Genomic DNA, 144,179 nt, shown 5'->3' on the forward strand with positions numbered 1-144,179 from the left:
TAGTGGGGGTTGGGCCTGTTGCTCTGCTCACGGCCTGACCATATGTCCTGCTGTCATGTTGACGTCCTTGCCGCAGGTGCAGGGGGCATGGAGTGGGCAGAAGGGGTGTAGGTCTGATATGGGGGGGCCTATATAGAGTGTGGCTAGGGATTGCTTTGGGTGGTCTTAGCTGGTTGGGGTGTGGCTGGTGATGCTGTAGTCTGGGTGTAGGTCCTCTTGGCATGGTTTCTCTCGGTGAAAGTCCTTCAGGAGGGGGTCATGCAGGTCTGGGAGGGTGTCTCGCTGCTCTGGGCGGGGTGTCCGTTGCTCTGTTGCTCCTGTGTGAGGTGCTGGGGCTACGGTTGAGGGTGATGTCCTTCAGGGTCCTGGCAAAAGTTGGGATTGCGGCCTAGGTTGTGAGTCACAATCTCGCAAAATGCTTCCATTCACCTGCTGTATGGTGGCAGGGTGAAAAGTATTTTTGTGGTAGCTGGGTGGAGATAACCACTTGTGTGTTGGGTAAAGTAGAATAAGCTTTTTCAATCACTCCGTTGAGTGCTGTGGCCACTTCTTCCTGCTGGGCTCTCAGGTAATTTGTGCCCATTTGAATTATGATGTGGCTGGGGGACCCTAGTCTGTCCTTTGACAAGGACATGGGCATGCCTAGTGTTTTGAAACCAAAACTTAGCCACTTTGTGTTTGGGGAAAAGGTGATTCTCTTGAATGTATTTGACATTTGAGTCAATGATGAGCACAATCTCTGGCTTTTGTGTGTTGTCAAGAGAGCTATCAGGGGAGCTGACAAGGGGGCTGTTTAAGGGGGGTGGGGTCTGTTGGGTTGGTGGAGCCTGTGTTGTCTCCGTTGTGGTGTTGTGGTCTGGGTCTGAAGTGGGCTGTTCTGTTGGTTTCTCTGGGGGAGTGTCCTGCTCTCTGTCACACCTCAGCTTTTTCACCTCTTCATTCAGTGCCATGTGTGCCAATTTAAGTTATTTCACCTCAGGCTGTAGAGCAGCTAGCTCTCTCAGACAGCCGTCCATCTCCCCCTTCTGCCCTCCAGGCTTGTTGGGGTGTGGGGGGATGTTGTTGTGCTGGTCTATTTTGTGAATTTGTTCTGTCTGGATTGTGTGGACTAGCTCTCTGAGCTCCACCATGTCTCTCTCCAGCTCTGTGAATGCATCCCTCTCAATGATGGAGGAGCAGTTGTGGACCTGGGTGTATTCAGTGCTGGAGGGGGGACTATTCTTGTCTGCAGGACAGTTTGAAGAGGTGTGATCAGACTCACTCAGGATGGAGGAGTCATCACAGAGAGAGAGCTTTTCCCTCTATGCTCTCTTTGATCCTGTAAAAGTCCTGCTGGAACTGCTAGAGGAGGCCCTGCACCATTACTGCCCCAGACTTCTAGAGGTTGTTGTTTCAATTTCCTCAATGTCTAGTATTCTGAGTTTCCACCCTGGGCCAATACCCTCCCTCTTGACATAGGGGTAGTGTGCTCTTGTAGCACTGTGCCATGCCAGGGGATGGTCCGTATGGAAAAAGGAAGTTACTTACGTTCCCCTCTTTCTAACAGTCAGCAAATAGTGTCTCTGGATTGTTCTTGAGGAGATTTCTGTACTTATTCCTTGCAGTGTTATTTTTTTATGTCTGTGGGGTACTGTATTGTAATAACCTCTGCAAAGGGATAAGCCACGGGGGCTTCAAAGGCCTCTACATCTGGGTGTGTGGGGGGGGCTGTGGAACTCTCCTGCCATTGTTAGGCTCAAGAGTTCACACCTCTCACTTCACACGTCAGTGCTAATTGATCAGGTCAGTTTCTTTCCTAGCAGCTTGGTAGTTTATTAGCCTTATTTATTAAGCTTTATATTTCCTTTGATTATTGTCTCTTACTTTTTCTCCTTCAGAAGTAGGTTCAGACTGAACATTACTCACTCAGTTGTGTGTTGGATGGTATTTCCAGGTTCCGCGGTGTTTTCTTTACAGGTGTTGGTTTGTAAGAAGTTTTTTTCTTGATAGTCCTTGGTAGTAATAGTCCATGTAGGTCATTTTGTCCAATAACAAGGTTTTAGGTCTGGAATTGTGATTTGTATTGAAGGTTTTGATGTTGAGATTAGTGTCCTGTACAAGTCCCTGTGAAAAAAATCAAATGTATCTATATTTATCCAACTATAATTCAAATTTTTTACAGAAGAACTCAAACCCACGCTCTCTGTCTCTCCTCTCTGACTCTCTCTCTCTCCTCTCTTGTTCATGGCCGCAGTGCCAATTAGAAAGCCTTCATTAACATCCACCCCATTAGAGTACAACAGCTTCATCACGCAGCTAGTCTGGAGAGAAAAGGCTGCTTATACTGAATACAAAGTTTATACCAGAGTTTATACCAGAGTTTATACCCAAGTTTATACCAGAGTTTTTAGCCAGAGAAGGAATTTTTAATAGAGAGCGCAAACACCGTAAACTTTGAGTTTCACCAAGCTTTTAATCAAAAGCTGAGATAATAGATGGCTCTTTTCCCAAGAAATTTGGTGAACATCTAACACGTTTATGCATGTGTGTCATTTCAGCTCAACCAGGGTATGGCCAGAAAGAAAACTGTGCTCACACAGAATACAAAGAAAGTCTTTACTAGAATTTAACTGCTGGTGCAGGGAGATTCAATACTTTCAATCGGAACTCAGAGTGAGCACGGTTGGCTAAACTTTCAATCTAAAGTTAAGATAAACCACGTTTCCATCCAACCATTGCGGATGAATTACCGGACACATGAAAAAAATCATGACAGGGCTGATGGATGCAATTATATAAATGTCAACACACAATTTGTTTGTTTGTCATTGTTGGATCTTTTTGAGTCGGGAAAATGTATTATGCGAGAAATATTGGTGGAAATGCCTTAATTGATATAATAACCACCATATTGAAGTAAACTTGAAGTAAACTTGGAATCACGCGATGATATGGTGTGTGGTCCTCCCACTCCTATCCATAATAATCTCATAATGCAGCATTTCCCAATATTGGTCCTCGGGACCACAAAGACTGCAAGTTTTCATCTCTACCTTACACTACACAGCTTATTCAAATGATCAAAGTTTGATGATTATTTTATTATTTGAATAAGCTGTGTAGTGTTAGGGCAAAAACTAAAAGGTGCACCCCTTGTGGTCCCGAGGACCGAATGTGGGAAACTCTGTCATAATGTATGTAGCCTAACCCACACTGTATCTGCAAGCTGTTGGCAAGTGCGCATGTGCCAAGACCAGAGTGGGCACATCTACTATTTAACAAAACAGTTTTTGTGAGAAAACCATCAGTAGAGTTGAAAATGCGATGGAAACCCATTTAACTTGTATTTTTCATCCGGTACATGGGAATTTAATGGCAAAAGTTAGCTGTACGTGTACTACGGAATCCCGCACAGCCTTCTATCCGCAAAAAGTCAGTTTGCTGGAAAAATCTCTGGTGAGGAAAGTGCTCATATTATTTTATGCAGATTTTAGAATATCCTCATGAAAATCTGTCGCAAATTGGATGGAAACCTAGCTACTGATAGCACTTATTCTGAAAAGTTTTGTGAACATGTATTTATCTCTTCAGAGAGCAGTGTTGTATCCTGACTTCCACTTAAGTTACATTTTCACTTTGGCATACACTGACGTCAATGGGAGACTAAGTGAAAATTTAACTAAATTGAAGTTAGGATTTGTCCCTGAGAGAGTAATTATTGTTCAAGCACTATAGAACTGCATTTGGTTTATGGGCTATTAAGTAATTTAGCATTCTGTTCCTGGAACTTGATATTCCAGTGGGGTGCAGTCTGTTTATATTTTTCCAGTTTAACCTTCTACCCTGATGCATATGTGACTGAATTGACACGGCTGCTTCAACTCATCCTCACTGTTAATGGCTGTTAAAGTGGCTGTCCAAACTGTTGCAACTAACGAACTGAAAACACCAGCCGTCCTGAGAGCGGGCTGGTGTGTGTGTGTGTGTGTGTGTGTGTGTGTGTGTGTGTGTGTGTGTGTGTGTGTGTGTGTGTGTGTGTGTGTGTGTGTGTGTGTGTGTGTGTGTGTGTGTGTGTGTGTGTGTGTGTGTGTGTGTGTGGTTAAGATCATACTGAAAGCACTTTGTCCTGGCTTTTGGTGATGCTGGGCCTTATCTTTAGGATCAATTGATGGCTGTTTTAAAGAGTATTATCACAAACAGCACATGGAGAGTTTGGTCAATGCCAAAGCTTTAATGGATTGTCTAAAAGAGGTTGTATTGTGGAGGTAGGAGACAAGAAGACAGGGAGCAGTGTTGAACCCACATCAGGTTCAAGGAAAACGTTTTAAAAAATGGGGTAATGGGTTTAAAATGTTAGGCCGTGTTTTTGTGACATTCATGGAAGAATACAAGAGTGAATTCAGAAGAAACCAAGATGGAAAATAATTATTGACTTTCTGACCACACAGACAAAACTGTCCCCAAACCCATTAGGAAAATAGATGCCTGGAAACTGCCAACAGATTAGATGTGGAATAAACATCATGATCCATTAACTATAATGTTCCAATTACTTCATTACATTAAATAGCCCATTCATCAAAAATAGAAGCACAAGGACCATCCATAACGGTCAAAGCAAACCATGTTGCTATCATTGCTATAGCATGTAAACAGGTTCAAGGACTGAGTTATAGTGTGTCTCCAAAAAGTGACAGAATGTATTACAGAAGCCTGAATCTCAGACCTGTTTTGTGCTAACATTCTACTCCTTGTAGTCTGTGTCATATGCCAAACACATCACGTTTGACATGAAAAGAAGTGGAATGTTTGCACAAACGGAATGGTACCCAGGCTATAACAACAGTGGCACATACAGTACCTAACTACATATACAACCTTATTACAGAAATGTAAACTGATAACCACTTAACAGTTTAAGGACTGGGTGGAAGGAGTGTGGTATAAACATACAAATAGAATCTAATTCTAGGTACAGTATGTGGAAATAACAGGCATTACAATACAGTACGGGACATTGCAGTACATTCGGGCGCTGCTTCTAGAGTGATTTGGTGCAGGAAATACTGTGGTTGCGTCTCAAAATGGCACCCTATTCCCTATATAAAGCACTACTTTTGACCAGGGACTATGTTGAGGGATGCAAACTATGCCACGGTCACCTCAAAAGACAGCTTGTACAACAGCTTATCAACATTTTTCTCTCAACTCGTCGGGAGCACATCTTTCTTCTATTCCAGGAACACAGAGTATACAGCATTTGTCCTCTTTCAAATCCCAAAGTCTTCTCTGGCCTCAACAACTCTCTGCAAAGAGTTTTACACAATGACCAAGATGTACCACAACAGTGATCGATGGCTGCTATAATTTACTGAAGGACCGATTGCTTGTTGTTGTCCTATAACTTTGCCGTGACAGAATCTTTTCCATTAACAGATGGGTCAGGTAGGTAAATGAGGCTGTGTGCAAACACACAGATGGAGCTGAAGGTGATCAACTCATCTCATTGACATTCGCTTCCAGACTTTCAAACAGGACTTATAGGGTGCTTCTGAAATGGCACCCTATTCCCAATATAGTGCACTCCCACGGGTCAGGTAAAAGTAGTGCACTAGGTAAAAGGGTGCCATTTCGGTGCAGCCAAAGACTCTTAAACACAATTTGTAGTCTGGACAAGGCTATGTTATGCAGTGTAGGACACATTTTACAGTCCATTAGATTCACTGACTCAACAATGGTGCCTTCATTTAGAAAGGCAAATATAATTGAGGTACACAGACACACGCACGCACAGTTGCGGCGACTGAGACCTTGATTGCTTCTAGCTAACAGCGTGGGTTCGGTAATTGAAAGGTGTGTTGCTTGTGGCAACAGATGCATGTCATTTAATTTCTGCTGAACTCCTGTGAGAAATGTATTGTAGATGGAAGGCAGGAAGGCACAGGGAGGTCCTGCTTCAACCTGCCATCTTGAACACGCACGCATTCTCGCACGTAACTACGCACGCACACAAGCACACACACCCTCCAGGGCGACATAAATCCTAATCCGTCTGCTGTTACACAACCACGACAGTGTACTAGTATACATTATGTTACATACATGTCAGTATTTGTATACATACTTTTATTGAATGTATGTCATTTACATACACAGCCTCCATATAATATCATGCTCCACATAAAGTATTTGCCAAATGGCAGTAAATGATGTGTTTGATTTACCTAAACTCCTGTACAGACACACACTGTATGTATGTTACACACTGTAATCAAAATGTATGAGACGTTTTGAATAGCATATTTTCTAGGTCAAGCTTCGGCTTGTCAGCTGGTTGGGCTATGATGCACTTACAGCTGATGAGGAATTGAAGCACACAATCTTAAGACTATTGTATTTTAAAGCAATATAGTGCACACTGTAATCCTATTGGACTGAAAAGTAAACTGAGGAACACATTATAAAAATACAAGGGGCGGCAGGTAGCCCAGCGGTTAAGAGTATTGGGCCAGTAACCAAAAGGTTGATGGATCGAATCCCCAAGCCGACTAGGTGGAAAATCTGTTGACATGCCCCTTGAGCAATACACTTAACCCTAATTACTCTTGTAAGTCGATCTGGAAAAGAGCGTCTGCGAAAAGACTCAAATGTACAAATACTGTGTTGTCCACAAAGGCAATTGTAAAAGTCAATACTTTAGTGGCACAGTGGTCTAAGGCACTGCATCTCAGTGCTAGAGGTGTCACTACAGACACCCTGGTTCGAATCCAGGCTGTATCATAACCAGCCGTGATTGCGCGGTGCACAATTGGCCCAGCATCGCCTGGGTTTGGCCGGTGTAGGCCGTCATTGTAAATAAGAATTTGTTCTTAACTGACTTGCCTAGTTAAATAAAAACGAATTCTTGCGCTGCCATGACAACCCTGTAATACGAGGTCGGGAGGTCGCTTCCACACTAACGGGTAACGATGAAAAGCAACAAAAAATAGTTGCTAGTCCTGCTCTGTGTAGAGTTCATAATCACAATTATCTTGCTTGTTGTTTCAGCATTAGTTCTTATCTTCTATGATGTATGCTACTAAACCAAAGACTGGTTGTACTTCAAAGCATTCTGCCTGAAAGCCCTTGACATTACATTAGCATTATAACATGGAAGAGTTGTTGATTATTCTGTCCTCGGCAACCACCTCCACTTACCCAGCCTGAGAGCATTGTGTGTGTGTCACCCTGAGAGGAGTGAGTTAATGGGTTCGTTCAAAGAGACACAGAAATCATTTCAGGACACCAAACTGAACACAGACTCCAATAAGTTCTTATTGATGAAATTTGCATATGTAAATGAGGGTTTTTGTTCAGAAACCTCAGAACTGACGTTTTCTGTAATGACACCTTCTCAGTCAGTCAATAATCTTACAGGCCCAGTTCTTTCCTACGAATAAATATCCTAGCTAGGTGGATCATTACTAGTGCCTATCTGCTGGTGCAAATATCTTGCGCCACCTCTCCATCCACCATACAGCAACGTAATAAAATGTTTTAAAGTATTTCCGAACACATCCTGTAACGCCATCTCATCGCCAGAGTGAAAAAGCGGTGCGAGTACAACAGCAGAGTGGATGGTGACAATCAGGTAAAAATATCTCACTAGGACGGCAAAGAAAATGGACTTGATGGAAGGACGAATGGAAAAGTGACCTAATCTCTCTCAGATTTACAATAATCCAAATTGTCAACGTAACAACAATAACCAAGGGTCAAAAATAACCATACAATAAAAATAAGCATAGAGGACATGTGCAGGTTGGTTGGTCTGTCAGACACTGTCCCTCATCTCTCTCTCTCAACAGCAGCTAACACATTGTCATTTAGCCAGAGGAGCTAAGGACAGAAAAGGAAGCATGTCTTCCCCTTAGTCCTCATTGTACTGAACAGAGGTTATAGAGGGCTTCTGGGGTCTGGAGCATTGGGACTCACATGGCTGATGGATTCTTGTGAGCCATTTATACATTTGCGATATTCCAACAACAAAGAAGAAACATTTTTCTTTCCCTTTGACGTCGTTGCTGAGACTCTCCTCACCTCCGCTTTGTCCACAAAACAAAAACAATACAAAATGTTGGTGAGGTGGACAATGGCGCTGTTTCCCCTAATACGGATTCCATCTTTAAAGATTGAACATGTCAGATGCCTGGCGTTGACTGTCCAGCCCCGGAGATGTCTCCTGCCAAAGAGACATCTCCGGCATCTCCGTCTGATAGAAGTGCACAGATCGGGGATGGATTCACAGCCAAGCCAGGCGGGTGTTTGTGACAGCTGACAGGCTGAGTGGCATATTGTGTGGCCGAGCTGAGACGTCGATCGATTCACAGCTGCTGTGATGGCCCAGTGTGTGCCAGCGCGCTGCTGTGACCGAGACAAACATGTGAACCATGCCTCTGTCTGTTTATGCCAGTCCGAACCGTCCCCTGCCTCCACAGAGTCTGCCAGGAATGTCATGCTGTGTCACAACAGCCGTTCACAACTCCCACATCGACTCACAGAGAAGTCTACACAACGGCACATTTTACAAATACGTTCTTTGTAGAATAATATTTTTCAACGTGAGTTATTTAGAGCAAGATGAGCTCAGATGAGTCAACTTCTTTGACTCTCTCATCACTCAACATTCAGAGAGCAAGGCTACTGAAAAAAAAAGAACAAAACTGAAAACACAAAGCTCACACGCAGAAATCACACACATAATTCTTCATGGCCCCCAACCCAGACCCCAACAAACAAGGTCTAGTCATGAGTCACAACTCAAAGTGAACGGCTGCACCGTAAATACACTCTACCATTCAAAGAGCCGAAGGCCCTCTCTGCTTGATAAAGGAAGCAATACAATTTCAACCTCAACATGTCTTAGTAATAGTTTACTGTCTCAAAGGTCTCCATTTACATTTCTTGGGCACTGGGTTGTGTGTGTAAATAAAAAGCAAGTTTGCATCCGTCACGGGTTAGCAAGGCATAAAGCTTTGTTCTTCAAAGTACATTTTTAGAGTGGTAATTTGAAAATCTGCAGGCCTCTTTCTCTCACTGCTTTAGTGCTGCTAAGTGGGGATTTTTCTCCCTGCTACCCTTAAACATCAACCACTCACAGGCTACAATACTTTTTGGCTCACTGTATGTACCAACAGGCACCCTATATAACGCACTAATGTTGACCAGGCCCATTTGGGAAGTATACATTGTTCCCATTCTGGACTGGGGCCTGAAAGGTGAGGGGGAATACATAGAAAATAACATATGCTCAAAATTACACCAATTTGAAATGTTTTTATCATTGAATGTCCACTAGGCCCAAGTCTGCTGCAATTACTTCTGTTAAAGTACTCAGATAAAAAGGGAGCATCTTGAGATTTGGAGTTTTGTCTGCTCTGATAACAATCACTTCAAGGCCATGATTGAGCTAAATTCATGTTCACATGTTTGAATTATGTGTTAACATATTTCATAGACTCCAGACATAAACATAAACAAACCATCTTCAAAGTTTCTGGTTCTCAGAGGTCCTGGCAAAACAATCGGTGGCACTTTGTGCACGGCACATACATTTCCTCTTAAAGAATTCACCTCCTATCCCCTTTGAAGAGACTCAGTGTGGTCCTTTCCTAATTTCGTTTTCAGCTCGAGGGGACAAAATAAAGATTGATTCATGTTTTGGGGACGAATAAGATATAGCTTTGCAGATGCACACCATAGATTTGTGTTGTTTCATTATTGATGAAAATGTGTTCATGGATTGATTATTGACGTTGGTCAAAGGTCAGGTATCAGTAGCGTACTGACGTCACCAAAGCAGGGTCATGATGGACAACATGAAGAGGTCATATGATCACCATAAAGCATGGAGCATGAAGTAAAACTATGATATGAGAAAACAAATCTAGCTACAGTATTTCCACAGAATGGGTCTAAATTGTTATTCTATTGTATTAATAATAGGATGTTACCACCCACCTAGCCTACTCTCCAGAGTCACCAGCCGCCTCTCTGACAATGACAAAATAACAACTTTAACAAACTTCTTTGTTCCTTTGTGAGTTTTGTTGTTCATTGAGTTTCATGTATTAATTTGTTTCATTATAAACTCCTAGTGGAATGGATAAGGAAGTCAACAAAGCTCTACTAGTTAATTAGTTTTAGAATGCCAAGCATGGCAGCAGCATTTTCTTAATTACAGCTACAGTCACAGTGGAGGCTGCTGGAGCGAGGAGGGGGGGTAGCACTCCTCTGAAGATTCCCTTACGAGCCAGAAGGGGGAGCCGGTGGACCCAGGGACCAGTCCACAATGGGTGTGTCCCAAATGGCACCCTATTCCCTATATAGTGCACTGCTGTTGAACATGGCCCAGAGGGAATAGGGTTACATTTGAGACACACATTGGCTAAGGGGTGCTAGTTAGCAGTTAAAGGCTAGCAGTTAGCAGGCACAGGGGGGTTCAGGGTTTTATAAGAGGAAAGAGGGGTAATCATAAAAAGCATTTTGCGTGAAGCTAGAGGAGGCTGATTTGAAGTGGAGGATTGAGGTTAATGGAAAACGGTTAATTAGCCCCCTGTAGTGTCTAACCCGGATTTTTGAACAACAGTGTTCACAGTAAAGTCACTAACAGGGAGAGTCTAGATAAATGCCGTGTTTTTCGAGATGGGATACAGCTTGAGGAAACGCGAGGGATTCTCTGTTGTCTGTGTTGAAATTCAAACAGCTAGTCTCTGAACAGAACAGTTGCCCTACTTACTGCATCAATCCACATGGACATTGAATATTTATGATGATGTTAGAACGTTTTCAACGTCCTCCACAGAGGCTAATCAATGTTCATGTAACAGCAGCTGGGGGACTCGAGTCTGAAAGGGTGTGAATACAGTTCCACGAGCCAGATAACTCACAACAAGCATCCAATCACACAACCCTATTGTCCTTATGTTAGTATACAGTAATAACTCTCCTAGCTGCTATTAATCCGATCCACGGAGAGACGAAGTTGTCTCTCCAGTGGTGAGGGATGGTCTGTCTCTCTGGGTTACCACAGAGTAGGAGTTTCAGGTCATTATCTGATTGCATCAAACACTTGTTGTGTCCCAGCAGCATCAAGGCCACTGGCTGCTAACACTGCTGTTGATGCAGTTAATGAAGACACTGTAGAGGCATCATGCCTCCCAGAACACCATCCCAGGGGAAGGCTGGAGGACAGTGTTTAGGGGAGGAGAGATTCATTTGGAGGGAGAGGACAGGAGTACATTGTTGAATCATCCCGAGAGGAGTCTGAGACACTAACAGACCCTCCCTCAGGGGAAGCTCTGGGATTGGGACAATGATGCGAGACTGTAATTACAATGTGGACTGTAGGTCTTACAAAGCTCCCTCTCTGTCGCTCCTCCGCTCTCCCTCACACATACACTCCCTCCCTGTCTCTGGCATTACTGTCTAATGGTGATCGCTGCTCTTGGCCTGTGGTGACTATGTTTATACCAGCTACAGCTCAGGAGAATAGACCGTGGCAGGTGAGGTGGTGCCTCAGAGGGACGGAGAGAGAGAGATGATGGAGAAGCTGTGTGGAGGTATAGCTCAGAGAGAGGAGCACAGATGGACATGGAGAGGCTGTGTGGAGATATAGCTCAGAGAGAGGAGGACAGATGGACATGGAGAGGCTGTGTGGAGGTATAGCTCAGAGAGGAGGACAGATGGACATGGAGAGGCTGTGTGGAGGTATAGCTCAGAGAGAGGAGAACAGATGGACATGGAGAGGCTGTGTAGAGGTATAGCTCAGAGAGAGGAGGACAGATGGACATGGAGAGGCTGTGTAGAGGTATAGCTCAGAGAGAGGAGGACAGATGGACATGGAGAGGCTGTGTGGAGGTATAGCTCAGAGAGGAGGACAGATGGACATAGAGAGGCTGTGTGGAGGTTTGGCTCAGAGAGAGGAGGACATATGGACATGTAGAGGCTGTGTAGAGGTATAGCTCAGAGAGAGGAGGACAGATGGACATGGAGAGGCTGTGTGGAGGTATAGCTCAGAGAGGAGGACAGATGGACATGGAGAGGCTGTGTGGAGGTATAGCTCAGAGAGAGGAGAACAGATGGACATGGAGAGGCTGTGTAGAGGTATAGCTCAGAGAGAGGAGGACAGATGGACATGGAGAGGCTGTGTAGAGGTATAGCTCAGAGAGAGGAGGACAGATGGACATGGAGAGGCTGTGTGGAGGTATAGCTCAGAGAGGAGGACAGATGGACATAGAGAGGCTGTGTGGAGGTTTGGCTCAGAGAGAGGAGGACAGATGGACATGGAGAGGCTGTGTGGAGGTATAGCTCAGAGAGAGGAGGACAGATGGACACGGAGAGGCTGTGTGGAGGTATAGCTCAGAGAGAGGAGAACAGATGGACATGGAGAGGCTGTGTGGAGGTATAGCTCAGAGAGAGGAGGACAGATGGACACGGAGAGGCTGTGTGGAGGTATAGCTCAGAGAGAGGAAGACAGATGGACATGGAGAGGCTGTGTAGAGGTATAGCTCAGAGAGAGGAGGACAGATGGACATGGAGAGGCTGTGTAGGGGTATAGCTCAGAGAGAGGAGGACAGATGGACATGGAGAGGCTGTGTGGAGGTATAGCTCAGAGAGAGGAGGACAGATGGACATGGAGAGGCTGTGTGAAGGTATAGCTCAGAGAGAGGAGGACAGATGGACATGGAGAGGCTGTGTAGAGGTATAGCTCAGAGAGAGGAGGACAGATGGACATGGAGAGGCTGTGTGGAGGTATAGCTCAGAGAGAGGAGGACAGATGGACATAGAGAGGCTGTGTGGAGGTATAGCTCAGAGAGAGGAGAGATATACAGTACATATTCTGTTTGGCCGGAAGGAAACTCCAGCAAAGTGATTGTCCTACTGTTGCCCCAAAGAGCATTGTAATGCTTCATGCAGGAGCCGAGTGAGGGGAGTATTAGAATGGCTCATCTCCTCCACTCTACACTTCCAGTCATTAAAATCAAATACCAACCCAAGCTTCATCCATGAATCTCTGGCTCAGCCTATAGGCCTCTTCCGTTCCTCCTATACATTACTGTACAAAACATTATGAACATCTGCTCTTTCCATGACAGACTTGACCAGGTGAATCCAGGTGAAACCTATGGTGTCACTTGTTAAATCCACTTCAAGACAAACTTTGTCACATGCACCAATACAACAAGTGAAATGCTTCACCGTGAAATGCTTACTTACAAGCCCTTAACCAACAGTTCAGTTCAAGAAGAGTAAAGAAAATATTAGAATAAGTAGAATAAAATAAAAAGTAATGATAAAAAATAACAATAAGAATAACAATAGCGAGACTATATACAGGGGCCACTGGTATTGAGTCTGGGTGCGGGGGTACAAGTTAGTTGAGGTAATTTGTACATATAGGTGGGGGTGAAGTAACTATGCATAGATAATGAACAGCAAGTAGCAGCAGTGTACAAAAAGGGGGGGGGGGGGGGGGGGTCAATGCAAATTGTTTGTCAGTCTTATGGCTTGGTAGAAGCTGTTGAGGAGCCTTTTGGTCCTAGACTTGGTGCTCCGGTACCGCTTGCCGTGCGGTAGCAGAGAAAACAGTCTATAACTCCTGAGGGGCCCCAGTGTTAGGAATCAACGTGGCAGATGTGATATTGCCTACTCGTACCACATGGGGGCAGCCCGTCAGGAATTCCAGGATCCAGTTGCAGAGGGAGGTGTTTAGTCAATCAGTGTCAATGAAGGGGTGGAGACAGGCTAAGGAAGGATTTTTAAGCCTTGAGACAATTGAGATAGTAGAGAGAATTATATATTTCAGCTTTAATTTCTTTCATCACATTCCCAGTGGGTCAGAAGTTTACATACACTCAATTAGTATTTGGTAGCATTGCCTTTAAATTGTTTAAGGTGGGTCAACGTTTCAGGTAGCCTTTCACAAGCTTCCCACAATATGTTGGGGGACTTTTGGCCCATTCCTCCTGACAGAGCTGGTGTAACTGAGTCAGGTTTGTAGGACTCCTTGCTCGCACACGATTTTTTAGTTCTGGCCACAAATCCTTTATACGGTTGAGGTCAGGGCTTTGTGATGACCACTCCAATACCTTGACGTTGTTGTCCTTAAGCCAATTTGCCACAACTTTGGAAGTATGCTTGGGGTCATTGTCCATGTTGAAGACCCATTTGTGACCAAGCTTTAACTTCCTGACCGATGTCTTGAGATGTTGCTTCAATAAATCCACATAATTTTCTTAGCTCATGACGACATCTTTTTGCGAAGTGCACCAGTCCCTCCTGCAGCAAAGCATCCGCACAACATGATGCAGCCACCCCCGTGCTTCACGGTTGGGATGGTGTTCTTCGGCTTGCAAGCTCCCCTTTTTTCCTCCAAACATAATGATGGTCATTATGGCCAAACAGTTCTATTTTTGTTTCATCAGACCAGAGCACATTTCTCCAAAAAGTACAATCTTTGTCCCCAGATGCAGTTGAAAACCTTAGTCTGGCTTTTTTTATGGCGGTTTTGGAGCAGTGGCTTCTTCCTTGCTGAGCGGCCTTTCAGGTTTTGTCGATATAGGACTAGTTTAACTTCACAAGGTCCTTTGTTGTTGTTCTGGGATTGATTTACACTTTTCGCACCAAAGTACATTCATCTCTAGGAGACAGAACGCGTCTCCTTCCTGAGCGGTATGATCCCAAGGATGAATCAGACTTGTGGAGGTCTACAATTTCTTTTCTGAGGTCTTGGCTGATTTATTTTGATTTTCCCATGATGTCAAGCAAAGAGGCACTGAGTTTGAAGGTAGGCCTTGAAATACATCCACATGTACACCACCAATTGATTCAAATTACGTCAATTAGCCTATCAGAAGCTTCTAAAGCCACAACACCATTTTCTGGAATTTTCCAAGCTGTTTAAAGGCACAGTCAACTTAGTGTACGTAAACCTCTGACCCACTGGAATTGTGATACAGTGAATTATAAGTTAAATAATCTGTCTGTAAACAATTAGAGAAATTACTTGTATCATGCACAATGTAGATGTCCTAACTGACCAGCCAAAACTATAGTTTGTTAAACAAGAAATTTGTGGCGTGGTTGAAAAACGAGTTGTAATGACTCCAACCTAAGTGTATGTAAACTTCCGACTTCAACTGTGTGTGTGCCATTCAGAGGGTGAATGGGCAAGACAAAAGATTTAAGTGCCCTTGAACGGGGTATATTAGGATGGTGTTAACTCAGTGTATCTTTTCCACACTGCTGTCAGAGCTCTCGTGGCTTTGTGTGTGTGTTTGAGGGCAAGGCTGACCTGGATACTTGGACATCACAGTCTTACTCTATGATTGTATTTAATAATATTAAACATTTATTACATGAAGCTAGAATATTTGCCTCCTATATTCAGTGCATTCGGAAATTATTCAGACTTTTTCCACATTTTGTTACGTTAGCGTTATTCTAAAATTGATTACATAATTTTTTTCCCTCATCAATCATCATACAGTACCCAATAATGGCAAAGCAATTTTTGAAAATGTAAAAAAACTGTAATACTCTATATACATAAGTATTCAGACCCTTTGCTGTGAGCCTTGAAATTGAGCTCAGGTGCATCCTGTTTCCATTGATCATCCTTGAGATGTTTCTAGAACTTGACTGGAGTCCACCTGGGGTAAATTAAATTGATTGGACATGATTTGGAAAGGCACACACCTGTCTATATAAGGTCCCACAGTGCGTCAGCGCAAAAACCAAGCCATGAGGTTGAAGGAATTGTCCGTAGAGCTCCGAGACAGGATTGTGTTGAGGCACAGATCTGGAGAAGGGTACCAAAGCTGCAGCATTGAAGGTCCCCAAGAACACAGTGGCCTCCATCATTCTTAAATAGAAGAATTTTGGAACAATCAAGACTCTTCCTAGAGCTGGCCTCCTGGCCAAGCTGAGCAATCTGGGGAGAAGGGCCTTGGTCATGGAGGTGACCAAGAACCCGATGGTCACTCTGACACAGCTCCAGAGATCCTCTGTGGAGATGGAATAACCTTCCAGAAGGACAACCATCTCTACTATACTCCATAAATCAGGCGCTCAGGACCTCAGACTGGGGCGAAGGTTCACCTTCCAACAGGACATCGACCCTAAGCACACAGCCAAGAAAAACTAGGAGTGGATTCGGGACAAGTCTCCGAATGTCCTTGAGTAGCCCAGCCAGTAGCTGTGCAGCGATGCTCCCCATCCAATCTGACAGATCTTGAGAGAATCTGCTGAAAATAATGGGATTAACTCCCCAAATACAGGTGTGCCAAGGTTGTAGCGTCATACTCAAGAAGACTTGAGGCTGTAATCCCTGCTTTGTTATTATGGGGTATTGTGTGTAGGGAAAAAAAACAATTTATTTGGAAAAAGTCAAGGGGTCTGAATACACTGTATTCTTCAGTCTTGGTAGTTGCCTGAGCATCTGCATGAAAATAAATATGATATCTAGAATTGAAACAATACATTTTGTTCAGACACCTATGAATCAACAGAGAGAGGAGTGGTGTTGTCTTGTACACCTGTAACCCAGCTGCAAGAGATGAAACTTCTCAACCACAAAAGTTTTTTGGGGGGTGCTTCTATAAGCAGACAAACTCAGCAAATAAAGAAACATCCCTTTTTCAGGACCCTGTCTTTCAAAGACAATTGGTAAAAATCCAAACAACTTCACAGATCTCCATTGTAAAGGGTTTAAACATGGTTGCCCATACTTGTTCAATGAACCATAAACAATTAATGAACATGCACCTGTGGAACGGTCGGTAAGACACTAACAGCTTACAGATGGTAGGCAATTAAGGTCAGAGTTATGAAAACTTAGGACACTAAAGAGGCCTTTCTACTGACTCTGAAAAACACGAAGAAAAATGCCCAGGATCCCTGCTCATCTGCATGAACGTGCCTTTAGCATGCTGCATGGAGGCATGAAGACTGCAGATGTGGCCAGGGCAATAAATTGCAATGTCCGTACTGTGAGACGCCTTAGACAGCGCTACCAAGGGAATTCTCTTCGATTATAATCACAGCCGTATATATTCCCCCCCAAGCAGACACATCGTTGGCCCTGAACAAACTTTATTTGACTCTATGCAAACTGGAAACCACATATCCTGAGGCTGCATTCATTGTAGCTGGGGATTTTAACAAGGCTAATCTGAAAACAAGACTCCCTAAATTGTATCAGCATCTTGATTGCGCAACCAGGGCAAGTAAAACCCTGGATCATTGCTATTCTCACTTCCGCGACGCATATAAGGCCCTCCCCCGCCCTCCTTTCGGAAAAGCTGACCAGGACTCCATTTTGTTGCTTCCAGCCGACAGACAGAAACCTAAACAAGAAACTCCCGTGCTCAGGTCTGTTCAACACTGGTCTGACCAATCTGATTCCACGCTTCAAGACTGCTTCGATCACATGGATTGGGATATGTTCCGCATTGCGTCAAACAACAACATTGATGAATACGCTGATTCGGTGAGCGAGTTTATTAGAAAGTGCATTGACGATGTCGTACCCATAGCAACGATTAAAACATTCCCAAACCAGAAACCGTGGATTGATGGCAGCATTCGCGTGAAACTGAAAGCATGAACCAGTGCTTTTAACCAGGGCAAGGTGACCGGAAACATGACCGAATACAAACAGTGTAGCTATTCCCTCCGCAAGGCAATCAAACAAGCTAAGCGTCAGTATAGAGACAAAGTAGAGTCGCATTTCAACGGCTAAGACACTAGAGGTATGTGGCAGGGTCGACAGTCAATCGCAGATTACAAAAAGAATACCAGCACTGTCGCGGACCAGGATGTCTTGCTCTCAGACAGACTAAATAACTTTTTTGCCCGCTTTGAGGACAATACAGTGCCACTGACACGGCCCGCAACCAAAACCTGCGGACTCTCCTTCACTGCAGTCGACGTGTGTAAAACATTTAAACATGTTAACCCTCGCAAGGCTGCAGGCCCAGACGGCATCCCCAGAAAGCGCAGCAGAGCCTCTTCAACCTCAGGAGGCTGAAGAAGTTCAGCTTGTCACCAAAAGCCCTCACAAACTTCTACAGACGCACAATCGAGAGCATCCTGTCGGGCTGTATCACCGCCTGGTACGGCAACTGCTCCGCCCACAACCGTAAGGCTCTCTATAGGGTAGTGAGGTCTGCACAACGCATCAACGTGGGCAAACTACCCACCCTCCAGGACCCCTACACCACCCGATGTCACAGGAAGGCCATAAAGATCATCAAGGACTACAACCACCCGAGCTACTGCCTGTTCACCCCGCTATCATCCAGAAGGCGAGGTCAGTACAGGTGCATCAAAGCAGGGACCGAGAGACTGAAAAACAGCTTCTATCTCAAGGCCATCAGACGTTAAACAGCCACCACTAACATTGAGTGGCTGCTGCCAACATACTGACTCAACTCCAGCCACTTTAATAATGGAAATTGATGGAAATTGATGCAAAATATATCACTAGCCACTTTAAACAATGCTACTTAATATAATGTTTACATACCCTACATTACTCATCTCATATGTATATGTATATACTGTACTCTATATCATCTACTGCATCTTTATGTAATACATGTATCACTAGCCACTTTAAACTATGCCACTTTGTTTACATACCCTACATTACTCATCTCATATGTATATACTGTACTCGATACCATCTACTGTATCTTGCCTATGCCGCTCTGTACCATCACTCATTCATATATCTTTATGTACATATTCTTTATCCCTTTACACTTGTGTGTATAAGGTAGTAGTTTTGGAATTGTTAGGTTAGATTACTCGTTGGTTATTACTGCATTGTCGGAACTAGTAGCACAAGCATTTCGCTACACTCGAATTAACATCTGCTAACCATGTGTATGTGACAAATACAATTTGATTTGATTTGATTTAGAGGGTGAAAGGATGGACAGCTGAGCATCCTTGCAGTGGCAGACCACGTGTAACAACACCTGCACAGGATTGATACATCCGAACGTCACCCCTGCGGGACAGGTACAGAATGGCAACAACAACTGCCCGAGGTACACCACAAACGCACAATCCCTACATCAGTGCTCAGACTGACCGCAATAGGCTGAGAGAGGCTGGACTGAGGGCTTGTAGGCCTGTTGTAAGACAGGTCCTCACCAGACATCACCGGCAACAACGTTGCCTATGGGCACAAACCCACCGTCGCTGGACCAGACAGGACTGGCAAAAAAAGTGCTCTTCACTGATGAGTAGCGGTTTTGTCTCAATAGGTGTGACGGTCGGATTCGCATTTATCGTCGAAGGAATGAGCGTTACACCGAGGCCTATACTCTGGAGCGGGATTGATTTGGAGGTGGAGGGTCTGTCATGGTCTGGGGCGGTGTGTCACAGCATCATCAGACTAAACTTGTTATTGCAGGCAATCTTAGCGCTGTGCGTTACAGGGAAGACATCCTCCTCCTTCATGTGGTACCCTTCCTGCAGGCTCGTTCTGACATGACCCTCCAGCATGACAATGCCACCAGCCATACTTCTCGTTCTGTGAGTTATTTCCTGCAAGACAGGAATGTCAGTGTTCTGCCATGGCCAGCGAAGAGCCTGGATCTCAATCCTATTGAGCACGTCTGGGACCTGTTGGATCGGAGGGTGAGGGCTAGGGCCATTCCCCCCAGAAATGTCCGGGAACTTGCAGGTGCCTTGGTGGAAGAGTGGAGTAACATCTCACAGCAAGAGCGGGCAAATCTGGTGCAGCCCATGAGGAGAAGATGCACAGCAGTGCTAAATGCAGCTGGTGGCCACACCAGATACTGACTGTTACTTTTGATTTTGACCCCCCCTTTGTTCAGAAATATATTATTCAATTTCTGTTAGTCACATGTCTGTGGAACTTGTTCAGTTTATGTCTCAGTTGTTGAATCTTATGTTCATACAAATATTTACACATGTTAAGTTTGCTGAAAATAAACTCAGTTGACAGTGACAGGACATTTCTTTCTTTGCTGAGTTCATGAGAGGTGTTTTGAAAAACTATAGCCCTGCTTCAAGGGAAGGAAGCCTGTAGGCATCTCCCATCTCAGAGTCCCACAAGCCCAGATCCATCGCACATGTTAGGCATTCTGCTCCCTGTCTCCATGGTGAGAGAGAGGTCCATTCACCACAGCTTTCATGTGGCTTCTGAAATCTCCCTGGGTACAACCCCTGCAAAGTAAAGTGCATCAGGCAGACACTATCCTCTATCTATACACTTACACGTAAGAGCCATGAGATGGAGAAAATACTACTATACAGGAATGAGAACTGCGCAGGGAGAGGGAGAGAATGAGAAGAGTGATGGGGAAGGAGAGAGATATGGGCAGAAGGAGAAAGAGAGGGGTAGAGAGGGATGAAGGGACAGAGGGTGCAGAAGGAGAAACACTGTCACTACAGAGCTGCTATAATACAGTGGGAACATAGTGAAGGCCACAATACTATATTCCCTTAAAGGCTTGTTATTGCTTTTCTTAATCAAAACATGGTGGATCTCTAAAGACCTTTCATCAGACACTAAATGAGGGGAGGGAGATTGTGTGGTTTTAATATGATAGGAAAGCAACACGTTCCCATGGCATAATTCCTGGTCGTGTCCATTGATGTACAGTACTAGTCAAAAGTTTGGACAAACCTACTCTTTAAAGGGTTTTTCTTTATTTCAACTATTTTCTACATTGTAGAATAATAGTGAAGACATCGAAAACCTCCCGCCTTTTCCTGTAGTGCACAATCATCTCCTTTGTCTTGCTCACATTGAGTGAGAGGTTGTTGTCCTGGCACCACATTACCAACAATGATGAGAGGTCAGAGACCTTGCAATCAGGCCTACCACTGTTGTGTTGTCAGCAAACTCAATGATGGTGTTGGAGTCGTGTTTGGCCATGCAGTCGTGGGTGAACAGGGAGTACAGGAGGGGACTAAGCACGCACCCCTGAGGGGTCCCTCAGTTGAGGACGTGTTGTTGCCTACCCTTACAACCTGGGGGCAGCCCGTCAGGAAGACCAGGATTTAGCTGCAGAGGGAGGTGTTTAGTCCCAGGGTCCTTAGCTTAGTGATTAGCGTTGTGGGCACAACGGTGTTGAACGCTGAGTTGTAGTCAACACATGGGTGTTCCTTTTGTCCAGGTGGGAAAGGGCAATGTGGAGTGCGATTGAGATTGCGTCATCTGTGGATCTGGTATGCAAAATTGGAGTGGTTCTAGGGTATCCGGGATGATGCTGTTGATGTGAGTCATGACCAGTCTTTCAAGGAACATGGCTACAGACGTGTGTGCTACGGGGCAGTAATAATTTAGGTAGGTTACCTTCACTTCCTTGGGCACAGGGACTATGGTGGTCTGCTTGAAACATGTAGGTATTACAGACTCGGTCAGGGAGAGGTTAATAATGTCAGTGAAGACACTTGCCAGTTGGTCCACGCATGCTTTGAGTACACGTCCTGGTAATCTATCTGGCACTGTGGCTTTGTGAATGTTGACCTGTTTAAAGGTATTCCTCAAATCCGCTACCGAGAGTGATATCACACAGTTGTCTGGGAACAGCTGGTGCTCTCATGCAAGCTTCAGTGTTGCTTGCCTCGAAGTGAGCATAAAAGGCATTTAGCTCGTCTGGTCGCGTCACTGAGCAGCTCACGGTTGGGTTTCCCTTTGTAGTCCGTAATAGTTTTCAAGCCTTGCCACATCTGACAAGTGTCAGAGCCGGTGTAGTATGATTCAATCTTATTCCTGTATTGACGTTTTGATGGTGATGGTTCGTCTGAGGGCGTGGTGGGATTTCTTATAAGCGTCCTGATTAGTGTCCCACTCCTTGAAAGTGGCAGCTCTAATCTTTAGCTCGTTTCGGATGTTGCCTGTAATCCATGGCTTATGGTTGGGATATGTACGTACGGTCACTGTGAAGCTGATGACTGAAGTGGTATACTCCAATGCCATTGGATGAATCCCGGAACATATTCCAGTCTGTGCTAGCAAAACATTCCTGTAGCGTAGCATCCATGTCATCTGACCACTTCCGTATTGAGTGAGTCACTAGTACTTCCAGATTTAATCTTTGCTTGTAAGCAGGAATCAGGAGGATAGAATTATGGTCAGACTTGCCAAATGGAGGGCAAGGGAGAGCTTTGTAAGCGTCTCTGTGTGTGGAGTAAAGGTGGTCTAGAGTTTTTTTCCCCTCTGGTTGAACATGTGACATGCTGGTAGAAATGAGGTGAAACGGATTTCAGGTTTGCCTGCATTAAAGTCCCCGGCCACTAGGAGCACCACTTCTGGATAAGCATTATCTTGTTTTCTTATGGCCTCATACAGCTGGTTGAGTGCGTTATTAGTGCCAGCATCAGTTTGAAGTGGTAAATAGACAGCTACAAATAATATATATAACCTCTCCTGGTAGATAGTGTGGTCTACAGCTTATCATAATGTACTCTACCTGAGGTGAGCAATACCTAAAGACCTCTTTAATATCAGACATTGCACACCAGCTGTTGCTGACAAATAGACACACAACCCCACCACTCCCCACTCTTATCAGACGTAGCTCCTCTGTCCTGCCGATGCATAGATAATCCTGCCAGCTCTATATTTTCCGTGTCGTCGTTCAGCCTAGACTCTGTGAAACATAATAGTTTTTAATGTCCCGTTGGAAGGATAGCCTTGATCGTCTATCATCCATTTTATTTCCCAATGATTGCACGTAGGCCAATAGAACGAATGGTAGTGGAGGTTTACTCACTCCCCTAAGAATTCTCAGAAGGCAGCCCCAGACCTCCGCCCCCTTTTTCTCCGTCTTTTCTTCACGTAAATGACGAGGATTTGGGCCCGTTCCCGAGAAAGCAGTGTATCCTTCGTAATTGACTAGGCCATAGGATAGATAAGAAAAAAGTACAGAATAGGAGCAGTATATGATGAATGTGAACGTGTGTTGGCAGTATGCGCGCATGTGTGTGTGTGTGTGTGTGTGTGTGGGGGGGGGGGGTTATGAGTGTCGGTGTAGTGCGTGTGTATACACAGTGCCTTCAGATACAATTCATACCCTTGGCTTTTTCCCACATTTTGTTGTTACAGCCTGAATTCAAAATATATATATATTTTTTTTACATCTACACACAATACCCCATAATGACAAAGTGAAACATTTTTTTGTTAAAAAAAACAAACATTTTTGCACATTAATTTACTGAAAATAAACTACAGGAATACTTTGAAGCACCACCTTTGCCGGCAATTACAGCTTTGAGTCTTCTTGGGTGTCTTCATCAGCTTTGCACATGTGGATTTGGGGATTTTCTCCCATTCTCCCCTGCAGAGTTTATTACGCTCTGTTAAGTTAGATGGGGAGCAACAGTGAACATTAATCTTCAAGTCTTTCCACAGATTTGAAATGGGATTCATGTCTGGGCCACACAAGGACTTTCACATTCTTGTTCTGAAGCCATTCCAGTGTTGCTTTGGCTGTATGCTTGAGGTCATTGTCCTGTCGGAACGTAAATCTTCGCATCAGTCTAAGATTGTTTGCACTCTGAAGCAGGTAGGTTCAAGGATTTCCCTGTATTTGGCTGCATTAATTTGGCTCCATTCAAGCCATCCACAAAGCACAATGTTGCCACAACCATGCTTGACAGTAGGGATGGTGTTCGATGGGTGTTGAGCTGTGCCTGGCTCTCCAGACAGGGCTTTTCATTCAGGTCAAAGAAGTACACTTTTATTGGTTGCAACAAATCTGATTAATGCACAACTATGGGTTTGGCTTAGATTGTTGACATGTAAAATATGTTTACTTTCCAAATGTTTATTGAAAACAATTACATTTGCACAATGAGCACTTGTCTCATACTGTACGTAGTTACAGCTGTTGGTTAGCTAGTAAATGTTTGTCATATTAGCATAGACATGACAAGAGTCAAGATATGGTACGAGCCAACTACGATTCCCCACATGGCAGCTTCTTACCAATGTTGCCAACTATCTGACCAATCCGAATCACAGCACCACAGGCATCAGATGCGCACGCATCATTTGTGACATTGTCAGCCAACCCGTTTAAAGTGGGCACTGAGTCCGTGCAAGACCGTTCACTAAATGTATACCCAGAGTATTTATCAGTCTTATGGCTTGGGGGTAGAACCGGTCCAAGAGCAGATGGTCCAGTACCGTTTGCCCGGATAGTAGCAGAGTGAACAGTCTACGGCTTGAGTGGCTGAAGTCTTCGTTCATTTTCAGGGCCCTCCTCTGACACCGGATGATAGAGGTTCTGGATGGCAGGGAGCTCGGACCCAGTGTTGTACTGTGCCACCCACACCACCCTCTGTGGCACCATGCGATCGAGGGTGGTGTATTTGCCTTAGCAAGCAGTGATGCAGCCAGTCAAGATGCTCTCGATGGTGCAGCTGTTCTGAATGACGTTGGTATCGGTAAGGAGAGGACCCACTGATGGCTATTGTGGGTGGAACACATTGTCCACAATTGATAGTCCAAGGACTCAATGAAAGAAAAAAATGGAACAATAAAAAACAGAATACATCAGCAAAGATGAAAGGCAATAAATAAAGAAAGAGTGGAAGAGTATTAGATATTCACTTTGCTAAAAAACTTGCATAACAATATTCTACAGCTAATTGGCTTAGAAGAACTAACATGAGGTTGAGTGGGCACAATGAACACGTCTCTATTACGTGGCTTGATAATTAGCATTTCAAAGGCTGTAAAGAGGAGCAAATTTAAGGACCCGATTTAACTTGGGGTTTGATGTGCAGTATGATATAACATGTCTGATCAAGGAAGGCTGTTTATCCCCTGTATCAACAGTTGAAGAAGAATACAACACTATTACCAGAGTTAGGCTACACGTTTCATCTGCATGTATGACGATAGTGAAGGTTCCTAATAGTTTGATGGCTATTGTTGACCCAAAACACACAACGTTTCCCTGAGATTTCCACCCAGAAGAGTTTGAAGATGCAGCCAAACAATAGATCTTGTACAGTATAATACTGCCCTCGCCTGGAGAATATTCAAAAGGAAAGTGGTTGGGATAATGACAAGTTGACAACATTCTTTAGGATGATAAACCATTTATTTGAATTTGAGTGAGAGCTGACCATTCATTTATACAGTAGGTTTGCAATTCATTTTAAAGATCTCTTTATAAAAAACAAAACATCTGTAAAATAAGGGAACCCTGTTTCGGTACCAATTTCTGTAACATCATTAGAAAATAGCACTGTTGTAACGCTTTAATTACATTTAAAAACAAATTTGTTTTAACATTAGGAAGACATAATATAAAGTCAATTAAATCAATCTACAGGATAAGTCTATACAGCTGAGGCCAACCAATGACCGACATACACAAAGTAACAATGTGAAGTAAAAATATATCCATGTTCCTGCCGCAGTCTTTCAAAACCAACCGTTAAATAATTATAGTGGACGTTAGCTTTAGGTTGTGTCTTAAATTATATTACTTCTAACGTTTCAAATTGTACAACTTCCTTATTTTTATTGTTTTTACTTTAAATGTCCATTTTAACAATATGGTTCCTTATTACTACGCTGAACAAACGATTAGTCAGCTTATATTATGGGCTGTCACAAAATCACTTAGATAATCAACAGAACACAGTTAAAATGCACATTATTGTGTATGGGGACAATGGAGCGATGCTGAATAAGGTCTATGTAACACAGCTAGATAGCTGACTAGTAGACACGACATTTGAGTTTCAATTTAACTAATGTCTTGTGGTTGGACAACTAAACCCATCACCGACATGTAGGCTAGCTATAGCCATTTCACATTTACTCCGCACAGTTTCCGTACCACTCCATGTATTGTCCCATTAGAGATAAGGGCGGTACCATTGGGTACCCATAAACACACGTTTGAGGGTTTCACCAGCGTCATGTAGTCTAACAAAGTTCTGTATCATATTTAGTTGAACATTAAATCATTAATACTACCGTGTACTAATGTTGACCATCGTCATGATCAACAATCAGTACCGTATACAATTATTTTCTGTTCTCAATTAAAAATAGGGCAAAGTGTTGAAGGAACTCTAAAAACCAGGTACAGTAAAGGCCTCTTGGGAACATTCTTGCTTTAGGGAACGACAAAGAATGGAGGTGATGTGAGGAACAAAACAGGACATCCTTTGTCACAATCGCCGTCTGTCCCTCTTGTCCTTCCTATTCTGATAGTCAGTGTTGGCACAGGGAATCTACAAAATGGCAGCTGAAATAGGCCTAAACCACTAAACCTCGTCCAGCTAGTTCTTCTCCAGCTCTCCCTGTGGGTTGTCTGGTCAGGCAGATCAACGCTGGAGTACAGTAGTACCAGTAGTCCCATGGATTCATATGCAAGGGGTTGGACCGATGGAGGTCACCTCTAGTCCATGGTTTTAACAGTAAGTGGTTTGACCAAGAGGCCAAATCCCTAATCCATGGTTTTAGATGCAAGTCGTTTATCTATAGGCCACACTTCTAGTCTGTGGTTTTAACACTGACTGGATAGACTGAGGGGCCACATCCATAGTCCATGGTTACAGACAGGCTATACCTCTTGTCCATGGTTAGACAGGCTATACACCTCTAGTCCATGTTTAGACAGGCTATACACCTCTAGTCCACGGTTTCAGATGTAGCAATCAACAGTGTTCCTTACAGGAGAGGAACAGGCTTGTGCCAGGGCAGGGGGCTGTGGAAATTGCAGTCACCAGGGGTCTGTGTGCTCCGTATTGCAGTCCTGCAACCCCCCGGCTCAGTATTGCATTGAAGTGCTTGCTCTGCAGCCGGGCCAGGGAGCACAGCTAAGGCCGATGGAATCTGAGGAGTGGGGACAGAGAAAAGTCATAATGTGCACTGGCTAAGAAGATCTAGGGTTTCAACTTGCAAAATCTCAACCACAGTTCGAGTTTTAGAGAAACCTGGGTTCGTTTGGGATCCCGGATCAGGGTATGAGTAAATAAAATAAATATTGGTAATGGATAGAACACTAACCTGGTATAGATCCTGCTCTCTTCGTGAACCTCCATCTCAGAGCTCTTGAACTCATTCAGTTCCTTGCGGATGGCAGCCTAGATTGAATAGAATAGAGAGCAAAGATTGAGTCAGGTGTTATGTGATGCACTGTACATACAGCAACATCCTGGAGCAGGTCTACTCGTTAGTAATGTACAGTACAGAAACAGATCAGTGCCTATAGTTCAGAATCAGTCTTTTTTGGATATGAATAAAATGAAAATGGAGCCACAGAGTATGTTCTCTCCAGCTGTCAGACATACTTGCGATGGCACACTGCCCCATATCCAAATACTGGCACCTCAAAACTCATAAATATCAACCTCTGAAGATTTTAACTTGTCAATAAAAGTCCTGCAAATTTAAAAAAAACAAAACAGCAAATGATTTAAGACCTCAGTTTTAATCAAAGAAATGATCAAACTATTTTTTTCCTCAGGGATTTTAAACCTCTGAATAGCAGAAAGTATGCAATAATTTGTGTTTCAACCTCTTCTCCTAGCTTAACTGGTATACTCTGGGGACAACTCAGCAAAGCCATTAAGCAGCGGTTATATTGCATTCCTGGGATTTTAGTTTGACACGGTATACAGTTGAAGTCAGAAGTTTACATAAACTTAGGTTGGAGTCATTAAAACTTGTTTTTCAACCACTCCACAAATTTGTTGTTAACAAACTATAGTTTTGGCAAGTCGGTTAGAACATCTACTTTGTGCATGTCACAAGATATTTTTCCAACAATTGTTTTACAGACAGATTATTTCACTGGGTCAGAAGTTCACATACACTAAGTTGACTGTACCTTTAAACAGCTTGGAAAATTCCAGAAAATTATGTTATGGCTTTAGAAACTTCTGATAGGCTAATTTACATCTTTTGAGTCAATTGGAGGTGTACCTGTGGATGTATTTCAAGGCCTACCTTCAAACTCAGTGCCTCTGACATCATAGGAAAATCAAAATAAATCAGACAAGACATTAGAAATGTTTTTGTAGAACTCCACAAGTCTGGTTCATCCTTGGGAGCAATTTCCAAACGCCTGAAGGTATCACGTTCATCTGTACAAACAATAGTACACAAGCATAAACACCATGGGACCACGCAGCCATCATATCGCTAAGGAAGGAGACGTGTTCTGTCTCCTAGAGATGAACGTACTTTGGTAAGAAAAGTGCAAATCAATCCTAGAACAACAGCAAAGGACCTTGTGAAGATGCTAGAGGAAACTGGTACAAAAGTATCTATATTCACAGTAAAACAAGTCGGGTTATATCAACATAAACTGAAAGGCCACTAAGCAAGGAAGAAGCCACTGCTCCAAAACCGCCATAAAAAGCCAGACTACGGTTTGCAACAGCACATGGGGACAAAGATCGTACTTTTTGGAGAAATGTCCTCTGGTCTGATGAAACAAAAATAGTACTGTTTGGCCATAATGACCGTTTGGAGGAAAAGGGGGAGGCTTGCAAGCCGAAGAACACCATCCCAACCATGAAGCACGGGGGTGGCAGCATCATCTATTCACAAAATAGATGGCATCATGAGGATGGACAATTATGTGGATATATTGAAGCAACATCTCAAGACATCAGTCAGGAAGTTAAAGCTTTGTCGCAAATGGGTCTTCCAAATGGACAATGACCCCAAGCATACTTCCAAAGGTGTGGCAAAATGGCTTAAGGACAACAAAGTCAAGGTATTGGAGTGGCCATCACAAAGCCCTGACCTCAATCCTATAGAAAATGTGTGGGCAAAACTGAAAAAGCGTGTGGAGCAAAGAGGCCTACAAACCTGACTCAGTTACACCAGCTCTGTAAGGAGGAATGGGCCAAAATTCACCCAACTTATTGTGGGAAGCTTGTGGAATGCGACCCAATACGTTTGACCCACCTTAAACAATTTAAAGGCAATGCTACCAAATACTAATTGAGTGTATGTAAAACTTCAGACCCACTGGGAAAGTGATGAAAAAAATAAAAGCTGAAATAAATCACTCCACTATTATTCTGATATTTCACATTCTTCAAATAAAGTGGTGATCCTAACTGACCAAAGACAGGGAATCTTTACTAGGATTTATTGTCAGGAATTGTGAAAAACTGAGGTTAAATATATTTGACTAAGGTGTATGTAAACTTCCCACTTCAACTGTATGTCTGGAATACCAAACCCTGCTGAAATGGTTATGTAAAGAACCTCAGGACTTCCTAGTATAAAGGTACAAAGATGTTAAAGATGTATCACTATACTATAGTTGAAGAGCACTCTTACCATTTTTTACCAATCTTTTACAATCTACAATGTATTTAGTTAGTCGCTTAACTGCGACTCACCTTGTCGGAGGGAGTGAGCTTAGTCCAAGGTTTGTCTGCACGGCGGTCGTAGTCTTGAGTCGTGGTACACTCTACGTACTCATGGAAACGCAGGATCTTCCTGGCCTGAAGCTCTGCTATGGTGGGCCTCTGGGACAGCTGGGGGGAGGTAGAGAGAAAACACACTGAGTGACTGTCCAACTAAAATTATAAACTCTGGTCAGTTACATTTGAGTGTTTTATTTCTATATCCGTGTACGATTGCTTTGTCACCGGTGTGTGTGTATGCACGTTGGTGTACTGTATCTACATGTGTTTCAATTCTGCAGTGTTTGTGTGTGTGTTAGGTGTGTGTGTGTGTGAGAGTGAGTCAGGCTAACCTTTCTGGTGAGTCTGCGTTTGATCTCGCTCCGCTCTGCCCTGATATCAGCTTCGTTCCTGGCTACAATAATACAAGACATTCCATCCCATCAGAGACAGAACAAAAACATGCCTCTAGTCAGAGAGAGAGAAAATGGTAGACTGGACCAGGGCCCATATTCACTAAGCGTATCAGAATAGGAGTGCTGATCTAGAATCCGTTTTTCCTTTTTAGATCATAATGAATATGATTATATGGTCAGGGGGGAACCTGATCCTAGACCAGCACTCCGGGCCCTGAGCTTCTCCTGGCATCTTCACAGGAGTAACGGGAGTCGTTTTAATCAGTCTTTACCCTCTGGGACAAGGAAGTGCATTGTCTTAGATACACTGTAGTTTGTACATTATGTAGTCCTTTTACAGAGCTGTCTAAGGACAACGCTTTTAAGTAGTGCTTTCAGAGTCTAAAGATAACCAGAAGACAAACGTGAAAAACTTTACCTGTAGGCTACATGAGTGAAAATACCTTTTGGACAATATGATATCACATTCTAAAAAGTGTTGGCACTACCGTTTTGGTGCCAATGCTAAACTCAAGAACAAACAAGAGCAATGGTCAAATTGCACCATGAATCAAGTCGTCGCTTTATTGTATGCAAGTACTCTTACAGACCACAAGCGGGCATCTATAGGGCAAACAGACTGATGTATCGTAATATATCGTTTTGGGTCACTAGTAAAACCAGAGAGATGCTTGTCTATCTAGAGGTGAAGGACATTAAACCAACTGCGAGGGGAGATGAACCATGAAGTTGATATTGACTGAAAAAATAGAAGTGACAGAGAAAGAGGGAAAGAGAGTTACCTGGAAGGATGTTTCTCTGCTCCAACTCCTCTGCTGTGGGTCTCTGACTCAACCTCCTGATTAGAGAAACACACAACACACACACACACATTTAGGGTAGGGGAACACCCACCTCCCCAACTCACAGCAATCTCTAGATGAAGTTACCTGTTGAGCGTGGTACCGATCTTGTTCTTGAGTGCCTCCCACTGCTCTCTGCTCTGCCAGCCGACTCCGTCTTGTCCCTCTCCTCCCTCCCGCTCCTCTCTCTCCAGCTTCAGGGCCAGGGTGTCCTTCCTCGTCACACGGCTGGCCAAGGCACCTGGGTGGTGCAGACAAACAATTCCAGTAACATGGGACAATACTTTCGCTCTACATCACATTTGAAAATTGTAAACTTCAGATTACACTTCTCATTTGGGTTAACACGGAACCCAAACCGGCAACGCGCGTGCGCCATCGCGCATAAATGTATTTTGCCCCCCCCCACACCAAACGCGATCAAGACACACAGGCTAAAATATCCAAACAAACTCTGAACCAATGACATTAATTTGGGGACAGGTTGAAAAGCAATAAAGATGTATGGCAATTTAGCTAGTTAGCTTGCACTTGCTTGCTAATTTGTCCTATTTAGCTAGCTTGCTGTTGCTAGTTAATTTGTCCTGTTATATAAACATTGAGTTGTTATTTTACCCGAGATGCACAAGGACCCCTACTCCGACAATTAATCCACACATAAAACTGCCAACGGAATCATTTCTAGTCATCTCTCCTCTTTCCAGGCTTTTTCATCTTTGAACTTATATGGTAATCGCATCTAAACTTTCATAGTATTACCACGACAACCGGCAACAAAGTTCGTCTTTCAATCACCCACGTGGGTATAACCAATTAGGAGATGGCATGTGGGTGGGTACCTGCTTCTATAAATCAATGAGGAGATGGGAGAGGCAGGACCTTCAGAGCGATCTGCGTCAGAAATAGGAATGACTTCTATTTTAGTCCTTGGCGTAGCAGACGCTCGTTGGCGCGCGCGAGCAGTGTGGGTGCAATAATTTAATAACATGGATTTCTAAATGTATTTTGCGGCGCTCGGTCACGCGACGTGTCCGGTGGTCAGCATGTTAGCTTTACCTGCAAGTAGTAAAATACATACAATGAAGGAAGAAAATAGAAAGACAAATTTGGAATATCCCTTATTGATACTTTTTTACTAATAATGAAAAGGGCCTTCCTTGATAGTACTGTACTTCCTTTGAGTTTGACATTGAAATCTACACCAGACCCATGTGGCATTATCACCAGACTTCACATCTACACCAAACACGTGGCATTATCACCAGACTTCACATCTACACCAGACACGTGGCATTATCACCAGACTTCACATCTACACCAGACACGTGGCATTATCACCAGACTTCACATCTACTTACTTGGTGGATCGTCGTCCTCGTCTTCATCGTCATCTCTGTAGAGGATGGGTCCGTCAGAGTCTGTCTCCTCATCTTCCTCACTGCTGTCTCCGGGCCCCCGGCCCTCTGGGATGACACTGACCCTGGGATCAACCACCAGACCCCTCCTGCTCCTGGGCTCCAGCTCAGGCTGCCTGGGGGGCAGCATCCTTCTAGGGTGAAGCTTCTCCAACTCCTCCTCCATGTCAAAGTCATCATCCTCAGGTCTGGAGAGAGAGGGACACATTTTCATTCAATCTGACTGTTGAATAGAGAGTGAACAAGTGGGTATGATGTATGCATATACAGTTGAAGTCAGAAGTTTACATACACTTAGGTTGGAGTCATTAAAACTCATTTTTCAACCACTCCACAAACTTCTTGTTAACAAACTACAGTTTTGGCAAGTTGGTTAGAACATCTACTTTGTGCATGACAAGTAATTTTTCCAACAATTGTTTACAGACGGATTATTTCAGTTATAATTCACTGTATCACAATTCCAGTGGGTCAGAAGTTTACATACACTAAGTTGACTGTACCTTTAAACAACTTGGAAAATTACAGAAAACTATGTCATGCTTTAGAATCTTCTAATAGGCTAATTGACATCATTTGAGTCAATTGGAGGTGTACCTGTGGATGTATTTCAAGGCCTACCTTCAAACTCAGAAAAAATCTAAATAAATCAGCCAAGATTTCAGAAAAAAAATTGTAGACCTCCACAAGTCTGGTTCATCCTTGGGAGCAATTTCCAAACGCCTGAAGGTATCACGTTCATCTGTACAAACAATAGTACGCAAGTATAAACACCATGGGACCACGCAGCCGTCATACCGCTCAGGAAGGAGACGTGTTCGGTCTCCTAGAGATGAACGTACTTTGGTAAGAAAAGTGCAAATCAATCCCAGAACAGCAGCAAAGGACCTTGTGAAGATGCTGGAGGAGACAGGTACAAAAGTATCTATATTCACAGTAAAACAAGTCGGGTTATATCGACATAACCTGAAAGGCCACTCAGCAAGGAAGAAGCCACTGCTCCAAAACCGCGATAAAAAAGCCAGACTACGGTTTGCAACTGCACATGGGGACGAAGATCGTACTGTTTGGAGAAATGTCCTCTGATCTGATGAAACACAAATAGAACTGTTTGGCCATAATGTACATCATTTTGTTAGGAGGAAAAAGGGGGAGGCTTGCAAGCCGAAGAACACCATCCCAACTGTGAAGCACGGGGGTGGCAGCATCATGTTGTGGGGGTGCTGTGCTGCAGGAGGGACTGGTGCACTTCACAGAACAGATGGCATCATGAGGCAGGACAATTATGTGGATATTTTGAAGCAACATCACAAGACATCAGTTAAAGTTAAATCTTGGTCACAAATGGGTTTTCCAAATGGACAATGACCGCAGGCAAACTTCCAAAGTTGTGGCAAAATAGCTTAAGGACAATAAAGTCAAGGTATTGGAGTGGCCATCACAAAGCCCTGACGTCAATCCCATAGAAAATGTGTGGGCAGAACTGAAAAAGCATGTGCAAGCAAGGAGGCCTACAAACCTGACTCAGTTACACCAGCTCTGTCAGGAGGAATGGGACAAAATTCACCCAACTTATTGTGGGAAGCTTGTGGAAGGCTACCCGAAACGTTTGACCCAAGTTAAACATTTTAAAGGCAATGTTACTGAATACTAATTGTGTATGTAAACTTCTGACCCACTGGGAATGTAATGAAAGAAATAAAAGCTGAAATAAATCATTCTCTCTACTACTATTCTGACATTTCACATTCTTGAAATAAAGTGGTGATTCTGACCTAAGACACTGACCTAAGACAGGGAATTACGTTTACAGGGGTGGGTCCCAAAATTTGTGTAAAGTGATCAAACAAATTAAGTTAGTTGTGCAAGACATTTTCAGTAGCATATTGTTTGTAAATGTTTGCAAATGTTGCACTAAGACAGGGAATTTGTAGGATTAAATGTCAGGAATTGTGAACAACTGAGTTTAAATATATTTGGCTAAGGTGTATTTACATTTTTGACTTCAACTGTACATGTCTTAATCTATTGCAATGATCAAACTCACATTTTTAGCTCAGCGTAAATATTGTTCCCGTTTGTACTGTGGTTAATAGATATGCTGTGACATTATGGAAGTATGATAGAGTAGTATACTCACAGTCTGAGGGGTTCTATGGTGACTGGTAGGGAGCGTCGGCCTCCAGCCTCAGTGAGGAACTCTGGGGGGGACTCAAACAGCATGGAGTGGGCTCTTTGGGACCCATCTGGTTTAGCCTGAGCCGGGCTGGGGGAGCACAGGGCCCGCTGGATCAGGATGTGAAGGGGGATGGCTGGGACTGAGGCTGGGGGGTGGCTGGGCGGCTCTGTGGTGGGGCTGGGAGGGTCCTTCTGAGGGAAGGGGAGTGGGACCGGGAGGGGTGCGGAGGCAGGGTTGGGGAGCTGTAAGTGGGGTTGGGAGCTGGGAGTGGACGTGGGTATATGGGACAGAGGTCGGGGTGCTGGTGCAGGGACAGAGGTGGGTAGTTGGAACCCTACTGCTCTGAGGGTGTCCCTGGTGTCGCCTCGGTCTGTGCTGGGGGGTACAGAGACAGTAGGTATGGGGACTGGGACAGAACCAGAGGGGCCCGAGGTCTCTGGCTCAGGGGACGGGTCGCCAGAGTGGTGCTTGGTGACGGGGGTCATCCTCTTGGGCGGAGTGGGAGGAGAGCGCCTGGTGGGGGCAGGAACAACGATGATACCACTGCCAGCCTGAGAGAGCTCCGCTATGGAACAAAACACACAACAGAATGAATACTAGTCATTAAACAAGGACTGGCACGCAGTAGACACAGAAAACAGAACTGACAGAGAAAGAGTGTTACTAATCTGAAATATAAAAGGCATCACATTCACACTCAAGCAAACTGGTTAAAAGGATTATCATGACTTGTTTAGTTTCATGAAGGCACAATGCACGACTTACCAGTGGATAGATGGAACATATTTAAAAAGCATGATGATATCAGGCCTGGACATTAGCAGAACGGTACACATCTAACCCTATGGTTTAGATGGAAATCATTCACAGCAGGATTCAAGCCTGATTCATTTGAAAACAACCAGAAAAGCATTTTATTAGTCCGAATCCATTATTTTGAAGTCATTTCACACGTCTCCGCAGTCTCTCTTGACCTCTCATCGAAGTCATCCAACAAGCTGGGGCACACTGCCTGGCAGTTATCTTAACTTCCATGCATTGTTTTTATTCCAGCCAAGTCAAGTTAGTTCAGCAACAACTCAATCCGACATGCAATGAATGAAGTAGTGGGGGACCATCGATCTATGCTGGTGGTGCTTCACACCATGGGCTATGGGCAGAATGGGTAACAGTTATTCAGTTGTTATAGACACCGGTCAGGCATTAGACTTGGTGGTGTGCAACAAAATGTGCTGTGGAGCGGTTATGGTTATTCAGAAAGACAGCGTCACAGCATGGCAGGCTTGGGTTGCGCCCCTCAGGACAGGGTACCTGAGCAGGCTTGTTCAGTCCGTCGGCGGTGGAGGTAGGTGGGCAGGGAAAGGTACAGGCCCAGCTCCCCCTGCCTTCTCCAGCTGGTACAGTAGTGAGGAGAAAGGGGACCTTGGACCCTGGAGGCCCTGTTCAATGTGGACACTGACAGAGATGAGGGAGGTCAGAGGTCAAGGCCTTCAGCAGGCTGCTTGAAGGTGCGGGACACTGAATAACTGGTCACTGTTGCCCAGCTAGGCAGATTGTTACCTCAATTAATATCTAAACTAATATCTTACTAAATGTAATATTTAGCCTGTAAGGATAGAAAGCTGACATGATTGTCTGGTGAGGATGTAGACCTATTGTATGTACATATTGTGATGATACATAAACCACTGTTCTCCAACAGAGAGAATGGATGTTTGCAATATGACCAATGACAGGGTTATATACACCGAGTGTACAAGACATTAGGAACACCTTCCTAATACTGAGTTGCACCCCCCTTTTCCCTCAGAACAGCCTCAATTCGTAGGGGCTTGGGGTCTGCAAAGTGTCGAAAGCATGCCACAGGGACACTGGCCCATGTTGACTCCAACACTTCCCACAGTTGTGTCAAGTTGGCTGGATGTCCTTTGGGTGGTGGACCATTCTTGATAGACATGGGAAACTGTTGAGTGTGAAAAACCTTGCAGCATTGCAGTTCTTGACACACTCAAACCAGTGCCCCTGGCACCTACTTCCATAACCTGTTCAAAGGCACTTAAATCTTTTGTCTTGTTCATTCACCCTCTAAATGGCACACACACACACAACCCATGTCTCAGGTGTCCCAAGGCTTAAAAATCATTACTTAACCCGTCTCCTCTCCTTGATTTACACTCATTGAAGTGGATTTAACATGTGACATCAATAATGGATCATAGCTTTCACCTGGTCAGTCTATGTCATGGAAAGAGCAGGTGACCCTAATGTTTTGTACACTCTGTGTATATGATATAACCACTGACCCCTGGGATTAGCCAGGAGACATGGAGGGAAAACAGCAGCAGCTGCAGGACTTAAGACTTGCTGAGTGTGTCACTGTAGCAGCCAATCAGAATTCAGACTGAAAGCCTATCAGAGAGGAGATCCAAATGATGAAAACTATAAAGTTGTGTGCAGCAGAAATTATGTTCAGCAGATGTCCGCTGTATGAATGCTGAGTGAGTGTGAAATGGAGTAACGCATCTATGAGGACCACACCTTCAGAATGGCATAGGAATGTTCTAATTGCGTCACAACAACTGTTACTACATTGACTGTTGGGATGGGCTCCGACCTAGGGCAGCTGCAGCATGCTGGGTAAGAAGACACAGAACACTGAGGCAGCCAATCAGAGCACTGGACGCTCCGGAGTCACTCCCAGCCTGTCGGAAGAGTGCCAGTGCGGCAATGTGTGTGTGTGTATGTTGTGCTTGCATAAACGCGGCAAAGACAAACCCCCTGCCCCTCTCTTTGGAGAGTGTCTTGATGTATACTGAAAATGCAGACTCCGGAGTGACTCTAGGGCCTTTTCAGTGAGCCGGAAACTGAAGAGTGGTTGAGGAGTTTGTCAATTTGCTAATAGGCAAACGGAAGATGGTTCTCCACTCCTCGATAGCCTCCTTTTGGCGAGGAAGCACAAGTGTCTCCTACCCGGAGTCCTTTGCGGCAGAGTTCTGAAATCTGTCACACCCCCTTTGAACCAGCTGTTGTTTTCTTGAAGGAGAAAATTATGCAAACATTTACAAACGATATGCTACTGAAAATGTCTTGCACAACTAACTTAATTTGTTTGATCACTTTACACAAATTTTGGGACCCACCCCTGTAAACGTAATTTGACTGATGACAAGCGAGTGGAGAAGGCGAGTCATTTCATACAAGAGCATTTTCATCCACATTCCCTCTCCTCGATTACCTTTGACCTTTTTCAAACGTAGGCGACAAGACGAGAGGACGGGAGAAAAGGCCAAGTTACTGTATAGAACAACACCCTGTGTTTCAGTATGCATCGAGTCTAACCATGACACTGAAAAAGACACTTAGGTTGAAAAAGGTCAGGGTTAACTCACCAAGCAGAGCAGGGTTGCTGTTGCGGTTGGCGGGTTTGGGTGGGGGGACAGGTGGCTGCTTGGCATGGGGGGGTACGGGGGGAGGAGTGGCCGATTCCCCTGTGGTGGAGGAGGGGGGTACCTGGCTGGAACGTACAGGGGGGACAGGGTTGGAGTGGGTGGGAGGAGGGTCATCACTGATGATCAGGGAGACAGTCCTGGCGGGCTTGGCCACAGCTACAGCAGGGGAGGTAGAGGAGGAGGGTGGGGTGGAGGTCCGGACAGGCTCCGTGGAGGTGGTGATAGTGAGGTGGCTCTTAGGAGGGAGCATGGCCTGTTTGGTAGGAGGCGGCTCTCTACGGGAGGAGTCAGGATCTGGGGTGTGGACAGGGGCGAAGCGGACACCAGTGGACTCTACAGACAGGCACAGGACACACACACACACACACACAGAGAGAGAGGGGGAGAGGTAAGGAGGACAATAGGAGTTTCTATTCCCCCTGGTCCCGCGGCTCAAAGTGCAACCACAACAAGCACACTGTTACTGTACAGTGCTGAGCACATAGAACACAGAGCTGAGATAAGCTGCACCTCAACATTGGACAATAAGCAGCTTTTTAACAGATTAACTAAAGACGGATTCTGGTCAAGTCCTCGCACCTTTCACAGGGCTGAGAACAAGGAGATTCACAGCGTTACCAGATATACAAAACAGAATCTCCTAGACACTCAACTAGCAGACAGTAACAAATTGCACTTGCAAAGTGCACCATAAACAAAGCTTCGTTCCACTAAGAATTGTTCAACTTCAACAACTTCAGACATACAAGCGAAAGCATAGAATTTTACGCCACAGGCTGTTTCTTACCTGCTCGTCCGCGGGTCTCCCCTCCTTTGATCTCCTCAGATGGCATGTACCTGGGCAGGGTGCTCCCGCGGTAAGCCTCAGAGGCAGGACGGACCCTGCTACGGAGGTCCTCTGAGGAGGTCTTCTGGAGACTCTGCCTTAGCTCCATCTCAGAGTGAAGTCTGACCACAGGACGACCCTCTTCAAAAGGTCTCAAGAGGGTCTCTGGTCTAGCAGGCCTAGGAGGACTCCTCCTCCTATCCCTCTCCTCCCCCCTTTGTTCCCCATCATCTCTCCTTTCGTCTGCCTTTTCACGAACAATTATCTTGTACCGGTCATCTTTTCTTTCTCGGTCATCTCTCCTGTCGTCTCTTTTCTCACGATCATCTCTTCTCTCTTTTCCCTCTCTTCTGTCATCTTTTTCTCCTCTCTTCTCCTTGTCCTCCTTCTCCCCCTCTTCGCTCTTCTCTCGATCATCTCTGTCCCTCCTTTCCCTCTCCTCTCGCCGGTCTCTCTTTTCCCTGTTGTCTCTCTCCTCCCTCTCATCACGAGGACCTCTCCTCTCCTCCTTCCCGTCTCTCCTCTCCTCTCTCATGTCCTCTTTCCCGTTTCTCCTCTCCTCTCTCTTGTCCTCTTTCCCGTCTCGCCTCTCCTCTCTCTTGTCCACTTTCCCGTCTCGCCTCTCCTCCCTCTTGTCCTCTTTCCCGTCTCGCCTCTCCTCCCTCTTGTCCTCTTTCCCGTCTCGCCTCTCCTCCCTCTTGTCCTCTTTCCCGTCTCGCCTCTCCTCCCTCTTGTCCTCTTTCCCGTCTCTCCTCTCCTCTTTCCCATCTCTCCTCTCCTCTTTCCCATCTCTCCTCTCCTCTTTCCCATCTCTCCTCTCCTCTCTCTTGTCCTCTTTCCCGTCTCTCCTCTCCTCTCGCCTCTCCTCTTTCCCGTCTCGCCTCTCCTCTTTCCCGTCTCGCCTCTCCTCTTTCCCGTCTCGCCTCTCCTCTTTCCCGTCTCGCCTCTCCTCTTTCCCGTCTCGCCTCTCCTCTTTCCCGTCTCGCCTCTCCTCTTTCCCGTCTCGCCTCTCCTCTTTCCCGTCTCGCCTCTCCTCTCGCTTGTCCTCTTTATCCTCTTTCCGTTGCCTCCCCTCCTCGGGAGCAGGTCCTCTCGGTAGTGACCCTCCTCTCCTCTCTGACACGTCAGATGGCACTCTACTCCGTCTCTCCAGATCTATGACCGATAGCCTGGCGTGTGAGTCTACGTCCAGTGGGGCTCGGTTGGAGCGCGAGGCGTCAGAGGGTACCCGGCTCCTGCTCCGGGGGTCGTCTGAAGGGACGCTGCCCCGCCGTGGGTCCTCTCCCTGGGGTAGCCAGGTGGGGTTGAGCCCTGGGCCTGCCTCCCCCCGGGACACCCTGATCCCTGACTCTGAGACCCGGTCAACAGGTACTGGCTGGCCATTCTTCACCACCGGACCTTTGGAATGGTTCACGTCGTTGCCCTCTGTCACACAGAAATACATTCTGATAAGGAATTTGAGGTCAGCAAAGATTCTCTACATCTCAGCATTCTCTAAAAGTGTTACCCAACTATTAGTTTTGTTTCCCGTTGATAAATTATAGGCTACTAGTATTTATGTAGGTCTTTGTCTACTCCACTATGATCAGGGGCCGTATCCACAAAGCATCTACGAGTAGGGAGTGCTGATCCAGGACCTGTCCATATAATCTTTTTTTTATTATAATCAAAAGGCCTGATCCTAGACCAGCACTCCTACTGACAGGCTTTGTGGACACGGGCGCTAGTCTGCATACCATTCTCCGGCAGTTCTTTCAGCAATCCTCTGTCAATCAGCTCCTGACGAGGTCTCCTTACTGAGATCTTCCTCTCCAACACTGAAAGTAAACAAATAGGTTTAATTTCCCCGTAACAGAGGTGGCTTGATGAGTAACCTTGTCTGAGACCATGAAGACTTGAGCTCTCTTAAAGGTAACGTCTAGGGTTCAGCTCATCGGGCTAGCACAGTCTTGTTCAGAATCAGTAAGATATAAGACAACATTCAACTTCAACATGTCCTTACAATGATGTACAATCCATCCATCAATTTGACTACTTCTAAAAGGCAGGTACCTATTGAGGTTTCCAGGAAGGTCTCGCTGCTCTTCTTCTTCCTCCACTTCCAGGGCTTGAACATATTCCCGAAGCTGGAGAACTTGCCCTTGCGTTTGGAGGGAGGGGTTCCACCTGATGAGTCACCCCCCTCACTCCCTGTCGTACTCTGCTGCAAGTCCACCTCATCATCTGGAGAGGGAGAGGTGAGTGGCATGACACTTATTAAAAGACAGATAATTAAGGCATGGGGGAAAGAAAATGATAAAATAGGGCAGCACTTTTTTACGAACGTGCTGCCCTGTTCGTAAAAAAGGGATACATTTCCTCTATAGACTAGGCCCTAACTAACTCTACAGTATGTCTCCAACAGTAATGTTTAAGAATTTGGTATTTTATTAGGATCGATTAGCTGTTGCGATTAGCGGTTGCGAAAGCATTAGCTACTCTTCCTGGTCTCCACACAAAACATGACATTAATAGACAAGAACAGCTCAAAGACAGAACTACATCAATTTAAAAAAGGAACACGTAGCCTACATATCAATAAATACACAAACTACCTTGGCCAAATAGAGGAGAGGCGTTGTGCCGTGAGGGGTTACTTTATATGTTTTCTTTAAACCAGATTTGCTGTTTATTTGTGCAATATGAGATGGAAGGGAGTTCCATGCGATAACCGCTCTATATAATACTGTATATGCTTTCTTGAAATTATTTCTGGATTTGGGGACTGTGAAAAGACCCCTGGTGGCATGTCTGGTGGGGTAAGTGTGTGTGTCAGAGCTGTGTATAAGTGGACTATGCAACAAAAAAAAGAATTTAACACAATGTTTCTACTAAAAAGAAGTGATGCAGTCTGTCTCTCCTCAACTCTTAGCCAAGAGACTGTCATGCATAGTATTTATATCAGCCCTCTGGTTTACAATGAAGAGCAAGACGTGCCACTCTGTTCTGGGCCATCTGCAGCTTTACTCGGTCTCTCCTTGCAGCACTCGACAGGACAATAAACAAGATAGGACAAAACTAGAGCCTGCAGGACTATGAACTAGGCTTGTGCTAGTTGGTGCTACATTCCAGCGCCATCTTAGAGTGTGTCTTACTAGACCACAGTACAGACTGAGCCAGGCTTAAAGCTGAAGGCTGGTCTGAATTCCACTCTTACTGGCTGTTGAGTTGTACCAGCTGGCAGAGATTCTTATGTAGGTAAATTGATAAGAGCAGCAGCAGAGTTTAACATCGAACTAGAGTGGGATGCTTTCAAAACTGTTTCAATACAAACATAAGTCCATCACAGTCAATGGTAAACACATAATTACCACAGAAAATGCATTTAAAGAGCAGAATAAACAAAACACGTTTGAGAGGACAGGGTTAGGTTACTCTCCCAGAAACAATGACTCATAACTGTTCTCCAGCTGATGACATCACCTGCTGCTGCAAATCATGTAACAGATCCAGGAAGACTGGGTGTGAAATATCCACCCATTCTTAGGTGATGAGTCGACCGTGCACACACTCGTTGCACAAGAGGACGATGTATAGGACACACAGCAATCAAATGCACTTCCTAAGGAACCAGCCAGGAAGCTTTGAATAGCATGAGGTCCCTACACAACCAGTTCACATTGAGCTCTATATAAAAACGCCACACATCTGTTACAGTCGTCTGGCTTATATTGCGGAGGTCACACCAATCCAGTTTATGGGTCACACTTTAGGGCAGAGCCAATTTGCAACTTCATCCTCCGTCCATCTCTCCCTCATCCCCCTCGATTCTGACTCTTACCAGACACCCTGTCATGTGAAAGAGGGATAAAAGTTAAGTGGAAAGCAACAGATCAAATTCACTCAATTGGCAATTTGACAGATTCAAAAAGAGCTAGAAGGAGAGAGAATGCATATCGTGCCCTCAGGTAAAAGAACAACTCTGTCCTCGCTTAGCGGTTTTGACAGACTAAATAGTTAAAATAAAAATAGATTAAAATAAAATAATGCTAAAAATAGGATAGAGGTGCAATTCACTGCAGGCAACAAACTAATATTACTATAAAAGACTAGAGAGAGATGGCAAAAAGAGAGAGGCAGTCTTCACCTTTTTCTTGATCACCAGCCAGCCTTAGCTCAGACAATACCTGCCAGTCTGCACAGCGAGATAATAAATCCAGAGCATATCAGACTGCTTATCTCTACCACGTCACCGGATTCCTGCCGCCCTGGATCATTACACCGGATCATCGCAGCTAGCTAGCTGCAAACGAGTGGCTACTGTTAGCTAACGCATCTGTCTTGAAGTAAGCACCAGTTAGCCTTGAGCTAGCCTCGACCTAGGCCCATATACCAGCTAATACATATTTTGCCAATTGGCCTGGACCCTTTATTGTCGACATGGAGCCCTGACGATCCGATCGTCCGATGTGGTCTCAACAGGCTATTCTGTTATGATGTCTCCGAAGAACCATCTGCTATCCCCGGCCCGCTAGCTTTCGGGAACGCTGTGTCCCCTGTTCGCCTAGCGTAGTAATGACTACCGAACGGCACCCTGACTCACCTATTGCTGCTCTTTTGACCCAATGATCACTTGGCTACACAGCTGATGCCCCCTGGACTGTTTCAATAACACGGTACCTCATTTTGTTTACCTGTCGGCCTCAGCCTCAAACTCTGGTCCTGTATGTACCTAACTGACCTGCTGTGCCCATTCATCAGGGTTTACACGTCGTCTTAGCTCTCCTGATCAACACCTGTGTTTGCTTTATGCCTCTCTCTGTCAATATGCCTTGTCTACTGCCGTCGTGGCTAGTTTTATTTCACTGTAGAGCCCTCAGTCCCGCTCAACATGCATTAGATAGCTCTTTTGTCCCACCCCACACACACATGCAGAGACCTCACCTGTCTTAATTGGTGATTCCAGAGACTAAACCTCTCTCACCGTCACTCAACGCCTAGGTATACCTCCATTGTACTCACATCCTACCATACCCTTGTCTGAACATTGTGCCCTGTGTCTATTCTACCACGCCCAAAAATCTGCTCCTTTAATTCACTGCTCCCAACGCACTAGACGACCAGTTCTTAAAGCCTTTAGCCGTACCCTTATCCTACTCCTCCTCTGTTCCTCAAGTTGATGTAGAGGTTACCTAGGCACTGTAGCACCCAGTTCCACTCCTATTCCCCAGGCGCTCTCATTTTTGGACTTCTGTAACAGTAAAAGCCTTGGTTTCATGCATGTCAACATCAGAAGCCTCCTCCCTAAGTTTGTTTTATTCACTGCATTAGCACACTACGCCAACCCTGATGTCCTAGCCGTGTATGAATCCTGGCTTAGGAAGGCCACCAAAAATAAAAAAATGTCCATCCCAACTACAACATTTTCCACCAAGACAGAACTGCCAAAGGGGGTGGAGTTGCAATCTACTGCAGAGATAGTCTGCAGAGTTCGGTCATGCTATCCAGGTTTGTACCCAAATAGTTCGAGCTTCTACTTTTAAAAATCCACCTTTCCAGAAATAAGTCTCACTGTTGCCGCTTGTTACAGACCCTCCTCAGCCCCCAGCTGTGCCCTGGACACCATATGTGAATTAATTGTCCCCCATTTATCTTCAGAGTTCGTACAGTTAGGTGACCTAAACTGGGATATGCTTAACCCCCCGGCCATCCTACAATCTAAACTAGATTGCCTCAATCTCACACAAATTATCAAGGAACCTACCCTAAATCCGTAAACATGGACCCCTTTATAGATATCATCCGGGCCAACCTGCCCTCTAAATACACCACTGCTGTCTCCAACCAGGATCTCAGCGATCACTGCCTCATTGCCTGTACCGATAATGAGTTTGCGGTCAAACGACCCCCCTCCCCCATAACTGTCAAACGCTTCCTAACACACTTCAGCGAGCAGGCCTTTCTAGTCGACCTGGCCCGGGTCTCCTGGAAGGATATTGACCTCATTCCGTCAGAAGAGGGTGCCTGGTTATTCTTTAAAAGTCTCACCAATAAGCATTCCCCATTCAAAAATGTTGAACTAAGAACAGATATAGCCCATGGTTCACTCCAGACTTGACTGCCCTTGACCAGCACAAAACCATAATGTGGTATACTGCATTAGCATTGTATAACCCCAGCAATATGCCACTTTTCAGGGAAGTTTGAAACCAATATACATACACAGGCAGTTAGGAAAGCAAAGGCTAGCTTTTTCAAACAGAAATTTGCATCCTGTAGCACAAACTCCAAAAGGTTCTGGGACTCTAAAGTCCATGGAGAATAAGAGCACCTCCTCTCAGCTGCCCACTGCACTGAGTCAATCACCGCATTCTTATCGGCAGACTCAACAGCCTTGGTTCCTCAAATGACCGTCTCGCCTGGTTCAACAACTACTTCTCAGAAAGAGTACAGTGTGTCAAATCGGAGGGCCTGTTGTCCGGACCTCTGGCAGTGTCTGGGGGTGCCACAGGGTTCAATTCTCGGGCAGACTCTTTTCTCTGTATATATCAATGATGTTGCTCTTGCTGCTGCTGATTCACCTCTACGCAGACAACACCATTCTGTAAACCTCTGGCACTTCTTTGGACACTGTTAACAAACCTCCAGACGAGCTTCAATGACATACAACACTCCTTCCGTGGGATCCAACTGCTCTTAAATGCAAGTAAAACTAAATTCAACAGATCGCTGCCCGCACCCAACCACCCGACTAGCATCACTACTCTGGACGGTTCTGACTTAGAATATGTTGACAACTACAAATACCTAGTTGTCTGGTTGGACTGTAAACTCTCCTTCCAGACTCACATTAAGCTTCTCCAATCTAGAATGGGCTTCCTATTTCGCAACAAAGCCTCCTTCACTTATGCTGCTAAACATACCCTCGTAAAACTGAATATCCTACCAATCCTTGACTTCGGAAATGTCATTTACAAAATAGCCTCCAACACTACTCAGCAAATTGGATGTAGTCTATCACAGTGCCATCCATTTTGTCACCAAAGCCCCACATACTACCCACCACTGCGACCTGTATGCTCTCGTTGGCTGGCCCTCGCTTCATATTCATCGTCAAACCCACTGGCTCCAGGTCATCTATAAGTACTTGCTAGGTAAAGCCCCACCTTATCTCAGCTCACTGGTTACCATAGCAACACCCACCGGTAGAACATGCTCTAGCCGGTATATTTCACTGGTCATCCCCAAAGCCCAAACTTCCTTTGGCTGCCATTTCTTCCAGTTCTCTGCTGCCAATGACTAGAACGAATTGCAAAAATCACTGAAACTGGAGGCGTATATCTCTCTCTCTAACTTTAAGCATCAGTTGTCAGAGCAGCTTACCGATCACTGTACCCCTGTACACAGCACATCTGTAAATTACCCACCCAACTACCTCATCCCTGTTTTCTTTTCTTTTTTTGCTCCTTTGCACCCAAGTATCTCTACTTGCAGATCTTCTGCACATCACTCCAGTGTTAATGCTAAATTGTCATTATTTCACCACTATGGCCTATTTATTGCCTTTATATAGATTTTTCTATTGTGTTATTGACTGTACGTTTGCTTATCCCATGTGTAACTCTGTGTTGTTTGTACGGCACTACTTTGCTTTATCTTGGCCAGGTCGCAGTTGTAAATGAGAACTTCTCTACTGGCCTGCCTGGTTAAGTAAAGGTGAAAAAAATAAAAAAGTTGTGTGAGACGGGGCCAAGATTCAGGAGGGGAAGATGGGGTGCTGATATCCCTGTGGCAGGCAGGCGCCAGGTTCATCTCAATTCCACAGAACAGGTTGAGAGAGACAGAAAGAGAGAGAGAAGTCAGTCAATGCCAGCAAAAACAAACCAGACCATTGAGTTCAGTTGTTTTGGTTGCAGCCTCTAACCCAGGGGTTCTAAAACTGTTTTGCCTACGACCCATTTTGTTATCTGAAAATTCTCACAACACCAAACGTGAAAAAAAATTAACAGCCAATGTTCACTTTTTTGTTTGGGGCTATTGCGGTTAAATGAAAACATTGTAGCAGTATTTCTGATTGTCTTCTCAACTCACCATCACACAGTGGTGTAAAGTACTTTTAGTTCCCCACATTACTAAGGAAATTATACTTTTTACTCCATACATTTCCCCCAGACACCCAAAAGTACTCGTTACCTTTCAAAAGCTTAGCAGGACAGGAAAAGGGTCCAATTCACACACTTATCAACAGACTATTCCTCGTCATCCCTAATGCCTCCGATCTGGCGGACTCAAACACAAATTATTCCTTGGTAAATGATGTCTGAGTGTTGGAGTGTGCCCCTGGCTAGCCGTCAATTTAAATAAAAAAAAACTAGAAAATGGTGGCGTCTGGTTTGCTTAATATAAGGAATGTGACATTGCTAAAATATAAGTGTCAAAAAAGAAAATCACATTCACCTTTGATACTTAAGTATATTTAAAAGCAAATACTTTTACACGTTGTATTTTACTGGGTGACTTCACTTGAGTCATTCTATTAAGGTATCTTTACTTTTACTCAAGTATGACAATTGGGTACTTATTCCACCACTGCCATCACATCATTTTAATATGGAGCTATGACATTTAATTGCAAATGATGTCACCTCACCAGCACTAATAAGATGGGCGTGCTTGATGAATGTCGCGTGGGAGCTTCTCAAAGTCATGGGGCATGGATGACGGTACACACACATCTCTGCTGTCACATCCAATCTGGATAGATATTTGGTTTTAATGCTGACGAGAGCACTGAATCCAGCTTCAAACAGATACAGTCTGAGCTGGCGAAGGGTGTCATGAGTTTTACGGTGCTTTCAAGACAACTCAGAACTATGAAAAATATGAGGCCAAATCATGATGTCAGTGATCTTTAGGTTGGAACGTCGGAGCTCTAGATGGAAGGCCGAGTTACTGAGGTGGGTGACTGTTCCAAACAATTTTATTTCCAGTCTGAGTTCTGTTTTTTTAGTTCCCAGTTGTCTTGAACTCATTGAAGTCAGCTATTTCCCAGTTTCGAGTTGTTTTGAATGTGGCATTAATGCTCAGGAGGTAGACGGCAGGGTATTTATTCCCTTTGAGTCAGGAACCAAAACTCCTCCGTAGTGACCTGTGAATGCATTCGGTCACATGACAGCTCGGGTAGCTGTTTGATTTCACTTGACGGCATGTCAACTGAGCCAGGCTCACAGTCAAACGGATTGGGAAGTAGGTCCCAAAGTGCTCTTACAAGTGTTGGAGGTGATTAGTCATCACTTGTGTGGGACACTTACTGATGCGGTTTTCTGTTAGAAACATGCAGTCGAGGAAGGGGGCATAGTTGGCTTTTGAAAGACTCTCCAATAATAATAATAATTTCCTCTAAAACCACTGACTCAGTCACTCATCTGTAGAATGTTTTTGTATTTCCCCTGTATGCTTGTGTTCAGTTTTCTAAACATGTCTGTTACATAGGCAAGGAGACATCTTACTTTCATTAGACAGAAAGTCAAAGTCAGTTTTATTTTGTTTATACATCCCATTGTGAATGACAACAGTTCCTCTCTCAATGTGAAAAATCTTTCCAACACTCCCCTCGATAACTACCAAGCCTCGGTATGAAATAGAACATTTATGCTACTGTAGCTTGTGTCGGGGGGCTAGGGTCAGTCTGTTATATCTGGAGTATTTATCCTGTCTTGTCTTGTGTGAATTTAAAGTTCTCCCTCTCATCGGCTATGAAAAGCCAACTGACATTTACTCCTGAGGTGCTGACCTGTTGCACCCTCTACAACCACTGATTATTATTATTTGACCCTGCTGGTCATCTATGAACATTTGAACATCTTGGCCATGTTCTGTTATAATCTCCACCCGGCACAGCCAGAAGAGGAACTGGCCACCCCTAATAGCCTGGTTCCTCTCTAGGTTTCCTAGGTTCTGGCCTTTCTAGGGAGTTTTTCCTAGCCACCGTGCTGCTACACCTGTATTGCTTGCTGTTTGGGGTTTTAGGCTGGGTTTCTGTACAGCACTTTAACATATCAGCTGATGTAAGAAGGGCTATATAAATACACTGCTCAAAAAAATAAAGGGAACACTGAAATAATAACATCCTAGATCTGAATGAATGAAATATTATGATTAAATACACTTTCTTCTTTACATAGTTGAATGTGCTGACAACAAAATCACACAAAAATTATCAATGGAAATCTAATTTATCAACCCATGGAGGTCTGGATTTGGAGTCACACTCAAAATTAAAGTGGAAAACCACACTACATGCTGATCCAACTTTGATGTAATGTCCTTAAAACAAGTCAAAATGAGGCTCAGTAGTGTGTGCGGCCTCCACGTGCTTGTATGACCTCCCTACAACGCCTGGGCATGCTCCTGATGAGGTGGCGGATGGTCTCCTGAGGGATCTCCTCCCAGACCTGGACTAAAGCATTCGCAAACTCCTGGACAGTCTGTGGTGCAACGTGGCGTTGGTGGATGGAGCGAGACATGATGTCCCAGATGTGCTCAATTGGATTCAGGTCTGGGGAACAGGCGGGCCAGTCTATAGCATCAATGCCTTCCTCTTGCAGGAACTGCTGACACACTCCAGCCACATGCGGTCTAGCATTGTCTTGCATTAGGAGGAACCCAGGGCCAACCACACCAGCATATGGTCTCACAAGGGGTCTGAGGATCTCATCTCGGTACCTAATGGTAGTCAGGCTTCCTTGGAGAGCAGATGGAGGGCTGTGCGGCCCCCCAAAGAAATGCCACCCCACACCATGACTGACCCACCGCCAAAACGGTCATGCTGGAGGATGTTGCAGGCAGCAGAACGTTCTCCACGGCGTCTCCAGACTCGTCTGTCACATGTGCTCAGTGTGAACCTGCTTTCATCTGTGAAGAACACAGGGCGCCAGTGGCGAATTTGCCAATCTTGGGTGTTCTCTAGCAAATGCCAAACGTCCTGCACGGTGTTGGGCTGTAAGCACAACTCCCACCTGTGGATGTCGGGCCCTCATACCACCCTCATGGAGTCTGTTTCTGACAGTTTGAGCAGACACATGCACATTTGTGGCCTGCTGGAGGTCATTTTGCAGGGCTCTGGCAGTGCTCCTCCTGCTCCTCCTTGCAAAGGCGGAGGTAGCGGTCCTGCTGCTGGGTTGTTGCCCTCCTACGGCCTCCTCCACGTCTCCTGATGTACTGGCCTGTCTCCTGGTAGCGCCTCCATGCTCTGGACACTACGCTGACAGCAAACCTTCTTGCCACAGCTCGCATTGATGTGCCACCCTGGATGAGCTGCACTACCTGAGCCACTTGTGTGGGTTGTAGACTCCGTCTCATGCTACCACTAGAGTGAAAGCACTGCCAGCATTCAAAAGTGACCAAAACATCAGCCAGAAAGCATAGGAACTGAGAAGTGGTCTGTGGTCACCACCTGCAGAACCACTCCTTTATTGGGGGTGTCTTGCTAATTGCCTATTATTTCCACCTGTTGTCTATTCCAGTTGCACAACAGCATGTGAAATTTATTGTCAATCAGTGTTGCTTCCTAAGTGGACAGTTTGATTTCACAAAAGTGTGATTGACTTGGAGTTACATTGTGTTGTTTAAGTGTTCCCTTTATTTTTTTTGAGCAGTGTACATTTGATTTGAACATTGTCATGCGCTGATCCCACATCTCCAGATATACTGAACAAAAATATAAAAACGCAATTTTCAAAGATTTTACTGAAATCAGAAAATCAGTAAACTTAAATACATATATTAGGGCCTAATATATGGATTTCACATGACTGGGAATACAGATATGCATCTGTTGGTCAGCACGTACCTTAAAAAAAGGGCCTGAATCTCGTCACGTTATTTCTGCGCATTCAAATTGTCATAGATAAAATGCAATTGTGTTCATTGTACGTAGCTTATGCCCATACCATAACCCCACTGCCACCATGGGGCACTGTTCACAACATTGACCTCAGAAAACCGCTCTCACACACACACCATCATACAAGCGGTCTGCGGTTGTGAGGCTAGTTGGACGTACTGCCAAATTCTCTAAACCGAAGTTGGACGGCTTATGGTAGAGAACTGAACATTAAATTCTCTGGCAATAGCACTGGTGGACGTTCCTCCAGTCAGAATGCCAATTGGTGCACCTGTGTAATGATCATGCTGTTTAATCAGCTTCTTGATATGCCACACCTCTCAGGTGGATGGATTATCTTGGCAAAGGAGAAACGCTCTAACAGGGATGTAAACAAATTGGGGCACAAAATGTGAGAGAAAGAAGGTTTTTGTGCATTTGAAAAATGTATTTCAGCTCATGAAACATGCGACCAACACTTTACATGTTGCATTTATATTTTTGTTGAGTGTACTTTTGCGAACAAGCTTGAGCACAGTGGATGTAGTTTACAATCAAAGTTACCTGCTGCAGTATATCGGAGGCATGTGCTCAGCTCTTTTGCCACCAGTTGCTCTCAGTGGCAAAGGGAAGCACATTCACGGCCTGCCCGCCGTAGATGGAGCCCCATTTGTGCAAAAGCCCACCATTCGATCCCATATGGAATCTGTTCTTCGTCAATATAGCCTTGGAGAACACTTAACATCCCCTGTGCAGTTTCATGCTCGGGAATCATGAGACAGAGAATATGTCCTGGTGAATATTATCCCCCAACACGTATAGCGAACAAAATGCAATGCATGGACTAGAGGTCGACCGATTATGATTTTTCAACGCCGATACCGATTGGAGGTCCAAAAAAAAGCAGATACCAAATTAATATATGACAATTACAACAATACTGAATGAACACTTATTTGAACTTAATATAATACATAAATAAAACCAATTAAGCCTTAAATAAATCATGAAAATGTTCAATTTGGTTTAAATAATGCAAATACACAGTGTTGGAGAAGTAAAAATGCAATATGTGCCATGTAAGAAAGCTAACTTTTAAGTTCCTTGCTCAGGACATGAACATACGCAAGCTGGTGGTTCCTTTAGACATGAGTCCGCAATATTCCCAGTTAAGAAGTTTTAGGTTGTAGTTATAGGAATTATAGGACCATTTCTCTCTATACCGTTTGTATTTCATATACCTTTGACTATTGGATGTTCTAATAGGCACTATAGTATTGCCAGCTTAATCTCGGGAGTTGATAGACTTGAAGTCATAAACAGCGCTGTGCTTCAAGCTAAGAGCTGCTGTTTGAATGAATGCATACGAGCCTGCTGCTGCCTACCACCGCTCAGTCAGACTGCTCTATCAAATCATATACTTAATTATAATAAACACAGAAATACGAGCCGTTGGTCATACAGTGGGGCAAAAAAGTATTTAGTCAGCCACCAATTGTGCAAGTTCTCCCACTTAAAAAGATGAGGCCTGTCATTTTCATCATAGGTACACTTCAACTATGACAGACAAAATGAGAAGAAAAAAATCCAGAAAATCACATTCTAGGATTTTTAATGAATTTATTTGCAAATTAGGCTTGAAAATAAGTATTTGGTCACCTACAAACAAGCAAGATTTCTGGCTCACACAGACCTGTAACTTCTTCTTTAAGAGGCTCCTCTGTCCTCCACTCGTTACCTGTATTAATGGCACCTGTTTGAACTTGTTATCAGTATAAAATACACCTGTCCACAACCTCAAACAGTCACACTCCAAACTCCACTATGGCCAAGACCAAAGAGCTGTCAAAGGACACCAGAAACAAAATTGTAGACCTGCGCCAGGCTGGGAAGACTGAATCTGCAATAGGTAAGCAGCTTGGTTTGAAGGAATCAACTGTGGGAGCAATTCTTAGGAAATGGAAGACATACAAGACCACTGATAATCTGATAATGATCACAAGAAAGGTGAGCAAAAATACCAGAACCACACGGGGGGGACCTAGTGAATGACCTGCAGAGAGCTGGGACCAAAGTAACAAAGCCTACCATCAGTAACACACTACGCCGCCAGGGACTCAAATCCTGCAGTGCCAGACGTGTCCCCCTGCTTAAGCCAGTACATGTCCAGGCCCGTCTGAAGTTTGCTAGAGAGCATTTGGATGATCCAGAAGAAGATTGGGAGAATGTCATATGGTCAGATGAAACCAAAATATAACTTTTTGGTAAAAACTCAACTCGTCGTGTTTGGAGGACAAATAATGCTGAGTTGCATCCAAAGAACACCATACCTACTGTGAAGCATGGGGGTGGAAACATCATGCTTTGGGGCTGTTTTTCTGCAAAGGGACCAGGACGACTGATCCGTGTAAAGGAAAGAATGGGGCCATGTATCGTGAGATTTTGAGTGAAAACCTCCTTCCATCAGCAAGGGCATTGAAGATGAAACGTGGCTGGGTCTTTCAGCATGACAATGATCGCAAACACACCGCCCGGGCAACGAAGGAGTGGCTTCGTAAGAAGCATTTCAAGGTCCTGGAGTGGCCTAGCCAGTCTCCAGATCTCAACCCCATAGAATATCTTTGGAGGGAGTTGAAAGTCCTTGTTGCCCAGCAACAGCCCCAAAACATCACTGCTCTAGAGGAGATCTGCATGGAGGAATGGGCCAAAATACCAGCAACAGTGTGTGAAAACCTTGTGAAGATTTACAGAAAACGTTTGACCTCTGTCATTGCCAACAAAGGGTATATAACAAAGTATTGAGATAAGTATTTGGTCAATAACAAAAGTTTATTTTTCCACCATAATTTGCAAATAAATGTATAAAAAAATCCTACAATGTGATTTTCTGGATTTTTTTTCTTATTTTGTCTGTCATAGTTGAGGTGTACCTATGATGAAAATTACAGGCCTCATATTTTTAAGTGGGAGAAATTGCACAATAGGTGGCTGACAATACTTTTTTGCCCCACTGTATATATGGTCAAATCCGGAAACTATGATTTAGAAAAAACAAAACGTATATTCTTTCAGTGAAATACGGAACCGTTCCATATTTTATCAAATGTGTGTCAACCCATAAGTCTAAATATTACTGTTACATTGCACAACCTTCAATGTTGTCATAATTATGTACAATTCTGGCAAATTAATTACGGTCTTTGTTAGGAATGAATGGCCTTTCAACAGTTGGCAACGAGCCATGAGGGCCAGGCATATACCCTGACTCTGCTTACACTGAACGCAAGAGAAGTGACAATTTCCCTAGTTAATATTGCCTGCTAACATGATTTTTTTTAAATTACATATATGCAGGTTTTAAAAAATATATACTTGTGTATTGATTTTAAGAAAGGCATTGATGTTCATGGTTAGGTATATTATTGCAACGATTGTGCTTTTTTCACGAATGCGCTTGTTCAATCATCACCCAGTTGGCAAAATTGAAGAAGGCTGCGATTCGATGATCAATTAACAGACACCGCATTGATTATATGCAATGAGGAACAAGCTAGTTAACCTAGTAATATCATCAACCATGTGTAGTTTTTTTTATAAGATAAGTTTAATGCTAGCTAGCAACTGCCACACAGCCTGCCACACAGTCTCCTTGTGGATTGCAATGTAATTGGCTATAACTGGACGTTACGGATTGTTATGAAAAGTTGAAAATCGGCCCTAATTAGATCGGCCATGCCGCCCATTTGAAAAGCATAAGCTGGGGAGTTTGAGTCGTTCAGGCAGAGTTCCCTCTTGACTGCTAGCAATACCATAAATTAATATTTTAACAGTGATATCTGACAACGGTATTGATGTGTGTTTCTGTGCCTCTGCCTCCCCACATATTGTTTTCACAATATCAATTGCGGACAGTAATATCAAAGACTGCAAAAGTGTGTGGTTTCATAGTGTAGTGGGCCGAGCCATTCACTGTGGGAATTATTCAAGTGCTGCTTTTTCCCATGATCTAAGCACTCTGGTTGAATTTTATATTTTAATCATTTTCATTTCGATTTAAGGTTGATAATACATATAGAGAACAGAAATGCAGAGAAATGCAGTTCCCTGCAGTACGTCTTCTTGAGGTTAGTCTAGGGTAAATGTATCAGCAGCAGAGCTCAGAACATATTTCATTTGGGTACAGACAGTTCCATACTTTATCATGGTCACCAGAACTGTCCGTACCAACTGAACACCAGCAATCACCATGCCAAGTCACCATAACTAATAGCTTAGCTACACTGTATTCTACATGAAATCATTTGGGATTAAGTCTAAGCCTTAGTTTACGTTGCTGAAAATGATACACCTCATTCAAATGAGTGCTCCTTTTTATGTCCCTTTAAATTCAGAACAATGTTGTCAGGTGCAGGTATTTCTATGAGAAGTCTTTGTCGGTTCAGTTCTGAGTCTCGTGTGATCGCCGGTTGACCGCAGAGAGGTCTTAACCTGAACTGTTTGGCAGTGCAGCGATGCAGGGGACAGGGAGGGGTGGTGGGTAGTGAATCTTCCCTCCGTCAAACACACTGGCCTCACAGCTGCTCCTCACACTATATCCTAGACAGACAGACTAAACAGGTGCTGGGAGGGGAGAAATAGGGGGTTGTCTGTCTCTTGGTGTGTGTGGCGAGGCAACCATGTTACAATTAAATACGACAACGTGAGAAGAGAAAGCAGGTATCCGAGTACAGCAGAGATGGAGAATAAAGGTGACGCCACAGAGTCAGACAACCCTAGACCGACAGGGCCCCCGCTACACAGAGACCGACAGGGCCCCCGCTACACCTATCAGCACACACACTTCTTGTTTGAACAGATATGTGACAATATTGTCAAGGTGAATGCACCCATTGTTTCCCGGCTTTAAAATCCACCTGCTGCCATTACTGTGTTAACATGACAAGCCGAGAGAAGCAGTGAGAGCTGCTAGGGTAGCAGTAATACTGAAGGGTCCATACGGTAAATGACCCATACCAATGCCATGACACGAGTCAACAGGTTCTGAAACCTACATGGAGTAACATAGCCATAAAGTCGGAATTACATTCTATTCCTATGAGCGTAGCACTGTGGTGGTATACTATGCATGCATGCAGTGGAAGTATGCACAGGAGTACTGTACTTAAGAAATACATACACTACCGTTCAAAAGATGAATTAATTAAATAGTACCCGCAAAACACCAGTCTCAACGTCAACAGTGAAGAGGCGACTCCGGGATGCTGGCCTTCGAGGCAGAGTTCCTCTGTCCAATGTCTGGTCTTTTGCCCATCGAAATATTTTATTTTTATTGGCCAGTCTGAGAAATAGCTTTTTCTTTGCAACCCTGCCTAGAAGGCCAGCATCCCGGGGTCGCCTCTTCACTGTTGACATTGAGACTGGTGTTTTGCGGGTACTATTTAATGAAGCTGCCAGTTGAAGACTTGTGGGGAGTATGTTTCTCAAACTAGATACTAATTGCACAACAGTTGTGCACCGGGGCCACCCACTCCTCTTTCTATTTTGGTTAGAGCCAGTTTGCGCTGTTCTGTGAAGGGAGTAGTACACCGCGTTGTACGAGATCTTCAGTTTTGGCAATTTCTCACATGGAATAGCCTTCATTTATCAAAACAAGAATAGACTGAAGAGTTTCAGAAGAAAGTTGAACCTGTAATCGAAACCACAAATGCTGATGCTCCAGATACTCAACTAGTCTAAAGAAGGCCAGTTTTATTGCTTCTTTTAACAGGACAACAGTTTTCCGCTGTGCTAACATAATTGCAGAAGGGTTTTCTAAAAATCAATTAGCCTTATAAAATGATAAACTTGGATTGGCTAACACAACGTGCCATTGGAACACAGGAGTGACGGTTGCTGATAATGGGCCTCTGTACGCCTATGTAAATTTTTTTAATTTTAATTTTTTAAAATCAGCCGTTTCCAGCTACAATAGCCATTTACAACATTAACAATGTCTACAGTGTATTTCTGATCAAATGTTATTTTAAAATGGACAAAAAAAGTGCTTTTCTTTAAAAAAAACAAGGACATTTTTAAGTGACCCCAAACTTTTGAACGGTAGTGTATATATGTACTGCACTGTATGCGTCACCATGTGTTACAAGTTTATTGTATGCAATAACTTCCTGACATTCATAACATTACCAACTCAGTTTAAAGTATGCAATTCCTGCTAGGCCTACACTACATTAACATTCCCCAAGGGGCTCCAATATATAAAAACACATGTACTTTAAAAAAAAATTTAACTAGGAAAGTCAGTAAAGAACAAATTCATATTTACAATGACGGCCTGCCCCAGCCAAGCCCTAACCCGGAGGACTCTGGGCCAACTGTGTGCCGCCCTATGGGACTCCAACTCACGGCGCCACTCGGGAGCCCAAATCTGTATACATTGTACAAATAAAATAGCCAAACCCAGGCATAAAATTCCTTTACCTTTTTAAAGAGCTCGAAGTGCACAACAAAACAATGCCAACGTATAAAAAGTCCACAACCTCACACTAGGGCCATATAAAATATTATATCACGGTATTTAAATAAATTGGACAGTATGACGGTATTTAAAAAGAAAAAGTTAAACAATTGCTTTATGAGGGTGGCAACATTTACATTCTAAGTGATTTCAATGAGTCTCTCCATTCTGATTGTTTTATACTGTTCAATTCAACCAAAACATATTTCAGCACTTTTATCATTTCCGCATTTCCTGCACTCAATTGCAGTGGTGAAAAAAGTACCCAAATTGTCATACTTGAGTAAAAATAAAGCTTTGTTAATAGAAAATGACTCAAATACAAGTGAAAGTCACCCAGTAAAATACTACTTGAGTTAAAGTATTTGGTTTTAAATATACTTAAGTATCAAAAGTAAAAGTACAAATTCCTAATATTAAGCAAACCAGGTGGCATCATTTTCTTGTTTTTGTATTTAAAGATAGCCAGGGGCACACTCAGACATAATTTATGAAGGAAGCATGTGTTTTTTGTGTTTTGTGAGTCCCCCAGAGCATAGGCAGTAGATGACCAGGGATGTTCTTGACAAGTGCGTGAATTGGACCATTTTGGTCCAATTTTTGGACTTGCTAAGCATTCAAAATGTAACGAGTACTTTTAGGTGTCAAGGAAAATATGAAGTAAAAAGAACAGTATTTTTTTTGAAGAATGCAGATACCGGACAGATACCAGAAAAAAAAAACTTTTGTACTTTTAAGTATTTGTACACCACTGCTCAATTGAGATCATTTCCACACTGCCATGTAGGGCTGCACGATATGGACAAATAATCTAGGACTTATTTTTAACCAAATGTTGCAATTGTGATTTGACTTGTGAATTAGAGCAAAACTGTTGGAATCATAGAAACAGAATGACTATTGTAATTCTATAGCTAGAACATAATAGTGGACACTTTGAATACAGTGTTGTTTGAAATGACAAATTCAAATGCCCGGGAGGAGATATTGTGACAGGGTAGGAACGAAAGTGTTGATAAGTGTTTCCTAGGGAACCCGATAATCTTTGGCTACATTTAATGTTCTCTTAGCTACTTCATGTAGCGAACATATTCTTGCTTCACATAACCCTCTTTGATTTCCTCTCTGTTGCACAAACAACATGCCAATTTAGGTCTACACTGCCTAACAATCAGCGACTCAAGATTCAAGCCTAATAAATTAGACTGGAGCGCAACTATACCCCCATCAAGCAGGGACTGGAGATCGCTCTCTACATACAGTTTACAGAGGAACAGTCTAAATCCAACAGTTATGTGTTCTGCCCTTTCAGTCATAGCAGCAAAAACAGGTTTCAGTTTCTGTGTGAATTAGAGAGGAACAATGGTGGCTTTAGGCAAACTGTACAACCCCACAAGAAGAGATGGAATCCTGACACACACACTCGAGATGGCAGCTGGTGCCTTGCACTCCCAGCTCCACTGTTTTTAATAAAAGATTCCATGTTCCATGATAAAAAAAGGGGTGAGGGAGAGATAGAGTGAGGGATAAAAGAGGAGTTTAGACAGCAGAGTGGTCGGTGAAGTTTAGACAGCAGAGTGGTCGTGTAATTGGTGTAGTTTAGACAGCAGAGTGGTCGGTGAAGTTTAGACAGCAGAGTGGTCGTGTAATTGGTGTAGTTTAGACAGCAGAGAGGTCAGTGAGGTTGGTGTAGTTTAGACAGCAGAGAGGTCGGTGTAGTTGGTGTAGTTTAGACAGCAGAGTGGTCGGTGTAGTTTAGACAGCAGAGTGGTCAGTGTAGTTTAGACAGCAGAGAGGTCGGTGTAGTTGGTGTAGTTTAGACAGCAGAGAGGTCGGTGTATTTTAGACAGCAGCGAGGTCGGTGTAGTTTAGACAGCAGAGAGGTCGGTGTAGTTTAGACAGCAGAGAGGTCGGTGTAGTTTAGACAGCAGAGAGGTCGGTGTAGTTTAGACAGCAGAGAGGTCGGTGTAGTTTAGACAGCAGAGAGGTCGGTGTAGTTTAGACAGCAGAGAGGTCGGTGTAGTTTAGACAGCAGAGAGGTCGGTGTAGTTTAGACAGCAGAGAGGTCGTTGTAGTTTAGACAGCAGAGAGGTCGGTGTAGTTTAGACAGCAGAGAGGTCGGTGTAGTTTAGACAGCAGAGAGGTCGGTGTAGTTTAGACAGCAGAGAGGTCGGTGTAGTTTAGACAGCAGAGAGGTCGGTGTAGTTTAGACAGCAGAGAGGTGTAGTTTAGACAGCAGAGAGGTGTAGTTTAGACAGCAGAGAGGTGTAGTTTAGACAGCAGAGAGGTGTAGTTTAGACAGCAGAGAGGTGTAGTTTAGACAGCAGAGAGGTGTAGTTTAGACAGCAGAGTGGTGTAGTTTAGACAGCAGAGTGGTGTAGTTTAGACAGCAGAGTGGTCGGTGAGGTTTGTGTATTACACAATCACCACATTCCAGCATCCATTCCCTCACACCTGTCTGTGCCTGCACTTCTCTGCCTCCGTTCTTTCTCTGTTTCCAACACAAAAACACCTGCACCACATTTCCTCCATATCCGCCTACCCTCTCGGTTCCATGTTAACACAAACACTTCTCTACAAAACATTCCAAACAAACTCCTCTTCCAAAGACACCAATACAAAAGCAGGTCCTGTTAGGTCCACTGTTCTCCCACGCCAACAAAAACAAATAGCACTATCCTGAGTAGGCTACTAAACAGTCAAACTCCTCTTCCAAAAACAAACGCAAAGTCAAATACAAAAGCTCATTTCCTCAGGTTCTATACATGCACCTGTCCTGTCCTTAGACTCACCGGTGTTGTGTTGAGGAGGTTGCTGTTGGTGTTGCTGGGGCACTGTCTCAGCGTTGCTGGCATTCTGTCCCATGCTACCCCACGCCCCAGTCCCACCAGCCCCTACCTCTCCTGGGGTCCACGGCAGAGAGGAGGGATACAGACACACTGAGGAAAAAATAGATCCCAGCTACGATCCTCGCCAACAAACACAACCGCCTTAACGCTCCTGTAACCCAAGACACTCCTACTTCCTCGGCTCACATCGTTCTCTACCTCTTTTTCTCTTTCTTTCTAGTCCTGCCCTGCCCTTCCGTCTATTGCTCTGTGTGTTTTGGTCTTGCTCTCTCTCACACACTCGCTAACTCACTCTTTGAAGCTAGCCCCTCCTCCCTTCCTTCCTGTCTGTCTAGCTGACTTCATAAATAAAGTATGCCAGTTATAAGGCAGCAGCATACCAACAGTCTCAGATGCCGGTCATTCCTCACTGCAGATCTTTCAGGGGCAAAGTTTACAGGAGGTGAGAGAGTGAGCTTGGTAGTGGTGGGGGGTAGGAGAGGAGTGGAGGGTAGGCCCAGAGTGTAGTCAAGCCCAGAGAGGTTTGAGTCAGAGTGGGCCCCTCCAGCAGAGCAGAGAGAGCAGCACCCAGGCACAACGGCAATGGGAGGGCTCTCTGCTCGCTGGATAACAGACCCGGGGTCAAATATTATTCAAAATTTTTTCAGATACTTTATCTGGGCTTGATTGAGGTTGCCTAGCACAATGGGACCAATGTAATATGTGCAAGAGTGCAAACTCCACCCATCTGGTACTCCAGGCAGACTAGAGCAAAAGCTTACACTATTTGAGAGAATTCAAATAGTATTTGAAACCATGTCTGCTGGGGAGAGAAGAGGTTGGTAACGTGAGAAGTGGTGGAAGGTGAGATGGGTCTAGGTGGAGGGTTGACCTTCGCACCAAGAAAAGGGGAAGTGATGTCACTGAGGTTTCGTGTTACTCTCCCAGAGTCAACCACATAGCCTATAATGTGAAGTGCACCACACATGAGTGAAGGGAGGACAGAAGCATGTGCCGTTGTGCAGAAGGACAGCTGAATGGTAGAGTTGTTGCTGACAGGTTAATCAAAACACTTTTCTTATTGTATGGATAGTTTGAAAAGGCCCAACTGTTGAGGAAGAGAGAAAACACTAGCATAACAGCTCACCTAAGATGCCCCAACGTTAACACAATGCTAAAATCAACACCGGCACAATATCGCAGGGCATGCTGAATTCTACAGAACACCTGAGCACACATTTCCTCAAGGTGTTTCTGTTTGCTATCGGTCTTTTTTTTCACAGTGGGAATATTGGGGGAAGTGAACTGACAAAGGGAGCAGGACATTTCAGTGAGTGTTTAACGTGTCAGTCAGAAATCCCTGTTTAACTGCAATGTTCCTTCAGCCCTGCTTTACTGAACTGCAGTAGCAGTGAGTGGTGTGGTTAGAGCCACTCCGTTTAGGCTGAGGGTGTGAGAGGAGAAATAGCTACTGGAAGGAGAGATAAGGTGGGTTAGAGGGAGGGAGGTAAGGAAGGGATGGGAGAGGAAGGCATGTCTTTCCTCCAGCCAATCAGACCGAGCGGGCTGTGCACTAGACTAAGGATACAACCCTGTCAAGTCTACAAGAAGATACAACCCAGAGTCCACAAAGACATTCCATTTACTGAGAATCTTATCAAGAGAAGATTTGACAATCAGCGTTGCCTGGTTGACCGTGAGGCCAACATGTGAATAGACTGTATTAATGCCTCCACTCAAATTCAGTCTGTGCCAATACATGTAACAGTACAGATCAGCTTACCTAAAAATGTGAAACTGCTATGAAATACAGGAAGCCCTGCTGGATGAGAGATGTTCTCGCAAATAGCAACGTGCAAAGTCCATCTCAAACTCTGACTGCAGAGCATGAAGGAAATCAACAGTTGGTTCTTCCCCTAGCCTAGCTATAATAGCCTAAGACTAAATGAACTAGTAGCCCAGTGAACCTAAACAGTCACAGAAATGCATTTACTCAACCTTTAGAGACCAGCCTACAATATTGACAGTAGGCTAACAGAAGACAAACAAACTAAACCAGGAAATGTGGCTCATTAAAAGACAACTAAAAACTCATAGTTGAAGTCGGAAGTTTACATACACTTAGGTTGGAGTCATTAAAACTTGTTTTTAAACCACTCCACAAATGTATTGTTAACAAACTACAGTTTTGGCAAGTAGGTAATTTTTCCAACAATTGTTTACAGACAGATTATTTCACTGTATCACAATTCCAGTGGGTCAGAAATGTACATAAACTATGTTGACTGTGCCTGTAAACAGCTTGGGAAATTCCATAAAATTATGTCATGGCTTTAGAAGCTTCTGATAGACTAATTGACATAATTTGAGTCAATTGGAGGTGTACCTGTGAATGTATTTCAAGGCCTACCTTCAAACTAAGTATCCCTTTGCTTGACATCTTGTGAAATTCAAAATAAAATCAGCCAAGACTTCAGAAAAGAAAATTGGAGACCTCCAAGTCTGGTTCATCCTTGGGAGCAATTTCCAAACACCTGAAGGTACCACGTTCATCTGTACCAACCATGGTACATAAGTATAAACACCATGGGACCACGCAGCAGTCATACCACTCAAGAAGGAGACGCATTCGGTCTCCTAGAGATGAACGTACGTTGGTGCGAAAAGTGCAAATCAATCCCAGAACAGCAGCAAAGAACATTGTGAAGATGCTGAAGGAAACAAGTACAAAAGTATCTATATCCACAGTAAAACGAGTCCTATATCAACATAACCTGAAAGGCCGATCAGCAAGGAAAAAGCCACTGCTCCAAAACTGCCATAAAAAAAGCCAGACTACGGTTTGCAACTGCCTATGGGGACAAAAATCGTACTTTTTGGAGAAATGTCCTCTGGTCTGATGAAACAAAAATAGAACTGTTTGGCCATAATGACCATCGTTATGTTTGGAGGAAAAAGGGAGAGGCTTGCAAGCCGAAGAACACCATCACAACCGTGAAGCATGGGGGTGGCAGCATCATGTTGTGGGGTTCGTTGCTGCAGGAGGGACTGATGCACTTCACAAAATAGATGGCATCATGAAGCAGGAAAATGATGTGGATATATTGAAGCAACATCTCAAGACATCAGTCGGGAAGTTAAAGCTTGGTCGCAAATGGGTCTTCCAAATGGACAATGACCCCAAGCATACTTCCAAAATTGTGGCAAAATGGCTTAAGGACAACAAAGTCAAGGTATTGGAGTGGCCATCACAAAGCCCTGACCTCAATCCTATAGAACATTTGTGGGCAGAACTGAAAAAGTGTGTGCGAGCAAGGAGGCCTACAAACCTGACTCAGTTACACCAGCTCTGTCAGGAGGAATGGGACAAAATTTACACCAACTTATTGTGGGAAGCTTGTGGAAGGCTACCAGAAACGTTTGACCCAAGTTAAACAATTTGAAGGCAATGCTACCAAATACTAACTGACTGTATGTGAACTTCTGACCCACTGGGAATGTGATGAAAGAAATAAAAGCTGAAATAAATCATTCTCCCTACTAGTGACATTTCACATTCTTAAAATGAAATGGTGATCCTAACTGAACTAAGACATTAAACGTCAGGAATTGTGGAAAAACTGAGTTTAAATGCATTTGGCTAAGGTGCATGTAAACTTCCGACTTCAACTGTAGCCTGAGTGGAACAATGTGAATAAACCTATTGAAGCTCAATATAATATACACTCAATCAATAGTTTATTAGGTACAAAACTCTGTTCACGAAAATGATTTACACCTACAGACAGTGAGTCACCACAGCACCGTGGCTTGCTATATAAAGCAGGCAGACAGGCATCCAGTTACTGTTTGATTGAACGTTAGAATGGGCAAAACAAGTGACCTGGGCAACTTGAAGCATGGTATGATCGTCGGTGCCAGGCGCGCCAGTTCCAGTATCTCAGAAATGACTGGCCCCCTGGGCTTTTCAAGCACGACAGTGTCTAGGGTTGATCAAGAATGATGTGGCAAACAAAAACATCCAGTCAGTGGCAGTCCTGTGGGCGAAAACAGTTTGTTGATGAGAGGTCGAAAGAGAATGGCAAGAATCGTACAAGCTAACAGACGGGCCACAAACAGGCAAATAAGGGCGCAATACAAAAGTGGTGTGCAGAACGGCATCTCGGGAACGCACTACTCATCGATCCTTGTCACGGACGGGCTACTGTAGCAGGTGACCACACCGGGCTCCACTCCTATCAGCTAAAAACAAGAAGCTGCTCCAGTGGGCATGCCATCATCAACACTAGACAATTGATGAGAGGAAAAACACCTCAAACTATATGGGTGAACTTAATAAACTGGCTACTGAGTGTATATGAATAAGAATAATGGCCATTGAGCAGATGCTTTTATTCAAAATAACTTAGTCATGCTTGCATCTTTTTTTTTGTTGTTACGTATGGCCTGGTCTCGGGAATTGAACCCACTACCCTGCCGTTACAAGTGACATGCTCTACCAACTGAGCTACAAAGGTCCACCATAACCAATGAATGATTTACAGACTAGTTGGCTGTGGGAATGTGCAGTTTGTTGACACATTCCTAAACCGTTCAGTTACAGGTGTCACAATTCTTGGAACGATAACTTACTTGACACTTGTTCAAGCCTGTCAATGTTTCAAACAGTGCTATTTTGAATACAGAGTGTAACCTATAAAAGTAGCCAACTGTTTACTGCTCTGAATGTAGTAGTCAGTGTGTGAAGGTCTACAGTGAATGACCTTGACTTAAAAATAAAAAAAGATTGAGTGTGCGTCTTTTCAAATCTGACACTACTCGATTCAAAAACCTGTTTGCCTCTGTTGAGGCACAGTGCAGAACACAGTAGCTCCCTCTAGTGGTAAATACAAGAAACTGAGCCCTCGCTCAAGAGGAAATGACAGGCAGGAATGTTAGGAATGTGAGGCTATAGGTCAGCTTTTTGATACAACGTCCTAATCTGGCCTACTACACTGGGAACCATAGCTGGCTGTCAGCTGGTCCCTACATGGATCCATACCGGCCTTATTGACTATTATCAAAGGAATATCTGTGATAACAAAAAACGTTTATTTGTTTGAGCTGAATAAAAATAGGCTAGTGCATGACTCAACACAATACAAATTCCATAATACTGATGAATCATCATCAAGTCACACACAATACAGGAGTCATGGGCAAGAGAATATTCTTATTGCTTACATGACTATACAAATAGATTGAATTACTGCCACTGACTATGTCACTCCAGTCACTGCCAAAACCACCACCACTGATATAAAAGGCCCCATCAGAGCCCTGTACAGCTCTGGGCACTATGATGGGGAAGGAATCAGTCTGGTTTAAACACCTCCGTTGAAAACTGTTTAAGAGACAGGGAGGAAATCAAATCAGTCAGGTGTATTTATACTGAGCTGGGCCACTAGGACAGCCAGGGTCAGAAAGCCAGCCAGGGTCAGAGTTGAGTAGATCTAGCCTTCTATTCTGTCCTAGCTGGTGACTGTGTGTCTGTTCCTCTAAGCCTAATAGTGGCAGGTAGCCTAGCAACCCAACGGTCGCTGGTTCGAATACCCGAGCCGACAAGGTGGGTATAAGTAACTTAAGCCCAATTTGCTCCAGGGACGCCGTAGTACTTTGGCTGACCCTGTAAAACAACACATTTCATTGCATTGTGACAATCTATTTATTTGTTTTTGTGTGTTGGTCAACCTGGACACTGCCCTGACCTGTCCAGAACTGCACCAGACCAGCCCCCACGTCTTTCACTGCCTGGCTTAGGAAGACCAGAGGAGGCCACACACAGCGCCTATCAAAATATCTCGGGCAGCTTAAAGTACAAACAATCACACCGCTCCCCAATTCAGTTGTCAAGTTCAGTCTTTTAGACTCTGCTTGATAAAACTGCCTCACAAATAACTTTGACATTGTTCACCAGTTTCAAACAAATACAAATGTAAAAAACAATTGAACACAAGAACAGAACAGAGAAATCACAAACAGAAACAGCATTTTACTCACATTGTACAGCCATTGCTAGGCCTTTCAGAGATCAATAAACAGACAATACATCCAACGATAGACCGATCGGTTGTGTTCTGCGACAGGGAGACACTAACGAGGCTGTACTTGATACTGTCTCCTCTTCCATGGACTCACATGGAGGTCCTTCCGCAGTTGAAACTAGAGACTACAGCCAAGGCCGCGTGGGGCTGGTAAAAAAAACCCACTGAGCTGTTTCCTAACCTTTACAAGTGTGTCCTCTGCTGGGAGAAAGGCCCAACCAGATAGCCCCTGTCAACAGAGCCATGCGTCACGCTGCACCCAACCCCTAACGGATAGGACAGGCTAGTATCGCTTACCCAACACAGGCAACTTCGCACTTTACACTGTTAGTGTTGACTCCACACTTTCGGCTTCCCTGATACCATTCCTGATGGTAATCTCCAAAGCACACCACAGTAGCATGCAACACTTATAACATCTAGCTAGGTTAGAACACTTATGTGTGGGTTTTCAGATGTTTTGACTGAGGGCAAAAGCTAAGATCACCACAAACAAAATCAAATTTTCCTAGACAATAAGAGCCATTCAAACAGTAAAAGGCATGCCACACTACTACAGCTAGGCTAAATCCATTTTCATAAATCAGTAGGCTAGGATAGAATTTAGGCCTGAATTGAAATCATACTTTTCTTACCACGATTTTCCATCACAGTCCAAAGGCCAGTAGTCAGCAGCTCCTGAGTCAGACAAAAAAGGAAGAAGCAGAGCAAATGAGGAAGTAGAACGACTATACAGACAAAAAAATGACATGGCCTAATTAGACATTTGTTTGACCTAGCCACCCTCATCCTGCATGACTGTGGTCAGAGGTCCTTATACCTCAGATAAGAGCGTGTGTGTAAAAAGAGTAATTCACACCACATCAGATCATCTTTCTAGCAGGCCGAGCATTCAGTCTGTAAGAGGGGGAGAGGAGAGGAGCCAGAGTAGTAAAGTGGTGCTTACCTCTCATCTCCCCAACAGACACCAGACAGGCTGCAAAGCCAGGAAGGAGCAGTTTAGTTAGTGTAAAATTACTTTATACAAAATGGTTTGAGTCTAATATACAGTACCGGTCAAAATCTTGGACACACCTACTCATTCAAGGGCTTCTGTATTTTTACTATTTTCAACATAGTAAAGTTTCTTCAAGGTAGCCAACCTTTGCCTTGACAGCTAAGCACATTCTTGGCATTCTCGCAACCAGCTTCATGAGGTAGTCACCTAGAACGCATTTAAATTAACAGGTTGGCCTTGTTAAAAGTTCATTTGTGGAATTTCTTTCCTTCTTAATGCGTTTGAGCCAATCAGTTGTGTTGTGACAAGGTAGGGGGTATACAGAAGATAGCCCTATTTGGTAAAAGACAAAGTCCATATTATGGCAAGAACAGCTCAAATAAGCTAAGAGTAACAACAGTCCATCCATACTTTGACTGACATGAAAGGTCAGTCAAGCCAGAACATTTCAACAACTTCGAAAGTTTCTTCAAGTGCAGTCAAAAACAATCAAGCGCTATGATGAAACTGGCCACAGGAAAGGAAGACCCAGAGTTACCTCTGCTACAGAGGATAAGTTCATTAGAGTTACCAGCCTCAGAAATTGCAGCCCAAATAAAAGCTTCAGAGTTCAAGTAACAGACATCTCAACATCAACTGTTCAGAGGAGACTGCGTAATTCAGGCCTTCATGGTCAAATTGCTGCAAAGAAACCACCACTAAAAACACACCAGTAAGAAGAAGAGACTTGCTTGGGCCAAGAAACACAAGCAATGGACATTAGACCGGTGGAAATCTGTCCTTTGGACTGATCAATACAAATGTGAGATTTTTGGTTCCTACCACTGTGTCTTTGTGAGAAGCAGAGTAGGTGAACGCATGATCTCCGCATGCGTGGTTACCACCGTGAAGCATGGAGGAGGTGGTGTGATTTGTGGGGGGTGCTTTTCTGGGGACACTGTCAGTGACTTATTTAGAATTCAAGGCACACTTAACCACCATGGCTACCACAACATTCTGTAGCAATACAGCATCCCATCTGGTTTGGGCTTAGTAGGATTATTATTTATTTTCAACAGGACAATGACCCAACACAACTCCAGGCTGTGTAAGGGCTATTTTACCAAGAAGGAGAGGGATGGAGTGCTGAATCACCTGACCTCAACCCAATTGAGAAGGTTTGGGAAGAGTTGGACCACTGAGTGAAGGAAAAGCAGTCAACATGTGCTCAGCATATGTGGGAACTCCATCAAAACTGTTGGAAAAGCATTCCCGGTGAAGCTGGTTGAGAGAATGCCAAGTGTGAAAAGCTGTCGTCAAGGCACAGAGTGGCCACTTTGAAGAATCTCAAATATAAAACATATTTGATTTGTTTAACACTTTTGGTTACTACATGATTCCATGTGTTATTTCAAAGTTTGTCTTCACTATTATTCTACAATGTAGAAAAGAGTAAAAATAAATAGAAACCCTTGAATGAGTAGCTTAGAAATCAATCTCTCAACTTCCCTAGCCGTCCCTAGTTATTAACATGGCCCTTGATCCTCAGTTAGCAGGCAGTGCAACCAACCTGTGGTGCTCACTGTGTTATGGACTCTGGTCACACACACAAGACAGGAGGAAATCGATGTTGAGCTTTCCACTCGACACAGAAACACACCTCAGATTAAAATGTAGGACTCTGGGCATACGGGATAGTAGCAAATCAATGTAGTGTTCCACAAGCTTGTCCAGACTCAGATTGGCTCAGTGTAAATGATCAGAGAGCAGATGGAAGTGGAAGAGGATAACTTCTAAAAAGACTAGCTTGAGCCAGCAGCTGTGACATAATTGTGCATTAGTCAGCCTAGCCATGAGTCAGACAGGTGACGCTCGGCCAAGTCAAAACTAATTTCATTACACTGGCAAAATGTAAACACCTGTCGCTATCAAGCAATTACTTTCTGTCTGAGCCAGATCTGAAGTTTGTGGCCATATGAAAGAGACCCAGGTGATGGAGGAACGAACCAGTGTCATGTGAAATGTCTGTCTGGGTTTTAAACTAAAATGTTGCTAACCCAGCCAAAAGCAGTCAGCTGACTTGTTGATGTGCTCCAGGCTTTTAGAGAACAGATCCAAGCAGGGTTGCATCACAGGTCCTCAATGTATGTTAGCCAATTACAACCAGCTGATGTACAACCATAATCAATTACACCCACAGTACCAGCTGCACAGCTTCTGGTTATTAACAGCATGTGTGGAGGCAGTATCAGGTAGGGTTTCTTTTAGAGTTGACCCCATTTTCTTCCTTTTTCTTGATCTCATTGTTATTATTACAATTATTATGACCATCAACATTATAACAATAAATAATGTCATTATCATTAGCAGGCTTAGTATGGCAGCCTTGTATAACCACCATCGAGCTGCAGGCCTAAGAGCGCATCCTGTTGAGCTGTCTTAATACCGTAACTTACCGAGGCCTATATGTCAATATATAGGTTACTGTACCAATCATTCATTTGTTCAAGTTCACAGCATAGGAGTCATTCATGATTCGAAATGCAATTTTAGTTTTAAAATTAAATAAAAGGGAGCCTTGAGTAATTACCCTAAAGAATTCATCTGTTCTATGTCGGCAATTGCATTCACGTATGCATGCGGCTGTTTTTAGTCTTTGCTATAATAAAGGCTTTACAAAAAAAGTACGCTTATAATATATTTATTGTTTACACTGTTCCAAATGGTCAGAAGAAAATGTATTGTAACAGCACCTGTTTGGCACACAATATGAACGCAGAGCTTCTTACGTTCCTTTATGATGATCTCCTGCAGTTCAGTCAAACTTCATCCACTCATCTGTCTTTCCCTCCTGAGCAACCAGTAAACATTCCCCTTTTAGAGGTTATTTTTCCTGTCATCCGCATCCATTTTGCTGACATGCATTAGTGTTCGGAGTTTCTTATAAACAACTTATTGATGCGATTATGACAGGCATAGGTAAGCCCCATTGGTCACGTGCATGTGATGTATACATGTGTCAGGTGAAGAGAGCAGGGGTTGAATAGGGAATGTTTTTTTGTTGTTGCTCTAACCAGGTTTCCATCAAACATTTTATGTGAGTGAAGTAAGAAATGTCATCACCGGCCTGATGGAAAAAAAATATAATTTCGCTCAATTTTCCAAATGTCGACAAAACTAAATACAAGGTGGGTTCTTTTTGTGTCGTGCCAATACCAGTGTGGTTTCTCTTTGCTTAATTGACCGGTTCTTGCCATAATATGGAGTTGGTCTTTTAGCAAATAGGGTTGTTCTGTATACCAACCGTACCTCGTTACAACACAACTGATTGGCTCAAACGCATTAAGGAAAGAAAGAAATTCCACAAATTAACAAGGCACACCTGTTAATTTAAATGCATTCCAGGTGACTAACTCATGAAGCTGGTTGAGAGAATGCCAAGAGTGTGGAAAGCTGTCATCAAGGCAAAGAGTGGCTACTTTGAGGAATGTCAAATATATTTTGATTTGCTAAACACTTTTTTGGTTTCTACATGACTTCATGTGTGTTATTTCATAGTTTTGATGTCTTCACTAGTATTCTACAATGTAGAAAATAGTAAAAATAAAGAAAAACCCTTGAATGAGTAGGTGTGTCCAAACTTTTGACTGGTACTGTACACGGGTAAAAAAGTTCCACCAATCGACTGGTCAAAAGAACAGATGACTCAGTCAACAAATATACATGTTTTACTTCGGGAAAGACCTAGTTTCTTTACTACTAAGCTATAACCTACTACATGACACAAACAATATTTTATCAAAACACCCGTTAGTTATTTTATATTCTGGACAATGGGACAAGACAAGCGCAGCCAGTGACTTATTGTATTAAATGGAAGCCTACTGTCTGTATATGTGGCCTGCAGGAGCAATCACCTCTTCAAGAGATCAGGTACTTTTCCTGTAATCACAACTAAGGACAGCTTTAGTGGGTATCCAGGGAGGCTCAGAGCTGCTCTTTGAACTGAGAGACAGTCAGTGGGAGTGTTTGTTTGTTGAGGCAGACGCACCCAGACCCAGGGCTGGATCAGGATCTGACAAAGTTGATCCCCACAAAGGGCCGATCGCCACTGAGTTGAACGGTCACCACAGCAACAAAGAATGCTGTGGTCGCCTAGCTTGTGATTTGATTGGCCGTGTGGAGTAGGTGTGGCCCTGGCCTATCGTTGCAGAAAATGGGCGGGCGGTTTGTGGTAGGTACAGTATCGGCCCTTTGCTGCACTTTGGAATGTAGTAGTCCCTGACCGAAGTCCACTGACCAAAACAAACATTCCCTCCCTGCTGCTCATGTGACCAACCTGAGCAGAAAAAAGGTCTGCGTTCATCTTGGTGCAATGTTGTGAAACGTCCAGGTAGAAATATGTCACGTAGAACAAACATACCTCACTGAAATGTAGAATAAGGCTCTATTTATGCCATTTCTATTTGCAACTTTCATCAACATTCACCTTGTGAAAATGGCCCAAAGCTCAAACAGGAAGTCAAGTCTTTGACCTACATATCAATCAGAAGGTAACACCCCTGGCAAGGTGCCCAGTGAGCATGACTGGGGCCGACAGCTAGGTAACTTACTCACTTCAGAAGGCCATAGGCCTTGTAACTTCCCCAGTCACTAGTAGTGTCTGGGATTCCTGACCCAGCCAACCAATGCAGCCTATTATATAAATTGACGAGGAAGTTTTAAAAGAGACAGCTGTGACAGGCATGAAGACAAAATTGACAACCATTAGAAAATAACATAGAAATGCATGCACGCAGCCTGTCCATAGCCTAATGATCAGCCTGTCCATAGCCTAATGATCAGCTGTTGATCCATTTTAGGAAAACAATGGGTGGTTATGTTGACATTACATTTCCATTTGAGTGGCTTATCTAATGTGCAACACACTTTTTTTCAGAAAGCCTATAAGATAATGAATTGACAAGGAAAGTATGAAGGGGAGAGAGACGGCTATGCAACAGTATGACATTGATAATCATTCAAATAGAAACAAATACACACAACCTGCCCATAGCCTATTTATCAGCGTTAGTCTATAAATTACAGTTTCGTATCAAATGAAACCATGCCAGGTTGGAGAGGATTGGCGCCTTGTCCATTTGACAACATTAGTGGCCTCATAGCCATAACTACCTTGTGGACTGCTGCTGAATAGTTAATGAACAGTCAGACACATCCAACCGGTTTGAAAATACTAATTTATTCACTAGCAAGCAATGGAAATGTGCATTGCATTAAAAGTTTACACATCCTATATGCTAGCGCTTCTACACCCACGCACAACTAGCAAAATAGCTGAACGAGCATCAGACAGATGGAAAGAAGAGATTAAGTTTCCATAACTGCTTATAAATCATTAGTAAACAATCCCGCTATTAGGTGAAGTTTAACTACAAGAAAATAAAGTTTATACAAAAAACGCCTATTTGATTTAAATGGTGGTCTCCATCCATAACCGTCAGTTACACTCATTCAATTACAGTCACAGCACTAATCATGAAGAGTGACAACACCAAAAACACACTGCTTGAACTACTGAACCTGAACACTAATTTAGCCGAAATAAATCATTCATAGAACAGTCGGGCTAAGTTGTCCTGTTGCAGTTGCAGCAATCTCACGCCTGGTCAGCTGTGCTCTGTCTAACCGGTTTGGAGACTAGTCCAGTGTTACTGTAGTGTACACAGACGCACACACACGTGATGTCATTCCTCTCAGCAGTAGCAGTGTCCGTCTGTATGCCACTCTGTACACCACTTAAATTACCCCAACTAATCCCCACTGCCAACCGGATCATCAGGCACTTGGTGGAACTAGACAGAGCCTGCAAAGTGTCTGCCTGGCCCTGGTTACTCTGCTTTTCCTATATTTAATGGGATAATCAGTAGGCTATTTATTTGTAGACCTACACTGAGTGAACAAAACATTAAGAACACCTGCTCTTTCCATGACATGGACTGACCAGGTGAAAGCTGTGATCCCTTATTGATGTCACTTGTTAAATCCACTTCAAATCAGTGTAGATGAAGGGGAGGAGACGGGTTAAAGAAGGATTTTAAGCCTTGAGACAATTGAGACATGGATTGTGTGTGTGCCATTCAGAGGGTGAATGGGCAAGAAGAGATTAAAGTGCATTTGAACAGGTTATGGTAGTAGGTGCCAGGCACACTGGTTTGTTTGAAGAACTACAACACAGCTGGGTTTTTCATGCTCAACAGCTTCCAATGTGTATCAAGAATGGTCCACTACCCAAAGGACATCCAGCCAACTTAACAACTGTGGGAAGCACTGGGGTCAACATGGCCAGCATCCCTGTGGAAGACTTGACACCTTTTTGAGTCCATGCCCGACAGATTGAGGCTGTTCTGAGGGCAAGGACGAGGGATCCATAATACACCACAACAGGTCCACACTTGAACAAGCAACAGATAGTTACACACACACACCCCTTTGTCTACCGCCATTTTACATTGCGTCAAAGGGTAAGCGAGCAGAGCAGGTGACGACCTGTCTCTCTGTGCTTACTGGTATGTTTAGGTTGTTTGCATACACGAGTGACTGTTTTAGAGTCCTCTCTTGCCTCAGGAAAGCAGAAAATTACACAGAAAGGAATAAAGTAACATAGGAAGCCAGATTTCCAGGTTTGGTAAGGTGATCAGAGTATTGTATGTACTTTCACTGTGTGGGTGCTCCCTTGACTGTGCCAATTACATACATACCTAGCTTGCATGGGTGGCAGGTAGTCTAGCGGTTAGAGCACTGGGCCAGTTAATGAAAAGTTGTTGGTTTGAGTCCCTGAGCAGACAAGGTGATCTGTTGTTGTGCCCTTGAGCAAGGCAATTAAACATAATTGCTTCAGGGTCGCCGTTGATAATGCCAGACCCTGGCCATGACCCAACTGTCCGAGGGCGTCTCAGGAGTAGTTGGGATATGCAAAAAACACATTTCCAACTCACACATACGTATAATACACACTTGTGGGAGATGGGACAAATATAAGCACCTACCAAATTATTCATGTATTACTTATTAGGCTATAGATTAGTAATGCATGAACTGTAGGAGGGCAATAACTGCATAAGGCTAAAAATGCCTACATAAAATGCCTTCTGGTGCTAAATCAGCTGCTCTCCACTTTAATTGTGTGATAGCTTTCAGAAATATTGTAGAGAGTGACAACCAGTGCAGCCTGTTCTGTACTCCCTGACATCTTATTAACGGCTTGTTCCTATAGCAGAGTAAAGCATATTGCTGGGTGGGCACAATCACCCATTGTGTCAAGTTAATTCTGCAGCACTGGCCATGTCCACACACAGAGTTGGGGGGGGATTGCATTATAGGTCTGAAACAATAATAAAACACATATCATTAACTTTCCATTTCAAACAATTATTAACTAAATTAAGGCCTATTATAAGGTAGCCTAGATGTGATGACAGGCACTGAATTGGAAAGCGAAGAACTCGGTAATTTTCTGTCCCGAAAAATTGCATTCCAATCTCTTCCCTAAAACCATGGACTTGAACCCAGACTAGACTTCCATCACCTTTTGCAGGGCAGTGTTAAAGCAGCCTATAGAAACAGAGCCTTACCTTTAAAACGACCCACAATATGATAAAACTGTAGTAAAGCAATCCCTTTCTTTCATCTTCTCTCTAGAAGAACCTGACAAGTCAGACAAAGCTTGAGGTATCCTATGCTACAGAGCTTTTTCCCACCTCCAGTCAGCACTGAAGGCAGTGGACACTTGTTGGAACACGCAGAAAATGAATGCAATGGAATGCCTGAGAAGTATTTGCTCCTCTACTCTAAATTTTTGGAAACTAAACGCCCAGTGACATGATTTACATTGTTACACACTTATTGTTTCAAATCACAAGCATAATGAAACCAGAGAGATGAAACTGAACTAGGCATAGGCTTATTAAACTTGAGAGAGACTAACAATAATGCTGCTGAATGAGACATTGCTCAAGTTGCAAGTACTTATAAAACAGTGCAACTAAATTGTAGTTCATCCAGATGGGGCTTATGAAAAAGAGCCTATATCCAAGGGCTACTGTATGCTTTGTCCCACAACGAGCCATTGTTTACATATGTCTTGTAGCGGAAGGTTCCGTAGCCTGGCATCCATGATCAACCTAGCCTATTCTGTTTCACCAAAATAACGTTTCCCGTCAACTTGACTGGACTCTATGTAAACCATATATCCTGAGGCTGCATTTATTGGTGTATTGTAGCTGGGGATTTTAACGAAGCTAATCTGAGAACAAGCCAGAATATCGAATGCGCGACACGAGCTGGTAACATTCTGGACCATAGCTACTCTAACTTCCGCGATGCATTCAAAGCCCTCCCCCACCCTCCTTTCAGCAAATCTGACCATGACTCCATTTAGTTGCTCCCAGCCCGTAGACAGGAACTAAAACAGGAAACGTCTGTGGTCTAGCCAACGGTGGTCTGACCAATCGGATTCCCCGCGTCAAGATTGCTTTGATCACGTGGACTGGGATATGTTCCGAGTAGCCACAGACAACAACATTGACATATACGCTGACCAGGTGAGCGAGTTTATTAGCAAGTGCATCGGTGATGTTGTACCCACTGTGATCATTAAAAACCGTCTCTAACCAGAAACCGCGGCGAGATGGCAGCATTTGCACAAAACTGAAAGCATGAACCACCACGTTTAATCATGGCAAGGCGACTGGAAACATGACCGAATACAAACAGTGTAGCCATTCCCTCCGCAATCAAACAAGCTAAGCGTCAGTATAGAGAAAAAGTAGAGTTGCATTTCAACAGCTCAAACACAAGACGTATGTGGCAGGATCTACAGTCAATCACAGATTACAAAAAGAAAACCAGCCCCGTCGCGGACATCTACGTCTTGCTCCAAGACAAATTAAACAACTTCCTTGCTCGCTTAGAGGACAACACAGTGCTACTGACATGACCCGCTACCAAAGCCTGTGGGCTCTCCACCATGGCCAACGTGAGTAAAACATTTAAACGTGTTAACCCTCGCAAGGCTGCTGGCCCAGAGGGCATCCCTAGCCACATCCTCAGAGCATGCGCAGACCAGACATATTCAATCAATCCCTATCCCAGTCTGCTGGGCCCACATAATTCAAGATAGCCACCATTGTTCCTGTTCCCAAGAAAGCTAAGGTAACTGAACTAAATGACTATGGCCCCGTAGCACTCACTTCTGTCATCATGAAGTGCTTTGAGAGACAAGTCAAGGATCATATCACCTCCACCCTACCTGATACCCAAGACCCATTCCAATTTGCTTACATCCCCCACAAAAAGTCCAGATGACACAATCACCATCACACTGCCTTATCCCATCTGGTCAAGAGGTATACCGACATAAGAATGCTGTTCATTGACTACAGCTCAGCATTTAATAGCATAGTACCCTCCAAACTCGTAATTAATCTCGAGACCACGGGTCTCGACCCCACCCTGTGCAACTGGGTCCTGGACTTTCTGACGGGCCTCCCCCAGGTGGTGAGGGTAGGAAAAGACATCTCCACCCCACTGATCCTCAACACTGGGAGCCCACAAGGGTGTGTTCTCAACCCTCTCCTGTACTCCCGGTTCACCCACGACTGCGTGGCCATGCACGCCTACAACTCAATCATCAAGTTTGCAGACAACACTACAGTGGTAGGCTTGATTACCAACAACGATGAGATGGCCTGCAGGGAGAAGGTGAGGGCCTTCGGGAGTGTGGAGTCAGGAAAATAACCTTTCACTCAACGTCAACAAAACGAGATTTCAGGAAACAGCAGAGGGAGCACCCCACTATCCACATCGACGGGACAGCAGTGGAGAAGGTGGAAAGTTTAAAGTTCCTGGATGTACACATCACAGACAAACTGAAATGGTCCACACACACAGACAGCGTGGTGAAGAAGGCGCAACAGCGCCTCTTCAACCTCAGGAGGCTGAAGAAATTTGGCTTGTCACCTAAAACACTCAAACTTTTGCAGATGCACAGTCGAGAGCATCCTGTCGGGCTGTATCACCACCTGGTACAGCAACTGCTCCGCCCACAACCGCAAGGCTCTCCAGAGGGTAGTGCGGTCTGCACAACGCATCACCGGGGGCGAACTACCTGCCCTCCAGGACACCTACAGCACCCGATGTCACAGGAAAGCCAAAAATATCATAAAGGACAACAACCACCCGAGCCACTGCCCGTTCACCCCGCTATCATCCAGAAGACGATGTCAGTACATGTGCATCAAAGCTGGGACCGAGAGACTGAAAAACAGCTTATATCTCAAGGCCATCAGACTGTTAAACAGCCACCACTAACACAGTGGCTGCTGTCAACATAGACTCAAATCTCTGGCCACTTTAATACATTTAATAAATGTATTTAACAAATGTATCACTATGCACTTTAAATAGCACCACTTTAATAATGTCTACATATTCTATATTACTCATATGTATATACTGTATTCTATACCATCTACTGCATCTTGCCTGCATCAGCCATCGCCATCCATATATTTACATATTCGTATTCATCCCATTACACTTGACCATGTGTATGTGACCAATACAATTTAATTTGATAAGTGGGACAAGGATGCTAAGCTACGGAGTCGCCGCAACGAGCAATCTGTAAACAATGGCTTGTTACTGGACGAAGCAAGGTTACTGTATGGGTCTATCTACAGGTTTTTTTTGTTGACACAATGTCCTGAAAACAATCCAACTGATGGCTGTACTAGACAAAATAGATCTAGCCTATTTAAAAACGCCTTGTTGGTACTTTTGCGTGTGTCTGCTGAACTGCTTTTAGGCCTATTCGATGGCATACAGATGGAAAGTAGTCTGAAATTGTGGTTAAACTCAAAGTCTACTTCAATTACCTTGAATTCTGTCCACAATATTGGCATTGCAGGGGGCCAAACGAGCAGGGCACTGACTGTCTATCACCAAACAGAAATAACTAATGTGCCAACTAAATAAACGTACCATCAATTTAACCAACATTTTGCAGACTAAATACTATGTCATGTAACGTTATAGTGGCACAAAAGAATAGCCAAACGTCTTAAGGAATATGGGGGTGTGCACTGCACCTGACCTGCCTGGATAGCTATCTAGTTGCACTAGCTTATCAGCTAGCTAGCTGGTTAACTAAAATAGAAACATTTAGTGAGACGGAATAGATTTACTCGTAACTATAAAGTTAGACAAAACTAGATAGCTTATTGATACCAAACAAGTGATGTGATAGACTAGCTACAGCACAGTACTAGAGTTTACAAGCACAATTGCTAACGTTAGCTTGCTCTAGGTAGCAAAAGGTGGCTAGCTTTCAGAGTTCTGGCTAATTCATCACTAGTGTAGTCATATATTCGCTAACCAGTTAACAACTTTCATGAACTAACAATGAACACAATACATGTACATTCTCACCGAGACAGTTGTGTATCTTGAGAAATAAGATATAATAACTAACATTAGCTGCACTTACCTTTGAAAGCTGCTTCCTGTTTCTCTCGACTTTAAATCCCTTGTTAGCTGGCTACGTCGTTCAATCAACACAACTGAAGCCAGACGGAACTAGCTAAACTAACCAGCTAATTTAGCTACAAAAAGTACCAAAACCTAGGCAACAACTATTATCAGGTTAGTATATTCTATACATTTTCATTTGTACATAGCTACACTGCTTAGATAAATATTAGCTTGGATAGCTAGCCAGCTAACAATTTGAATACAGTGCTCAGAAATCGCTGTCGAAGGTGTACGGAGATTAGTTCGCACAGGCGCACTGAAGGTGCAAGATGAAGCGCTCCACCTTTGCAATTACGTGAAATAACACATATGGAATCATGTAGTTACACAAAAAAAGTGTTAAACATGATTCCAGGTGTGTTATTTCATAGTGTTGATGTATGTCTTCGCTGTTATTCTACAATATAGAAAATAGTAAAATTAAGAAAAACTCTTGAATAAGTGGGTGTGTCCAAACTTTTGACTGGTACTGAACGTGTATTTCGGAGTGGGCTGGTTAAAAGCGGAAGGCAAATTTCGGTTGAACCTTGTGTGCAATTAACCGATCATGCTATGTTAATCTTATTGTGGTATAATTGCATTGTTGAAGTTACACTAATGCTCGTTGTGCAGCTGCAGGACTATGTCAAAAAATGTGAGTATGCTGATCTCTGCTGGTCATTATGTCAAATTGCAGGGTAAAGGTAAGGCCACACCTTACTTGTGCTGCCACTTACTGGATTATTTAGAAACACCAGTACGATCTGGCAGAGGGAGGGAGGGAGGGAGGGAGGGAGGGAGGGAGGGAGGGAGGGAGGGAGGGAGGGAAAGAAAGCCCTGCTCAGGAGTAGTGTACTATATAGGGACTAGGGTGCCGTTTGGGACGTAAACATGGAGAGTATAAAGAGAGCGTAAAGACCTTTGTGCTATTTCACAAAAAGGCTTGGCTATTTATTATACAGCAACAAATGTATTTATTATACAGCAAAAAAATACTGATGTACAATCTGAAATGTCTTACTCTCCAAAAAAAGAAGTGGCGTACGTGTGCATGTGTGTGACAGACGACATTGTGCTGCTAACATATTTGCTTCCTTCTCTGCCCCAATCCCCTAGGCTCGAACTAGTGACACACAACAAAGCCTATTCCCCCTCAGGAAATTAAAAAGATTTGGCACGGGTCCTCAGACCCTTAAAAGGTTCTACAGCTGCAACATGGAGAGCATCCTAACTGGATGCATCACTGCCTTGTACAGCAACTGCTCAGCCTCTGACCACAAGGCACTACAGAGGCTAATGTGTGCGGCCCAGTACATCACTGGGACTAAGCTGCCTGCCATCCAGGACCTTTATATCAGACTCCAGCCACCCCAGTCATAGACTGTTCTCTCTGCTACCGCATGGCAAGCAGTACCGGAGCGCCAAGTCTAGGACCAAAAGGCTTCTCAAAAGCTTTTACCCCCAAGTCATAAGACTCCTGAGCAGCTAATCAAATGGCTACCCGGGCTATGCATTGTGTGTGTGTAGATTGTACAGTCAACATGATAATTACAACCAATCAGGGAACAGAACCGAAAGCTGGACAGAACAACCATTTTTGAGGAAAGGAAACAGAACCGGGAACAAAAGCGATCTATAGTGTTCCGGAACAGAACCGTTTGTTCAAATCTTGAGAACTGGTTAATAATGTTATTTTATGTTCCAAAAATTGTATATCAAATCTAGTATATCATTTTGTAATTCAGGGAAATTATGATGCTATGAATAGCCTAACTGACCAATTAAACATGTTCTAATTGTTGAGGTAAAATAATGAGCTAAATCTAAAAACGATGTTGATTTCAAACAGTTTTTTTTTTATGAATGAAAAGGAACTATACAAACCATTACTTTATAATGTTGGTCTGAACACTGGAACGGAATAAAAAAAATAAGGGGTTCTGTTCGGAACAGAATGATTGGAAAATAACCCTAATTACAAGCAATTAATCTATAAATGGAAACATACTGTACATCCAGGATAAACCGGAATATAATTACAAATCATTTGCAGACTGCAAATTGACAGCAAGAAGGCAAAACATAATCATTTCAAACCTTTCTTACATTTGTATACGAAGTGTCTCTCTATTATGGATGGGAATACTTGGGAACAGATTTCCTAAATTAAAATGAATAGAAAGCTGATTTCTTGTTTTTACATCATCAATCATGGAAATAAAACTGCTGAAAACAAAACCGTTCCCTATTTAAATACATTGGCCTGGGAGGCTATGAATATTGGTATCCATAGTGCTCCACCAATTATACATTTTTCAATTTAAAATATTTATTTTATTCCCCCCCATTTCTTTTTTACATAAACACTCTGTAGTTTAAAGCTTCAAGCCTTATTTGCTACGTTCATTTTTGGTATGGAATACCCTGATATATATATTGATTCTTGAAGAATATAACTTACAAAGGCCTCATGAGCTTAGTTTAACTGTTGTACCCCATCAGAACCCAAAATAAAAGCAAAATAAAAGCTTGTTTTACTCCAATGTTTGTATCCAATGTAAATGTAAACAAACACTGTATAGCCTCAAAACATTGTTAAAACTATAATGTTGATATCATGGATTGTCAGTCCTAGCTCTGGCTATGAATTTGAGAGTGGTTACATTACTCCAGGTCCAACCCCTTTTTACCCAATCAGAGGCGTGTGGAATTGCAGGAAAATAGCTTGAGAATGGCAAAATCTTCTCTCTGATGCCAAGAAATGGTCTTTTAAAATGTTCCTTCCCAGAGCCCGAGACTTGGTTTATTCGACCATGCACTGCTGAAGTCATAGTAAAACTCCTTGTATACAATTTTTTTCTCACTCGAGTTATGAGGCGGCCCCTGATGAATTTTCTGTCACAAAAGGGGTCAAACAGTTTGAGAACCCCTGAGCCGTGAGGGGTTGTTTAATTTGTTTTTTAAAGCTGATTTTGCTCTTTGCCTGGGTCATTTGAGATGGAAGTGCCCTCCTTGTATCTATGGATCTATACCAGTGGTCTCCAATCTTATCTAGCATCAGAGCTACTTAAGAATTTTTTTTTTTTTTTGGTGTAGCTTTCAAATAGGCACGGCCTTCTCTTCTCCTCTCCCCTGCAACTCTTTCCCGGGACCTTAGTGTACGAGAGAAAGTTCTGTCAATATACCTGGTCAAATAATGGTTAGTAAACAACTTAAAGTGGGCCCTGTAAAATAAAAAAGTAAAGATCTTGCTTTTTAAAAATATTTTTGGGGGGTGTAATTCTCCTTTAATTGGGCATCTGGCACTTTAATTGCACATCTAGAGCGTGAGGAATGTGCTGTTTTACTGTGCCTGTCTAGAGATGGTTCTATACTGCTGCTGCTCATTTCATGGCAAAGTTAGCAATTAACAAATAATATATACAAATGATATACTTACTCATGATATACTGTACTTCTGCCAGTTAAGCCCACATTGCGGTTAACATTTAACTGAGAAGGTTTTGGGGAAAGTATTTCTGTCAACCCACAAGACAGTTATCACATCAACAGGCTACACATGGACTGATAGAAAAATGCGCACTCCACAGACAGACAGGGGCAATATTACTGGAAATGAATTGGCTGGCTTTTTAAGAAAATAGTGACTATGTCAATGTTGCGTTGATTAGACACAGTTGAAGTCGGAAGCTTACATACACCTTAGCCAAGTATATTTAAACTCAGTTTTTCACAATTCCTGACATTTAATCCTAGTAGAAATTCCATCTTATGTCAGTTAGGATCACCACTTTATTTTAAGAATGTGAAATGTCAGAATAATAGCAGAGAGAATGATTTATTTCAGATTTTATTTCTATCATCACATTCCAAGTGGGTCAGAAGTTTACATACACTCAATTAGTATTTGGTAGCATTGTCTTTAAATTGTTTAACTTGGGTCAAACGTTTCAGGTAGCCTTCCACAAGCTTCCCACAATAGGTTGGGTGAATTTGGCCCATTCCTCCTGACAGAGCTGGTGTAAATGAGTCAGGTTTGTAGACCTCCTTGCTCGCACACGCTTTTTGAGTTCTGCCCACAAATTTTCTATAGGATTGATGTCAGGGCTTTGTGATGGCAACTCCAATACCTTGACTTTGTTGTCCTTAAGCCATTTTGCCACAACTTTGGAAGTAAGCTTGGGGTCATTGTCCATTTGGAAGACCCATTTGCGACCAAGCTTTGACTTCCTGACTGATGTCTTGAGATGTTGCTTCAATATATCCACATAATTGTCCGTCCTCATGGTGCCATCTATTTTGTGAAGTGCACCAACAAAGCACCCCCACAACATGATGATACCACCCCCTTGCTTCACGGTTGGGATGGTGTTCTTCGGCTTGCAAGCCTCCCCCTTTTTCCTCCAAACATAATGATGGTCATTACGGCCAAACAGTACAGTCATTTTCAGTCATTTTCTCCAAAAAGTACAATCTTTGTCCCCATGTGCAGTTGCAAACTGTAGTCTGGCTTTTTTATGGCAGTTTTGGAGCAGTGGCTTCTTCCTTGCTGAGCGGCCTTTCAGGTTATGTTGATATAGGACTCGTTTTACTGTGGATATAGATACTTTTGTACCTGTTTCCTCCAGCATCTTCAGAAGGTCATTTGCTGTTGTTCTGGGATTGATTTGTACTTTTCACACCAAAGTACGTTAATCTCTAGGAGACCTTCCTGAGCAGTATGATGGATACTTATGTTCTATGTTTGTACAGATGAACGTGGTACCTTCAGGCCTTTGGAAATTGCTCCCAAGGATGAACCAGATTTGTGGAGGATCAACATTTTCTTTTGATTTTCCCATGATGTCAAGCAAAGAGGCACTGCATTTGAAGGTAGGCCTTGAAATACATCAACAGGAACACCTCCAATTGACTCAGAATAAGTCAATTAGCCTTTGAGAAGCTTCTAAAGTCATGACACCATTTTCTGGAATTTCCCAAGCTGTTTAAAGGCACAGTCAACTTAGTGTATGTAAACTTCTGACCCACTGGAATTGTGATACAGTGAATTATAAGTGAAATAATCTGTCTGTAAACAATTTGAGAAATTACTTGTATCGTGCACAATGTCGATGTCCTAACTGACCAGCCAAAACTATAGTTTGTTAACAATAAATTTGTGGTATGATTGAAAAACGGGCTTTAATGACTCCAACCTAAGTGTATGTAAACTTCCAACTTCAACTGTAGTAGCTGGGAGCTTGCTGTGTCAGATACTTGTGAGATTTGATTATGACAGTTTGCGGTGAAACACATGAAAATTGTATGTACTTTCAGAATTGTTTGGCAAGCTACTCATAGCTGGGCGATTGACCTATTGGAGATCCCTGCTCTATGCAATACTGTGCATTGCCTTAAATTTGTTTTGTACTTGGGGACCATAAAGAGACCCCTGGTGGCATCTCTTGTGGGGCACTATGTATGTCAGAACTGTATGTTATTGATAATACAGACAATTTGACATTTTCATCACATAAAAACACGTGATGCAGTCAATTCTTCTTCTACCTAAGCCAAGAGAGACTGGCATGCATCTTGTTGACATTATCCCTCTGTTTACAATGAATGGCAAGACATGGGCCAGCTGCAACTTTTTATAGATCATTTATTTTTTTTACAGCTCCTGACCATATAACCAGGCAATGGTCAAATAAAACTAGAGCCTGCAAGACTTGTTTGGTCAAATGTGGTGTTAAAAAAGCAGAACATATCTTTATCAAAGACAGACCTATCCCCATCTGTACAGCAATATATAATCATATGCCTTGACAGTTAACAATCTAATGTAACACCAATAAGTTTAGTCACCTCCACTTGCTCATCACCACATTTTTCATTACCAGATTCAGATGAGGTCTTTAACTTAAGGAATACTTTTTTACCAAATACAATGGTTTTAGTTTTAGATACAGTACCAGTCAAAAGTTTGGACACACCTACTCATTCAATGTTTTTTTTTGTGTTTTTTTAAACAATTTTTTACATTGAAGAATATTAGTGAAGACATCAAAACTATGAAGTAACACATATGGAATCATGTAGTAACCAACATTTTTTGATACAAATCAAAATAGATTTATATTTGAGATTCTTCAGGGTAGCATCCCTTTGCTTTAACGACAGCTTTGCACACTCTTGGCATTCTCTCAACCAGCGTCATGAGGTAGTCACCTGGAATGCATTTCAATTAACAGGTGTTCCTTGTTAAAAGTTAATTTATGGAATTTATTTCCTTCTTAATTAGCCAATCAGTTAGGGGTGCATTTGAGCCAATCAAGGTAGGGTTGGTATACAGATGATAGCCCTATTTGGTAAAAGACCAAGTCCATATTATGGCAAGAACAGCTCAAATAAGCAAAGAGACACAACAGTCCATCATTACTTTACGACATCAAGTTCATTCAATATGGAACATTTCGAGAACTTTGAGTTCTCTAAAGTTTCTTCAAGTGCAATCACAAAAACATTCAAGCGCTATGATGAAACTGGCTCTCATGAGGACCGCCACAGAACGGAAGACCCAGAGTTACCTCTGCTGCAGAGGATAAGTTCATTAGAGTTAACTGCACCTCAGATTGCAGCCCAAATAAATGCTTCACAGAGTTCAAGTAACATACACATCTCAACATCAACTGTTCTGAGGAGATCGCGTGAATTCATGGTCGAATTACTGCAAATAAACTACTACTAAAAGACACCAATAAGAAGAAGAAACTTGATGAGGCTAGAAACAAGAGCAAAGGACGTTAGAACGGAGCCGCGCCGATCCATCACGACTGGTCTACCGACGTAACCGCCTGAGGGGGTTTCAAAAGGCTCTTCTATTGCGACGTCCCCCTGAGGCCCATCTGCGAACCTGCCAACCCGGGCCTGCTAACTGTCTGAATCAGCGCGTCTCCAGCTCGCTTAGCTACTCACTGGACCATATGATCACTCAGCTACACATGCCTCTCCCTAATGTCAATATGCCTTCCCTAATGTCAATATGCCTTGCCTATTGCTGCTTTGATTAGTGATTATTGTCTTATTTCACTGTAGAGCCTCCAGCACTGCACAATATGCCTTAACTAGCCCTTTTGTTCCACCCCCGACACATGCGGTGACCACAACTGGCTTAAATGATGCCTCTAGAGACAAAACCTCTTTCATCGTCACTCAACGCCTAGGCTTACCTCCACTGTACTCACATCCTACCATACCATTGTCTTTACATTATGCCTTGAATCTATACTTCTGTGCCCAGAAATCTGCTCCTTTTACTCTCTGTTCCGAAAGCACTAGACGACCAGATCTTATAGCCTTAGCCGTACCCTTATCCTACTCATCCTCTGTTCTTCTGGTGATGTAGAGGTTAATCCAGGCCCTGCAGCCCCCAGAATCACTCCCATTCCCCAGGCGCTCTCATTTGTTGACTTCTGTAACCGTAAAAGCCTTGGTTTCATGCATGTTAACATCAGAAGCCTCCTCCCTAAGTTGGTTTTATTCACTGCTTTAGCACACTCTGCCAACCCGGATGTCCTAGCCGTGTCTGAATCCTGGCTTCGGAAGGCCACCAAAAATCCTGAAATTTCCATCCCTAACTATAAAATTTTCCGACAAGATAGAACTGCCAAAGGGGGCGGAGTTGCAATCTACTTCAGTGAGTTCTGTCATACAATCCAGGTCTGTACCCAAACAACAAGCTTCTACTTATAAAAATCCACCTTTCCAGAAACAAGTCTCTCACTGTTGCCTCTTGTTATAGACTCCCGTCAGCCCCCAGCTGTGCCCTGGACACCATATGTGAATGAATTGCCCACATCTATCTTCAGAGTTTGTACTGTTAGGTGACCTAAACTGGGATATGCTTAACCACCCCGGCTGTCCTACAATCTAAACTAGATCGCCTCAATCTCACACAAATGATCAAGGAACCTACCAGGTACAATTCTAAATCCATAAACAAGGGCACCCTTTTAGATATCATCCTGACCAACTTGCCCTCTAAATTCACCTCTGCTATCTTCAACCAGAATCGCAGCGATCACTGCCTCATTGCCTGCGTGCGTAATGGGTCCGCAGTCAAACCCCCCCCCCCCCCCCATCACTGTCAAACGCTCCCTAACACACTTCAGCGAGCATGCCTTTCTAGTCGACCTGGCCCGGGTATCCTGGAAGGATATTGACCTCATCCCGTCAGTAGAGGATGCCTGATTGCTCTTTAAAAGTGCTTTCCTCACCATCTTAAATATGCATGCCCCATTCAAAATATGTAGAACTAAGAACAGATATAGCCCTTGGTTCCCAGACCTGACTGCCCTTGACCAGTGCAAAAACATCCTGTGGCGTAATGCATTTGCATCGAATAGCCCCTGCGATATGCAACTTTTCAGGGAAGTCAGGAACCAATATACTCAGTCAGTTAGGAAAGCTAAGGCTATCTTTTTCAAACAGAAATTTGCTTCCACTAATTCCAAAATGTTTGGGACACTGTAAAGTCCATGGAAAATAAGAGCACCTCCTCTTAGCTTCCCACTGCACTGAGGATAGGAAACACTGTCACCACCGATAAATCTACGATAATCGAGAATTTCAAGAAGCATTTTTCTACAGCTGGCCATGCATTCCACCTGGCTACCCCTACCCTGGCCAACATCTCAGCACCTCCTGCAGCAACTTGACCAATCCCCCCCACTAATTCTTCACCCAAATCCAGACAGCTCATGTTCTGAAAGAGCTGCAAAATCTGGATCCCTACAAATCAGCTGGGCTAGACAGTCTGGACCCTCTCTTTCTAAAATGACCCGCCAAAATTGTTGCAACCCCTATCACTAGCCTGTTCAACCTCTCTTACGTATAGTCTGAGGTCCCTAAAGATTGGAAAACTGCCGCAGTCATCCCCCTGTTCAAAGGAGGAGACACTCTAGACCCAAACTGTTATAGACCCATATTCCTCCTGCCCTGTGTTTCTGAGGTCTTCGAAAGCCAAATTAACAAACAGATCACCGACTATTTCGAATCCCACCGTTCCATCTCCACTATGCAATCTGGTTTCCGAGCTGGTCATGGGTGCACCTCAGCCATGCTCAAGGTCCTAAACGATATCATAACCACCATCTATAAAAGACAGTATTGTGCAGCCGTATTCATCGACCTGGCCAAGGCTTTCGACTCTGTCATGTCATTGCCTTCTTATTGGCAGACTCATTAGCCTTGGTTTCTCAAATTATTGCCTCGCCTGGTTCACCAACTACTTCTCAGATAGAGTTCAGTGTGTCAAATCTGAGGGCTTGTTGTCCGGACCTCTGGCACTCTCTATGGGGGAGCCACACGGTTCAATTCTAGGACTGACTCTTTTCTCTATATATATCAATGATGTCGCTCTTGCTGCTGGTGATTCTCTGATCCACCTCTACGCAGACGACACCATTCTGTATACATCTGGCCCTTCTTTTTACACTGTGCTAACAAACCTCCAAATGAGCTTCAACGCCATACAACACTCATTCCGTAGCTTCCAACTGCTTTTAAATGCAAGTAAAACTAATTGCATGCTCTTCAACCGATTGTTGCCCGCACCCTCCCACCCGACTAGCATCACTACTCTGGACGGTTCTGACTTAGAAGATGTGGACAACGACAAATACTGACTCACATTAAGACTCACATTAAGCATCTCCAATCCAAAATTAAATCTAGAATTGGCTTCTTATTTTGCAACAAAGCCTCCTTCACTCATGTTGCCAAACATACCCTCGTAAAACTGACCATCCTACCGATCCTCGACTTCGGCGATGTCATTTACAAAATAGCCTCCAACACTCTACTCAGCAAACTGGATGTAGTCTATCACAGTGACATCCATTTTGTTAGTTTTGTTAGTTGCCTGGTCCTCACTACATATTCATCACCAAACCCACTGGCTCCAGATCATCTATAAGTCTTTGTTAGGTAAAGCCTCACCTTATCTCAGCTCACTGGTCACCATAGCAACACCCACCCGTAGCACGCTCTCCAGCAGATATATTTCACTGGTCATCCCCAAAGCCAACACTTCCTTTGGCCGCATTTCCTTCCAGTTCTCTGCTGCCAACGACTGGAACAAATTGAAAAAAATCACTGAAGCTGGACTCTTATATCTCCCTCTCTGACGTTCAGCTGTCAGAGCAGCTTGCCGATCACTGTACCTGTACACAGCCAATCTGTAAATAGCACACTCAACTTAGTGGGAGCCCAAGCACTTAGTGGGACTATCATTTGTTTTTCATCAGGACAATGACCCAACACACCTCCAGGCTATGTAAGGGTTATTTGACCAAGAAGGAGAGTGACGAAGTGCTGCATCAGATAACTTGGCCTCCACAATCACCCGAGATCAACCCATTTGAGATGGTTTGGGATGAGTTGGCCCGCAGAGTGAAGGGAAAGCAGCCAACAAGTGCTCTACATATGTGGGAACGTTAAGACTGTTGGAAAAGCATTCCAGGTGAAGCTGGTTGAGAGAATGCCAAGAGTGTGCAACGCTGTCATCAAGGCAAAGCATGCTAAAAGTAAATTGTTAAATTATTCACAGTTTGCTAAGAACTGGCAGCAAGCTGATTGGTTGGCTGTTAGAGCCAATAAAGGGTGCTCTGACATTCTTGGGTAGCGCCGTGGTATCACTTTCACTCCAGGTCTGTGGACAAACACTATTCTTCAGGCTCAGATTAAAGATGTGGCAAATAGGATTGCCCATTACTATCCTCAGTAGCTTTCCATATAGTTTGTCAATACCAGATGGATTCTCATTATAAATGGACAACAATACATTTCCACCTCTCCCACTCTCATTATCAATGGACAACACTCCTTTTTCCACCTCTCCCATACTAACTGTACAAATGTCAAAATTACAATGCGTTTCTTTCGGTATTAAGTATTTTATGCACGAATATGATGGCTCACAGTTTATTGTTGGCATTTCATGGCTAGATTTTCCCACTTTGCCAATGAAATTGTCATTAAAATAATTAGCAACTTCCAAATGTTTTGTGATAAACGAGCCATCTGATTCAATAAAATATTAGGTTGAATTAGTCTTTCTGCCTTTCTGCCTATAACTTCATTTAAAGCTTTTTTCATCACACTTGATCATTTACAGTGTATTCAGAAAGTATCCATGCCCCTTAACTTATTCCACATCTTGTTGTGTTGCAGCTTGAATTCAAAACTGATTCACCCATCTACACACAATACCCCGTAATGACTAAGTGAACATATTTATTGAAAATTAAATACAGAAATATCTAATTTACATACAGTGGCAAGAAAAAGTATGTGAACCCTTTGGAATGACCTGTATTTCTGCATAGATTAGTCATCAAATTTGATCTGATCTTCATATAAGTCACAACAATAGACAAACATAGTATGCTTAAACTAATAACACACACATTTTTGTATTTTTCTTGTCTATATTGGATACAGAATTTAAACTTTCACAGTGTAGGTTGGGAAAAGTATGTGATCCCCTAGGCTAATGATTTCCCCAAAAGCGAGAAAAAAACGAGATTGGAGATGTTGGTTTGAGCTGCATTGCCCTATAAATAATACTCACAAAATCTGAGTTTCCTATTCACAAGAAGCATTGCCTGATGTGAACCATGCCTTGAACAAAATAGATCTCAGAATACCTCAGATGGAGAATTGTTAAATCTGCAAAGGGTTACAAAAGTATCTCTAAAATCCTTGATGTTCATCAGTCCACGGCAAGACAAATTTCTTTAATTGGAGAAAGTTCAGCACTGTTGCTACTCTCCTGGGAGTGGCCATCCTGCAAAGATGACTGCAAGAGCACCGAGCAGAATGCTCAATGAGGTTAAGAAGAATCCTAGAGTGTCAGCTAAAGACTTAAAGAAATCTCTGGAACATGCTAACATCTCTGTTGACGAGTCTACTATACGTAAACACTAAACAATAATGGTGTTCATTGGAGGACACCACGGAAGAAGCCACTGCTGTCCCAAAAAAACATTGCTGCATGTCTGAAGTTTGTAAAAGTTCACCTGGATGTGTCACAGCGCTACTGGCAAAATATTCTGTGGACAGATTAAACTAGTTGTTTGGAAGGAACACACAACACTATGTATGGAGAAAAAAGTCACAGCACACCAACATCAAAACCTCATCCCAACTGTAAAGTATGGTGGAGGGAGCATTATGGTTTGGGGCTGGTTTGCTGCCTTATGGTCCGGACACCTAGCTATCATCGACAGAAAAATAAATTCTCAAGTTTATCAAGACATTTTGCAGGAGAATATTAGGCTACCTGTCCGCTAATTGAAGCTCAACAGAAGTTGCGTGATGCAACAGGACAACGACCCAAAACACAGAAGTAAATCAACAACAGAATGTCTTCAACAGACTAAAATGCACCTTCTGAAGTGGCCCAGTCAAAGTCCTGACCTCAACCTGATTGAGATGCTGTGGCATGACCTCAAGAGAGCAGTTCACACCTAACATCCCAAGAATATTGCCGAACTGAAACAATTTTGCAAAGAGGAATGGTCCACAATTCCTCCTGACCATAGAGAAAATGTTTGGTTGAGGTTATTGCTGCCAAAGGAGGGTCAACCAGTTGTTACATCCAAGGGTTCACATACTTTCCCCACCCTACACTGTGACTGTTTACACGGTGTGTTCAATAAAGATATGAACATGTATCATTGTTTGTGTGTTATTAGTTTAAGCAAACTGTGTTTGTCTATTGTTGTGACCTAGATGAAGATCAGATCAAATTTAATGACCAATTTATGCAGAAATACAGGTATTTCCAAAGGGTTCACAAGCTTTTTCTTGCCACTGTAAGTATTCACACCCCTGAGTCAATACATGTTAGAATCACCTTTGGCAGCAATCATAGCTGTGAGTCGTTCGGTGGTAAGTCTGTAAGAGCTTTACACACCTGGATTGCACAACTTTTGCTCATTATTTGTTTTAGAATTCTAGAAGTTCTGTGAAGATGGTTGTTGATCATTAGACATTTTCAAGTCTTTCCATAGATTTTCAAGCAGATTTAAGTCAAAACTGTAGCTCGGCCACTCAGGAACACTCAATATTGTCTTGGTACACAACTCCAGTGTAGATTCTGCCTTGTGTTTTAGGTTATTGCCCTGCTGAACGGTGAATTTGGATCCCAGTGTACTTTAACTTTTGATACTTAACTATATTTTAGCAATTACATTTACTTTTGATACGGAAGTATATTTCAAACCAAATACTTTTAGACTTTTACTCAAGTAGTGTTTTACTGAGTGATTTTCATTTTACTTGAGTCAATTTCTATTAAGCTATCTTTACTTTTACTCAAGTATGACAATTGGGTACGTTTTCCACTACTGAAACATTAGACATGAGGTCCTCTCTAAGCATTACAGGACTATGGCTCTGAACATATACAGCAACACCTCCCCTGTAGGCATTCCTGTTTAATATGGGCTATTTTTTGCCCTTTCCTGGGTAGCTTATCAGAACACACAAAGCATGACAAGAACATTGTTTGGCTAATAGGAAGTGAAATTGGAACTCAAGTTTTACTCTATTCTACATCGATGCCAGGGTTTGATAACAGAAGCTGTTTAGCAATAATGTTTGTATTCAATCCAGCCATGATACAATTAATGTGTCTTTTGTTAGACTGGCATTAGAAAGTAAATACACCAAACTACCCTTGTTTGCTGTGAGAATTTGGGCTGCGGACATTCCCAGTCAGAGGTGTTTTCTCTTTACAGTGCAGTCTCTGCTGACGAGTTTCACTACTTGTTGTGAATTGTAATGTGATTGTTGAGTAACAGGAGGAAAAAGTAACACAAAGAGAAATTGTATTTGTGACCTTCTTTTAGGGCCCAGTTTATCCATGTTTCCCTCTTGTTTCCCGCCCAGAGATCTAATAATAGCAGTCTTTCCCTTCAGTTAGGGTGTTTCTGACCGGGGTTCCTGACCTGGGGGTGGGGGGTGGAGAAGGATTTGGGAATAAGGATTTGCGAGATGGACAGGTTTATCCCTGTGTAATCGGCTAGGCTGTTGTTGATAGACTGGTGGGATTCCATAGGAAGTGGATGTGGTTATCCTAGGTGATTGGTTGATAAACAGGTGGGGGTGGCTATTTGGGTGCACCCTGACCCTGATCCTGCATGCAGATGGGCGTACTGAGCTCGTCCAGATGTGATGAGGTAAGCTGACAGCTGGGTGAGTTATGCTAGACAGCTGTGTCACAAAACTGTACTGTATGGCAGTGTCTCACTCCATTCACCCCTCCACCCCTCCTCCCTCTGCCCTCTCTCTGCCCTCTGTCAGATTTTTCTCCACAGTATTTTCTTCAGCAACAGTCAACCAGAAATAGTTACAAATGAAATCACAATGATTGGAAATGTTGGCTGTCTCATTCTAATGTTGAGGCTATTAATAAGACCAAACAGTCAACCACAGGTCAGACTTTTGGTTCTCTGTTGCATCACCTCATTGAACGATTCTTCCTCTCTTTTGTGGTATTTTTTCATATAGACCTTGAATCCTTTTACGGGGTGCAGTGCTACACCCTGCACTCGTTTCCTCTAAAAATGTGTATTTCATGAATCAACAATGTGATTTAATACACAACACCCACATATCATATTTGAAACCATTGAACAAACAGAGGAAATGTTGTACCCACCAAGCCTTAAAACAGACTTACTATAAATGTGCCTGATAATCAGGCCATTTCATGGTGCATAGAATGTACACAATACATGTAATGCCTGGCTCGGTTCTGCCAAATGTCTTAGAATATAAATAGGTCAGTACATTGTATTACAGCTGTTGGCATGTCTCTCCTGAACATACATTTATTTCCTGTGTCTAATTGGGATGATTTGGTGGAGAATGTAGAATGCCACGGTTGAGTTGACGGAAAATAGGTGTCACAAAGGTGGATGGATGGATAGAGGAGGAACTTGGATACTTATTTCTGATCCCGCCCAATCTCACCCCAACTTCATCGTCCCACACAGAACGCTGTCATGAAGAAATAACGCCACCCAAATATGGACTTTTCTGAGGCAGTGCCAGACGTCATGCCATGTCCTCCTATCCCATGGAGTTTGGTCAGCTCAATACTCAACAAAGAATGCCATGGTTTAGGGAAGGATGAAGGGTCTTGGTTAATTATTTCTAACAGCTCCCCAAGTAAACCGACGCTGCCTGTATGAAATAACGTTTACCCAAATATGGACTTGTCTTAAGCGGTGCCAGATGTCATGTCCTGTTCCTCTCCCAATGATATGTGCTCAAATCTCATCGCTACTGGTGTAGTACCACTGTGGGCCAATGCTAATAAGCTCCTACGTTAGTCTCTACCCACAGCGGCATGAGACTAGACACAACCCTTATCTTATTCCTCTAAAGACTCCTTTTCTAATGCCAAGCCTGTTTTGATACACTTCTCAAGCTGTGATTATGCAACAGAAAGCAAACAGAGCCCATATCCCATAATATTATCCAGCAGCACAGTAACTGGTCTGATTCAATACATTCTGTCGGTCTGACTTCCTGTAGTCCTCAGCCCATGGGCCAATCTATACACAGTGCAATCGGAAAGTATTCAGACCCTTTCACATTTTCCACATTTTCTTACGTTACAGGCTTATTCTAAAATTGATTAAATAGTTTTTTTCCCCTCATCAATCTACTCACCCCATAATGAAAGTGAAAACAGGTTTTTAGAAATATCCCATTTACGTAAGTATTCAGACCCTTTACTCAGTACTTTGTCGAAGCACCTTTGGCTGGCATTGATTACAGCCTTGAGTCTTCTTGGGTATGACGCTACAAGCTTGGCACACCAGTATTTGGGGAGTTTCTCCCATTCTTCTCCACAGATCCTCTCAAGCTCTATCAGGATGGAGAGCGTCGCTGCACAGCTATTTTCAGGTCTCCAGAGATGTTCGATCGGGTTCAAGTCCGGGCTCTGGCTGGGCCACTCAGGGATATTCAGAGACTTGTTCTGAAGCCACTCCTGCGTTGTCTTGGCTGTGTGCTTACGGTCCTTGTCCCCAGTCTGAGGTTATGAGTGCTCTGGAGCAGGTTTCCATCAAGGATCTCTCTGTACTTTGCTCCGTTCATCTTTTTTTGCTCTGAAATGCACTGTCAGTTGTGGGACCTTTATATAGACGTGTGTGCCTTTCCAAATTATGTCAATGGAAACGGGATGAAGGGGTCTAAATACTTTTGAATGCACTGCAGGTAAAGGAATGGTTACCAAAGGACTTTCACCTTAGATTGACATTCAGAGTGTATGTTACTTTGTGTTACAGTATGTAACCTGGTAAGATATTGTTTTGTAGAGGTTGCAGGGGCTCTTGTGTTCAGCTGCCAGATAGGAAGCAGAGGTTGCGATACATTTGCCAAGAGCGTGGAGTGTAACCACTCAACCACAGACTCGCAGCACTCTTCTACTGTATTAATTAACGATTGGCCTACTTAGTACAATATACAGTAAACCTGGTAGTCTATTGACCTCAGGCTTTGGGGTCAAGTGTGCTTACAAGAATGCTGTTTAGTTTCTTCCTATCATTGCGTATTATCGTAAAGCACTGTAAATGCCCTCTCATAACTGAGTGTCAAAGTGCTGGACCAGCATACTGGTCTTATCACACAACGCTCTGCAACGTAAACAATGAATTCCACACTGTCACTTTTGAAGAATTCATCTCCACATCGCAAGACTCACTGCAAGACCAAGACCCACTTAGAGACCTACTGCACTGTGCTCATACATTCCTGTACATATTTATCCCTACACATCATGTGCAACATGTGGACTCCGAGGCACGAAGACATTGTCAAACACTCTTACAGACGCCAACCAAGAATGCTATTTTTTTCAGCTGAAAACTAGAGCAAAATGACACAAAAGTTTTGTACAGTATGACAATGCAGCTGGCACGCATAAGCAGAAGTGATATGTATATGATAGGTCACCTATTCTCACAATGCTCAATGTGCACCATGTAGGTATCCTTGGAACTTATTACACACTCACCACACCACAAAGCTAAAAATATATATATATATATATATATATATGTATATATATATATATATATATATATATATATATTCCAGAGAGGATAAGGACAAGTTCAATTTAGAGAGAAGGGAAAACTAGCTTCTTGATAATAAGCCTTACCTTGGCTTAAGGTAGAAGGAGGAACCGTAAGCTCCCCATTGTGGAAAGTATTTATGATGTCAGTAGAACTATACTAGCCACAACCACCATATCCATGTCAAGTAAAGATTAGTGTTGGATCATGACTCACAGCTCTGTTGATGTCCTTCAGAACGAACACATGACAATGGCCTTCATCAGGACAGATTAAAGTGATATCAGAACACAATATAGCCACTGTCTGTCCACCGCTCTCTTTTCTTTTCTCTCCATTTTTAAACCTTATCTTCAGTGATTCATCGTCACTCGGTCATCGTTGCTTTGGCTGCAGTCAGAAGAAAGAGTAGCTTGATTACCTTCTATAATAGTGCATGTAATTTGAATAGAACTTTTCATTAGTGTTATCTCAAAGCTCTACATAGGCAAACTGTTAATGTAATGATGATGAATTCTAAATTACAATAAAAGCATCATACATTCATTTAACATTTTACACAATTGCATAACAGCAATTGGTATTAACTGGTGTACTTGTAGGAAATGTCAGGGGGTAGGTGGCACCTGGTCTGCATAAGAACATGAGTTATGATCTTGAGCGTCCGCTCAACAGGGATTTTATCTCCCCACACAGACAAGGTATTACAAGGTATTTATTATTGTCTGACTAATCTCCTGCTGAAGTGAAACGCTGCAGATGCACGTCCTCCCCTCCCCAGGCCCTCCCTGTGTGGTTAACAATAGACACATGACCTCACCGAAGGACAGTAGTTGTAGTAGCAGACAGAGTGATTCCTGACTGTTTTATCTCCACATGACAATGGAAACCGGAGACAGAGCCTTGTCAATACTTCTGATGACTTCAAAATCAAACACTTGAGGGAGTGGAGTGCTTATCCTATTAAAAATTATTATAATACATGGAAGGCTTTCTCTGGGGAATCAGATGGCACTGGGAGACAGAAGGAGGACATGTTTGTGATGTCAGAGAGGACTGGAGATGTGAGGGCGGTGGCCAGGATTACAGGCAGAGTCCTGTAATGGATGGAGGACACGTACTACACAGGGATTTCATCATTGAAAAAGCACTTAAATATTTCTTCACAAACACAATTGACGCAATGCCATTAGCTGAAAATATAACAGTCCTAAACCAGGCTCTTGATGTTTAATCCGTCTGTTAAAATGTAGCTTTGATTAACAAAACATTTGCACACCTCCACATGTGTGAGTTATTTATAACATATAGTAGGTATTTATGCACTTATTTATGACATATAGTAGGTATTTATGACATATAGTAGGTGTTTATGACATATAGTAGGTATTTATGCACTTATTTATGACATATAGTAGGTATTTATGACATATAGTACGTGTTTATAACATATAGTAGGTATTTATGCACTTATTTATGACATAGTAGGTATTTATGACATATAGTAGGTATAGTGGTAGGTATTTATGACATAGAGTAAGAAGGTATTTATGACATCTAGTAGGTATTTATGACATATAGTAAGTATTTATGCACTTATTTATGACATATAGTAGGTATTTATGACATATAGTAGGTATTTATGACATATAGTAGGTATTTATGACATATAGTAAGTAGGTATTTATGACATATAGTAGGTATTTATGACATATAGTAGGTATTTATGACATATAGTAAGTAGGTATTTATGACATATAGTAGGTATTTATGACATGTAGTAAGTAGGTATTTATGACATATAGTAGGAATTTATGACATATAGTAGGTATTTATGACATATAGTAGGTATTTATGCACTTATTTATGACATATAGTAGGTATTTATGACATATAGTAAGTAGGTATTTACGACATATAGTAGGTATTTATGACATATAGTAGGTATTTATGCACTTATTTATGACATATAGTATAGTAGGTGTTTTTGCAGTTATTTATGACACAGTCGTTGTAGTCTCTCATGGGCGAAATCTGCATGTTTGTCTGAAACACAAAGCTAAATGATTTCACAGTGTTAGTTTCTTATTATCAAGGCCAAAAAGGTGATTTAATATATATATTTTTTTTTAAGTAGACATAATAAATAGCTACTAATCCAACACAGCCAACAAATTATCGAAAGTTTCTGATCTTGTCAAGAACGGACAGGTAGCCAGAAAACTAGCCCGTCTTACAAGAAACTCAATCGTGGACATTTACTGCTCTATACACTAATCCTAGTCATTGATGAGTCACTGCCCTGGCAGTGGGAGATTGGGCAGGGAAATGAGCGCATGTTTTTGCCCTGCGTGCCAGGGCCATGTGTGTCTGCTCTTTGCATGCCAACCTATACCAGACAGGGGAGGGTCTCACTATGGTTTCGCTAAAGGAAGCACTGCCCCTCCCTTCTGTGATCCAACAGGGTCACCTGCGTGCTATACTGTATTAGCCTGCTGAGGTTTATCCTGAAGCTAAAGCTTGAGGAGCTAACACAAACGTCAAGTCTCAGGCAAGGTTGAACAGAGCATGGTTCACCGAACCACCTCCATCACATCACCCGAAATGCACCAGTGCCACAACCAAACTCCTCCTCACCACTCAACACATCAGGGATGAACAAAGGACTCTCGTCCTCATTTTCCCTCCTCTTTTCCCTCCTCTCTTCAGAACCGAGGTTGACAACCTGTATCCTGAGGCCCCTGATGCATCATGGAACCTTGATAACAGAAGTTATTTGAGGCTAGGTTATTGTTTTCAACCAAGGGTTCTAAAGACTAAAATTAGGAGGCTCAAACGTCTGGAAAATGTCAGATAAACTTAGAGTGGAAAGTGAAAACAATGCGTCTGAGGCTGTGGTATTTGGGTGGTATCCACCCAGTAGTGTAGACGATGAATGCCAACCAGAGAACTCAGGCCTGGTGTAGAAGTAGGTCTCTGATAGGCTCTGGCCAGTGGCTTGGTTACTGTAATTTATCTAGTACTGGAGTATGTTGTTAAGAATAATATTTACATTTTTACATTGTAGCCATTTAGCAGACGCTCATCCTATAATTCACATTCTATTTAGGGCACATACACAGTCATACATTTGATTGGGTTTTGTCTAGTGACCTAGTTAACTCATAAAGTGCTAAGTGCCTCAGTGGAATGTGATAAATATGTGGATGAACTAGGTATTACTGTGTACACTCTTAGAAAAAAGGGTTCCAAAAGGGTTCTTCAGCTGTCCCCATAGGAGAACCCTTTTTGGTTCAAGGTAAAACCCTTTTTATCTAAATTTGTGTTTGTGTGTGTGTGTGTGTGTGTGTGTGTGTGTGTGTGTGTGTGTGTGTGTGTGTGTGTGTGTGTGTGTGTGTGTGTGTGTGTGTGTGTGTGTGTGTGTGTGTGTTCATGCATGCGTATGTGCTTGTGTGCATGTCTGTGTGTTTGTGAGTGTATGTTAGTGTGCGTCCAACCACATGCATCCATGTGTGTGTGTGTGTCTGTGTGTGTGTCTCCGTCCATCCACGTGTTCACCAACCAGGAAGAAGGAAGAAACCCATGGGGAATCCTCCTATCCAGATTAGATGGAGATTAGCTACTAATGTTGTGGACCTTTCAATGCCACAGGTGACTGTACAGGAAGGCCATGAAAATGTCATGTCTCAACACTGATGTTGAGGTTACAAGACTAACAGCATAATTAGGATGTTTCCCTGTATGACTTATTGGAAGGGTGAATAAGGATGCCATTAGGATGCAAATCATCCAGGTGGAACATCCCCATATTGCCAGCTTCAATGGACCAGCCCGGATCAAACTATCATACACCATGGTAGTGAGTGTGTGCTGAGCATAGGGATAGAAATAGAATAGATTTGCTACAGCAAAGAATTATATTCTTATGCTCCCATAGTGTAAGCTGTATCCGTCTTAAAATAGTGTCTTCTAATCTAAACCCATGTGTGTTTGGCATCTTAAATGGTGCAAAATGCTTTCATAGAAAATCAATCAATAGAACTAGAGTAGAATGAAATTGGGTCGGTATTTATGGCACTCTGGAATCCCTAGATCTGGTGAGGTGTTCAACAGAGATGACCAGGAGACAGAGTAGCACTGTGCCCTGTCTGCCAGCCAAGACATAGGTAGTGCATGGTGCCACCTTCTTGCCTGCAGCATTGACATCACCTGTCTAAAGAAAGGCCACCAGCAGCCCGCAAGACAGGTAGATGTAGATGGGAGATTTGTCTAGAAGTAAGAACAGGGTTACAGAGATGTCACAGGGTTCAAATGAAAGGCCAATGATGTCACCAGCTAGTACTAGCGGTTAGAGCGTTGGACAGGTAACCAAAAGGTCGCAGGTTTGAATACCTGAGCTGACAAGGGGGAAAATCTGTGGATGAGCCCTTGAGCAAGGCACTTGACCATAAATTGCTCCAGGGGCGTCATACTTCTATGGCTAGCGCTGTAAAAATAAACACATTTCACTGCACCTGTCCAGTATCTGTGACAATAAAACCTCTTTAAAGCATATTTTTTAAATATATCAACTCAACAGTATGGCAATGTTATGGATTGTTACTATAAATTATTTCTTATAGTGCAGTTAGAATCCCATTCGTAGACATCATTACCCTATAATTACCATTATTGGATTTCATATGACTAAACTGTTCCAGGGAATTATCGCTATATGACACAAGGAATGTGAACAGAATGTTAAGAAAAATGGTTCTTTGTCATCAAGTCATGAACATTCCAGTGGGCTTATGTGTAAAAGGCCAACAATGATCATGACAGCTAGTGTAGCTAAATGTAACAATGATGACAGCTAAACTCTGACCTTCTTCCTCACCTCATTTCCCCTTGTTAGCTGTGCTCAGAGGCGATGAGTTCCCTTACATGGTAAGAGGCATTCTGTCCGATTGGAAACCATTCACTTTGACAAGGCTGTGGTATTCTTGGGTTTGTGAGATGGTGTTGATTCGTACATATGGCCGTGATCCTACAAAGGACAATGAGCCCTCCTTAGAAATCAGTTTGTAATAGTTACATCACTTTAGACAACTATGAGATTATCTATGGCTGAACAAACAAGGGCAATCAGACAAACAACCACAATAGACTATGACAATCAGACTAGACTTTACGGATACAGGGAGTGTACAAAACATGAACTTCTCACCAATACCAAAAACAGGGGAGATTAGGGGAGGTTAGCAGGGGAGATTAGCAGGGGAGATTAGCAGGGGAGGTTAGCAGGGGAGGTTAGCAGGGGAGTTTAGGGGAGGTTCGTTTTGGGGGGGTTGATATTTAAGCCTTTCACACTCATCATTATTCGCGATTCATCACTGATTATCCGTTATCATGGTAGCATCCACATATACTGCAAGTGTTCAGAAACATATTCTATTCTTATTTACAATAAACGTGACAATAAATGATTTACTATTCATTTCTATTGGGCACAACATAATCTAAAACGCAACCAAAACAAACTGCAAATCCATCCGACAAGTTTGTAGTTTCACAAGCTTGATGTAGTCATTGTGTGCTAGCAAAAACACAACTTTTGACAACTTTAATACACATATCAGTGAATTTGTACAAATACTTACGAGACCTTCAAATTGGGGAACTAGATATATGAAGTGCTTTCATTTCTAAACTGTAAATGATAAGTGCATGTGTAATTCTACAATACTACTCAGTAGTAACTACTTTGTCTTTCTGTCCTTTTTTTGTCCATGGGTCTTCACGTCCATAATAAGTATATTGAATTTAGACATGGTTGTCATCCAGAATGATGTGTGTCGCCACAGGAAAGTGATTATATCAGACATAATGTCACGCTGGTATAAAGGATTTGGAGACAGGCGCAGGAATGCACAATAAGGGTTTTTAATACACCCAAAACAAACACATATACAAAACACTGGGCTGTACCCAAACAAAAGAGCGAGGGTAAACCTCGCTGAACGACACGGGACAATACCCGTAATAGACAATATATAAAGCACGCAGCATAACAGCTGCACCAACGCATAGGTACTCACACCACCAATGGACATGGGAACAATAATCGACAAAGACAGAGGGCACATATATAGGGGAAATGGGGCAATGGGAACCAGGTGTGTGTAATCAGACAAGACAGTTGATGATAATGAATCCCATTCAGTGAAGCCTAGAAAGCCGGTGAAGTAGACCTCCAGAACTGGTGAACAGAATGAGCAGCAGTACCAGGGGATCCGTGACACATAAACTGCCATTCCTTCACAGATAGCAGTCAGTCAGGCTTCAGTTACTGTACATTTGGTTATGGCAAGAACGAATCCTCCACCTTTATCATTTCCTGTAGATCTTAATGTATTTCACTGAGGAAATGTGACCATTATAGAACCCAGATTTACCTGAAATAGAAGGATTCCCAGAAACTTCTTATTCACATTTAGTGACTTGTTTAAATGTGTTGTAAAATATTGACGATGTGTGAGCGCATCTGAAACCAGCTTTAAGAAAGTTCTTACACATTTGTCAAGATTTGTATAGCCCACTTGAAAAAGACAACCACAGAGAAATATTTCAACTTGATTATTTTTGTACTTTTTTTAGTTAACATTTATTTAACTTTATTTAACACTGTTGCAGGTAAGAAATACAAATGTTTGTTTATGAAGTCTGTGAATACTGATCAGGTGAAGATAAATGACACTGATGAAAGGTAGGAGACAGTTCAACTCCATGAAGTGCCTCAGCAAATCAAAAAACACGTAGCATATTGGTTGACTGTAGAACATTAGATGGTTAATAATGATAGACACATTCTGACAAATCTCTCTCTGGGGCGCATACAGGAGCTAGGTCGCCCTCCCGCAGCTTTGAGAAGGTGATGAAATTCTTAATAAGTAACTGAGTATAGACCTCCAGCAGTCTGGAAGGAGATGGCCTGAGACCTTGGTGGTGGTGACTGCTGATAGCTACTTTACTCAGGGACTTACTTACTATGCCTGTGATATGTGGTTGTCCCACCTAGCTATCTTAGGATGAATGCACTAAGACATTCTGGATAAGACCGTCTACTAAATGACTAAAATGTAAATGTTGGCCTTATAGTCCATTCACATCTTCATTGGAAGCACCATTCATACTAAGCATTGTGATCTTGGTATTATTACTGGACAGTAGCTCATTACAGTAACATAACAGGTATTATTACTGGACAGTAGCTCATTACAGTAACATAACAGGTATTATTACTGGACAGTAGCTCATTACAGTAACATAACAGGTATTATTACTGGACAGTAGTTCATTACAGTAACATAACAGGTATTATTACTGGACAGTAGCTCATTACAGTAACATAACAGGTATTATTACTGGACAGTAGCTCATTACAGAAACATAACAGGTATTATTACTGGACAGTAGCTCATTACAGTAACATAACAGGTATTATTACTGGACAGTAGCTCATTACAGTAACATAACAGGTATTATTACTGGACAGTAGCTCATTACAGTAACATAGCAGGTATTATTACTGGACAGTAGCTCATTACAGTAACATAACAGGTATTATTACTGGACAGTAGCTCATTACAGTAACATAACAGGTATTATTACTGGACAGTAGTTCATTACAGTAACATAACAGGTATTATTACTGGACAGTAGCTCATTACAGTAACATAACAGGTATTATTACTGGACAGTAGCTCATTACAGTAACATAACAGGTATTATTACTGGACAGTAGCTCATTACAGAAACATAACAGGTATTATTACTGGACAGTAGCTCATTACAGTAACATAACAGGTATTATTACTGGACAGTAGCTCATTACAGTAACATAACAGGTATTATTACTGGACAGTAGCTCATTACAGAAACATAACAGGTATTATTACTGGACAGTAGCTCATTACAGTAACATAGCAGGTATTATTACTGGACAGTAGCTCATTACAGAATCATAACAGGTATTATTACTGGACAGTAGCTCATTACAGTAACATAACAGGTATTATTACTGGACAGTAGTTCATTACAGTAACATAACAGGTATTATTACTGGACAGTAGCTCATTACAGAAACATAACAGGTATTATTACTGGACAGTAGCTCATTACAGTAACATAACAGGTATTATTACTGGACAGTAGCTCATTACAGAAACATAACAGGTATTATTACTGGACAGTAGCTCATTACAGTAACATAACAGGTATTATTACTGGACAGTAGTTCATTACAGTAACATAACAGGTATTATTACTGGACAGTAGCTCATTACAGTAACATAACAGGTATTATTACTGGACAGTAGCTCATTACAGTAACATAACAGGTATTATTACTGGACAGTAGCTCATTACAGTAACATAACAGGTATTATTACTGGACAGTAGCTCATTACAGTAACATAACAGGTATTATTACTGGACAGTAGCTCATTACAGTAACATAACAGGTATTATTACTGGACAGTAGTTCATTACAGTAACATAACAGGTATTATTACTGGACAGTAGCTCATTACAGTAACATAACAGGTATTATTACTGGACAGTAGCTCATTACAGAAACATAACAGGTATTATTACTGGACAGTAGCTCATTACAGTAACATAACAGGTATTATTACTGGACAGTAGCTCATTACAGTAACATAACAGGTATTATTACTGGACAGTAGCTCATTACAGTAACATAGCAGGTATTATTACTGGACAGTAGCTCAATACAGAAACATAACAGGTATTATTACTGGACAGTAGCTCATTACAGTAACATAACAGGTATTATTACTGGACAGTAGCTCATTACAGTAACATAACAGGTATTATTACTGGACAGTAGCTCATTACAGAAACATAACAGGTATTATTACTGGACAGTAGCTCATTACAGTAACATAGCAGGTATTATTACTGGACAGTAGCTCATTACAGAATCATAACAGGTATTATTACTGGACAGTAGCTCATTACAGTAACATAACAGGTATTATTACTGGACAGTAGTTCATTACAGTAACATAACAGGTATTATTACTGGACAGTAGCTCATTACAGAAACATAACAGGTATTATTACTGGACAGTAGCTCATTACAGTAACATAACAGGTATTATTACTGGACAGTAGCTCATTACAGAAACATAACAGGTATTATTACTGGACAGTAGCTCATTACAGTAACATAACAGGTATTATTACTGGACAGTAGCTCATTACAGAAACATAACAGGTATTATTACTGGACAGTAGCTCATTACAGAAACATAACAGGTATTATTACTGGACAGTAGCTCATAACAGGTATTATTACTGGACAGTAGCTCATAACAGGTATTATTACTGGACAGTAGCTCATTACAGTAACATAGCAGGTATTATTACTGGACAGTAGCTCATAACAGGTATTATTACTGGACAGTAGCTCATTACAGTAACATAACAGGTATTATTACTGGACAGTAGCTCATTACAGGTATTATTACTGGACAGTAGCTCATTACAGTAACATAGCAGGTATTATTACTGGACAGTAGCTCATTACAGTAACATAACAGGTATTATTACTGGACAGTAGCTCATTACAGTAACATAACAGGTATTATTACTGGACAGTAGCTCATTACAGGTATTATTACTGGACAGTAGCTCATTACAGTAACATAGCAGGTATTATTACTGGACAGTAGCTCATTACAGTAACATAACAGGTATTATTACTGGACAGTAGCTCATTACAGTAACATAACAGGTATTATTACTGGACAGTAGCTCATTACAGTAACATAACAGGTATTATTACTGGACAGTAGCTCATTACAGTAACATAACAGGTATTATTACTGGACAGTAGCTCATTACAGTAACATAACAGGTATTATTACTGGACAGTAGCTCATTACAGGTATTATTACTGGACAGTAGCTCATTACAGTAACATAACAGGTATTATTACTGGACAGTAGCTCATTACAGTAACATAACAGGTATTATTACTGGACAGTAGCTCATTACAGTAACATAACAGGTATTATTACTGGACAGTAGCTCATTACAGGTATTATTACTGGACAGTAGCTCATTACAGTAACATAGCAGGTATTATTACTGGACAGTAGCTCATTACAGTAACATAACAGGTATTATTACTGGACAGTAGCTCATTACAGTAACATAACAGGTATTATTACTGGACAGTAGCTCATTACAGTAACATAACAGGTATTATTACTGGACAGTAGCTCATTACAGAAACATAACAGGTATTATTACTGGACAGTAGCTCATTACAGAAACATAACAGGTATTATTACTGGACAGTAGCTCATTACAGTAACATAGCAGGTATTATTACTGGACAGTAGCTCATTACAGTAACATAACAGGTATTATTACTGGACAGTAGCTCATTACAGAAACATAACAGGTATTATTACTGGACAGTAGCTCATTACAGTAACATAACAGGTATTATTACTGGACAGTAGCTCATTACAGAAACATAACAGGTATTATTACTGGACAGTAGCTCATTACAGTAACATAACAGGTATTATTACTGGACAGTAGCTCATTACAGAAACATAACAGGTATTATTACTGGACAGTAGCTCATTACAGAAACATAACAGGTATTATTACTGGACAGTAGCTCATTACAGTAACATAACAGGTATTATTACTGGACAGTAGCTCATTACAGTAACATAGCAGGGTTCACTGCACTTTAAGCATCCAACAAAAACCTCAGTGAAGTGAAATCATGACCACATAACCCAGTGTAGACATCTAATGGATGCCTCCCTGTTAATGATAGCACCTATCTATCTGCTGTATCTCCTCTGTATTCCACCCATCCGGGACCAGGGAATGTTCCCCTCCCTCCCTCCCTCCCTGCCTGCCTGCCTGCCTGCCTGCCTGCCTGCCTGCCTGCCTGCCTGCCTGCCTGCCTGCCTGCCTGCCTGCCTGCCTGCCTGCCTGCCTGCCTGCCTGCCTGCCTGCCTGCCTGCCTGCCTGCCTGCCTGCCTGCCTGCCTGCCTGCCTGCCTGCCTGCCTGCCTGCCTGCCTGCCTGCCTGCCTGCCTGCCTGCCTGCCTGCCTGCCTGCCTGCCTGCCTGCCTGCCTGCCTGCCTGCCTGCCTGCCTGCCTGCCTGCCTGCCTGCCTGCCTGCCTGCCTGCCTGCCTGCCTGCCTGCCTGCCTGCCTGCCTGCCTGCCTGCCTGCCTGCCTGCCTGCCTGCCTGCCTGCCTGCCTGCCTGCCTGCCTGCCTGCCTGCCTGCCTGCCTGCCTGCCTGCCTGCCTGCCTGCCTGCCTGCCTGCCTGCCTGCCTGCCTGCCTGCCTGCCTGCCTGCCTGCCTGCCTGCCTGCCTGCCTGCCTGCCTGCCTGCCTGCCTGCCTGCCTGCCTGCCTGCCTGCCTGCCTGCCTGCCTGCCTGCCTGCCTGCCTGCCTGCCTGCCTGCCTGCCTGCCTGCCTGCCTGCCTGCCTGCCTGCCTGCCTGCCTGCCTGCCTGCCTGCCTGCCTGCCTGCCTGCCTGCCTGCCTGCCTGCCTGCCTGCCTGCCTGCCTGCCTGCCTGCCTGCCTGCCTGCCTGCCTGCCTGCCTGCCTGCCTGCCTGCCTGCCTGCCTGCCTGCCTGCCTGCCTGCCTGCCTGCCTGCCTGCCTGCCTGCCTGCCTGCCTGCCTGCCTGCCTGCCTGCCTGCCTGCCTGCCTGCCTGCCTGCCTGCCTGCCTGCCTGCCTGCCTGCCTGCCTGCCTGCCTGCCTGCCTGCCTGCCTGCCTGCCTGCCTGCCTGCCTGCCTGCCTGCCTGCCTGCCTGCCTGCCTGCCTGCCTGCCTGCCTGCCTGCCTGCCTGCCTGCCTGCCTGCCTGCCTGCCTGCCAGCCAGCCAGCCAGCCAGCCAGCCAGCCAGCCAGCCAGCCAGCCAGGAGCTGTTCCTGGTGCACTTCAGACACAACACAAACACTACCACCTCCTGGCCTCATGTTAAGACAGAGTGTGTGTGTGTGGGGGAGAGGGAGAGAGGGGTTGTAGACTGTTGAAGTGTAGTGGGGTGTATCAAAGAGAGATGGAGAGGGCTACAGTAGTTCCTGGACACTGAGGAAACAGGCATTTCCTGTAATGGAGCCAGTGAATGGGGGATTCTGTCCCTTTGTTCCCACAGACATGTCTGGACTGAGACTACGTCAACACTCCATACTGAAAATATGTATCACCTAACAATGACTACTGTTTGTTTCTTTTTATTTGTCCTTTCAATTTGACTTTAGGATTCGTTTTATCAAGATGTACAGAATGCTGCAACCCTGTTCAGTGCATCCATAATGTGATAATGAAAGTGATAGTGAAAATGAAAAAGCTGTTAATCATTAAGGCAATTTCAGATTTGCTTTCATCGAAGTTGTGAGGCTAGTTCTCTTCCTCTTCCATGCATCTCTTCTGTTTATTGGCAGCATCTCTACCTGTCTCTTCCTGCTCTGTAGATGGGAGTTCCGTCCCTCGACTCAGAACATTAAAGTCGTCAGGAAGCCTCTTGTGCCAACCTTGTATTCTGAAGTCAGCCTGTCCTAAACAACACATATTATCATGGCCTTGCTGACCTTGCGTGAATCTGAGCACACATTTTTCTTGGAGGGAGTTTCAATGTTCTCTATCGTTCTCCAAAGAAAGCAAACGCCTGGTTCACTGTTTCACAGCCTTCCTCATTGACTCAATGTGAGTTTTGACAACTCTCCAGCCTCCAGCCTTCCAAAAAATACATCATTGGTCTGATAATGGCCCTAATTGACCTTGGATGGCAGTAAACAGAAGTATGATGATTTCAACATTGTAAGCCACATCCAGGACATTACACAGAGTAGCCTGTCTAGTAGTAGCACACAACATGCAGATACATTAAAGCATAAACATACAATATACGTGTGTGGTCCTCATCCCAGGGATGTGTGTATGGTCTACACTGTCGCCATGGTGTGGTATGCAGGTATGGGTACTGGCCGGCCACCATCCCCCCTGCTCCCTGCGTCTGCAGTCTGCTGCTACATCCTCTGGTATGCTGGAGAGGACAGGACACGGCCGTCATTCATACGTGTGAACGGGAAATTAAGATATCCATCTGTAGTCTGAGGGTGTACATCTGTGGTTATAGAGTGGAAGATGGTTGGATGTTTACAGTGTCTGGTTATTAACATTGTAGCACTGACATCAACACTATAAAATAACACAGATGGAATCATGTGGTAAACAAAAAAGTGTTAAACAAAATCTAAATATATTTGATTTGAGATTCTTCAATGTAGTCACCGTTTGGCTTGATGACATCTTTGCACATTCTTGGCATTTTCTCAACCAGCTTCGAATGGAATGCTTTTCCAACAGTCTTGAAGGAGTTCCCACATACGCTGAGCACTTGTCGGCTGCTTTTCCTTCACTTTGCAGTCCAACTCATCCCAAACCATCTCAATTTGGTTGAGGTCGGGGCATGGTGGAGGCCAGGTCATCTGATGCAGCACTCCATCACTCTCCTTCTTGGTCAAATAGCCCTTACACAGCTTGGAGGTGTGTTGAGTCATTGTCCTGTTGAAAACAAATGATAGTCCCACTAAGCACAAACCAGATGGAATGGCATATAGCTGCAGAATGCTGCGGTAGCCATTGTCGTGTCTTTACTATCATTAAATTGAAGACTTAGTTTTATCAAAGATTCTCTGTAATTAGTATTACGTGATTAGACTGATTAATCATGTAACCGTAATTAACCAGGAAGTCAGGGCACCAAGGAAAATATTCAGATTACAAGGTTATAAGGTTATAAGGTTATAATTTCCCAATATAATCTTTCAGATATTTTCATATCTGATCCATAGTCTTCTGATTAATGAATTATTTATTTTACCTCACGTTAGTCTCATTCCAAATGTCGTAAATTGTTGGTTATCTGCACGAACCCAGTCTTCACTATGAGTCATCCATACATCAATTGTCTTAAATCATTTATTTATTACTAACTAGGTAATTCACAGAAATGCATAAACAAAACAACAAAGTAAATATGGTTACAAGAAATGATAGGAGAATGTGTCCTAGTGGGCTAAACCGGCATCGCGGCTTGTTAGACAAAAGGGAAGTGGGGGTCGACTAAGAAGTCACTACAGAGTTAATAATTAGAACAATGGAAATGCTAATCCTTTGCACATGCACACTCACTCATTCGGGAACAATTGCAATCAATATAAATATTTACACTCAGTGTGTCGTCTTCATCGCTGTTGAAAAGTTGTTTATTTTGTAGAATTGTCCGTCTCTCTCCCGCTCTCTCTCTGTTATAGTGGATAGTTCAGAGTGACATTCATTCATTTCGTTGTAGAATGGATGTTTCGGCGGTTGTCGTTCTTCGCGTTCAATGATACCGAATTCCTAGCTGCAGACTAGTAATTAATATCAAAGACTTGTTCGTATTCTGTCGGTATCGAATCAAATTGATTTATATAGCCCTTCGTACATCAGCTGATATTTCAAAGTGCTGTACAGAAACCCAGCCTAAAACCCCAAACAGCAAGCAATGCAGGTGTAGAAGCACGGTGGCTAGGAAAAACTCCCTAGAAAGGCCAAAACCTAGGAAGAAACCTAGAGAGGAACCAGACTCTGAGGGGTGGCCAGTCCTCTTCTGGCTGTTATTTCATAGTTTTGATGTCTTCACTATTATTCTTCAAATGATAAAATAGTAAAATAAAGAAAAACACTTGAATGAGTCGGTGTGTCCAAACTATTGACTGGTAGTGTATTCCGGGACACAGTACAGAAACACAGCTATCTAAACTATCAAGCAGGAATGCCATCCAGTACAGACGCTTCATTGACCGACAGTGTTTTATAAAAAGAACACATCGGGTTTGTGTCTCGTACGGATTAAGAAATGTTTGTTCTTGGTGGTCTGGGTTACTGTAAACTTGAATTACAATGACCAATTTCGTACTGGCAAGTTACAAAAGACATACGATGGTTAAGAATGTAACAAAAACTTGGACAAGAATAGAAAGCTTGGAATGTTGAGATCGTCGGCTAAGGAGGGCTCATTGTTTGACTGTGTGACTTCGTGAGTATGCGTAGAGGAATGCAATACAGTACTCGTCACAAAAATGTCACCATGTTTGTTCTTTCTACTGTACTGGCTGTTTACCACAAAGAGCTTTTCCGTTCCGCCTGCATGGCACGACAATCAGGCGGCTTTTATCCACTAAGACAACTTGACCTTTAACCTGATCCCCAACCCCTGTTTCCTTGTTGTGTTTCCTTGTTGCTCATCTCAGCTACTCTCAGCCCAGACACATAGCTGAGTAGTATCAGGAGAGATGGGGACTGGCTCAAACAGCCGTGATAGCCCTGTCAGAATGTCCCCTCCGGTGCCTACCAGCCACCTACATTACAGTCCCCTGGCTGAAACAAACCCAGGAAGTAAAGGAATGTTCAGATACCGGTCTGTTCTGGAACCACAGTCTGCAGTCTGGGTACTGCTGGACCTTATGGCTGGAGTTGAATAACAGCAAACATACAAACACTGAGACAAACCAACATGCATATACACACACACACACACACGCACACGCACGCACACGCACACGCACACACACGCGCACACACACGCGCACACACACACACACACACACACACACACACACACACACACACACACACACACACACATGCACTGAGTGTACAAAACATAAGGAACACCAGCTCTTTCCATGACATAATGTAGACTGACCAGGTGAATCCCAGATAAAGCTATGATCCCTTATTGATGTCACTGATAAACCCACTTCAATCAGTGTAGATGAAGGGGAGGAGACAGGTTATAAAATGATTTTAAGCCTTGAGACAATTGAGACATGGATTGTGTATGCCGTTCAGAGGGGGAATGGGCAAGACAAAAGATGGATGTGCCTTTCGAACGGGGTATGGTAGTAGGTGCCAGGTGCACCGGTTTGTGTCATGAACTGCAACACTGCTGGGTTTTTCACGCTCAACAAATTGTGTGTATCAAAAATGGACAACCACCCAAAGGACATACAGCCAACTTCACACAACTATGAGAAGCATTGGAGTCAACAATGGCCAGCATCCCAGTGGAACACTTTCAATACCTTGAAGGGTCCATGCTTCTACGAATTAAGGCTGTAGGGGCATGGAGGGCAAAGTCAATATTAGGAAGGTGTTCTTAACGTTTTGTACACTCAGTGTATACGCAACGAGAACAGACAAAAGCATGCATTCACACACACAGGTATACTGTGGGTAAAATCCCTCAACACATAACGTTCCCACAAAGATAAACAAATGAGAGGAGAATGAAATAAAAGAAAACAATACAGCAATGTTATGACAACCAAGTGAGTAACTGGGACACAATCAGTCTCCATCCATATCAGCTGTGTATCGGTGACCCTGCCAGCACACATGCTGCGGTTTTTCCACTGTTTTTTCCCTCCTGTTCTCTCCTGCACCAGAGGAATGTGTCGGGAAATTCTCCGGAATGTAGGAAAAGCATCCTGTTTTGGTTTCTTACGTTAAGTAATCTGTTGAACCACAGTTGGTAAAGCCTCGCTGGGGGACTGTAGTATCGATAATGAAGTCAGTGTGTAAATACGAGAGGAAGAGAGGAAAGGAGGTGACTGGGTGAACTACGAATGCTGACCCAGGTGCAGAGACAGAGAGTATTGTTTGTCCCAGCGTAACCCTCTTCCCCTCACACACACAGCAATGGAAGCTCTGACTGAACGCTTGTTTCCATCTATAATTTTGTAAGGCAGCGAGGGTCTGAATGGTGTTAGGTAATCAAGATGTTTACTATACTGCACGTGCAAAATAACACCAATTGTATTTTAATACACAACAAATTGAAGAGTTGAGTTGCCCAACGATATTGCATAATGCATGCAGTAAGTAGATCAATCGCAATCAGAGCATAATGGACGAGCTTGGCTATAATTCTGTTTGGACCTCCATATGACAATACTGGTCCTCATCCTATTCCTGAACTCAACTGCATGGCTCCTAGAACAGTCAACACAGAGTCTATAATCTAGATCAGGTATTCCCAAACTGGGGTATGCAATCCTGTCGGGGGTACGCCAAATTAAAATTTAATTCACATTATATTTTTTTTAATCAAACAGTTTTTTTTCTCGCCTGAGTAGCCTTGTTTCACTGCCAAAAATACAATTAAACCATTTAGTGTTCAGCAAAATAACAACACAATGTCAAATACAGGTAGCCTAGTCAAATAATTAACATCCAATCACATTAACCGTTACTCTCTCGCTGGAAATATTCACTCGTGCGCAGACATTGAGAAACGAAACATGACAATTTGAAAAATAAGCCACAGGAGTTTTTTAGCGAGAATAAAAAGCAACAGATACCATTAATAAGGAGGGGCTAGAAGTGACTTATGTGGTGAGCTACTGAGGGGCTAGGACAGGCAAGACATATACTATTCTGGATTACTTAACTCTTCCTGCTGCCGCGGATATGGCTGGGACAATGCTTGGGGAAAAGGCCAACAAAAACTATACAGACAATGTCTTCATCAAACACTCTTTCACGATGCATCAGTGACACGGCAGGAGATGTTTTGCAACAATTACTACTTCACATACAAGCCAGTGAATTGTATGTGTTACAGCTGGATGAGTCAACAGACATGGGGGGCCTGGCACAGCTCCTGGTATATATCCGTTACATTTATGGGGAGTCAAATAAGTAAGACATCCTCTTCTGGAAACCAGGAGAGGATATTTTTAAAGTACTGGGCAGCTTTGTGACATCAAATGGACTTTGGTGGTCAAGATGTGTTGGTATCTGTACTGATGGCGCAAAAGCCATGACAGGGAGACATAGTGGAGTGGTAACGCGGGTGCAAGCAGTTGCTCCCGATGCCACTTGGGTACACTGCAGCATCCACCGAGAGGCTCTTGCTGCCAAGGGAATGCCTGACAGCTTGACCACTGCTATAGATGAGTAGTGTAAACTTTTAATTACATTTGCTGACACCCTACAGTCAGATTTTGGCACCAGTAGAGTAGCTATCTAGCTTTATAAACCACGTCCCTCTGCAAACATGCCTTCTCCGATATTTGTTACAAGGCAGTACTTATTTAAGTTAGGTACAAAAATATAACGTTACCATTGGTGTTTTAAAATGCGAGTTAGGGTGATGTCACCCTATCCCCTTGATAATCCCACCTCCTGAATCCAAGTCTTTGACATGGGGGAGGCGACCAGTAACTTTAGGATCAAACTTTATGATCAAGCAACAGTCATTTTTCATTCTTTGGTCATCGTACTTTGATCTGGTTTCATCCAAATATCCTCCACGTTCATGAAAAATATGACGTTGACTGTTCATGACCTTTAAAAAATGTAGAAATCTGAGATTTGTGTGAAGAAAGCTTTGAATTTAGCTTTCACTCAGTTATTTGTTACTGTACTAAACAAGAATCAATTATCATTGTTAGTAAATAATCAAACAAAGCAAGAGCATTCATTTTAGTATTTATTTCATCACACATTAAAAGTGATAAGCTCACACAACACAAATATATAAGTATATGCCAAAAAATAAGTTAAATAAATAATTGCTGATAATAGATCATATGAATAGCTTGGAATAGAACAATTCGTAAGTAAACATTTCTTTCAACCTCCCAGAGCGTATTTGACTACTAAATAGACTATTGTGGGTGAATTGTCCTTCTAGGGATAGCAACAGTACGCCAAACAAAAGCGCAGGCCAGCATTTTGATACACAAATTCCTCAACAAAACACAAACAAATAAATAAATAATCATATCATAAATACACAGCATTGTGACATTGGACTTGAACATCAGTGGAAGACGGTAGCGTTTCCAGTCAATGCCTTGTGGTCAGCCTAACCCATCTAAAGTCTACTGGACATAAAAACACATTCCCTTGAAGGCATTAGAACAGAAGTGCAGTGTCCTAATTTCCCAATGTGTAATAACATGGACATTAATGGATATTTGTTGAAAGCAGAAAAACAGTCACTGCATATTTGGCAAGGAGCAGACCCATTGAAGTCTGCTGCCTTGGCTCTGTCTACAATCAAAACATTTAACAGTGGCTGCGCAATAAATACTTCCGCCATCACAATAGACCTGCTTTTATCTGCTGCTACCGGAAGGTGTGTGTGTGTAGTAATTCCCTGTCCCTTAAAGTAATGTCCTTCATGTGCCAAAAGTATTTCAAGTAGTTTAAATGCATGCATGGCAATCACTATAAACTGGCAATACATCTCTGATACAGAGGAACAATCCTTTTTTATCTTTTATTCTATGATATAGTAGATGTCGTGTGACAGGTGAAGGATCCAAATCCAAATGAGAATAGTGGTCAATATTTTCAAGGCACTAATGAAGTAAGCCTGTAAAGTAAACATAGACTAACATCACTCCAGAATGCCTTGTCTTGCATCCACCCATTTCAGGTGCTCAGACACAGAAAGTGTATTTATGTTTGGGACATGATGACAACCCATGACCAGCACACAGTCAGCAACCATCCTAGTCCAGACTGTCACAGTTCACAGAGGACACACTTGATCCTCCCTAGTCTTCCGAATCGGACTCTTTGCCAGATTAGTCCAAGACTCATATCCAGATAATGTCCATATCCAGTCTACTAGGTGTTATACAACAGTGGGCAGCCAGTGTTCCATATTTGCCCTCTTCTCAGGGTCTCTCTTAGGACCTCTCTTCTATGTCTTCCCCGGGGAGGACTCCCTAAGTTTCCTCCAGGGGGTCTTTGTTCGGATGCTCTGGAGCTCTTAAAGCTCCTCTTTCAGCTCCTCTTCCTCCCTCCTCCTCATCTACCCGATGTTCAGTCTGTTGGCTCTGGACGCATTCTTCTTCCTAGAGGGAGCAGCCTGCTCTATGGCAGCCATGTTGGATCGGACCGTGTTTCTGTAAAGAACAAAGAGAGAAACATCAGGTTAACATCCTCAATTGGGACAGGAATAAGATGAATGGATACAGGAATAAGATTAATCTAGGCCTGGGAAAATGTCTGGTCCTTAATGATATCTTGTTTTTCTCTTACCTGAGAGAGGTCAGTAGGTCGCTGCTGGTTGTGTCTGGACTGCTAACAGCCTGTTCCAGGGTCTGGTCTGAGGGGCTTACCACTACGAATCTGGGGTTCTCTGAGCTGCAAACCGAAAGAACAACCATGTCAAAATGGGAGCAAACCAAGAACACATTATCTCGACTACTCCTAAAGGGCCATGAGGCTGGATTCTACATTACTACATGATTATACAATGCTAGCAGTGAGAGACGGTTGACTAGGGATTTCAACCCAGTAATGTCTGTACTGCATGCCCTACAGCCTGTTCTCAGTGACTTTTCACAGAGCAGGATAAAACCTTGTTGAGACACACAGACTAATCCTCAACCTTGGTATGTCATAACAGCAATAACTGTATTAATACAGCAGACATTCCCGCTGGTAAAACATTCCAAGAATAGTGTCATGACTAATGGATCTGTCTGTAAGGGGGCTCTAAGCCTCCAGAACATGCAGGCTATTCCCCCATCCATCCATCCTCCCTCCCCCTCCTCTCTCCTCCCCCATCACTAGTTACACATCTAAGCCATAAAAACAATACGCCTCCTCCCTGCATCTCCTCGACAAGCAGCCCTGATACAACCTGATACAGGCTGGTCACAGACGACTGACTGCCACAGATAGTCACTGGCTTGATACAATCTGGTATCTAGCAAGGAGGCAAGGAGGGGAAAGGGTAGGGTTGGATGAGGGAGGCAAGGAGGGTAGAAGTTCCTCGTCTCTTGAAGGTGAGCTCACCTGTTGTGGCAGAATCCGGAGCAGGTCCTGTCGGCTGGGTGGGCACATTCACATCGCCCGGTGGAGCGGCGACGTCGGGACAGGGGGCTGCCAAGACCGTAGGGGATGACCTTATTGGGAGTGTTGACCCAAATGATGTCCAGGTGACAGAAGTAGATGCATTCGTTGTCCAGCCAGTTACTGCAGGAGCATCGTTTAACCCTGGTGTGGTGTGGGCTGTTCTGGGACGGGGACTGGGCAGGGAGCTCAGGCTGGCTGGATACAGGGAGCCCAAAACCTATAGAGACAGAAAGGATCATTGGTTAAGAGCCTGGTTATAACTCAGCAAAATCACTGGATGACTGTGCAATTTGACAATCAGCAACGAGCAAATATACATCAACACATCCTAATCAAAAGTCCTTTTCACTGATACAGAGAAGTACTTGTGGGCTACCTGCCATCCCATTCTCCTATGCATCAGGTCTTGTTCAACACATTTGAACTTTGATTCATAACTCTGTTATGAAATGTTATCCAAGTCAAACAAAGACTGTGTTTGTTGCCAACTGCGGTTATTTAAAGTCAAATGCAGTGATAGGAGTTGAACCGTGCCTATATAATCTGCATCTTATCAGAGAGAGTGTGATTGCATGTATGACCTAGCAGGATCTCTCATTGTATTATATCTCTGTAGGGCGAACAGTGGGAGTAGGTCAAAGAGTCTGGTATCAGGCAGCATGTGTCATGCAGTAACTTCACAACATGGTCATTAGCCACCCACCCATTAGTAAACCTGCCAGAGCTGTGATTAACTGATCTACCATTCAGAGAGTGAAACTAAGTAATGAGAAAACCAAACATGCATGCTGCAGCAGGAGTTTTAGCATCAGGGCAGCAGGTGTCCTAAAGGTTAGAGCGCGGAGCCAGTAGCTGAATGGTCCCTGGTTCGAATACTCGAGCTGACATGGTGAAAGATGTCTTATTTTTTAAGGTGTTTCTCCATCTTTCATCATTGTAAGTTTTATCATGTTATCATGGATCGATCCCCACCACCTCAACCAACCCTGAGCTCCAATTCTACATCTCAACTGAACTATGACCCCTCATATTCAGTTTAACAACCTCATGAAAATAAAATGGAGCACTTGCATAATGAAACTCATACACACTCACTGTCAGTCATCTTTACGACTAAAGAATACAAATCCGCATTGTCATGTATCACCCATACACCTTAGAATACGTTCTAAACAAAGTATCTGTTGAATGAAAAGTCAGTGCAAAGGATGAGAACTTACCCTCCTGCAGGAGCACACAGAGTGTTATGATGGTGAGAGAGTTCAGTGATAGAGCCATAGTTATTCTCTGGTAGAGTATCTCTGAAGACGTAGTCTGCAATAATATCCAAGAGTCCACAGGACAGTAGAGTACACACACAGTAATAGTAGCTACAGCTTTACAGTCCCGAGTGATGCAGCTAGAGAGAGCGAGAGAGAGAGAGGCAACAGGTGCTTGGTGCTGTAGTGTTCTCCAGCGCCATGACTTATACCCCTATTCTGTGATGTCACCTACCTAGCCACACCTACTATCCATGTTCTTACACAATGCTCACCGTTCAGCAGCTGCCTGCCTCCCTCTCACTCTCTACACATTCCAGATCAACAGGAAAAGAGAGGGGAGAGGAACAAACTGCTATTGGGTAGTTGTTGTGACCCTTATGGTGTATGCAGGTCATTGTCACAGACAGAAACAGGAAATCACCAGTGAAGAGGCTTGGAATCTGGGAATGCTTTGGTGTTTCCCGAGACGTAAGGCAGGCAGGAGAGGGAAACCTGTAGGCGGAGGGAAGACCTGGTGTCATCAGTAAAAGGAAAGGCTGTAAAGATAGTGTCTGATGATGGTGGAACCTTATTTTCATGAGGTTGTTTTGCATGCCGCCACTACAGGGCCTCAGGGCTGGTGATGTTCATCCGGGACGACCCCACTGTCACCCACGCTATCTCAGTATCGTCACTTTGACACACGTGTGACATGACCCCTGATACAGAGATACTGTAGAACACGCCGAATGACCCCCAGGACACACACACATTAACACAGACACACAGTCACACACACCACACACACATGCACACACACACACACGTACCCACACACAGACGTACACACACCCTTCTGCCGGTTTGCATGTGCAATCACACAGTCCTTCCACTCTGACAGGAAAGCTGTAAATCTTGATCGGCCTGAGGGACAGAACTGCCCTCCTACAGAGTGGAGTGTCAATCTAGATAAAATACTAGTAAAGACATGCAAATCCTCCTGGGTATTCCTACTCCTATCGGTGGTGAAGGAAGACTATGCGATTCAGTGGTAAACTCCAGCAGCAGATGATCAGGCAGTGGAAGTGAAAAGCACTATGTGCATCAGATAAAGGATTACCACCGGATAATGCATGCAAATACATCATTTAAAGGATTACTGCAATGAATACTGTTGATTAGAGTGGAATATGGGTACGTTCATTCATGCACAAAGGACAACATTGTGCTGTGAGGTTCAGAAGGGTAGGCTATGTGATGCCATACTCCAATACCACAGTCTACAGCTAAAATATAAAGATTTTACAAAGTGTTATTGATTACACCAAATAGCACTGGCTGCAATGCTTCCAATTCACCTGTGGTCAGTGAGAAATAAGTTGCATTTGGATACTGACACCTTCTATCTTTCTAGTACACTCACAGCCAAATGTTGAAACTTCTCTCTCTCTCTATATATATATATATATATATATATATATATATATATTGAAACTATTCCCTACAGAATGTCAACAGCAGTTAAGGCACAGTAATCACTGTGCTTTATATGCCAGTGTTTTTACTTTAAATCCCCCAAATGTTCAATGAGGGAAAAGTCATGGGTGAGGTAGGTTACCGTTTACCCGGACATGATATCGATATACCATCAAAGGCAAGCTAAGGGCACACTGGGAACAACCTCTTCTCAGAAAACAACCTTCTTCAATTAAAGGGGGAAAACACTTTGTAGGAACACGCAGTCTTTTTAGGGGGAGGGGGGCCTTGGAGGAAATGCCAACGTGATGTCACGGTCCACAAAACAATGGCATTTTAGAAATGATTTGTTCCATTTGGGGGCGAAAAAGTTGTCCAAAGCAAATATTTGTCCAACATTGCGCATGCTGGCGAAGTGGAACCAGTCTGGAGATAGACCCCGACCCCCCCCACACCCCTCTAGCCCTTATCCATTTCCACTTCAGAGAGAGAGAAGGAGAGAGAGAGAGAGAGAGAGAGAGAGAGAGAGGGGGGAGAGATAAGTATTAAGGAAATGTTTTATTTTCAAAAAAATATCTCAATCAATACCTAACTTCTGTACATGTTCTAATGTTCTAATAACATAAAGCTGGGAATTATTCTGGGTGACGGAGAAACTGCAAATATTACTGCCAGATATGTACTGTATGTGATTGCCGTAGCATGACCATGAATCCCCTGAAGTGTTTAAGAGTGGAGATACATTTGACCCTAAAAATGACAGAGGCATCTGTGTGAACAGTAGCCTGGGGAAGGTACTTTGTAGTATTATAAATTCTAGACTTCCTTATTGAACATAATGTCCTGACCAAAAGCCAAATTACCGCACGTCTGATCATATTTACACCCTGAACTCCCTTATTGACCCCCATGTGAACCAGATTAAAACCTAAATATACTCCTGCTTTGTTGATTTTGAAAAAGCTTTTGATTCCGTTTTGGCAAGGAGGGTCTTCTGTACAGAAAGTGGTGTTTGCTTATATCAAATCTATGTATACAAACAGTAAATGTGCAATAAAAATGGGAAGCAAACAAACAAACTACTTTACTCATGGTCGGGAAGTTAGACAGGGTTGTAGCTTAAGCCCCACTCTATTTAACATATACATGTATATAAATGAATATTAGACTATTAGAAAAGTCCACAACACCTGGTCTCGCCCTGCATGTCACGGAAACTCAATTCCTGCTGTATGCAGACGATCTAGTTCTGTTGTCACCCACAAAAAAAGAGTCTACAACAGAATCTAAATATCCTACATGAGTTCTGTCAGTCATGGTCCATGACAGTAAACATGACAGTAAACTTCAAGTAGACAAAGTATTTTTGTCAACTTTTACTTCACTACATTCCAAAAGAGAATAATGTACTTTTTACTCCATACATTTTCCCTGACACGCAAAATAACTTGTTACATTTTGACAGGAAAATGGTCAGATTCACACACTTATCAAGAGAACATCCCTGATCATCTCGACTGCCTCTGATCTGGTGGACTCACTAAACACAAATGCTTAGTTTGTAAATGATGTCTGAGTGTTGGAGTGTGCCCCTGACGATCCGTCAATAAAAAAAAGAAAGAAAATTGTGCCGTCTGGTTTGCTTAAAATAAGGAATTTGAAATGGTTTATACTTTTACTTTTGATACTTAAGTACATTTTAGTAATTCCATTTACTTTTAATACTTAAGTATATTTCAAACCAAATACTTTTAGACTTTTACTCAAGTAGTATTTTACTGGGTGACTTTCACTTTTACTTGAGTCATTTTCTATAAAGGTATCTTTATTTTTATGTCATGAGATGAACATAGAGAAAAGTCCCCTCATCCAGCTAGTCCTGACGCTAAATTCACAAACAACTACCAACCCGACAATGCCTCAGAACAGCACTCAGACAATCTGGCCCAATCAAATTAGAATCAAACAAAAATAAAATGATATTACCTATTGGGAAAACATGTAAACTGACATGCTATTTGGCCCTAAACAGAAAGTACACGGTGGCCGACTATCATTTAACATTAACATAGAAAACTGAGGGAAGAATTTACAATATACAGACTCAGTATCACGACTCCGACCGAAGGTGGCTCCCCTTCCCGTTCGGGTGGCGCTCGGCGCTCGTCGTCCCCGGCCTACTAGCTGCCACTGATTATTTTCTCCCCCACCTTATGTGTTTATTGAGTACACCTGTTTTGAGTTGGTTATAATTAGTGAGGCTTTATTAGTCAGCTGGCCCGCCTGGTTCTTTGTGCGGGATTGATTATTGTAACCCTGGTGTTTGCATTAGATGTACATGTTCGTGTATTTAGTGCTAGACTGTTTTCGTTTCCCTGTGTCTGGGGCATTTGGTTTGAGCACCCGTAATTGGGGGGGGCCGTAGTTCTCCGTGTGTGCATTAAAGAAGCACTTTATTGAACTCTGCTTCCCTGCGCCTGATTTCACCCTCACGACACCCAGGACCTTACACTCAGTAAGCACAGCCTTGCTATTGAGAAAGGCCGCTGTAGGCAGACCTGGCTTTCAAGAGAAGACAGGCTATGTGCCCACTGCCCACAAAATAAAGTTGAAACTGAGCTGCACTTCCTAACCTCCTTCCAAATGTATGACCATAGAGACACATATTTCCCTCAGATTACAGGGACCCAAAAAGATTTTGAAACAAATCAAATATTGACAAGTTTCCTTATCTGTTCGGTGAAATACCGTAGGGTGCAATCATCGCAGCAACATTTTTGACCTGTTGCGATAAGAAAAGAGTAAACAGTGGAGCAGAAACACCAAAGTAAAGAAAACCTATATATTTATCTGTTAATTTATTTTCCCATTTATACTTGGACTTTTTTCACACACAGCACACGCACCAGCTGGCTGACCGGGCCCTAGTGGAGAGAACAGTCCAATTTGTCTGTGCACTATTTTATCTTCATTTATAGACTATTTAGAGTGTATAGACCAACGGCCTGTACAGGTGCGGACCGATACACTCGTATTTGTGTTTGCTTTATTACATAGTTAATTATTATTATTATTATTATTATTATTATTATTACATAGTTAAGAGAGAGAGAGAGAGAGAGAGAGAGAGAGAGAGAGAGAGATAGAGAGAGATATAGAGAGAGACAAAGATAGAGAGAGATATAGAGAGACAAAGATAGAGAGAGATATAGAGAGAGACAAAGATAGAGTGAGACAGAGACAAAGACAGAGAGATAGAGAGAGACAGAGACAAAGACAGAGAGATAGAGAGAGACAGAGACAAAGACAGAGAGATAGAGAGAGACAGAGACAAAGACAGAGAGATAGAGAGAGACAGAGACAAAGACAGAGAGATAGAGAGAGAGACACACAGATATACAGTGCAATCTGAAAGTATTCAGACTCCTTCCATTTTCCCACATTTTGTTACGTTACAGCCTTATTCTAAAATGATTTTTTAAAACCTGTTAAGGATATGGCAGACATACGCCCCCTTTGGAGAGATTGGGTACCCCTAGTAAACTGGAAAAAAAATCTGTCAAAAATTGCTAATATATGCAAATAAAAATTATTATTGGATAGAAAACACTCTAAAGATTCTAAAACCGTTGGAATTATGTCTGTAAGTATAGCAGAACTCACAGGGCAGGCATTCTTCCAAACTATTTTTTGTGGCCATGAAAGTTGGAGCAACTTTGACGTCATGGCCCCCACCCTTCCCAACCAGTTATGATTCTGGGGACACTTTCTATCTCTTCCGCTAGATGTCCTCTTTCATTAGAGCTTTGAATCGTTCAAATCCCGCGAGAAATGACCCTATGGGAGTGAAATTAGTGCGTGCCACGAGAGAATAGGCTGTGCGTATGGGCGCGAATTGGTCCCAGCCATTCCTTTGTTCCAGCACTCAAGAGAAGAGCAGACGATGGCCGATTGAATTGAAGTTTGTTTTGCGTGTCTAAAACATCATAAAGCTTGCTTCTGCACTTAGTTTGACCTGTTTAGTCGACATATAATATGTAATTTTGAAGTTTTGATGCGCAACTTTTCCGGACCAGAGGACGTTTTGGGTGCATTTCAGCTGATGTTATTAGCAGTAGCTAATACAAAGACGCAAGACTTGAAACCAAACGATGTATTGGGTAAGTATGAAGCCTTCCAGAACATTCTGAACGAAGACCATCGAAGGTAAGGGAATATTTATGCTTAAATCTGTGTTTCTGTTGACTCCAACATTACGTGGAAATGTAGCTTGGAACTGAGCGCTGTCTCAGCATATGGAATAGTGTGCGATTTCTGTAACGTTAAAAATAAATCTAACACAGCGGTTGCATAAAGAAGCAGTGTATCTTTCTAACTATATGTAGAACATGTATATTTAGTCAAAGTTTATGATGTCTATTTACGTTATCTTGCCGCGCTACATAGATTTCCTGCGGGCATTTTTGAGTAATTTCTGAACGTGAACTCACTGTAAATGGACATTTATGGATATAAATGGCATATTATTGAAGAAAAAAAAATATGTACTGTGTAACATGTCATATTACTGTCATCTGATGAAGATTTTCAAAAGGTTAGTGAGCGATTTATTTTTTAATCCTGCGTTTGTTGATTGCATGTTTTGGCTATTGAAATGAGCTGTGTCTGGTGGTGGTTTTACATATATATGTGCTATGTTTTCGCCGTAAAACATTTTAGAAATCTGACTTGCTGGCTAGATGAACAAGGTGTTTATCTTTCATTTGAGCTATTGGACTTGTTAATGTGTGGAGGTTAAATATTTTTAAGAATATTTTTGCGTTCCATGCGCCACCGTTTCAGCTGAACGTGGGAGGGTTGATTCCCAATTGGGAACCAGTATCGTAGACTGCGCAATTGGCGGAGAAGGGCCTTGGTCAGGGAGGTGACCACGAACCCGATCGTCACTCTGACAGAGCTCCAGAGTTCCTGTGTGACGATGGGAGGACCATCGAGAAGGACAACCATCTCTGCAGCACTTCACCAATCAGGCCTTTATGGTAGAGTGACCAGAAGGAAGCTACTCCTCAGTAAAAGGCACATGACAGCCCGATTGGAGTTTTCCAAAAGGTACCTAAAGGACTCTCAGACCATGAGAAACAAGATTCTCTGGTCTGATGAAACCAAGATTGAACTCCTTGGCCTGAATGTCAAGCGTCTGGAGGAAACCTGGCACCATCCCTACAGTGAAGCATGGTGGTGGCAGCATCATACTGTGGGAATGTTTTTCACCGGCAGGGACTGGGAAACTAGTCAGGATCGAAGGAAAGATGAACGGAGCACTGTACAGAGCGATCCTTGATGAAAACCTGATCCAGAGCGCTCAGGACCTCAGATTGGGGTGAAGGTTCACCTTCCAACAGGACAACAACCCTAACTAAGCACACAGCCAAGACAATGCATGAGTGGCTTCGGGACAAGTCTCTAAATGTCCTTGAGAGGCCCACCCAAAGCCTGGACTTGAACCCGATCTGAAAGAGAGACCTAAAAATAGCTGTCCAGCGACGCTCCCTATCCAACCTTACGGAGCTTGAGAGGATCTTCAGATAAGAATGGAAGACTCCCCAAATATAGGTGTGCCAAACTTGTAGCCAAGAAGACTCAAGGCTGTAATCGCTGCCAAAGTTGCTTCAACAGAGTACTGAGTAGATGGTCTGAATACTTAAATAAATGTGATATTTCCATGTTAATATATATATATATATATATAGATATAGATACAGTGCCTTGCGAAAGTATTCGGCCCCCTTGAACTTTGCAACCTTTTGCCACATTTCAGGCTTCAAACATAAAGATTTAAAACTGTATTTTTTTTGTGAAGAATCAACAACAAGTGGGACACAATCATGAAGTGGAACAACATTTATTGGATATTTCAAACTTTTTTAACAAATCAAAAACTGAAAAATTGGGCGTGCAAAATTATTCAGCCCCTTTACTTTCAGTGCAGCAAACTCTCTCCAGAAGTTCAGTGAGGATCTCTGAATGATCCAATGTTGACCTAAATGACTAATGATGATAAATACAATCCACCTGTGTGTAATCAAGTCTCCGTATAAATGCACCTGCACTGTGATAGTCTCAGAGGTCCGTTAAAAGCGCAGAGAGCATCATGAAGAACAAGGAACACACCAGGCAGGTCCGAGATACTGTTGTGAAGAAGTTTAAAGCCGGATTTGGATACAAAAATATTTCCCAAGCTTTAAACATCCCAAGGAGCACTGTGCAAGCAATAATATTGAAATGGAAGGAGTATCAGACCACTGCAAATCTACCAAGACCTGGCCATCCCTCTAAACTTTCAGCTCATACTAGGAGAAGACTGATCAGAGATGCAGCCAAGAGGCCCATGATCACTCTGGATGAACTGCAGAGATCTACAGCTGAGGTGGGAGACTCTGTCCATAGGACAACAATCAGTCGTATATTGCACAAATCTGGCCTTTATGGAAGAGTGGCAAGAAGAAAGCCATTTCTTAAAGATATCCATAAAAAGTGTCGTTTAAAGTTTGCCACAAGCCACCTGGGAGACACACCAAACATGTGGAAGAAGGTGCTCTGGTCAGATGAAACCAAAATTGAACTTTTTGGCAACAATGCAAAACTTTATGTTTGGTGTAAAAGCAACACAGCTCATCACCCTGAACACACCATACCCACTGTCAAACATGGTGGTGGCAGCATCATGGTTTGGGCCTGCTTTTCTTCAGCAGGGACAGGGAAGATGGTTAAAATTGATGGGAAGATGGATGGAGCCAAATACAGGACCATTCTGGAAGAACCTGATGGAGTCTGCAAAAGACCTGAGACTGGGACGGAGATTTGTCTTCCAACAAGACAATGATCCAAAACATAAAGCAAAATCTACAATGGAATGGTTCAAAAATAAACATATCCAGGTGTTAGAATGGCCAAGTCAAAGTCCAGACCTGAATCCAATCGAGAATCTGTGGAAAGAACTGAAAACTGCTGTTCACAAATGCTCTCCATCCAACCTCACTGAGCTCGAGCTGTTTTGCAAGGAGGAATGGGGAAAAAAATTCAGTCTCTCGATGTGCAAAACTGATAGAGACATACCCCAAGCGACTTACAGCAGTAATCGCAGCAAAAGGTGGCGCTACAAAGTATTAACTTAAGGGGGCTGAATAATTTTGCACGCCCAATTTTTCAGTTTTTGATTTGTTAAAAAAGTTTGAAATATCCAATAAATGTCGTTCCACTTCACGATTGTGTCCACTTGTTGTTGATTCTTCACAAAAAAATACAGTTTTATATCTTTATGTTTGAAGCCTGAAATGTGGCAAACGGTTGCAAAGTTCAAGGGGGCCGAATACTTTCGCAAGGCACTGTATATATATATGGAAAGAGAGGTAGACACAGAGAGAGAGAGAGAGACAGAGAAAGAGAGAGACACGCAGAGAGAGACACACACAGAAAGACAGAGAGAAAGAAAGACACACAGACAAAGAGAAAGAGAGAGAAAAGAGAGAGACACAGAGACACACAGAGAGAGACACAGAGAGAGAGAGAGACATGACGAGAAATAAACACACAGAGAGAGTGAAACTGAGCGAGAGAGAAACTCAGAGAGAGTGAAACACAGCGAGAGAGAGAGGAATGCAGGGCTGCGAGATGACAAACAGAGCAGAGCGCTGGATTCCATGGAATTCCTTCGAGCAGAAAGAATGTGCTAATTGGCTGACCTATGAAATCATGATGATGGCACAATCATCATCACCTCCCTTCATTAAAACATGTCACAGACAGACAGACAGACACAGAGAAAGAGTCAGTGACTAAACAAAGTGGGATAATCTGCCAGACATGGGTAGACACACACTACATGGCCAAAAGTGAACACCTGCTCGTCGAACATCTCATTCCAAAATCATGGGCATTAATATGGAGTTGGTCCCTCCTTTGCTGCTATAACAACCTCCACTCTTCTGGGAAGGCGTACCACTAGAAGTTGGAACATTGCTGCAGGGACTTGCTTCCATTCAGCCACAAGAGCATTCATGAGGCCGGGCACTGATGTTAGGCAATTAGGCCTGGCTCGCTGTTGGCATTCCAGTTCATCCCAAAGGTCTTTGATGGGGTTGAGGTCAGGGCTCTGTGCAGGCCAGGCAAGTTCTTTCACACAGATCTCGACAAACCATTTCTGTATGAACCTCGCTTTGTGCACGCACGGGGGCATTATCATGCTGAAACAGGATAGGAGCCTTCCCCAAACTGTTGGAAGCACAAAATCCTCTAGAATGTCATTGTATGCTGTAGCGTTAAGTTGGAAGTTGGAACACTTCACTGGAAGTAAGGGGCCTAGCCCGAACCATGAAAAACAGCACCAAATGATTATTCCTCATCCACCAAACATTACAGTTGGCACTATGCATTCAGGCAGGTAGCGTTCCTCTGGCATCTGCCAAACCCAAATTTGTCCGTAGGACTGCCCGATGGGGAAGCGTGATTTACCACCTCAAATTGGAATCCCCAATTTCATGGTATCCAATTGGTAGTATTTACAGTCTTGTCTCATCGCTGCAACTCCCGTACGGACTCGGGAAAGGCGAAGGTTGAAAGCCATGCGCCCTCCGAAACACAACCCGACCAAGCCGCACTACTTCTTGACATAATGCCCACTTAACCCAGAAACCATCCGCACCAATGTGTCAGAGGAAACACCGTACACCTGGCGACCGTGTCAGCATACACTGCGCCCGGTCCGCCACAGGAGTCACTAGTGCACGATGGGACAAGGACACCCCTGCCAGCCAAACCCTCCCCTATCCCAGACGTCGCTGGTCCAATTGTGTGCCGCTCCATGGGTTTCCCAGACTGCAATGCAGTGCCTTAGACCACTGCGCCACTCGGGAGGCCCAAAGAACACATTTCCACTGCTCCAGAGTCCAATGGCGGCGAGTTTGACACCACTCCAGCTGACGCTTGGCCTTGTGCACAGTGATCTTAGGCTTGTGTTTGGCTGCTCGGCCATGGAAACCCATTTCACAAAGCTCTCGACGAACAGTTGTTGTGCTGACGTTGCTTCCAGAGGCAGTTTGGAACTTGGTGATGAGTGTTGCAACCGAGGACAGATGATTTTTACAAGCTTCAGCTCTCGGTGCTCTCGTTCTGAGCTTGTGTGGCCTACCACTTCGCGACTGAGCCGTTGTTGCTCTTAGAGGTTTCCACTTTACAATAACAGCACTTACAGTTGACCGGAGCAGCTCCAGCAGGGCAGAATTTTGACAAACTGACTTGTTGGGAAGGTGGCATCCTATGACGGTGCCACGTTGAAAGTCACTGAGCTCTTCAGTATGGGTTATTCTACGGCCAACGTTTGTCTATGGAGATTGCATGGCTGTTTGCTCGATTTTATACACCTGCCAGCAACAAGTGTGGCTGAAATAGCCGAAGCCACTAGTTTGAAGAGGTGTCCACATACTTTTGGCCATGTAGTGTAGGTGGACAGTCATTATCTTTGACACTTGATATATTTGACTCATAAAATGATATTTGACTCATAAATGAGCATTTGAATGCTCTGTATCAGTCAATACTGTACAGTGTTTGAGTATCTGCAAAATTACTAATCTGCCTGCACCCAATAAAACCCCCTTAATATTATTTGCATACTGAGAGGGAAGATAACAGCGCGTAGGCATGAGTTAAATAATGTCTAAAATGACAGACAGGAAATTCTCCATTGCAGCATTTACTGAGAAATGTCATGGTCAGTTTGGAATGTGTTCAGAATGTGGGGGGGGGGGGTTGTGACCTACTAGATAATATCACAGGACAGGATGTTAGCATTATGTCGTACTCCTCTGAGAGAGATAATGATTTCTAGAAAACAAGAACAACAGACAACATCAGTTGCTATGGGTTGGGGGGGGGGGGGGGGGGGGGGACAGACAATTAAAACACACACATTATTACCTGCCTTTAAAGGACAGAGTGCAGACTACCCCCCCTCCTCTCTTCCTTTTCCTTTTCCTGTCAATTCCATTGGTGTGAGTAGTGTGGAGATGACACAGGGTAAAGAATGTAAACAGGCCATTTTAAAGTGGGCCCAACACCTCATTATGACTGGGAGTTGAGAGGGTAACCATGAGGGCTGAATCTTGAAACCATAACAAATCCAGTATCAAGCCAGTATTATAAACCAACTCTGACTATAATATCCAACATATCCACCAGCATATCATACCACATACCTATCTGTGAATTACTACACCTTCAAAGAAATCAAACAATAGCAGCTTCTGACTCAAAGTTTTGGATCAACACCCACCCCAAAAATTAAGCAAATGTTTTATGATAGTTTAGGTGTTTCCATGGTGATATTCTGCAATGTGCAATTCAGGGGCACTAACTACGCATCATGTCTTCCCAGGGGCAATCCAATGCTGGTATCACGCCACAGAAACTATAAACATATGTGAAAGTGTAACTAACTTCTAGCTCTAGCCAGCCAGATGTATTGGTACAATCTGGTTCACTGCTATGATTACATTCCAATGTCCATACAAGCATATTTAGATAGAATGTGTGCCCAATACATTACTTAGGCGGTATGTTAGTATGAATGTTTGGAACACGGCCTATCTCACTGAACAACCTCATTGACCTAATGAATAGCATGGCCAAGAACGAACACTTGAATCTTCCATGTTATAACTGGTAGATGAGGAAGTCATATAATGAGATTCAACACACATTTAAACACATCAGTATGTCCCTTCAACACCTCCCTCGGGTGCAAGGCATTTTCTTAGTAATTGGCGAGGAGAGAATGGATAATTAGCCGTACAAATGATGTGTGGCTCCTGCTCTTTCCATCCATGTAGACATATACTGAAAATATACTATATACAGTATATATAATACATTTTCCATGTGATAGCCAGAATGACCTATTCACTACATGTCCCTGTCTCTGAAAATAAATACGATGGTCAAATTAACCAGTCGCACGTTTCCTCTGCAATAATTATTTCATTATTTCATTTCGACGTGTTCTAATTTGCATTACCAAGAATAAATAACATTGGGAATATGTAGATTGAAATGCAAGCATGGCTGAAATAATTGGAAATGTATTATTATGTCAATTATGCTTTATGTCCATTTCTGGTGGAAATACAGTAGGGACTGATGACTAATATCTTAACTACATGATGTCATCGTTTTCAGCAAACTGCAGTCCCGAGCATTGGTCTCCAGTGGCTTGATACTAGTGACATCTAGTGGCTGACAGAGACATTGTCCTCATAGTGAGACAAAGAAGCCTGAAACACCCAAGTAACTCCAGGGCATACTGTAGTTGTCCCATACCAAATCAACCCATATAAGCTCTATGCCCCCTATACACTAGTGTAGATCTGAGAGAAGTGGATAGGTGTACACAATATAGCAACAATTCCAACTGGCTAGTGGTGCTATTACTATGTTATATCTATTTATAAACTGTGTGGGTCGAGCCCTTAATGCTGATTGGCTGACAACTGTGGTATAGCTGACTGTATACCACGGGTATGACAAAACATTTTTATTTACTGCTCTAATTACGTTGGTAACCAGTTTATAATAGCAATGAGTGGGTTTGTGATCTACGGCCAATATACCACGGCTAAGGGCTGTGTCTAGGCACTCTGCATAAGAACAGCCCTTGGCCGTGGTATATTGACCATATACCACACCTCTATTGCTTAAAGGGGGTAGGGGTTAATAGCAGTTGAGTCATTATTCCAAGTCAAGCCCATAGACCCTGAGAGAAGGAGATAGGGCCGAGCAATATAGCTTGTCATTTAAGGTGGCACTATTACCATATTGGTTACATATTACGTCAAATGGTTCCTCTCTAGGTTTCTTCCTAGGTTCTGGTCCACCGTGCTTCTACACTTTCTACATCTGTTTGGGGTTTTAGGCTGGGTTTCTGTACAGCACTTTGTGACATCGGCTGATGTAGAAAGGGCTTTATAAATACAATTTGATATAGCTAAAGAAGTAAACTACAGGGGTCAATTTGGGATAGAGCGATAGAATACTCAGTAGACGACAACATTTGGAGGGTTGCAGATAGAAATCAAACTTCTAGAGGATTTGAATTGCTCCATGGCATTGTGTACATGAATAGTGTCTGACTAGTGTCTGACTGTGATATGTGGTTGTCCCACCTAACTATCTTGAAGCACTAACTGTAAATTGCTCTGGATGAGAGCGTCTGCTGAACGACTCAACTATACAAATGTAATGACTAGTGAGTGACCCCCCCCCCCCCCCCAACCCATAGAAACTGATGTTGGCTGTTGTTCTTGTTTTCTAGAAATCATTATCTCTCTCAGAGGAGTACAACATAATGCTAACATCCTGTCCTGTGATATCATCTAGTAGGTCACAACCCCCCCCCCCCACCACCACATTCTGAACACATTCCAAACTGACCATGACATTTCTCAGTAAATGCTGCAATGGAGTATTTCCTGTCTGTCATTTTAGAAATGATTTAACTCAAGCCTACTAACACTAGCAGCCACAAGGTGGCGATATATAATTCAAGATAAACGGTAGTGCTGTTGTGTGATCATCCATTGAATGACAGAACCAAAATATTTAGGTTGAAAGAAAACATACACAGGGACACCATTTCATTACAAATCTGTAAAAACGAGTTTTAATGGCAAAATACATGAAAATGACAAATATGGAAACTGCCTCCTTTATAAAAATGACCTGTTACTACTGTGTTTATGACAATAAATATAGACTGCACCATGTACAGCAGATGATCAAAACAAGATAAATGAATGACTATCCAATGAGTGCAGTAAGCTTTTCTACCACGAATGCGTATTATTATTCCAATATTTTGTCTCAACAAGATAGTAGAAAATAAGATATTATTCTGACCCTGATTCTTCAAAACAAAACAAACAGATAACATATATGTTTTAAAGAACAATCTTAACAGATGGAATCCGCAGTGGGGAAACGGCGCCACTATCGTGGCTTTGGTTTTGTTGACGAAGCAGAGAGGCGAGCGTCGCACCGCGTGGTAAAAGAACATGCCACCGTTCTATCGCGCGTCCAACGATGTACCGAGTGAAGAGGAAAGAAAGTGTACATTGTTTGCAGTGACTTCTTTATTGTTGTAATATCGCAAACGGACGTGGCTGTTTCACCATTAAGGATTCCAACTTAACATGGAACAAAAAATTATCACAGTCATTAACAATGACATTTCAAGCCACAATCTTTACAGAAATTGCACTTCAAAATACTGGTCAGGGTGAGTAGTACCTTTCTATTTGATCGTACCTGGGTAGGATCTTAATTTGACCACTCTTTTTGTTGATGAGAATTTTCCAGCACCACAGGAAATGCAGATGAGCTTTGTGATTTACATGAATTCACTGAAAACCCACACTATTACACAGTTATATTAATGGAATTGCACTTTTCTCATAGCCTATTTTTGACCAGCTAATAACCTAACCACCGATCAAGCAACATTATGGTCTAAATGTTCAAATCCTGGTGCTGGAGGATTATTTATCTGAGACAATATAGGTCAAATTAAGATCCTACACCTGTAAATCATACAGTATTAACACCGCACGGGTAGTATAATGTATTAGAGTTATCAAAGGTGTCGATGAGGGAAGAGTTGAACTTAATAAAATCTTTATCATCTACATTTCATTCCAGCTCTCACAGAGGATAGTACAGAATTGCATAAGAGCACATCAATAATAAATGAACATCAATGGCATCAAAAAAAAGAAGAGTGTAAAAAAAGATTGCAAAACATATACTGCATATTCAACATACAGTTGAAGTCGGATGTTTACATACACTTAGGTTGGAGTCATTACAACTCGTTTTTCAACCACTCCACAAATTTCTTGTTAACAAACTATAGTTGTGGCAAGTCGGTTAGGACATCTATTTTGTGCATGACACGAGTCATTTTTCCAACAAATATTTACAGAGATTATTTCACTTATACAGTATTTAACTGTATCACAATTCCAGTGGGTCAGAAGTTTACATAAACTAACTTGACTGTGCATTTAAACAGCTTGGGAAATTCCAGAAAATGATGTCATGGCTTTAGAAGCTTCTCATAGGCTAATTGACATCATTTGCGTCAATTGGAGGTGTACCTGTGGATTTATTTGAAGGCATACCTTCAAACTCAGTGCCTCTTTGCTTGACATCATGGGAAAATCAAAAGAAATCAGCCAAGACCTCAGCAAAAAAATGTACATCTCCACAAGTCTGGTTCATCCTTGGGAGCAATTTCCAAAGCCTAAAGGTACCACATTCATCTGTATAAACAATAGTACGCAAGTATAAACACCATCAGACCACGCAGCCGTCCTACTGCTCAGGAAGGAGACACGTTCTGTCTCCTAGAGATGAACGTACTTTGGTGTGAAAAGTGCAAATCAATCCCAGAACAACAGCAAAAGACCTTGTGAAGATGCTGGAACAAACAGGTACAAAAGTATCTATATCCACAGTAAAACGAGTCCTATATCGACATAACCTGAAAGGCCACTCAGCAAGGAAGAAGCCACTGCTCCAAAACCGCCATTAAAAAAGACAGACTACGGTTTGCAACTGCACATGGGGACAAAGATTGTACTTTTTGGAGAAATGTCCTCTGGTCTGATGAAACAAAAATAGAACTGTTTGGCCATAATGACCATTGTTACATTTGGAGGAAAAGGGGGAGGCTTGCAAGACGAACAACACCATCCCAACCGTGAAGCACGGGGGTGGCAGCATCATGTTGTGGGGTGCTTTGCTGCAAGAGGGACTGGTGCACTAAACAAAATAGATGGCATCATGAGGACGGACAATTATGTGGATATATTGAAGCAACATCTGAAGACATCAGTCAGGAAGTTAAAGCTTGGTCGCAAATGGGTCTTCCAAATGGACCCCAAACATACTTCCAAAGTTGTGGCAAAATGGCTTAAGGACAACAAAGTCAAGGTATTGGAGTGGCCATCACAAAGCACTGACCTCAATCCCATAGAAAATTTGTGGGCAGAACTGAAAAAGCGTGTGCGAGCATGAAGGCCTACAAACCTGACTCAGTTACACCAGCTCTGTCAGGAGGAATGGGCCAAATTCACACCAACTTATTGTGGGAAGCTTGTGGAAGGCTACCTGAAACGTTTGACCCAAGTTAAGCAATTTAAAGGCAATGCTACCAAATACTAATTGAATGTATGTAAACTTCTGACCCACTGGGAATGTGATGAAAAAAATAAAAGCTGAAATAAATCATTATCTCTACTACTTTTCTGACATTTCACATTCTTAAAATAAAATGGTGATCCTAACTGACCTAAGACAGGGAATTCTTACTAGCATTAAATGTCAGGAATTGTGAAAAACTGAGTTTTAATGTATTTGGCTAAGGTGTATGTAGACTTTTGACTTCAACTGTATCTATATATCATTCATATAATTACATAACATAATTACACATTATAGTCAGAAGTTGTACGCTCCTGAGTGCTCTACTTGGATTCTTTCCATCTTCTTCAGTCTCAAAACCAGAACTGCTTCTAGCTCTGAGACCATGTCTGTGCCTGATATGGCACTGTATCCCCTATGTAGGGAAACCGCTGCCATATCAGATGTACCCAAGACAAGTCTGTTGCACTGTTCCCTAAAGGTGCTCCTTCCTATCAGAGTTTAGTCTGGAAAGAAGATGGCATCTTTTGGCCTTGTTTAGTCACTGGAAAAAGACTTCCTCCTCTAACGTGTGTATCTGTATCTCTTTCTGTGTGTGTGGTTCCCTTGGACAAAGTGCTCGTTTGGGCGCCTGGACTGTGTGAGCTGCCTCCTAGCTCTGTCCCAGTGAACAGTAGTTTAGTTTCTTCCCTTTGACTCAAACTCCCATGATTCTCAGGTCTCATTGAGCACACCTGTAAATGGGCCGTACCTGCCTTGTCTGGGAGAGGTCCTGAAAGTCTGCCCTCGGCCTCTCCCTCTCCTACCCTGTTGTCCTGGTAGCTGGTGTGCATGCTTGTGCTAGGCCCAGCAGCCTCTTTCAGAGGGTTTTGATGGTGCTTCAGCGATGAAGGCCTACTAAGTGGCCCTTCTTCCAGTCCAGCTCCCCTGGTCCTGGAGTGGTCCATCTCTGCAGGGGTAGGGGTGTTCTGGGCTGCCATGGACTGGTCCATCTTTGCCGGGGTAGGGGTGTTCTGTGATGCCACAGGGCTATTCACCAGGCTGTAGTGACGACTGGTCCTGGGCTGTACCATGTGGATCCCCCCAATGGGGATCATCAGGTTGGGGGTCCTGGCTAGCTGCTGAGAGTGGAGAGGCAGGTGGCTGAGGACACCACCGTGGCCCCCTCGGGATGGTCTAGTCCTGGGGGACAGGAGAGGGAGACGCACCTCATCGTCCTCCTGAACAGAGTAGCTCTTCAGCTTGGTAGGGGAAGAGGGGAAGGAAGGGTGTAAAGGTTAGAACCACAACGCAACCAAACCACAATGTCAACACGACTTGTGAAGAAACATACCATGTTTATATCAGGTGAGTTGACTGAGACATTGAAACACATTTAGAGGCTGATGGCACAGTCCTTGTGGTTACAATCTCAGACATCTAATGATAGGTGTGTGACTCGTTTTTTTCACAGACTGCTCAGAACAAACACATTTGTGTCTATTTGGGAACCATCTTGCATTATTTTCAGGTTTTGTGTTGTTGGTTCGGTTTGAATCATATAAAAGTAGAGTGTTACCCTTCCTTCCTTTTCCTATAAAGGTATGACTTTAAAATAACCCTGAATGTACCACCCTACGTATCTATATTTGTTTTGGATGTTTATTTTACTTGTATTTGGCTGTTTATCCCTCACAGGAACTGCTTTGTGTGTAGAAAAGGGTTTATTTAATCTCTGAACCCAACCGGCTAACCAAACAGAGACAGATCACGTCGCAGGTGAGTGAGCAGCACTGTGGTTATCAAACCAATCCGTCCCCACGTTATAGATGTTAAATTCAATTATGCAACAAAAATACAAGAGAGCCGAGCAGTCTTCCACAGGTCAGACACAAAGTGTGTCTGTGTTGTGTTCTAGGGGTGACAGAGTGAGACTGTGAAATACTCACCAGCCTTGCCTTGGAGCTTGTAGCCGTAGCAGGTCTGTCCCTGTGGGGATTTGAAGATGGGTCTCTGGGCAGACAGGCTCTGTGTTGAGCAGGGATGGTGGCCTGAGGGGAAGGGGAGCTGGGGGACTTGGGCCTGACAGGCGAGAGGCCTCTTAGGGGGGACGTATGTCTCTCTAGGGAGGGGGAGACATGACAACCTAGCAGGGACAGAGAGGAGGGTGTGGAGGGGTGGGAGGGGGCAGGGGACAGGTTATGCCTAGGAAACAGGGATGAGAGAGGTAGGGGGAAGGGATGGCAGGAGACAGGGGAGAGGTAACGCTTGGGGGAAGGGCATCGGAGAGGGGCCAGGTCCGCTCTAGGGGATAGGGAGTGAGCAGGAGAAAGCTGATTGGTTAGGGATAGGGATGGAGACAGGGCTGGAGTTGGTGATGGACAGTGCAATGGGGAGCGGTGACCACAGGGGTCCAGGTGCCTCCTCCGAGAGAATAGAGCTCTCTTCTTGCTGAGGGAACCAGCAGGGTAACAGAGGCTTGGCTCCTGGGGATTCAGCCTCTGAGGCTGGCTGGGCTGGCTTGACCCAGATGGTCTGGTCCTGTCCTGGTCTGGTGTGGTTCTGTTCTGGTCTGGGGGTTTGGGTGGCTTTAAGTGGCTTGTTGAGGTGGTGGAAGGGTCTTCATGGGACCAGGACTCCTCTTCACCATCATCATCATCTTCATCATCATACTCATTGTCATCGTCGTCTGCTTCAGTTTCGCTGATGTCAGAGTACCGGTGCTCGTCCTGTCCTGTCTCTGGCCAGACTGAGCAGTCTGGGGGGGTGGAATCATTGTAAGTATTAGGCAACATAACAAAGTATTATTGAATATTCTTTATGTAGACACAACAATATAACATCATCTGACCTTCTTCAGCCTCAGAACCAGTCATTGGCCCGTCATGGCACTTCTTCCCATGGGCCTTGGACTTCATGTGTTTGGTGAGGTTCCCTGGAACAACAGAGAACCATTACAAGACGTCCCTAACCACACACTGGATGAACAGAGATGTCAACTCTGAGCAGGTCAACGGTACACTTTTCCTTCAAAATATATTTTAAAAGAGAGGCCTTGTCCCAATATGGCAGCCATTTCAGTACCCATCCACCTATCCATACCCACTAGAGAGTCACAGTCCTGTGACTATCTGTAACCTCAGTAAGGCAGCAGTCCTGTGACTATCTGTAACCTCAGTAAAGCAGCAGTCCTGTGACTATCTGTAACCACAACAAGGCAGCAGTCCTGTGACTATCTGTAACCTCAGTAAAGCAGCAGTCCTGTGACTATCTGTAACCACAACAAGGCAGCAGTCCTGTGACTATCTGTAACCACAACAAGGCAGCAGTCCTGTGACTATCTGTAACCACAACAAGGCAGCAGTCCTGTGACTATCTGTAACCACAACAAGGCAGCAGTCGTGTGACTATCTGTAACCACAACAAGGCAGCAGTCGTGTGACTATCTGTAACCACAAGGCAGCAGTCGTGTGACTATCTGTAACCACAACAAGGCAGCAGTCCTGTGACTATCTGTAACCACAACAAGGCAGCAGTCCTGTGACTATCTGTAACCACAACAAGGCAGCAGTCCTGTGACTATCTGTAACCACAACAAGGCAGCAGTCCTGTGACTATCTGTAACCACAACAAGGCAGCACTGCTGTGTCTATCAGTAACCACAACAAGGCAGCAGTCCTGTCCATCCATAGCTCACCTTTGGTTTTGAAGGCGAAGTTGCAGTGCTTGCAGATGTAGGGTCGTGAGTCAGTGTGCAGGCGGATGTGTTTACGCAGCATACTAGGCTTCTTACAGCGGATGCCACACTCCTCACACACATATCTGCCCCTGCCTCGACCCCGCACGTACACGTACTCCTCACTAGACCTGTAGCTGACGGACAAGAGAGAGAGAATTTTAGTTATATTTTAGTGTTTTATTATGTACAGGTAATGCTACCACCATAAACCTTGTGAATTGATGCTAGTGTTCTTTCAATAACATCTAGGAATGGAGAGGAACCTGAGTGAACAGAGTACCCAAAGTTTAGATATTTGGATCTGAATCCCGGGTCAAATTTTCAGTGTTGAGTTCATTTCCACCCCTGATGAAAACCACAGTCCATATGGCTGCAATAAAAGCATTGGTTCTATATACTGTATATAGCACCTGCACGCTGCTCTAAAGTTTATATTTATTGCTGTATCTGTTTGGCACACACCCTTCTTACACAGTGAACACACACTCTGGCAGTTGGTTCGGGGGTCCACCCCTGTGTGTGTGTGTGTGTGTGTGTGTGTGTGTGTGTGTGTGTGTGTGTGTGTGCGTGCGTGCGTGCGTGTGTGTGCTTTTGGGGTGGAGGGTGTTCTGGTTTGGGGTTATAAAAGACCCTCTGTGTGAAGCTGAAGTGGGTGCCCTGCAGTGGGACTCTAACCCTCATCACCACCCTCTCACACCACCACCACCACCCAGCCCCAGTCCAAACACAGAGAGCCTGCAACATCAGCTGGGGTTTGGAACAGCCAGCCAATAAAAACACACCAGAGAGGGAGGAAACCCTGGGCTCAGACCAGCTGCTCCAAATAAACAGAAAACAAAAACGTTGTTCTATTAATATGATCGGTAATTACAATGATAGCTAACATGCTTCATTTTCTCAACTTAATCACTGTCTGGTGCCTTAAAAGCAATGTTTTGACTAAATGAATGCGACAGGTGTTGCGATGTCCTTACAGGGGTTCAATGTAGAGCTTTCATGAAACCATGTCAGCTGTCTGTGTGTGTTTGTCGATTGTTGCATTGTTACATATGCCGTTTTGGTGAATAAGAATTTGTTCTTAACTGACTTGCCTAGTTAAATAAAGGTTAAATACAACATCTTTTAAAATGGAGCAGGCCTTTTCTTAAAAGCTCCTTAAATACCAGCCCCTCATATCACGCTTGGACAGCCTAAGATACAAATGCAAGTTGGTGGCATTGAAACTTGGCATTCTTTGGCCATTTACATAGGCTTAGATTAGGCAGGCCTGACTAAGAGTAGCCAAAACAACTGGCTAGGTAGTGCTCTGTTTCAGCCGTTGTGGGCAGGCTAGCTGTGTGCAGTGGCATAAAGTACTTAACTAAAAAAAATACTTTAAGTACAATTTAAGTCGTTTTTTGGGATATCTATTCTTTACTATTATTATTTTTTGACTACTTTTACTTCACTACATTCCTAAAGAAAATAATGTGCTTTTACTCCATACATTTTCCCTGGCACTGTTTCAGCCATTATGGGCAGGCTAGCACTGTTTCAGCCATTATGGGCAGGCTAGCACTGTTTCAGCCATTATGGGCAGGCTAGCATTGTTTCAGCCATTATGGGCAGGCTAGCACTGTTTCAGCCATTATGGGCAGGCTAGCTGTGTGCAGTGGCGTAAAATACTTAAGTAAAACTACTTTAAAGTACTACTTATGTAGTTTTTTGGGATATATGTACTTTACTTTACTATAAAAATGTTTTGACTACTTTTACTTCACTACATTCCTAAAAAAAAAAAACTTTTTACTCCATTCATTTTCCCTGGCACCCAAAAATACTTGTTACATTTTGAATGCTTAGCAGGACAGGAAAATGGTCCAATTCACACCTATCAAGAGAACATCCCTCGTCATCCCTACTGCCTCTGATCACGAGGACTCACTAAACATACATGCGTGGTTTGTAAATTATGTCTGAGTGTTGGAGTGTGCCCCTGGCTATCCGTAAATTCAAACAACAAGAAAATGGTGCTGCCTGGTTTGCTTAAATAAGGTCTTTGAAATTATTTATGCTTTTCCTTTTTTATGCTTAAGTATATTTTGGCAATTACATTTACTTTTGATACTTAAACATATTTAAAACCATATACTTTTAGACTTTTACTCAAGTAGTATTTTACTGGGTGACTTTCACTTTTACTTGAGTCATTTTCTATTAAGGCATCTTTACTTTTACTCAAGTATGACAATTGGGTACGTTTTCCACCACTGGCTGTGTGGAGAAGGTACCACTCTGTTTCAGCTGTTATGGACCGCCTAGCTGTGTGGAGGAGAAGGTACCACTCTGTTTCAGCTGTTATGGACCGCCTAGCTGTGTGGAGGAGAAGGTACCACTCTGTTTCAGCTGTTATGGACCGCCTAGCTGTGTGGAGGAGAAGGTACCACTCTGTTTCAGCTGTTATGGACCGCCTAGCTGTGTGGAGGAGAAGGTACTGCTCTGTTTCAGCTGTTATGGTCCGCCTAGCTGTGTGGAGGAGAACGTAATGTGATTCAAATAAAGTATTTCAAATGTGTGTGTGTGAGTGTGTGTGTGTGGATACATGTGTGTGTACATGCCCACTGACAAAAAATCCCACATGCCGAAACTGATATACAGCATGTAGGCATATTGATGGCCACAAACCCACGCAATTCATAGCTTACTCTGACACTCATTCACAGATCCTGCCCCTAGCTTTATCTTCAGAGAGACAGCCTACACTAAATCTTCCCTCACTCAGCCTTCACTCCCCCGAAATGTAGCCATACTGAAAGGTCATTGTTTGACTTCCTCTTGTTCACTGCTTTGTCTTATCATCCAGCACACACACAACGGCCCGAACAGATGGAATTGGCGGACTCAGAGCTCCACACAGCACAGCAGGGAAGAGAGATGAGTCATTCCCAGGTAGCACATTGGGCTTATTGGAAGTTGTGGGAATGTATGTTTTTGGTTTCACATTGGTTGTGGGAACGAAGCAATACATTTCCTGACCGGTAAAACTGAACCATTTTTAAAAGTTCTGAGAACAGAAGTGGACATTTAGCCTATTCTTAGAATGTTTTACTCTGTTTCCTTGAAAGATTTCCCGGGAGTTTTTATTAATGCTCTGAGAATGGAAATTACAGGTTATTTGGAGTTTTTTGAATAAGTTCCTGAATGTGTGGCCAATTAGTGGGCGCGGCCTACACACCTGAACACACGTAACAAGTTAGAGGCTAGAGAGCGTTTTGTTGATGTTGAGAACGGACTGTATACATTTTTAAATAACATTAATAGAACATTCTCTGAATGTTACAACAGTTTTCTTGTGGTTTTTAAAGAAGGTTTTCTTAACGTTCTGAGCAGGGGCGTCATGCACCCATTATTTAAAAGGGGGCGCGAAGTACATGAGGATGGAGGGGAGGTGGTCTGGTGGACGGCTCCGTAATTGTACATTTTTCAAACACCTTTACAGACATTTCCTGCAATCTAGAGGCATAATCATTATGCCTTATTCTAGGTCACAAATGTCTATTTTTCTGTATAGGTTATCTAAGCATACCTCTTGACAATTTTAGTATTTTCTTGCTAGCAGGGATGCCAGTTAATGGCCCTGCTACACAATAGCCATCGGGCGTCCTGCATTGCCGTCAGCCATCGAGGAAATGCTTCCTTTAAAATCAATAAAAGCTGCTATACTGCATCCAATTCTCGAAGGCTCAATTCTCGGAGGCTCAATTCTCGAAGGCTCAATTCTCGAAGGCTCGATTCTCGAAGGCTCGATTCTCGAAGGCTCAATTCTCGAAGGCTCAATTCTCGATCGCTCAATTCTCGAAGGCTGACGCATGCGTTCATTCCATCTTGTGAATTGAAATCATGAGAAATACAGTTTATTTTGGTTGCACATGGCCTCGACTATACACCGCTGGTTATTGCACTAAGATGTGTGAAAAAGCTACTAGCTAGCAGAAACTCTAGCTAACTAGCTACATTGACTAGGTTCACAATGTAAACAAAAGCAACTTGTGTAATTAGAGGATCATTTAGTTCAAGCACTAGCAACAATTGAATGAGTACTTCTGAAAAACTTGACCAAAGCTATTGTACTTACGCATAAATAATGAATATGGTACGGTAGGGGACAATAGAATAAAGACGCGCTTCCCCTCTGCTCCTCACAGTTCTCAAAACAACGTGTAGCAAGTAGAACGTCTCATTGACACAACGCTGATGGCAACGCAACGCTTATAGTGGAGCTGAGGTGTAAGATAGTTAGACAAGCTACTCTTACTTGATTGACAGCCTGAAATGGCTTGGTAGCTAGTTATGCGTTTGGGAGATTCTGAACCTAATTAGCTGACTAGTTAAAGCCAACTTCATAAAATTGCTAGGTGGCTGTATTACAGTTTTATTTATTAATCAATAAGGAATCAATAGGCGACATGTCTTGAAGGGGTGGGGGGGTACTCTTTGCCTGGTCCAGTCAGTGTGCCCCCTCTGCAAAATACAGCTGACAGATCTTTTTTATGAATTATTATGATAAAACGTGGGCTTAAAAGTGAAGACCCTGTAGGTCTAAGCCCTTAGATCGCAATATCTACTAAGCTAATTTTTTGAATTGTTTTAGGATGGTCATAAAATGGATCATTTCGCTATTTGATTTTGAATTTTAGAACCCCTGTTGATATATTAGTGAGCTCAAACAGTTCGGTCCGGACAGTTGCTTTTGTGAGAAGACATCTTTGAAATTAGGATGTCTGCATCAGAGAGGTCAGACGACTGCCGTAAAGCTTGCGGAAGTCGTAGAGCAAAACAAACAACACTGTCGAGTGCATGAGAGTCTCCTCTTTCATCCCCTTAGTTTGTAGCTCTAACAGTTTGGGTTCTACAGACGATTTGGTGACAATTTTCTTGTCCGGATCCTCTCAACTGTAGAAAAACACAGCTTTTAAAAGCCCCATGTTATGAAGTAGGCAGAAACTTTATATCGGCAGAAAGAAGGGATTGAGCTGCAGCCACTGTAAGTCTCTAGCATAAACACACAGGTAGATATTCAAAATGACATCACGGTGTGACGCACGGGTGCTTCAATCGACTCTAAGTGGTTTTAATTTAACATCTGAAAAAAATGATAAACAGGACAATGCTGACGGGGCACTTGCCCTTGTGCCCCCTATGGGAAGCTTTTCTGAGACGTTTAAATAACACTCTTAGAATGTTCTCTGAACATTACTAAAGTTTACTTGTAGTTTCCCACAGAAGAACATTGTTTCTTAACGTTCTCTGAACTATTTAAGAACATTCCCAATGTCAAACCAGTAGGAAAACGTTCCTAGAACATTACCAAGATTGAAATTGAATGTAACCATGTTTGAATGTTTAGGAAACGTTCTGTTAAATTAATGAAATACCAAGAAAAATAAAGACATTTTTTGTCAAGTTCCTTAAAATGTGCTGAGAATGTTCCAAAGCCAAGCAACTATTCTGCACTATTCCCAGAAGGTCATGGGAAGGTTGTATGCAAAATAACGATTGGACAAACACACTCTCACCAAGCTCAAAGAAACATATGGTTCTCAGAACGTTATGTGCTAGCTGGGTTGTGACTGATGAGAAGAAGGCTGTGAACCTGAGTCACGACAACAACAACAACAGGTTCCCAGCGGTACTCAGAGAGATGCAGAGGAACACACAGATGGCACCTCAGTAGCACATTCACAGATATGATGGAGGAGACCAAGTGTTCTCAGGAGTTTCAGTTATGTCTGCTTCATAACAGTGTGATTCGATCTAGCTGTGTGGATTACTGTAAATGAAGACAGATGAATCAGAGCGCTCTCGGGCTCTCAGAGCTCTCTCTCTCTCTCCTATCTGACACATCCTACATAAGTCCCATCACTAGAGAAGCAGAGTTAGTATCAAACACCTTCCACTCTCTCCTCTGAAAATAGTGCCCCTCTTGTTCTCTGTCTACAAATAGATACACATAAACCCAGATGCAC

At 43.1% G+C, this 144,179-nt stretch overlaps 4 protein-coding genes across 13 annotated transcripts in view; 1 reads left to right on the forward strand and 3 right to left on the reverse strand.

Annotated features, from left to right (window-relative positions):
- Nucleotides 1-25,102: 25,102 nt before the first annotated feature.
- LOC110496837 (phosphatase and actin regulator 4B) lies at nucleotides 25,103-78,861 on the reverse strand. Of its 10 annotated transcripts, none has more exons than XM_090208814.1 (16): nucleotides 78,346-78,647; nucleotides 66,768-66,797; nucleotides 66,457-66,499; nucleotides 40,586-40,756; nucleotides 40,270-40,350; nucleotides 38,495-39,958; nucleotides 37,648-38,040; nucleotides 35,570-35,713; nucleotides 34,220-34,823; nucleotides 32,023-32,267; nucleotides 30,752-30,905; nucleotides 30,605-30,660; nucleotides 29,760-29,821; nucleotides 29,401-29,538; nucleotides 27,047-27,123; nucleotides 25,103-26,872 (listed from the first exon to the last, which is right to left on the reverse strand). In XM_090208814.1, the coding sequence occupies exons 3-16, from the start codon at nucleotides 66,467-66,469 to the stop codon at nucleotides 26,857-26,859; spliced, it is 3,618 nt and encodes a 1,205-aa protein (XP_090064940.1). In that variant the 5' UTR covers nucleotides 66,470-66,499; nucleotides 66,768-66,797; nucleotides 78,346-78,647; the 3' UTR covers nucleotides 25,103-26,856. The 10 variants fall into 10 exon arrangements, with proteins under 10 accessions (XP_090064940.1, XP_090064942.1, XP_090064939.1 ...); XM_090208816.1 differs by lacking the exon at nucleotides 78,346-78,647 and adding an exon at nucleotides 74,432-74,540; XM_090208813.1 differs by lacking the exon at nucleotides 66,768-66,797 and having other exon boundaries at nucleotides 78,346-78,861.
- A 35,226-nt stretch (nucleotides 78,862-114,087) lies between these two features.
- On the reverse strand, nucleotides 114,088-117,952 carry LOC110496401 (uncharacterized). The gene is made up of 4 exons (XM_021572278.3): nucleotides 117,708-117,952; nucleotides 116,428-116,704; nucleotides 115,666-115,770; nucleotides 114,088-115,529 (listed from the first exon to the last, which is right to left on the reverse strand). Exons 1-4 carry the CDS (start codon nucleotides 117,763-117,765, stop codon nucleotides 115,436-115,438), a joined length of 534 nt encoding a protein of 177 aa, XP_021427953.2. The 5' UTR covers nucleotides 117,766-117,952; the 3' UTR covers nucleotides 114,088-115,435.
- A 5,160-nt stretch (nucleotides 117,953-123,112) lies between these two features.
- Nucleotides 123,113-144,179, forward strand: part of LOC110496404 (cAMP-dependent protein kinase inhibitor beta) — a 120,207-nt gene continuing 99,140 nt past the window's right edge. The window contains exon 1 of the mRNA XM_090208826.1: nucleotides 123,113-123,364. Within this exon, the coding sequence (XP_090064952.1) occupies nucleotides 123,259-123,364 (106 nt within the window). The 5' untranslated portion in view covers nucleotides 123,113-123,258. The remainder of the gene's footprint in view (nucleotides 123,365-144,179) is intronic.
- The window catches only part of LOC110496402 (transcription factor HIVEP3-like), an 18,833-nt gene continuing 6,542 nt past the window's right edge, over nucleotides 131,889-144,179 (reverse strand). Inside the window, exons 3-6 of the mRNA XM_090208822.1 lie at nucleotides 138,133-138,308; nucleotides 137,287-137,370; nucleotides 136,385-137,193; nucleotides 131,889-135,697 (exon numbers count right to left, since the gene is read on the reverse strand). Coding sequence (XP_090064948.1) covers nucleotides 134,951-135,697; nucleotides 136,385-137,193; nucleotides 137,287-137,370; nucleotides 138,133-138,308 — 1,816 coding nt within the window. The 3' untranslated portion in view covers nucleotides 131,889-134,950. The remainder of the gene's footprint in view (nucleotides 135,698-136,384; nucleotides 137,194-137,286; nucleotides 137,371-138,132; nucleotides 138,309-144,179) is intronic.

Source organism: Oncorhynchus mykiss, chromosome 18 (genome assembly GCF_057628025.1).
Source record: "Oncorhynchus mykiss isolate SJ-2025 chromosome 18, ASM5762802v1, whole genome shotgun sequence".
Taxonomy (NCBI): domain Eukaryota; kingdom Metazoa; phylum Chordata; class Actinopteri; order Salmoniformes; family Salmonidae; genus Oncorhynchus; species Oncorhynchus mykiss.

What these genes read in the sequence shown, in the direction of transcription:
- LOC110496837 (XM_090208812.1), bottom strand. Translation starts at nt 59,775, where the DNA reads ATGGGACAGAATGCCAGCAACGCTGAGACAGTGCCCCAGCAACACCAA. An exon ending in GACTGAACAAGCCTGCTCAG is followed by an intron (nt 34,824 to 35,569) that starts GTACCCTGTCCT and finishes TTTGTTCCATAG; the next exon opens with CGGAGCTCTCTCAGGCTGGC. An exon ending in GCAGAGAAACATCCTTCCAG is followed by an intron (nt 29,822 to 30,604) that starts GTAACTCTCTTT and finishes GTATTATTGTAG; the next exon opens with CCAGGAACGAAGCTGATATC.
- LOC110496401 (XM_021572278.3), bottom strand. Translation starts at nt 117,765, where the DNA reads ATGGCTCTATCACTGAACTCTCTCACCATCATAACACTCTGTGTGCTC. An exon ending in CTGTGTGCTCCTGCAGGAGG is followed by an intron (nt 116,705 to 117,707) that starts GTAAGTTCTCAT and finishes CTGTCTCTATAG; the next exon opens with GTTTTGGGCTCCCTGTATCC. An exon ending in GACCTACTGACCTCTCTCAG is followed by an intron (nt 115,530 to 115,665) that starts GTAAGAGAAAAA and finishes TGTTCTTTACAG; the next exon opens with AAACACGGTCCGATCCAACA.